The 144,179-nt window shown below is 44.2% G+C and overlaps 1 protein-coding gene across 1 annotated transcript; it reads left to right on the top strand.

Annotated features, from left to right (window-relative positions):
- The first annotated feature begins 29,589 nt into the window (after positions 1 to 29,589).
- On the top strand, positions 29,590 to 92,698 carry LOC141476668 (geranylgeranyl transferase type-1 subunit beta-like). The gene is made up of 9 exons (XM_074165468.1): positions 29,590 to 29,733; positions 37,533 to 37,651; positions 61,640 to 61,707; positions 71,446 to 71,597; positions 73,016 to 73,148; positions 75,181 to 75,226; positions 86,888 to 87,072; positions 87,349 to 87,457; positions 91,976 to 92,698. Exons 1-9 carry the CDS (start codon positions 29,600 to 29,602, stop codon positions 92,158 to 92,160), a joined length of 1,131 nt encoding a protein of 376 aa, XP_074021569.1. The 5' UTR covers positions 29,590 to 29,599; the 3' UTR covers positions 92,161 to 92,698.
- The last annotated feature ends 51,481 nt before the right edge of the window (positions 92,699 to 144,179 follow it).

Below are 144,179 nucleotides of genomic sequence, written 5' to 3'. Positions count from 1 at the left end.
ATTGGGCAGGGCCAGCTCGGTTGGTAGACCCCCTGGTGTTAACTAGCCAGGTAGCCTTTGCTAAATGTGTATCCCAATGTTTTAAAGGCCCACCACCCATTGCTCTCAGTGCAGTTTTTAACAGTCCATTGTACCGTTCTATCTTCCCAGAGGCTGGTGCATGATAAGGGATGTGATAGACCCATTCAATACTCTCTGCCCAGGTGCTCTTTGGCCCAGGTGTCAATGAGGCTGTTTCGGAAATGAGTCCCCTTATCCGACTCAATTCTCTCTGGGGTGCCATGTCACCACAGGACTTGTTTTTCAAGGCCCAGGATGGTGTTCCGGGCGGTGGCATGGGGCACAGGATATGTTTCCAGCCATCCACTGGTTGCTTCCACCATTGTGAGCACATGGCGCTTGACATTGCCTTGACGGGTTTGTGGGAGTGTAATATAATCGATCTGCCAGGCCTCCCCATATTTGTATTTCAGCCATCGTCCTCCATACCAAAGAGGCTTTAATCGCTTGGCTTGCTTGACTGCAGCACGTCTCACATTCGTGGATGACCTGTGCAATAGTGTCCATGGTCAAATCCACCCCTTGGTCACGAGCCCATCTATATGTAGCGTCTCTTCCTTGATGGCCTGAGGAGTCATGGGCCCATCGAGCTATGAATAATTCACCCTTATGTTGCCAGTCCAGATCCACCTCGGCCACTTCAATCTCAGCAGCCTGATCCACTTGCTGGTTGTTCTGATGTTCCTCAGTGGCCCGGCTCTTGGGTACATGGGCATCTACATGACGTACTTTCACAACCAGATTCTCTACCCGGGCAGCGATATCTTGCCACAATTCAGCAGCCCCAATAGGTTTGCCTCTGCGCTGCCAGTTGCTCTGCTTCCACTGCCGTAACCACCCCCACAGAGCATTTGCCACCATCCATGAATCAGTGTAGAGATAAAGTACTGGCCATTTTTCCCGCTCGGCAATGTCCAAAGCCAGCTGAATGGCTTTCACCTCTGCAAACTGGCTTGATTCACCTTGTCCTTCAGTGGCTTCTGCAACTCGTCTTGTAGGACTCCACACGGCAGCCTTCCACTTTCTATGCTTTCCCACAATCCGGCAGGACCCATCAGTGAACAGGGCATATCTCTTCTCATTTTCTGGTAGTTCATTATACGGTGGAGCCTCTTCTGCATGCATCACCTCCTCCTCCGGTGACATTCCAAAATCCTTGCCTTCTGGCCAGTCCATAATCACCTCTAGAATTCCTGGGCAACTGGGGTTTCCCATTCGAGTTCGCTGCGTGATCAATGCAATCCACTTACTCCATGTAGCATCCGTTGCATGATGTGTGGCAGGGATCCTTTCTTTGAACATCCAACCCAGCACCGGCAGCCGAGGTGCCAAGAGGAGCTGTGCTTCCGTACCAACCACTTCCGAAGCACCTCGAACCCCTTCATATGCTGCCAGTATCTCCTTTTCTGTTGGAGTATAGCGGGCTTCAGATCCTCTGTAGGCCCGACTCCAAAACCCTACGGGTCGACCGCGTGTCTCCCCTGGCGCTTTCTGCCAGAGGCTCCAAGTAGGGCCGTTCTCCCCAGCTGCGGTGCAGAGCACGTTTTTAACATCTTGTCCTGCCCGGACTGGCCCCAGTGCTACTGCATGGACTATTTCCTGTTTAATTTGTTCAAAAGCTTGTCGCTGGTCAGGACCCCATTTAAAATCGTTCTTCTTCCGGGTTACTTGATACAGAGGGCTCACAATCAGACTGTAATCTGGGATATGCATCCTCCAAAAACCCACAATGCCCAGGAAAGCTTGTGCTTCCTTTTTACTAGTTGGTGGAGACATAGCTGCGATTTTATTGATCACGTCCATTGGGATTTGACGGCATCCATCTTGCCATTTTACTCCTAAAAACTGGATCTCCTGTGCAGGTCCCTTGACCTTACTTCGTCTTATGGCAAAACCAGCTTTCAGAAGGATTTGAATTATTTTATTCCCCTTCTCAAAAACTTCTTCTGCTGTGTTGCCCCATACGATGATGTCGTCAATGTACTGCAGATGTTCCGGAGCTTCACCCTGTTCCAATGCAGTCTGGATCAGTCCATGGCAAATGGTGGGGCTATGTTTTGATTCAGAAAACGAACGGTTACAGGTTGTTAGTGCGGATGTATTACAGTCTGGGAAAGAACAAAAGCTCGGGGCCCCAGCATTCCAAGATAAAGAAATGGCCTTGTGTATAAGATAGCGGGAGCAGCTGCATGCTAAGGAGGTGCTGAGGAGGAACCTAACTGTCTGGGAAAGGTGTCCATCTGGTCAGGACAGGGGAGGAGATTTTTGATAATGAGTTCTTAGAAATAATTAGAATAGTAACGCCTTTAATTATAATAACCTTAATGAATATGTATGCTTTTCACCATAAATGGACGCTTGCTTCACAAACCGGTGTGCAAGTTTGGCGGAGAAATCCCCCTTGCACCCAGCGCTGCAATAAACATACCTGCTTTATAACTCTCTGCGAGTTGTAAGGTTTGTTTCCGCGCGTCAGTTTCCACCCCTGGGGCAGCCGGTTCCAGGTGTACTGGACACCTCTCCAAGTGAAAGAGAACTGTGATCTGCACTCTGCTGCCAGAGGGATTGAGAAAAATGCATTAGCGATATCAATTGTGGCATACCACTTGGCTGCCTTGGACTCCAGTTCGTATTGAAGTTCTAACATGTCCGGCATGGCAGCACTCAGCGGTGGAGTGACTTCATTAAGGCCACGATAGTCCACAGTTAGCCTCCACTCTCCATTAGATTTCTGCACCGGCCATATGGGACTGTTAAAGGGCGAGCGAGTCTTGCTGATCACTCCTTGAATCTCTAGTTGACGAATCAGCTTGTGGATGGGGATCAGAGAATCTCGGTTAGTTTGATACTGCCGCCGATGAACTGTTGTGGTAGCGATTGGCACCTGTTGTTCTTCGACCCTCAACAACCCCACAACAGAAGGGTCCTCTGAGAGACCAGGCAAGGTAGACAACTGTTTAACTTCTTCCGCCTCCAAGGCAGCTATGCCAAAAGCCCACCGGTACCCTTTTGGGTCCTTAAAATACCCTCTCCTGAGATAATCTATACCAAGGATGCATGGAGCGTCTGGGCCAGTCACAATGGGATGCTTTTGCCACTCATTCCCTGTTAGGCTCACTTCAGCCTCCAGTACAGTCAATTCTTGGGATCCCCCTGTCACTCCAGAAATACAAATGGGTTCTGTCCCTCTATAGCTTGATGGTATTAGGGTACACTGTGCACCTGTGTCCACTAAAGCTCTATACTCCTGTGGCTCTGATGTGCCAGGCCATCGAATCCACACTGTCCAATAAACCTGGTTGTCCCTTTCCCCCACCTGGCTGGAGGCAGGGCCCCCCTAATACTGGTCATAGTATCCGTTACTCGCCTCTTGCAGAAATGATCTGGAAGTTCCTTCAAGGGGATCAGAAGTAGGCTCAGGCCTTCTATTCTGTCTGGGGAACTGCACATTGGAAACCGGGGCAGCACTTTTCCTGGGGAGATCCACTTTTGTGGTTGTTCTTCCTTGCAATTCCTGTACCTGTGCCTGTAGGATTGAAGTAGGTTGTCCATCCCACTTCCTCATGTCCTCTCCGTGGTCATGCAAGCAGAACCACAGGGTGCTTCGTGGTGTGTGCCCCCTGTATTCTCTATCTTGAGTGGAGAAACATCTGTTCCTAACAGCTGAGATACTGGCTCGTACAGGTGGGGAGGACATATTCTCTTCAAGTTGCTGGACCTTCCGGGACAGTTTCTCCACAGCTGAGACGAGGGGAGAAGAGAGATTTTGTTCATATTGCCGAAGTCGGGCAGCCACCTCATCCACTGTTGGCCCCTCTTCGCCTTTCCATTCCATCACTGCTAATGAGTTGGCATATGATGATGGGGCGCTCCGTACAAACTTCCGCCACATGGACCTTGTGCATTGGATCTCATCAGGATCTGTGGGAAACTGGGCATTGTCCAGGTCATAATAAATCATCTCCCGCATGGCTAATTCTCTCAGGTACTGAATACCTCTTTCCATGGTGGTCCACTTGCTCGGATGACATACAACATCTTCACTGAAGGGATACCTTTCCCTCATGCCTGACAGGAGTCGCCTCCAGAGGCTGAGAGCTTGTGTCCTTTTCCCAATTGCCTTGTCAATGCCCCCCTCTCTAGACAGAGATCCCAGCTGCCTGGCTTCCCTACCCTCCAATTCCAAGCTACTGGCTCCGTTGTCCCAGCACCGGAGCAGCCAGGTGACAATGTGCTCACCTGGAAGTCAACTGAAATCTTTTCGCATGTCCCGCAGCTCACTCAGGGACAGGGATCGAGTGATTATCTCTGGTTCTGCCTCTTCCTCTTGTTCTCGTGACAACCCTGGATCATTGTCATCCTTCGCTGAGCGAACTGATTTCTTGGTGTATTTCTTCTTCTGTACAGGGGCAACTGATACGGGCACAGGTTGGTTTTCTGGTTCAGTTGCAGTGCCTGCCACTGGGGTTAGAGTAGCCACAGTGCCTGCCACTGGGGCTGGAGTAGCCACCGCGCCTGCCGCAGGGGCTGGAGTAGCCACACTGCCTGTCGGCCTGGTTTCCATCTCTTCCTCCTGAGGATGCTGCGCAACATTGAGCAATGCTTGGTAGATACTGGCCAGGGCCCAGCACAATGCAGTGAGTTGTGCCTCTCTGGAATAGCCACAGCATTTTCCTTTCAAATATTCTATCACTTTATCAGGGTCCTGTAATTGTTCGGTGGTGAAATCCCAGACCATTGGAGGTGAAAAACTCTCTAGATACCTGCCCATGTTCTCCCACATGCCATGCCATCCATGACTCTCCAGCCTTGGGGCAGATCTCGGGGTGGTAGTCTTAAATAGTTGCTTAACCCTAAACAAAAACTGAAAAACATTCAGGAGACCTAGCAATAGGACCAAGCTGGTCTGCGTGTCCCAAGAGTATTCAAAATTCTCAAAAACTGGCATATCCAGCACGAAAGAGAAAAGGGAGGTGAAAGAGCTGGGGAAAGTATCCTCCCCTGCTTCCCCCATAGACTCAGTGTGTTTATTAATAAATTCCCCGAGATATGGGCAGGAAAACAGTGCCAAATAAACGCCCCAACATAACCATCTGAACAGTGATGCTATCATATCATAAGTTGATATCGCACAGGACAGCAAAATTATAATCCTGAGCCCTCTCCCAGAAGTGATAAACATCATCACGGGGAGTACATAGAGCATGTAAGAGTTTACATAACACAGCCATGAAAACAAACGAAGCAACATTGTGCCCAGTAAATAATACAATAAATACCGATAACAAATTCCTTTTAGCATGCTCTGGTCAGATCTGTCTTTATCTCAACCCTCCGACTGCCACACGTTGGGCGCCAAAAAGGACTGTCGTGGGTTGGCCTCGGGTTGAGACAAAGGCAATTTAACAGAACAGCAAGGGGAGCAAGAAACAACAACAATAATAACACTGACAGAGGAATATACAACCACGAGTACGATACCACCGCTTGCCGACCACACCCGGGACGCCCCCCCCCGACCGCTCCACTCCCCCGGGGGCTGACTTCCTCTTCCCCCCCCCCCTCGACTTCCTGCCCCTCCCCTTCCCCGGCTAGCTCCTGTTACCCCCTGGGCATGGCTCACATGGGATGGAATACCTGTGTCCCTGCTAGGTCCTGGGGAGAATTAACCCTATCCCCGCCAGACCCAGGACACTATGGTGTCTTTCATAAATTCAGAGTAGACTTTTAAACAATGCCTGGATTACTTTGTCCTACGTAGCAGAGGCAGATTAACAACGTGTTTTTCTATTAAATACACATAATGTATTTAACGCCCTCGATATCCAACGTAAGTCAAGAAACTTCAAAGTCAGCAGTCTTGTAGTTCAGGTATTTTTCTTGCATTTCATTTCCATTCAGAAAAAAAAAAAGTGCACTTTTGTACTTGAAAACATTTTATTGGGGGGAAGATGAGTTTTTTTTTATCTTACACATTAACTTCTGTAGTCTCAAGGGTACAAAAGTAGAATTTGGAGGGACAACACAGCTGGGCACAAGAAATTCAGGAAGTTCTTGGAATGTGTCAATGACAACTGTCTTCTTCAAATGTTAGAGGAGCCAATGAGGAAAAGAGCCATGCTGGACCTTGTCCTTACCAACAAGGAGCGGCTAGTGGGGAATGTCAAGCTCAAGGGTAGCCTTGGCTGCAGTGATCACGAGATGGTAGAATTCAAGATCCTTAGGGCAGCAAGGAGGGTAAGCAGCAAACTCACTACCCTGGACTTCAGGAGAGCAGACTTTGGCCTCTTGAGGTACCTGACTCACAGGATAACATGGGAAAAAAGTACTGGAGGGGAGAGGGGCCCAAGGAAGCTGGTTAGTATTGATGAATTAGCTGGTTAGTATTAGATGTTAAACAGCACTGGTCCCAGCACTGGTCCCTGAGGAACACCACTCGTCACTGGTCTCCACTTGGACATTGCCACTGACCACAATTCTGAGTGCAACTATCCAGCCAATTCCTTATCCACCAAATCCATCAAATCCATGTCTCTCCAATTTAGAGACAAGGATGTCATGTAGGACAGTGTCAAACGCTTTGCATAAGTCAAGGTAGATAATGTCTGTTGCTCTTCCCTTATGCACCAACACTGTAACCCTGTAATAGAAGGCCACCAAATTTGTCAAGCATGACTTGCCCTTTGTGAAGCCATGTTGGCTGTCACCGATCACCTCCTTGTTTTCCATGTGCCTTAGCAGAGTTTCCAGGAGGATCTGCTCCATGATCTTGCCAGGCACAGAGGTCAGACTGACTGGCCTGTAGTTCCCTGGATCTTCCTTTTTTCACTTTATAAAAATGGGGGTTATGTTTCCGCTTTTCCAGTCAGTGGGAACTTCACCGGACTGCCATGACTTCTCAAATATGATTGATAGTGGCTTAGCAACTTCATCCGCCAGTTCCCTCAGGACCCATGGATGTATCTCATCAGGTCCCATGGATTTGGGCACCTTTAGGTTCCTCAGATGGTCTTGAATCTACTCTTCTCCTACAAAGGGTAGTACCTCATTCTCCCAGTCCCTGCCTTTCCTTTCTGTGACTTGGGTGGTGTGACTAGATCCCTTGTCAGTGAAGACTGAGGCAAGAAGCGTCATTGATTACCTCAGCCTTCTCCATGTCCTGGGTGACCAGGTCTCCCATTTCCTTCTGGAGAGGGCCCACATTTTCCCTAGTCTTCCTTTTATCACTGACATACCTGTAGAAGCTTTTCTTGTTGCCCTTGATATCCCTGGCCAGATATAACTCTATTTGGGCTTTAGCTTTCCTAATCTGATCCCTGGCTGCTCAGAAAATTTCTGTTTTCCTCCCAGGCTACCTGTGCTTGCTTCCACCCTCTATAGGCTTCCTTTTTGCTTTTGAGATTGTCCAGGAGCTCCTTGTTCATCCATACAAGCCTCCTGGCATTTTTGTCTGACTTCCTCTTTGTTGGGCTACATTGCTCTTGAGCTTGGAGGAGGTGATCCTTGAATATTAACCAGTTTCCTTGGGCCCCTATCCCCTCCAGGGCTTTATCTACGGTACTCTCCCAAGCAGATCCCTGAAGTGGCCAGATTCTGCTCTCCTGAAGTCCAGGGTAGTGAGCTTACTGTGTGCCCTCCTCGCTGCCCTAAGCATCACCATCTCATGGTCACTGCAGCCATGGCTGCCCTTGAGCTTGACATTCCCCACTAGCTCCTCCTTGTTGGTGAGAACAAGGTCCAGCATGGCACCTCTCCTCATTGGCAATCTCAGCCTTTCCTCATAGGAGAGATGCTCCAGTCCCTTAATCATCTTTGTAGCCCTATGCTGGTCTCTCTCCATTATGTCCATGTCTCTCTTGTATTGGGGAGCCCGGAAGTGGACACAGGACTCCAGGTGTGGCCTCACCAGTGCTGAGTAGAGGGGAAGGATCACCTCTGTCAACCAGCTGGCAACAAACCCAGGAATGTGAAAGCACAAAAGTATTTGAAATTAGTAAGCGGGATCCAAGACTGAAAAGAAATCTTCAAGAAAAGCCAGAGGGCAAAGAAAGAGGAGAAATACAGAAAAAAAAAGACAAAGAGGAACATAAGACATACATTGGTGCCTGGGGTTGTTCTTCTCCCAGCGTAGGACTTGGCACTTTCCCTTGTTGAACTGCATGAAGTTCCTGTCAGCCCATTTCTCCAGCCTGTTGAGGTCCCTCTGGATGGCAGCATGACCCTCTGACATATCAGCCACTCCTCCCAGTTTTTTGTCATCTGCAAACTTGCTGAGGTTCCACTTTGCCCCGTTATTCAGACCATTAATGAAGATCTTAAATGGGATTGGATCCAGCATTGACTCTTGGGGTACACCACTAGTTACTGGCCTCCAACTAGACTTTCATGGTTTCCAGAATTAGCTACTCCATCACCTTCCCAGGGATCGAGGTAAGGCTGACCAACCTGTAGTTCCCTGGGTCCTCTTTCTTGCCCTTTTTGAAGATAGGAGGGACATTTTCTTTCCTCCAGTCTTCGGACACCTCTCCCAATTGCCATGATCGTTCCTAGATTATCGAGAGTGTCCTTGCAACGACATCTTCCAGCTCCCTCACCACTCATGGATGCATCCCCCCATGGACTAATTATGTCCAGTTTGCTTAAGTAGTCCCTGACCTGATCCTCTTCCACCAAGGGTCTTCCTTGCTCCAGCCTTTTCCCCTGGTCTCTGGGACCTGGGATTCCTGAAGGTGAGTCTTGCTAGTAAAGACTGAGGCAAAGATGACATTCAGTACCTCAGCCTTTTTCCATGTCCTGTATCACCAGATGCCCTGCCTCATTCAGCAGTGGGCCCACATTTTCCTTAGTCTTCCTTTTGTCTCCTATGTACTTCTTGTTGCTCTTGACATCACTTGCCAGATTTAACTCCAGGTGGGCTTTGGCTTTCCTAACCTCATGCCTGTATGCTTGGACAATGTTTCTGTATTCCTCCCAGGTTATCCGTCCTTGCATCCATCTTCTGTATGCTTCCTTTTTGTGTTTGAGTTTGGCTAGGAGCTCCTTGTTCATCCAATGCAGGCCTTCTGGCATTTTTGCCTGACTTTGTATTTGTTGGCATGGACTGCTCTTGAGCTTGGAGCAGGTGAACCTTCAGTATTAACCAGCTTTCTTGGGCCCCCCTTCCCTCCAGGGCCTTATCCCACAGGACTCTTCCAAGCAGATCTTTGAAGAGGCCAAATTTTGCTCTCCTGAAGTCCGGAGCTGTGAGTTTGCTTTTTGCCCTGTTCCTTCCCCTCAGGATCCTGGACTCTAGCATCTCATGGTCGCTGCAGCCAAGGCTGCCTTCTGCCTTCACATCCCCAATGAGCACCTTGTTGGTGGTGAGTATGAGGTCCAGCAGAGCACTTCTCCTCATTGGCTCCTCTATCACTTGGGTCAGGAAGTTGTCATTGATGCCCTCAAGGAACCTCCTGGACTCCTTATGTCCTGCTGTGTTGTCTCTCCAGTAGATATGTGGGCCCTCTCTGGAAGGAAACAGGAGACCTGGTCACCCAGGATATGGAAAAGGCTGAGTTACTGAAGGACTTTTTCGCCTCGGTCTTCACTGGCCCTAACCACACCGCCCAAGTCACAGAAGGCAAAACCAGGGGCTGTGAGAATGAAGAACTGCCCACAGTAGGAGAAAATCAGGTTCGAGACCATCTAAGGAACCTGAAGGTGCATAAGTCCATGGGACCTGATGAAATCCATCCACGGGTCCTGAGGGAGCTGGCGGACGAAGTTGCTAAGCCGTGTTCCATCATATTTGAGAAGTCGTGGCAGTCTGGTGAAGTTCCCACTGACTGGAAAAGGAGAAACATAACCCCAATATTCAAAAAAGAGAAAAAAGGAAGACCCAGGGAACTACAGGCCGGCCAGTCTCACCTCTGTGCCCGGCAAGATCATGGAGCAGATCCTCCTGGAATCTCTGCTAAGGCACGTGGAAAATAAGGAGGTGATTGGTGACAGCCCACATGGCTTCACCAAGGGCCAATCATGCCTGACAAATTTGGTGGCCTTTTACGATATTGCCACAGCCTTGGTAGACAATGGCAGAGCAACAGACGTCATCTACCTGGACTTATGCAAAGCATTTGACACTGTCCCGCATGACATCCTGGTCTATAAATTGGAAAGGCATGGATTTGATGGATGGACCACTCGGTGGATCAGGAACTGGCTGGATGGCCGCACTCAAAGGGTTGCAGTCAACGGCTCAAGTGGAGACCAGTGTCAAGTGGTGTTCCTCAGGGGTCGGTACTGGGATCAGTGCTGTTTAACATTTTTGTTGGAGACATGGACAGTGGGATTGAGTGCACCCTCAGCAAGTTTGCCGAAGACACCAAACTGTGTGGCGCGGTCAACACACTGGAGGGAAGGGATGCCATCCAGAGGGACCTGGACATGCCTGAGGGCCCGTACAAACCTCATGAAGTTCAACCAAGCCAAGTGCAGGGTCCCGCACCTGGGACGTGGCAATCCCAGGCACAAATGCAGGTTGGGCGGAGAATGGCTGGAGAGCAGCCCTGAGGAGAAGGACTTGGGGGTGTTGGTGGATGAGAAGCTCAAGATGAGCCAGCAATGTGTGCTGGAAGCCCAGAAAGCCAACCGCATCCTGGGCTGCATCACAAGAAGCATGGCCAGCAGGTTGTGGGAGGTGATTCTACCCCTCTGCTCTGCTCTCATGAGACCTCTGCCTGGAGTACTGTGTCCAGCTCTGGGGCCCCCAACATAAGGAGTTGTTGGAGCGAGTCCAGAGGAGGGCCATGAAAATGATCAGAGGGCTGGATCACCTATGCTATGAGGACAGGCTGAGAGTTGGGGTTGTTCAGCCTGGAGAAGAGAAAGCTCCAGGGAGACCTTATAACAGCCTTCCAGTACTTAAAGGGGGCCTACAGGAGAGCTGGAGAGGCACTCTTTATCAGGGAATGTTGCAATCGGACGAGGGGTAACGGTTTTAAATTGAAAGAGGGGAGTTTTAGATTAGATACTAGAAAGAAATTCTTTACTGTGAGGGTGGTGAGACACTGGAACAGGTTGCCCAGGGAAGTTGTGGATGCCCCATTCCTGGAGGTGTTCAAGACCAGGCTGGATGGGGCTTTGAGCAACCTGGTCTAGTGGGAGGTGTCCCTGCCCATGGCAGGGGGGTTGGAACTCAATGATTTTTAAGGTCCCTTCCAAGTCTAACCATTCTATGATTTTATGTTTCTGTATCGGGGTGGTTGAAGACCCCCATGAGGACCAGGGCCTGCGAATGTGAGGCTGCTCCTATCTGCATTGAAGCCTCTACCCTAGCAGGGACAGCTGCTCCAACACGTGCTGGGGAAAACTGCCCTGTGGCATCACCACCATACCTGAGTCTGTTTACACTGGTACGAATTCATCTGAAGTCCCCTTCTTTGAGCCTTTTTCACTTTGTTGGTATGACTTATATGCATGATGAACTGACTTCATTACACTTGTCATTAAAAAAACCTTTTGGTTGAAAGGTGGATGGTGGAAGAAGTGGAGAATTGCAGGTGTTTTCTTATGTTAAGTGAAAGTTCACTCCATGGAAGTTATTTTCAAAGACTTGTCTGACAGAGAAATCGCACACTGTAATTACATAGAAGCTTGTATCATTTGAAGTACTTCAAATTTAGATGTTGCATATATGCAGAATGTATTTAAAGTTAGAAGTTAATGTGTTGATAAAGTGGATTACAATTGATGTACCACATTGCTTAGTGATCTTTTTTAGGGCTTTCAATATTATAACTATTGCACTTAGTCTGGTGCAAATTTCCCTAATTTACATGAGGATTTTTAGATTTGAGGCTTAAATTGGGGGGAGGGGGAGAGAATTTAAGAACACCTTGGTGCTAATGAATTAGAGCATTCATTAGGCTTTTACCTTTGGATGTTGAGGAGTGAAGCAGTTGAGTTTTTGCAGTGCAGAAGCAGATTTGAGCCCTGGAAACCTGTACTTAGCTCTAGACAATATGCAGTACACACTTCTTTGTACTTCATGCTCAGACGCTATGACATATTTAAAACAAGTCACATCTGAATCACTGAAATAAATGTTTGATTGGTAAAATGTTTTTGTACCTGAATTTTAGATGGGAGAGGAATAGCTCCATTAAAAATTTGTCTTTCATATTAACTATTTCATTCTGACTGTATTGAGTTAAATCAGTACTAGCTTAAAACTGTAAATTGTTTGTTCTTGTACATGTTGCAAAGTATTTTAAAACAATTCTATTTAGGAGCAGATAGTATAACCAGGCAGGAATCAAGAGGAGAAAAAAAATCTGTTAACTCTCAGCACTTTTCCAGGGGAGTCATTTTTTAAAGATTTTTGAGAGCATGGAAGATAATTGTATGTCTGCATGAACAATATATTTCCACCAAATAAAAAAAGGCTTGCTTTGTCATTACACCAGGATCCAGTTTGCTTTTGGTTTTCTTAATTGGTTTTTTGTTTGTTTGTTTGTTTGTTTTTTCCTTTTCATATTGATAACAAGCTGAGGTTGGGAATATACTGAAAGGACACATACAAATGCTGGTAATACTGCAAATGGTGTTGAACTAGCAGGTTTTGATCTTGACTGGAGAATTATGGTTTATAATGAATGTTTCGGCAAAGAAAATTAGTTGACTCTTTATTTTTCTTCCTTTTCCAGGCTCAAATTTGAATCGCTGTGGATTCAGAGGCTCTTCATATTTAGGGATGCCATTCAATCCATCCAAGGTTAGTTAAGTGTGGGGGAAAAAGTTTTTCAATTAGGCAGTAAATGATCGTGTGTCTTTTTTATAATATTAACTACAGAATTGTGGAAAATCTGGGAAACAGGGTTTTTTGCACTCCGCCAATGGTATGAGGTTCAACAAGGCTAAGCGCTGGGTCGTGCACTTGGGTCGTGCACTTGGGTTACAATGATCCCATGCAGCGCTACAGGCTTGGGGAGGTGTGGCTGGAAAGCTGCCTGGTGGAAAAGGACCTGGGGGTGTTGATCGATAGCCGGCTGAATATGAGCCAGCAGTGTACCCAGGTGGCCAAGGCACCCAATAGCATCCTGGCTTGTATTAGAAATAGTGTGGCCAGCAGGACTAGGGAAATTATCGTTCCCCTGTTCTCGGCACTGTGAGGCCCCACCGTGAGTACTGTGTTCAGTTTTGGGCCCCTCACTACAAGAAAGACATTGAGGTACTGGAGTGTGTTCAGAGAAGGGCAACAAAGCTGGTGAGGGGTCTAGAGAACAAGTCTTATGAGGAGCAGCTGAGGGAACTGGGGTTGTTTAGCCTGGAGAAAAGGAGGCTAACAGGAGACCTCATTGCCCTCTCCAACTACCTGAAAGGAGGTTGTAGCAAGGTGGGGGTTGGTCTCTTCTACCAAGTAACAAGTGATGGGACAAGAGGAAATGACCTCAAGTTGCACCAAGGGAGATTTAGATTGGATATTAGGAAAAATGTCTTCACTGAAAGGGTTGTCAAGCATTGGAACAGGCTGCCCAGGGAAGTGGTGGAGTCGTCGTCCCTGGAGGTATTTAAAAGATGTGTAGATGTAGTGCTAAGGGACATGGTTGAATGGTAACTTGGCAGTGCTAGGTTAATGGTTGGACTTGATGATCTTAAAGCTCTCTTCCAACCAAAACGATTCTATGATTCTAGATATTCTTGAAGAGGGCTTTTTTATTTTTGGGTGGGTTTTGGTTGATTTTTTGGGCGCTTTTTTTGTTGTTGTTTTTTATTTTTCTTTTCTTTCAATAATTCAAATGCCTATGCCAGAAAAAGCAGTTGGGAGCTTCTGAGGAGGGTTCATCTTTGCTTATGTAAGTTTGAAATTTAAAGTTACCTTAGAAAAAAAAAGTTCTTCTTCAAATGCATATGATCATTTTTTTCTATAGTTTGGTTAAAGGAAAGGAATGTTGTTAGATAATTTGAAAAATATTTTAAACATTAAAAAAACCAAACCTACCAAAAACCTAAGCCCCGCTCAAGGTTATCTAGCTCAATACAAGGGTGTACATATGTGTAATGGAGCCATTGATTAGTCTTACTTTAATCACAAAAGACTTTCTCCCATCCATAAAAATTTTTGAAGCATTAGCAACTATCTTACAAAACCTTTAAAACTTGTTGTAATCTTTTCCTTTCAGAAAAATAAATTCAAACAAACAAACATTTCAGTTCTACTTTTTGGCATAAAATTGTCACAGGACCAGTTTCTACAAAAGTAATTTTTTCTTTTTTTGTCTGGAATGTCTAGTTCTTCTAAATTATGTCCCCTCAAAGAAACCCATTTATTCAAGCCCAGGTGTGTTAATTGAATTAGTGTATGAAGTATATATTATTACGTGTAGGTAAAACATAATATGTGATGATTTGTATCATGACAAGCTTGAAATAATTCCATGGAGCCTAGAGCAGACTAATGAATAAATATAGATATTTAAATATCTAAATATTTCTAAATATATATATATCTAAATAAAGTGAATTCCAGTGCATTTAAAATTTGAACAAATTATATTTCTTTTACGTTTTAAAAAAAGCATGTACGGTGAACAAAGATTTGTCAGGCCCTCAAAAACTCCCAAAACCCTAGAGTAATTTTACATGTGAAACTTCATCTCGTCCTTTGTGAGTATGCCTTGTAATAATTTGTTTATATGATCTCATACTTGATTCTGAATCTTGTGTTTAATTTAATTTTATTGAAATATTTTGTAGTTTGCTAGTAGGGTAGAGCACAAAGTTTTATACACCTCTGGGATTGCCGAAATCCTGTATTTGGAAAAACAGCATGCTACCTACACGTTGAAATGTTTGCATGGAAAAGAAAGAGGAGATAAAATTTGTACGTTGTCTAGATACTGTAGAGATTGATACTGTTTGGTGGGGGGGCTGTTATTTTGTATCATGAGCATACAATATATGTGCTTATAACACTTCTGTAATCTGTTTTTATTGCAGCGAACGATAGTGTAAAAGAAATACCTGCATTCACACAAAAAATAAAGACCCAGTTATTTTAAAATGTTTGTAGGTTACCAAAGCTTTGCAGACAATATGGATGTGTGTGTATATAGAAAAATACAATTTAGAGAAAGCAGGAATTTTCAGTTACTTTGTGTTGACACGGTGTGAAAAATTGCCACTTAAAGGGGAATATTCTTTTGAGATTTACAGATGCCTTAGGAAATTTATTGAATATCCAAGCGCCTTCGTAGTAGTTAAGACATTTGCATAGAATTTCTGTAACCATGGTTTTAAAACCTCAAGCCTGAATTTCCTTAGCATAATTCTCATTTGCTTAGTAAATATAATCTTCCTCTGGAAACAGAATTTTCAAAATGAAAAATGAGCTGTTTCACTATATCTACTCTGCTCTTGTGAGACCCCACCTGGAGTACTGCATCCAGCTCTGGGGGTCCCCAGAGCATCAAGAAAAAGAAGAAATCTTGAAGGAGAAAGAGAATTCAGAAAAAATGCTTGTCGTGGTTTAGCCTCAGAAGGCAACAAAGAACCACGTGGCAGCCGCTCTCTCGCCCACCCTGACGTGCGGAAAGCAGACTCCACAACCTGTGAGGTTGTAAAGTAGGTGTGTTTGGCGTCGGGCAGCACGGGGGTCGCCCCACCACAATCGTGTGCGCCCACCGCGGCAGTTAGCTTAGGATTTATACAATCAAGCCTTACATATTCAAGGGACGCCTATACATATCCATAATCTTTCCCCGAAAAGGCGGTCTTTATTACAATGAGTTCCGAGAAATCATTTCCATAGTCTCCGCCTTTAACTCCTCCCAGCTGTGCATGCGCAGTGCCTCCTGGTGGTCGTGGGCCAGGGTCTCGGGGATGAAGGCCGTATGTCTTCCTCGCTGTGTACCTCTCACCTTTAATGTTAATGTGCTGCTCCAGGCCACAGGACTGGGAAACCAGATGATCGCTCTCTCAAGACAACTGGGTTTCTTCTTTGAATACCAATTGTTCCCTTATCTCCCAGTGAGGCCGATGTGACCACTTTATGGTTTCAACACATCCTTTCTTTGCCTAAACACCTTGGCAATGGCTTAAGGCTATAGATACACAGCTTAAGCCAAGCAATGGCTCTACTATTAACCCTTGAGTGTTAGTTCCCCTTATCACCCCCTCTCCCCCCTTCACGGCCCTGAATCGGAAGAAAAAGGCAAAACTCATGGGTTGGGATAAAGGCAGTTTAACAGAACAGCAAAGGGAACAAGAATACAATAACAGTAACACAGAGGAATATACAAACACGATTAAGATACCACCGCTCACCGCCCCAGCCGGCTCCCAAGCTTCGACTTCCTGCCCCCTCCCCTGGCCAGCTCCCAGCTACACCGGGCATGGAATACCTGTGTCCCTGCTAGATCCTGGGGAGAATTAACCCTATCCCCGCTGGAACCAGGACATTATCCACCACCATCTACGCCATGCCCAGATCTTACAGTTTCCAATTAAATGCTATCACTTTCCCCTGTCATATATATATGTACATATATATCCATACAGATATAATGTCCTTAGTCTATGGGCCATCCCTCTAAAATATCTGTTGAGTTCATTTAATCCATGACTTTGGGCTCCATCTATTAGAACATTCTCTCGGGGCAGGCAAGATGGTGTGTGGTGCTGGACTGTTGCATGCTGTATTCGGAGCTCATGACTGGTGTATCTGGTGCAGCCTATACCCATGGTCTGAGGGTTGAAGATGTTGATCTTGATGAAGTTGCTGGGCGCCAGCTGCTGAGGTCAGTTCTGATCCCATTACCGCTGCACTTCACTCGATTTCATCAAAGCTCATCTGTCATTAGGTTGGGTGATTCTTATTATAGTACAACCAATAGCAGTTATAGAACTGAAGATGTACAGTGGCAGGGTCATTTAGCAACTAACATCATACAATTTCATTCATTGGCTATTCATGCCCAAAATCAGGTCCCCATGAGGTACACATCGAACTTCCCCATCCTTCCGCATCACTCACCAAGTACACCCAGGTCCTTGAGCAAAAGCAATCCCACGGATGGGTTTGCCTTTGCCTGAGGCAGGACTAACCCAGACTGTCTTCCCTAACATATTCTTCATGTGCACTACAGGGACTTTATCTCCTTCTACAGTATGTGGAAGTTTTGATTGGGCAGGGCCAGCTCGATTGGTAGACCCCCTGGTGTTAATTAGCCAGGTAGCTTTTGCTAAATGTGTATCCCAATGTTTTAAAGTCCCACCGCCCATTGCTCTCAGTGTAGTTTTTAACAGTACTGTTTTATCTTCCCAGAGGCTGGTGCATGATAGGGAATGTGATATACCCAGACAATGCCATGCTTTTTGGCCCAGGTGTCAATGAGGCTGTTTCGGAAATGAGTCCCCTTATCCGACTCAATTCTCTCTGGGGTGCCATGTCACCACAGGACTTGCATTTCAAGGCCCAGGATGGTGTTCTGGGCAGTGGCATGGGGCACAGGGTATGTTTCCAGCCATCCGGTGGTTGCTTCCACCATTGTGAGCACATGGCGCTTGCCTTGAGGGGTTTGTGGGAGTGTAATATAATCGATCTGCCAGACCTCCCCATATTTATATTTCAGCCATCGTCCTCCATACCAAAGAGGCTTTAATCGCTTGGCTTGCTGGATTGCAGCACGTCTCACATTCGTGGATGACCTGTGCAATAGTGTCCATGGTCAAATCCACCCCTTGGTCACAAGCCCATCTGTATGTGGCGTCTCTTCCTTGATGGCCTGAGGAGTCATGGGCCCATCGAGCTATGAATAATTCACCCTTATGTTGCCAGTCCAGATCCACCTGAGCCACTTAGCAGCTCGATCCACTTGCTGGTTGTTCTAATGTTCCTCAGTGGCCCGGCTCTTGGGTACATGGGCATCTACATGACGTACTTTCACAACCAGATTCTCTATCCGGGCAGTGATATCTTGCCACAATTCAGCAGCCCCAATAGGTTTGCCTCTGTGCTGCCAGTTGCTCTGCTTCCACTGCCGTAACCACCCCCACAAGGCATTTGCCACCATCCATGAATCATAGAGATAAAGTACTGGCCATTTTTCTCACTCGACAATGTCTAAAGCCAGCTGAATTGCTTTCACCTCTGCAAACTGGCTTGATTCACCTTGTCCTTCAGTGGCTTCTGCAACTCGTCTTGTAGGACTCCACACGGCAGCCTTCCACTTTCTATGCTTTCCCACAATCTGGCGGGATCCATTGGTGAACAGGGCATATCTCTTCTCATTTTCTCAGGGCTCAGTTTTGGGGCCAGTCTTGTTTAATATCTTTATTGATGTTCTAGATAAGGGGATTGAGTGCACCGTCAGTAAGTTTGCAGATGACACCAAGCTAGGTGGGAGAGTTGATCTGCTTGACAGTAGGAAGGCTCTACAGAGGGACCTGGACAGGTTGGATCAATGGGCCAAGGCCAATGGGATGAGGTTTAATAAGGCCAAGTGCCGGGTCCTGCATTTCGGTCACAACAACCCCAGGCAACGCTACAGGCTTGGGGAAGAGTGGCTGGAAAGCTGCCTGGCAGAAAAGGACCTGGGGGTGTTGGTGGACAGCCGGCTTAACATGAGCCAGCAGTGTGCCCAGGTGGCCAAGGCGGCCAACGGCATCCTGGCTTGTATCAGGAACAGTGTGGCCAGCAGGAGTAGGGAAGTGATGGTGCCTCTGTATTTGGCACTGGTGAGGCCTCACCTCGAGTACTGTGTCCAGGTTTTTTTTAGTCTGGAGAAGAGGAGGCTGAGGGGAGACCTCATTGCCCTCTCCAACTCCCTGAAAGGAGGTTGTAGAGAGGTGGGTGTTGGCCTCTTCTCCCAAGTGAATAATGACAGGACCAGAGGAAATGGTCTGAAGCTGCGGCAGGGGAGGTTTAGATTAGATATTAGGAAGAATTACTTTACTGAGAGAGTGGTCAGTCACTGGAACAGCCTGCCCAGGGAGGTGGTGAAGTCACCATCCCTGGAGGTATTTAAGGAACGTGTAGACATGGCACTTCAGGGCATGCTCTAATGCCCAAGACTGTTGGTTTGCATCTGTTTGTGGGTGGGTGTGGTGTGGGGTTGTGGGTGTTTGTTTTGGTTTGGTTTTGGTGTTGTGGTTTTTTTGGTTTTGTGTTGTTTTTGTTTTTTGGTTTTTGGGTTTTTTTTGTTTGTTTGTTTTGTTTGTGGTTTTTTTTTTTGTTGGTTGGACTCGATGATCTTAAAGGTCCCTTCCAACCAAGAAGATTCTGTGATTCTGGTAGTTTATTATACGGTGGGGCCTCTTCCGCAGGCGTGACCTCCTCCTCCTGTGACATTCCAAAATCCTTGCCTTCTGGCCAGTCCATGATCACTTCCAGAATTCCTGGGCAACTGGGGTTTCCCATTTGAGTTCGCTGCATGATCAGTGCAATCCACTTACTCCATGAAGCATCCGTTGCATGATGTGTGGCAGGGACCCTTTCTTTGAACATCCAGCCCAGCACCGGCAGTCGAGGGGCTAAGAGGAGCTGTGCTTCTGAACCAACCACTTCCGAAGCAGCTCGAACCCCTTCATACGCTGCCAATATCTCCTTTTCTGTTGGAGTATAGCGGGCTTTGGATCCTCTGTATCCCCGACTCCAAAATGCTAGGGGTCGACCTCGAGTCTCCCCTGGCGCTTTCTGCCAGAGGCTCCAGGTCGGGCTGTTCTCCCCAGCTGTGTTGTAGAGCACATTTTTAACTTCTTGTCCCACCCGGACTGGCCCCAGAGCTACTGCGTGGACTATTTCCTGTTTAATTTGTTCAAAAGCTTGTCGTTGCTCAGGACCCCATTTAAAATCATTCTTCTTCCGGGTTACTTGATACAGAGGGCTCACAGTCAGACTGTAATCTGGGCAACGCATCCTCCAGAAACCCACAATGCCTAAGACAGCTTGTATTTCCTTTTTTCTAGTTGGTGGAAACATAGCTGCTATTTTATTGATCACATCCATCAGGATCTGACAGTGTCCATTTCGCCATTTTATTCCTAAAAACTGGATCTCCTGTGCAGGTCCCTTGACCTTACTTCATTTTATGGTAAAACCAGCTTTCAGAAGGATTCAAAGTATTTTATTCCCCTTCTCAAAAACATCTTCTGCTGTGTTGCCCCATATGATGATGTCGTCAATGCACTGCAGATGTTCCGGAGCTTCACCCTGTTCCAATGCAGTCTGGATCAGCCCATGGCAAATGGTGGGGCTGTGTTTCCACCCCTGGGGCAGCACCTCAGACAGCAAGAAAGAACCTCGTGGCAGCTGCTCTCTCTCCCCCCCCAGGCTACGCCCTGGGCATGGCTCACATGGGATGGAATACCTGTGTCCCTGCTAGATCCTGGGGAGAATTAACCCTATCCCCGCCGGAACCAGGACAATGCTCAAGAAAATTTCTTTGTTGTGAAGAAGCTCAGAAGAAAAATGCAGAAGAAAGGAAAAGACATTCTTGCAGCCTTTCAGTACTTAAAGGGGGCTTATAAGAAAGATGAAAAAAGACTTTTTACCAGGGCCTGTAGTACAGGACAAGAAGCAATGGTTTTAAATTGACAGAGAGTAGATTTAGTTTGGACCTAAGGAGGACATTTTTTACGATGAGGGTGGTGAGACGCTTGAACAGGTTGCCCAGGGAAGTTGTGGATGCCCCATTCCTGGAAGTATTCAAGGTCAGGTTGGATGGGGCTTTGAGCAACCTGATCTAGTGATCATCTAGATTGGACCTAGATAATCTTTAAAGGTCCCTTCTGATCCACACCGTTCTATGATTCTCTGTTTGGAAACTTAGTTTTCTTCATAGTTGCCGATGTGACTTTTTGTAGGCATTTGGTACTAAATATTGAAGAACCTTTCCAGATTTTTTTCATCTGCTAATGTGCGTTGTGTATTTCATTTGACAAAATATGTGAGAAGTTTTAGCTACTGAGCTGGGACAGTGAGAATCCTTTTAGAGCCAGAATTGGTTCAAATTTGGATTTTCAGCAGAGACTCGCTTTGTTTAAAAGTAAATTAATTGGTTACATGAAACTGAATACTTTTCTGTGACAGAGCAACTTTGTATCACTCTCTTTCTATATATATGGATTTTTAGAGTGAAAATCTACATTTCAAATGTGTTGATACATCACAAGGGTTAAGCTGCTTATAATAAAATTATGGTATGATAGGCCAAGTTATTCCTTCAGAGATTAGAGCCTGTCATGCACCCAGGAAAATCTTTTTTTCACAACTGCAATAATTCTCCAACCCATTTGAGTATGCACTTGTCCTCTGTCTATGGGGTGCCCCATGGGGAAGTGTGTCTGGGACCAGAGAGAGTGATGGGAGCGCTAGCTCAGGGACAGGAGTGGGAGCCAGCTATGACTACTGAGATTTTTGTCCCACTTCTTGACAGAGACCCCGGAGTCAGAAATGAGGGATTGGAGGGGCAGCTCTCAGCATTCCTCTTTCACCTTCTCTGTTGAGTAGCTAGAGCTCAAGAAAATGTCTTTGTTGTGAAGAAGCTCAGAAGCATAGCACAGAAGAAAGGAAAAGACCACAAGGAGGAATTGAAGCATGGCAAAAAAGGAAAAAAGCATTTGCAATGTGATAAGCATCACAACTACAATTAGAATAAGAGAAGTAGAGAAAGCAACAGAAACTCCAGCACCAATGCCATGTGAAGTTAGTGCTGGGAGGGTATACCTTGCAGAAGAAAGAAAAAGAGGAATTCGAGAAGTTTGAAAAGGAGAGAGTATGCTAAAATGTGGAAAGTATTAAGTTTCAAGAGCAAGTGCATAATTACCTGTGAATTCATACATATATTATTATACATTATATACATATATTTGTGTTAAATTTACCTGCTTTCTCCTTTAATATAATGTTATAAATATATTTTAAATCCTTAATAACCTAGTTTTACCCACTTAAATCTAATTTGTGTTCACTATGAATAACAGTATCTATGTCCAAGAAAGTTTATCAAACTTTTTTCTAGACAAAGATTTTCCTCCTTATCTAAGTTCTATAGGTTCATTCAAGCCCATATTTCCTTCTAAGTATAGAGGTGATTTTGTTTACTTCAGCATTGTCCTCATTTGAGTGACACAGGACTAATTTATCTTCTAATGCTTGGGAAAACTGCACTTTTAGAAGACTCTAGTGTCTGAATTCGTGACAATATTTACTTTATAGCCAGCTGTTAGGGTAGACTTTTTTCTAGTACGGGAGGATACAGGGCTGTCCGGGGGAGTGGAGGTTCCGTCTGAGTCCACATCCTGTTCCTGTGATCGAGGGGGAGGCTTAAGCAAATCAGTTAGATCTTGTTCTGATGCCTGGTGGATTTTATTTACTCTAGTGCACCTTTGTCCAATACTGCATGCCGAGCAACACTGCCTCAGTTTACCTTTAAGTTCTTTGTTATTTTCCCGCTCGAAGGTGAGTACCATAGGGTCCTGTGGCGGCACCATTCCACAGTCCCTTTGCCACTCCGGGTGATTTCGGAGGGTGAAAAACATGTCTGCATATGACACTTCATCCCATTTTCCTTCCCTCCTTAAAAACAACATTAATTGCAGGATGGTGTTATAATCGATTGACCCATAAAGTGGCCACTTAGCTCCATCTTCCAGCTTATAAATCGGCCACCATTGATTGCAATATTTAATGAGAGTCTTCTTATTCTCTGTACCCCCGGTTCCAACAATGTTCCTCCAGTGTGTCAATATACAACCAAGGGGGCTTTTCTTTAAAATACCTTTATTCTGAGTGTTACCCATCTCTTTAGATTGTTTCTTGTTAGCTATTGTGTTTTAATTTCCACGCGAACCTTTCCTCACAGGTCCTTACAGTCTTCTCCCAATCTTCTTCCCAAACATCCCAATCTTCTGGGATTAAAGTTTTCTTCCCACATATACACTTTACTATTTCGGACTCTTGATGGGCCCTTTCCCAATCATAAAACTGTGGGATTAGGGGAGAGCATTTGGGATACTCAGCTCTCCGCCTCCTAGATAAACAATACCAATTTTTCTCACAAGATTTACATTTCAACAGGACCCGAGCCGAATGCCAATTTTCAGGTAATTTGTTAGTAAGCCCACACACAAAACAAGGGATCACCCCCACGTGTCCGTCAATTTGGGGGTTTAGAAAGGTATCTGGGACAGGTTGTTCCCAGTCTAGGGCCACTGTCTGTCCAGCAGGTGTTAAATACACTCCTCCTAAATAAATTCGTCCCTCTCCCCTCCTTATCCAGTCCCCTCCTTCATTTAAATATTCCCAAGGTTCGAGCCCAAACCACCGAAGGAGTGACTCTCCCTGTCCGGCCACTTTGATGATCAGCCCGACCCCCGATACTTAGGAGATGGACTAAACACCACAGCAGCCCAACTTACATATATCAAGACATTTACAAATCTTACAAACATTTCAGGCGCTTTGTCCATCTCTGGCCGTGTTCCTTGACGAGTCACGGAACCGCAAATCAGGACTCCCACTCGCTTCACAGTGGCGCTGTGTCTCAAACACACGCATCCACACACAAATGCTCTTAACATAAAATACCCGGGCATTTACAAATAAAACATACAATCATTACTGTCGCGACGGAGGGAAGACAGGGTCACTCAATATGAGTGATCAGCAAGCTTCGTTTATTGAATAGTACAGCCGTCTTTTATGCTTCGTTATAATTAGCTAATACATATTCTGCAATACATCTTTCTGATTGGCCTGTCCTCCAAACTTCAACCCCGCCCTTAGTTCCTTCTTTACAGTTACTTTCATCCTCTTTTCCCATGCCTGAGCAGCTGCAATCTCCCTGTTATCATACAACAGTTACAGTCAAGGACAGGGTGTCCTTGCCAGCTCAGTAGTTACGGGGGCTGAATCCGATGTTTCTCAAGTTCTTGCTCGGCCAGCTGGATCATGTCTATGCGACCCTTCTCAGCTAGCCAGTCTCCCACAATTCCCCCGTTTTTATTTTGGGCAAGTAATACCTTTTCGGTGACTTGTTCAACTTTCTTAACTACACATCCCAGTATTGCACGTACTGCTAACAAAATCAGTATAATGATACCAACCCAACGAAGACCTTCCTTAATTCCATAATTATTTGCGTGGTTACATTAGATTGCTTAACTGCCCAACAAGCAAGCTTCTTTATGTTAGCTAAAGCATGTGCGGTCCCAACAGAGGGGATGATAGAGGCGACTATGTTAGTTGCTGTCCCCCACAACTCCACATTGTCATTACAATCAGAACCTAGGGTAGAAAGAGATCGTCTACTTCTAGTATGATATCTGAGGGTATGTATATCTGGAGCAAACAGTGTTAGTTGGCCCAGATAGCAGGGGCCTCCAAAATCGTCTTCAGGTGTTGTCGCCAGTGTGCTCAACAGCAGGTCTCACCCATCGGCTAGTAACCCAGATGGTACCTGTAGCAGTAGAAACACAGACATAACCACGTCCTACGTAAACCACCTCTGCAGGACCCACCCATTGTCCTGTTAGTCCATCGCAAAAGGGGTGACTTGCAAGCAAGAGTCAATCCCCCTACTCCCGCAACTGTGGCATTGGTCGGGTATGTTGGCCATTGAGCCGGCCATTTCCGTGTACTGATTATAGAAACATCGGCACCAGTATCCAAAAGTGCGACAAGTGAGATGGTTTGGTCGCCGTACTGCACCGTAACCGATCGTCGTGGCCGTTGGCGCAGGCCGATAGTTAGCAAGGCCATTTGTCCCGTAGATCCAAAACCACCTTGCCCTCGAGGTTGCTCCTGCAGCGGTTGAAGGGCCCCCGCAAGATGTGGCAGGGGAATCAACTGTGCCACCTTAGTGCCTTTAGCTACGAAAAGTGGTGGGAAACAGCGTCTGAGCCATAATTTGAATCTCTCCGTAAAAGTCCTTATCAATCAGTCCCACCAAAACATTAAGTCCCAGCATAGTGGCAGATGAACGCCCTATAAGTAGCGCTCCGACCGCTTGTCCATTAATACAGATTGGTCCCTGTGTGCCGGTAGCAATTCTGACAGGTTTCGAGTCCAGTAGGGTGCAATCTACTGCTGTTGCCAGGTCCAGTCCGAGGCTTCCGCTTGTGGCTGGCCGGAGAGGAAGGGGTTGTGCGCTGCTGGGTAGGCAGTTGCTTTTTGTGTCGGCGCGGGGCCGCTTTTCCTGCTGGGTCGTCCGTTTCCGATCCAGCTCGACGACAGGCAGCTTCGTTGTGAGTGTCTGGTCGACAGTTCTTGCACCACACGGAGCTGGCATTGCAGTCCTGCCTCATGTGTCCGGCGACGCCGCAACAGAAGCACCGCAAACGAGGTGGGCTGCGGGCATTTGACCGCCCAGCGGAGGTTTGCAAAGGAGCAAGGGCTGCTAAAACCTGACTCTGCGTAGCCTGCGCGTGTTCCTTTAAACTATTCCCTAGCTCCTTTACTGCCTCAACTAACATTGCCTGTGGCCCCACCAGTACCTGTGCCATTCTTTCTAGTCCTTCCTCGATGGTCCATGTCCCTGGCAATGTAGCCAAGATGTTACGCGTGGCCGGATTACTATTTTGTATAGCACACTGCTTTAGTATAGTGCCTTTGAGATAATCGGGCACCCCGGCCGCCTGTATGGCGTTTGCTACTCGATCGATAAACAAACCAAATGGCTCCTCTCTTCCTTGCTTAATACCCATATATGAAGGGATTCCTTTTTTTTTTTTTTTGTTTTTTTCTTTCACCTCGGTGTTGCAACAGGGCGTTAGCGACTGCCCGCCACGGCTTTATCAACTTTTTGGCTGATTTATTATTGCATATAACTTCGTCAAGCAATTTATCCCCATATTTACGCCATTCCTCGTGTTCAAAAACCGTATCTGGATTATCAAAGCAACCTCTCGCTACTCCATACGCTGATAACCCAGGCAACTCCCTTTTACAATCTATACCCTGAACGCTCCGCTTTTCTAAAAAGCATTTGAGCAAATCGTACGCCGCTTGTCTATTCATACCTTTGTTATCTATACCCTGAATGCTCCGCTTTTCTAAAAAGCATTTGAGCAAATCATACGCCGCTTGTCTATTCATACCTTCGTCAGCGCTGTTGCAGCCTTTGCAAGACATCGGCGGTGCGTAGCCAGCGGGACCCTCTATAGGTGCTCCCGGGCGCGGGGATCAATCCCTTAATCCCTTTCGCCTCCTGCGCTGCTTTCAGGACCGGTACCCAGGCACGCTGCTTGTCTATTCATACCTTCGTCAGTGCTGTTGCAGCCTTTGCAGACCTCGGTGGCGCGTGGCCGGCGGGACCCTCTATAGGTGCTCCCGGGCGCGGGGATCAATCCCTTAATCCCTTTCGCCTCCTGCGCTGCTTTCAGGACCGGTACCCAGGCTCCGTCAACTCGTGGCTCGCAGGTTCAGCCCTCTCTAGGGTCCCTGTTTCGGGCGCCATTTGTCGCAACGGAGGGAAGACAGGGTCACTCAATATGAGTGATCAGCAAGCTTCGTTTATTGAATAGTACAGCCGTCTTTTATGCTTCGTTATAATTAGCTAATACATATTCTGCAATACATCTTTCTGATTGGCCTGTCCTCCAAACTTCAACCCCGCCCTTAGTTCCTTCTTTACAGTTACTTTCATCCTCTTTTCCCATGCCTGAGCAGCTGCAATCTCCCTGTTATCATACAACAGTTACAGTCAAGGACAGGGTGTCCTTGCCAGCTCAGTAGTTACGGGGGCTGAATCCGATGTTTCTCAAGTTCTTGCTCGGCCAGCTGGATCATGTCTATGCGACCCTTCTCAGCTAGCCAGTCTCCCACACGTTACTCCAGTTGGTATCCCTCCATCAGCTGCAGATATTATTCAAGTACTTATATCACAACTTTGAGAGGCCTGCTTACCCTTCTCCTGCTTCTTATACAATCATTAGCAGGTCCTTCCTGGCTCCCGATACTGGGATGCAGCGGTGACCTCGGATTTGCTCGATCTACCCCCAAGATTGCTAGCGGCTGCTCTATCGGTCAGCAAATCCCCTATTTCCATACAGGGTACCCTCCTCCCATACGGGGACTATGCCGTACGCCAGATGTCTCTGCGCGGTTTACCAGCGGCCCTGGCCAAGCATGGGCGTCCCCTACAACTTACTGGCCCCTTCGTAAAACATACCATTTATGCGCGGCTTCAGGAGGTTGTTGTCTACTCCCGTGGTGAGCGGCTGGGAGTGGAAGCTCCTCCGAGGAAAGTGCTCGGGGCGCGCCTAGGGGCGTCTGCTCCGCAGTCGATCCCGCAGCCGAGCAGAGTGCCTCCTGCCTGGCTCGCCAAACTGACATGCGGAAAGCAGACTCCACAACCTGTGAGGTTGCGAAGTAGGTATGTTTATTTGGCGCCGGGCAGCACGGGGGGTCGCCCCACCAAAATCCTGCACACCCACCGTGGCAGTTAGCTTAGGATTTATACAATCACACTTTACATATTCAAGGGGCACCTATACATATCCATAACCTTTCCCCGAAAAGGCGGTCTTTATTACAATGAGTTCCGAGAAATCATTTCCATAGTCTCCGCCTTTAACTCCTCCCAGCTGCGCACACGCAGTGCCTCCTGGTGGTCATGGGCCAGGGTCTCGGGGATGAAGGCCGTATGTCTTCCTCACTGTGTACCTCTCACCTTTAATGTTAATGTGCTGCTCCAGGCCATGGGACTGGTCATGGAACTGGGTTCCTTCTTTGAATACCAATTGTTCCCTTATCTCCCAGCGAGGCTGATTTGACCACTTTATGGTTTCAACACATCCTTTCTTTGCCTAAACACCTTGGCAATGGCTTAAGGCTATAGATACACAGCTTAAGCCAAGCAATGGCTCTACTATTAACCCTTGAGTGTTAGTTCCCCTTATCACTATGAACGTCACATTCAATATAAATTAGAAAGTTGGCTGCTTAGCTCTCGCTCTCTCTTGATGGCAGTGGTCCAGAGAACTTCTTGCCCCATTGCCGGACTCCTGAGGCCCTCCCTTCCTCTCAAAGCCGTAGCACTCACAGTGTCTGATATTTGCTGTCCACTGCTGGGAGTGTACAGCTTCCTACTGATATAATTGGCTGAGTATATTCCTTGTAAATTTTATATTGGTATTGGGATCAATACTGGTTCTTTAGTGTTATTAATGTTAATTATTTAGTCTTATCCTATTAAATCTATTTATATTTCAACCCTCGTGTTTCCTTGTCTTTCCCCGATTCCCGTTCCCAGGTGGTGAGGGGTCATCGGGTGATAGAATAATTGTCTAAACGACAACAAGTATTTATGGGTTTCTCAGACCATAACAAGTGTGAAAACAGTTTTGGAAAAACACCTTAGGATGCATTATTCTTCATGCTTAAGAAAAAGTTAAGAGACTCGATTGCTGTATGCAGATATTTAAGTAATGAAAACAAGCATTTGCTGCCCGTTTTAATTCCATGGAATAAAAGTTTCCGCTATGTTTCCTGTGGTAGTGTGGGCAAAAGTCTCCTTCTCACTAGGTAATTTGTTTTGTTTACTTTGCACTTACCTAAATGATAAAGATCTAATGAGCATATATAATTAATTCTGTGACTGATAAAAAAGAACAGATTTCTTTTGTCTGTTTCACTGTTGAAATTTATGTAGCCAGAGATCTGCCCAGGTTTTGCAGGTCTATCAAGAGATGAAAGGAACGCAGAAAAGAGATCAGACCAACAAATTCATGAACCACTTTTACATATTCCTTATAGTTAAGGAGGAGAGCAATGGACACATACCATTATAAAAATAGTTATTTATAAACACTTTTTTTGTAGTCATCTGCCTATCATTTTTACAGGATTTTCTTTGCATATGAAGTGTCCAGCTGTCTTCAGGAGTTTTCACAAAATTTGCTCGATCCAATGACATATATTAGCTTTGTATTTTGTGAGTGTTGTATTTGAACTGGTTTTTGTTACGTTATTAGTGTTTTCATCGTGACATATATTTCTGTTTGTATTAAAAGTTCTTCACTATGATCAGCTTTTTTTTATACTCCTTCAATTTCAGATTGGTATACAAGAAATAGTAACCCTGATTTTATTTGCTCCTATTAACCCTTATGAACGTTGATTGAAGTCTTGTATGCAATCTGCTACACAGTAACTTATTTCCTAAGACATGAATAATTAGTTCAAGTTACTGGATTTACCTGCAGAATATTACCAGCTGTAATAAAACAACACGTAATCATTTTACCTAATAGTATCTCGGGCACGTATTCATCTGACTGGCAGCTCTTGCAGGCTGACAACGTGCCGTTACGAAGTAAGCAGTTACTCTCCTCCCCCTCCCCGTCCCCATCCTTCCGGGGTGAGGTGGACCCAGAGAGCTGAGCCACTGAGGGAGGTGTGACTGTCCAGCCTAAGTCTGTGGGGAGAGCTGGCAGACGATACTGGGCAGTCCGCAAGAGAGCTTCACGCCCAGCGGGCGGAACCAGTGACTGGTTGTGTCCCGCGGCAGCCGCATATGACGCAGACGCACAACGCGCGCTGGCCACAGGCGGGAGTAAGATGGCGGTAGCGCGGCTAGCGCTGAACTTGGGGGAGGTGGAGCGGCTGGACTTTCTGAAAGAACGGCATGTGTGTTTTTTTCAGCGTTGTCTCCAGATCCTGCCCGAGCGGTACTCGTTCCTAGAGACCAGCAGGTATGCTTGGCAGGTAGGGCTGATGGGCATTTGGCGCGTTCCCGTAGCCCTCGAGCCCCACGGTGGAAAGGCGGGACAGACCCTGTTTCCTTTTTTCCGGCGTCCTCCGCCAGTCTCAGAGAGTTGGGGGGAGTCTTTCTTCTCCCAGGGGCGGTTGCGTTTGACGGGAAATCATTCCTGGAGAGCTGTCTGCCCGCTCGCCCCGGCTTCCCTCGAGGTGATAGCACTGGCGAAGCGGCTGTGGGCAGGATACAGGATCTCACTGCGTCGGTAGTCTTAACAGCCGGTGTAGCGGTGGTCAAAATGAACGTCTTCTCTAGAAAACTCCACCAGCAAAAATGTTCACAAAAATGTAAGTTTATGTAGAAGTTAAGTCTGTGCTTAATTAAACTCTTTGGTATGCATGAGAAAAAAACCCACTTGTTAATCCTTCTAATCTATTTTTAGACCAGTGCTTAATTCTTTTAATCTACTCTGAAAACCGATTTTAAAATAAACGACTTAAGTCGTCTGTAGTTCAAAGTCAGAATGCAAAATACTGTTATGTAACAGAAATAGTTTATATTTTCATTAGCTAGTACAAATGTTAAAACATGTTACTGGTAATAGTGAAATATGCCCCTTTAAAAGTAGAGGGACACTTGTCCATGTAATGGATTCAGAATGCATTTTTTTCAGATTCTTAATGTCTTCATGTAAACTAGTAAGTTATTTCTGATGCAGCTTGTCAGTTAAATTACTATCATCTTGTGCATTTAATAAAAACTTGGAGATGTGTAAAGGATTCAGTATTTCATTAAACCAGTAAAGTCATCACATTTTTTTCACTTTGTAATTTCTTGGAAGTCATACATACTGTGAAGAATGCTTAATGACTTTGATCAAGTCCTCCTGTTAAATGAAGCTTTCCTTCAGTTGAATGTACAGACACTTGGCAAAAACCATGTGTTTCTTCAGTTAGGAAGATTAGTATGGATATAGCATTGAAGCAGTGTGTGAAATAACACATAGCTTTATATTTAAAAAGTTATACATTTTGATCTTAAGTAATGTATTCATTCATTAAGCCTTAGCCTGTTTTGGTATACTTTGTTATTTTAAATGGCATAAAGAACTCATCTTAACATGCTATGCACTAGCTTTATTTAGGCATTAAAGTTATAATAAATTTGATGATACACACATCTATTAAAATCATAGCCAGGAGGGCTAAACATAGCCATGTAATATGAAGTGGAGAAAACGTTCATAATTCTGGTGTGGATAATCCAAACTAAAACAAGATAAGATGATAAGAAGGCTAAATCCTTCTTGGAATCTTACAGCAGACTATTTTCTCTTCCATTTTTAATAAATATTTATAAAGACCATAACCATTTTTTTTCAGTGTACTTTCATCCTTTTTCAATACCTTGTTAAAGAAGGGTTCTTCCAATACTGTTATTTCACTACAGTTATGTTTGCTTAGGTGGTGAATAATGGAGATCCTTTCCAATCTCTAAGATGAAATACCAGACCAGATTACAAGTAAAATATAATTTGATCATCCAAGCTTAACATTTACAATACTTGAAGTAATGGAGGCAAAACACACCCTGGGTTGTATAGCCACAAGATCAAGGGGTGTGATTATCCCACTCTATTTGGTACTTGTTATGTCACACCTGGTATACTGCATACAGTTTTGGTCCCCAAGTTCAACAGAGATACTGAAAAATTGGAGGGTCCAGCAGAGGAGGGCTGCCAAGATGATGAGGGTTGGAAAAATTGACACATGAAGAAAGGCTATAGAAATGGGATTTGCTCAGCCTAGAGAAGAGAGGCCTCAGGGAAGATCTAAATCACAGTCTTCTACTACCTTAAAAGTAGTTGAAGAGAAAGATGGAGGTGCTCCCTTCACAAGGGAATGCAGCGACAGGACAAGAGGCAACAGGGATGAGTTGCTTTCAGGGAAATTTTGTCTGGATATAAGATAAATGTTCTTCACCATGAGAGCAGTTAATCACTGGAATAGGTTGCCCAGAGAAATGGTGGAGTCTCCCTTAAAGACTCAGCTGAATGGGGCCCTGGGTAACCTAATTTAAGGCCCTGCTTTCAACAGAAGATGGGACCAGATGATCTCCAGAGGTCCCTGTCAACCTAGACATTTCTGTTTCATAATTTATATTACCAAGCTGTCACAGTTTGCCACTGAGCTAAAGCAGAGGCTCTAGTTTAGATGGCATCTTCTCTAATCTTATTGAATAATGCTAATAATAATACTAATTGTTTTCATATCTTTTTTGAAATTAATTACCTATCTGAGCTTAAATTTAATGTGTAGTCATAGTAGCCATGATACATTAAATAATCACTGCCCAGTGAATTGTATGGTTGTGCAACACTGAAAAAACCTTAAGTTTTCTGAAAATTTGAACTATCAGTTTGAAGCTATTTCAGGACTCCTTAATTTTTGGCCAATTGGCATAGTCAAATTTAAATCTTCAATTAGAATAAAAATCGTGGTCATCTAAATTCATGCATTTGTTTAAGTCATGACATTTTTACTCACCCAGAGATTCTTGAGTCCTAATATACTGATTTTTAGATCAATGTTCTGCAGATATGTATATGTCTCTGTTAACAAATTCTAAGCAGGTGATTGCACCACAAAAGTGTCACCCCTAGTTTGACCTTGAGGGCACAAAGTTGGCCTTTTTGACAAGTTCAAGGTCACTGAGGTTACCAAACCTCCTGACCTGGTATTGCTGCAGAAAGAAATGCTGTCATCCTTTTATTCTTACCTCCCTTGTTCCTCCATTTCTGTGGTTCCATGGTGACCCGGATTGGGGAACTCAACTAAATTACGGAGAAACTTGTAATAATAATAAAAAAATAATAATTTGTCAGTGAGATTGGTTTTGGTTTGCTGCACTGCAGCAGAAACAACTGCATTTGCTGTAACAAGGCAAGATGGCAGAGGAGGAAGTTTTTTTCAGCACAATGCTAGCTGTAGTTTGTCAAACACTAAGGGAGTTGGTAAAACTATAACAACAGCTGTCCTGGCTGTGTTCCCTCACAACTTCTTACTCACACTACTTTCTGGGGAGGGAAAAAGAGAAAGCCTTGATGCTGTGCAAGTACTGTTCAGCAATAGCTAAAGCATTGGTGTGTTGTCAACACTGTTTTAGCCACAAACCCAAAACACAGCACCATACAGGTTGCTATGAAGAAAGTTAAGTCCATCCCAGCCAGACCCAATGCAGTCTTCTTTACTGAAATTATTGGTCCAAAGCCCTCATGATTACTTTTATTTGTAGTTGCTGCATGCAACTTCAGCAACAGTAGGTTTTCGGTAATCTGGTCTGTGAAGTCTCATACACTATCAGTCATACTATGAGGTTTGGCAGGAGAATTCACAGAATCACAGAATGATATAGGGTTGGAAGGGACCTCTGGAAATCATCTAGTCCAACCCTCCTGCCAGAGCAGGTCCACCTAGAGCAGGTTGCACAGAAACGTGTCCAGCGGGTTTTGAATGTCTCCAGAGACAGAGACTCCACCACCTTCCTGGGCAGCCTATTCCTGTGCTCTGCCACCCTCAAAGTAAAGAAGTTCCTCCTCATGTTTAGGTGTAACTTCCTATGTTCAAGTTTGTGCCCATTTCTTCTTTTCCTGTCACTGGGCACCACTGAAAAAAGACTGGCCCCACCTTCTTGACACCCACCCTTTAAGTATTTATAGTCATTGATCAGATCCCCCCAACTCTTCTGGTCTCTAAAATCTTTCAGATTGTGATATTTCATGATGCTTTGTAGCATGATTATTCACCTTCTCAAATCAGTCACTTGAAAAGGTTTTTGAATTCTGAAAATCTATAGTTTTTGTACTTGGCTGAAGATCAAGAGCTCAGAATCTGTCATCAGAAATGTCTTTATTTGCTTATCTTGGAAGGGGACCTTAAGACCTAGGATCTCTGTTACGTAAGCTTTCAGTAGGTCAATTAAAAAATAAATTTCATATGTCAAACTTTGATGCTTGACTTCTAAATTGATACATGTTATTTTGGGTTAACCCTGGTTGGCAGCTAAGCCCCACACTGCCGCTCACTCGTTCCCCTCCCCCCCTCAATGGGATGGGGAAGAGAATCAGAAAGGCAAGAGTGCGAAAACTCATAAAGACAATTTAATAGGGAAAGCAAAAGCTGTGTGTGCAAGCAAAGCAAAACAAGGAATTCACTACATTGGCAGGCAGATATTCAGCCATTTCCAGGAAAGCAGGGCTTCATCACGTGTAATGGTGACTTGAGAAGACAGGCACCATAACTCCGAACATCCTCTCACTTCCTCTTTCCCCCAGTTTTATTGCTGAGCATGATGTCATATGGTATGGAATATCCCTTTGGTCTGTTGGGGTCAGCTGTCCCAGCTGTGTCCCCTCCCAACTCCTTGTGCACCCCCAGCCTACTCGCTGACAGGGCAGTGCGAGTAGCAGAAAAGGCCTTGACTCTGTGTAAGCACTGTTCAGCAATAGCTAAAACATCCCTGAATTATCAACAGTTTTGGTTCCAAATCTAAAGCAGAACGCCATATAGGTTGCTATGAAGAAAATTAACTCCCTCCAAGCCTGACTCAGTACACTCATGCAGTAACTATAGTTGTTGTAGAAGGCATGAAGAAAAGGAACAGCAATAGTGATGCCAGACCTGGGGTTTGTGTTAAAAAGGGCTGCTCTGTCTCTGAATTGTTCTATATGAAGTTTTTTAATTTCATGCTACGTGTCAGATAAGGTGCTGATAACAGTCTTTGTTAGTCTTAGAACATGTCTGTTAATTCTCTGAAGCAAAATAGCATATGAAGTAAAATGTTGTATGTAGATGGCTGTATGAGGAGTGCACTGTGTTCAGTGCTGCCTGGGTGTTTTTGCCTATCATATGTGAATTCCAGTACTCTGTGTACAGTCAGTTTCCTAATGCTGCTGGTACAGTTAACATGGAGAATCAGCTTTGATTAAACTGAATGTATGTGAAATGTATGTAAAATGTATGTATTTTTCAGTATAGGTTAGGTATATTGTTTTGTCTGTTGTATGTAGTGTCTTGTGGTTTTGGGCCTAGTTTACAGCAGTTCCTGGTGCTGAAATTGGCATAGTGTTTGTGCCCCTTTGGAAGTAGCTTAGCTGGGTAACAGTGTGAAAATGCCTTAGTATTTGTGAAAATTGGAACATATCATATGCAAGGTTTCAAAAATTAATTTACTGTAGGTGAACTATCTTTTAATTTTTTTTCTTGTGTTTCTTAAAAAGTAGTGGTTTTGCTCAAAGTAGTGGGTTATTGTCCAGAGTCTGATTTTGGGTTACACGTATCTGATCTATGGCAAAAGTTGATATAAGCCTTGAAGTGTTAAGCTTACACTTTAAAGACAATTTTGCAGCCATCAGATCATGCTTAACTAATATTTTTGGCTTAAATGATATTTTTGTTCCATGTTTCCTGCACAGCATACTTTTTTTTTTTTAATAATAATAACAAAGAGAGATTTTAGAATTAAGTGATTACAAAATAAGTTTATACTTTTTTTTGACCATGAATACCTTCACTAGTGGAGATGCATGCTATTGTGTTTGAAATTTTTGACAAGGACCTTAGAGTTGCATGGAGCATTTTTTTGAAGAGGGAATGTTAGTGTCAGAATCTATGCAGACTATAGATTAAAGCCTTTTTTGGTAAGAATGATACAAAGAAGCAATAAAAAAACTCGGGGTTGAAGTAAAAGGTACCATGAAATCAAGTAACCTCAGTGTAACAAGTTACCATTTGTCAAATGAGTTGTGATCCTTGTTTGTGGTATGTGATCCTAGGTGATATCAGCTATGAAATAGAAGTCGGTTTAAAAAATTGCTTGTGACTCTTTGGCCACATGATTATTGTAACAGCAGATCAGCCCACTGATAGGGATGTCATGTTTTGTAGGGTGTGACGACGTGTTTGAGATGTCTGCTGCATCATTGTTTGGCTGCTGTGTTTTAATTAGCAGAATTATTTTAAGGTGTATTTTGGGCTGACTCACATCACCATTTTTTCTTGGCCTTAGCGTTTGTGGCTCTGATGCAGAACCACAGGCAGAAATTAGATGGCTATAGAGGCTGCTGACCACATCTGTCCTGAACTTCTTCAGAGGTTCCTACTCCTGATACCTAGGATGGGTCAGGAAGCCAGTGAGGCAAATTATAACTTAGTCTCCTAAGGAAAGCTGGCATTGACTTTTTGTTTTCCTTAGCATGCTAAGCTGTAGTTTCTGTCTATTCAACAGCTATTTCACAATCAGTTTATCTGTTGGTCAAACAGAGCAAGATTTTAGAGCAGATACAACTGTGAGTGGCAAAATGTACATTCAGCTAATTTTAATGAGTTAGAACTTCCAAGGTACCATTCTTGCATGAATGTTTTCCTACCCCAGTGCTGCTGTTTTGGTTTTTTTCAGTGCAACTGATACAACTGTTTGAGGGCTATGCTATAAGCCTGTTATAAAAACAAACCCCCCCAAACTAAGGGGTTGGTTTACTGTGTAGCCTTATAAACAGTTACAGTATCACAAATTGAAGGAAGAAAATGAGCTATGAGGAAGAAAGAACTTCAGCATGTGTAGTAGGTTGACCCCGGCCAGCAGCCAAACACCCCCCCTGCCTTTTGCTTGCTCCCCTCTCCTGGGGCATAGGGAGGAAAATGGAAGGTGAAAAGACTTGTGGATCAAGATAATGACAGTTTAATAAGAAAAGCAAAAGCTGTGTGCACAAGCAAAACAAAAAAAGGAATTAATTCCTTACTGCCCATTGGCAAGCAGATGTCCAGCCACTTCCTGGGAAGTAGGACCTCAGCACGTGTAAGGGTTGCTTGGGAAGACAAATGCCATAACCACAAATGTCCCTGCACCCTCTTCCTTTCCCTGAGCTTTTATTGCTGAGCGCGATGTCATATGGTATGGAATATCCCTTTGGTCAGTTTGGGTCAGCTGTCCTGGCAATGTCCCCTCCCAACCTCTTGTCCACCCCAGCCTAATGGCCTTTGGGGAGAGAAGGCTTTGACTGTGCACGCACTGTTCAGCAGTAGCCAAAACACTGTTGTGTTATCAACACTGGTTTAGACACAAATGCAAACCAGCACCATATGGGCTGCTATGAAGAAAGTTAACTTCATAACTTCATCCCAGCCAAACCCAGTACAGCGTGTTATCTACTACAGACTTCACTTCCCATGTTGGATACTTAGATTGACTTGCTCTCCTTTGTATCCAACGATAAGAAATAAGTACTTCTAGATGGTAATTCATCCTGTGTGCCTATTGATACATTGATTAGTTATAAAGGGCGCCTAACTTGTAAGCATCTGAAATTGGATTTAAGACACAGTGAGAGGCAGCTTACTGGGTTCAGGGTTACCTTGCACTTACTGCATGTTGATAAAATTGTTTGTGTAAGAATTCATTACAGAACTAGTGTTCCATATGTTAATAACCTATTTTGCCTTGTACTGACTTTTTCAGGTAAGCAGGCTCTTAGGTTAATGTCTGAATTGGCATCTCATTACTATATAAAAGAAGGGATTGCTTATATTAAGAGCCTTGTTGAGATGGATAAATCCTTAAAGTATAAAGAACATAATTTTTTCCAGTAGATAAATTTCATGCTTTCTGAGCTAGGCTCAGTATGATGTACCACTCTCAAAGGCTGAGAATTCATAGATATTTCTGTTTCTTCAACCATTTGTTAATCTCCCAATGATATTTATGGTGGGAAGTGTAAGTCTTATCTTTTTCTTTTAGGTTGACAATTGCATTTTTCGCACTCTCTGGTCTGGATATGTTGGATTCCTTAGATGTGGTGAACAAAGATGATATAATAGAATGGATTTATTCCCTGCAGGTCCTTCCCACAGAAGACAGTGAGTGAGTTTTTAGTTTTGGGTTTGTTTTTTAAATGAGTTTTAACATCTTTACTTTTGCTTTCTACTTGGGAAATAGTGTATTGTTCTTAGTTTTTATAAAATACAAGCTTAACCTTCCTGAGGTGGTTGTCCTGGTAATTTCTGATGGCAGTACGTCTAGCAATTCCTAGACATATACCCCTCTAAAGAAATAAAGTTAGAAGTGATTAGTTTAGCTTTTTTTATGTGTTCACGGTGAAGCTATGAAATGAATTTGAAGACAAGACAATATCAAATACTAAAGAAGTTCCTCCTTTGAGCATCTTCTCAGAGAATTTTTTCACCTGTTCTAAAAGAAATGCATATGTCATATAGATATTACAAGTAGGTTAATGATTATATTGACTTCTGCTAATTGTAGCTATGCCAGGAGCTATAAGCACAGATGTGACTTTTTGAAAAGGGGAGGTGTAAGGTTAAGAAGCAAAAGGGATAAACACACTTCACATTTCATAATGAAAAAATTATTCTTTAGATCTGTGAAGGTTAAATTTATATAATGGTTTTAGAAGGAGTAATACTGTTGCTCTGTCCTAGCTGTCCTCAGATTGGAAGGTTCATAGTAGATTCAGGTTAGGGAGGGAGCGCACAAGAAGTGGCCCTCTCCAGGTAACTTGACAGAAGTGGAGGGAGATTTTGTTTCTCTGGGCTAGTTGGTATTGGTGTTTTTTCTGTGGTGGCTCAGGCGAGTGGTTAATAGCAATAGAAGGAGTGGAAGTGAGGGAGATGTGGATGAGGCACTGCAATTTTAAGAAGTGAGGTGCTGGCATGTTAAGTGCTGGTGTGGGGATAGCTCCAGGCTTTTCTTTAAAGAGGTAATTCCAGGTGCCTGTCTGTAAAAACATGAACGTGTAAAATACCTCGTATGTTGGATGGTTGTAGAAATAAAATTGTGTATTTCCTTATAATATCTAGTCTAATCATATACCACAAATTAGGTATCTTCCCTAAAGCAGTTTTATGAAATAAATAGTTTTATGAAGTGAACATATGGAAGTCAAGATTGCTGAGGCTTGCTTTTTATAGTAATAAAAAGAACCCATTTCTTTTTCTGGCAACTTACAAACCATCAGATGTGTTCCTGTTGCGGACGGAGTGATCAACTTCACTAGTTAGAGTGAAGTAGTGAAATATTTATTAAGGTGAAACAGTGATTTAACAAAATCAGTAGTAAGTGCGATAAAACCAGTAGTAAATGCGATAGTGTTTTACAAGATTCGATGTCAAGGTACACTCTATTATTTACTGCATAGAGGACAGGGTCAGACAAGCTGTCAGGGAGACCCTCCTGTTGAGTCACGAGGTTCAGAAAGGACCCCCTTGCTTTCTAAACTCCTTCTCAGAGAGGAGTCTAGGTGCGGCTGGATCCAGTCCTAGTCCCAGACTTGGTCAACAGTTTATGTCTAAAGGATTATATATGCGCAATCAACCCTTTATATTACTTAGCTAAGATTTCAAAGTTTAGCATGCTATTAGTCACTTACTGAGAATCTGTTGCAGCAAGGAATCTCTCAACCTCGAGGAGTAGAACCTTAAGCGAGCGTCCTCACAAAAGGGGAGATCCTGGCTTGCAGCCCGCTGCCATGCAGGAGAGCTCAAAGGGCTCTTGGGCTGTCCGCTATTTATAGAGTAAGATAATTGACCTATAGTCATATTCTCATGGGAACAAAATTTCTAGGTCCCCACTCCAGACAGTGTTTTGGCTATGTTGCCATCCATCCCCCAAAGTCCAGGTGCAAGTTATCACAACTGATGTTGTGATGGCTATGATGGCCATGGCCCAAGCAGGAGCTGGGGTGGGGGGGAGGGGGAAACAGGGAGAGCACACCGCCACAGTTCCAGACATTAGCTCTAATAGATTTTGATTTCTTATGCTGTATTTCAGGGCTGATTACAGAAAACTAAGGGGGTTGCATCACATAATTGTTCCTACAGGTATTTTATTTATGAGAAGGTTCTTGTCACTTAAGCGTTAAGAAAAATTTCCAAGGTGTACATGCTTTTTTTTTCAGGAGTTGCATACTTTCTGATCTCTGTCCCTGTCTTCAGGAGTGTATTCTGGAAGAACAGTCAATTTTGCAAGAAGAGAGATTAGAATAGGCATTTTTTTGTTTGTTTTTCTTTGATAGTGTGCTGTAATTATCAATGTGTCCCATCACCTCACCTCCCAGCCAGTATTTGTGTCACTGAAATTTGGAATAAACTCCTTAACACCAATGTAGTGTTTTTAATTCCTGTGGCCAGATCATGTATCTGTTTAATTTTCCCTTCAGTGATTTTGGAATTATCAGTTAAATTGAAACAACACATTCCTTGAAATTCTCCACATCCATGATTATGTCTTAACAACAAATAGTCAATTGCTGCCCTATTCTCCAAAGTGGTCTGTCTAAGATGACCTAATTCTTCTTCTATAGTCGACAATGCTTGTGAAGTATAATTGATATTTTTCACTAAGGCACAGGCTAGTCTCTTCATTGTCTGATAATTCATTGCAACTCTGATTCCCGGGGCTAAAAAGGCTGCCGCTGAGATTTCAGCTGGACTAAAAAGTGTTACCTGAGACTCACACGCTTCATCCAGCTGATGGGCTGATCGTTTAACATGTTTGTCACGTTTATCCTGGCTCTTGGGTTTATTAATATTTGGGATTATTAGACCCTGGTTGTATCCTAACCCTTAAAAGTGCTACTGGGAGTGCCTCTGGCCATTTCAAGTAAGTCTCCTGGCATATCTTGCTTATTTGTCGTTTCAAAGTTCGATTCATCCCTTCTATCTTCCCACTTGATTGTGGTCTCCATGGTGTATGTAGATGCCATTGAATTCTTAGGACCTGGATCAACCTATGGATTACTTCTGCTACAAAATGTGGACCCTGATCTGATGACATTCCTATTGGGACCCCAAACCTTGGAATTATTTCTTTTAATAGTATTTTAACCACTTGCCTCGCCTTGTTGGTGCGACAAGAAAAAGCTTCTGGCCATCCTGAGAAGGAATCCACCAGGACTAACAAGTATTTGTAGTCACTCTGCCTTGGTAATTCTGAAAAATCAATTTGCCAGGAATCCCCTGGTACTTTTCCCTGTTTGGTTACTCCGGGAGGAGGTCTTTTCCGGGTCACCGGGTTATTCTTCTGGCAAGTTACACGCCTTTCAGTCACAGATTTAATTATTTTAGTCATTCTTACACTAATAACCTGATCGCGGAGGCTATCAATCATGGCCTCACTTCTCCAATGTGTTTCTTTATGTTTCTCCTTTACTATCTTGATCATTACCTGTGGAGGTACTATAACTTGCTTACTGGGGGTTATTAACCAACCTCTTTCATTCACTATTGCCTTCAGGTGCAATGCTAGATATCTGTCTGCTTTATTATAATTTGGTTCCGATACGGGTAGTTCTATCTGTTTGGTTGGTACTAATGCAAGGATGCTTTTGTTTGAACAATGCTTTGTTCTGCCTCCTCCTTAGCAGCTTTATCAGCCAGCCGATTACCCACATTTACTGCAGCTTGTCCAAACAGGTGAGCTTTGCAATGCATAGAATCATAGAATGGTTAGAGTTGGAAGGGACCTTAAAGATCATCGAGTTCCAACCCCCCTGCCATGGGCAGGGACACCTCCACCAAAGTAGGTTGCTCAAAGCCCCATCCAGCCTGGCCTTAAACACCTCCAGGAATGGGGCATCCACAACTTCCCTGGGCAACCTGTTCCAGTGTCTCACCACCCTCACAGTAAAGAATTTCCTCCTAATATCTAATCTAAATCTCCCCTCTCTCAATTTAAAACCATTACCCCATGTCCTGTCACTACACTTCCTGACAAAGAGTCCCTCTCCAGCTCTCCTGTAGGCTCCCTTCAGATATTGGAAGGCTGCTATGAGGTCTCCCTGGAGCCTTCTCTTCTCCAGGCTGAATAACCCCAGCTCTCTCAGCCTGTCTTCATAGGGGAGGTGCTCCAGCCCTCTGATCATCTTCGTGGCCCTCCGCTGGACCTGTTCCAACAGGTCCATGTCCTTCCTGTGTTGAGGACTCCAAAGCTGGACACAGTACTCCAGGTGGGGTCTCACAAGCGCAGAGTAGAGGGGTAGAATCCCCTCCATCGACCTGCTGGCCACGCTTCTCTTGATGCAGCCCAGGATGCGGTTGGCATTATTGCCCCTTCTTTGGGGTTTTGCACATCTTGAAGAAGATGCAAAATTTCTTCCTTATGTTTAACTGGCCATCCCTGAGCTGCTAATAATCTCCTCTTTTTCCATATCGCCCCATGAGCATGTACCACTCCATACGCATATTTGGAGTCTGTCCAGATATTGACTTTTTTTCCTTCAGCTATCTTCAGAGCCTGTTGTAACACAATCAGTTCTGTCTTCTGGACTGATGTGTTTACGGGCAGAGCCTCTGCTTTGATTACTCCCATGGTTGTAACAACTGCATATCCAGCCATCCGTTTCCCTTCTCGAACAAAACTGCTCCCATCTGTGAATAATACCAATTCTGGATTAGACAGTGGTTCATCCTTAAGATCTTGTCTGCTGGAATACACCTCCTCAGTAGTTTGCAAGCAGGCACAATGTAATTACAGAATCACATGGGGTTGGAAGGGACCTCTGGAGATCATTTAGTCCAACCCCCCTGCCAAAGCAGGTCCACCTAGAGCAGGTTGCACAGGAACACATCCAGGCAGGTTTTGAATGTCTCCAGAGAAGGAGACTCCACCACCTTCCTGGGCAGCCTATTCCAGTGCTCTGCCACCCTCAAAGTAAAGAAGTTCCTCCTCATGTTTAGGTGTAACTTCTTATGTTCAAGTTTGTGCCCATTTCCTCTTGTCCTATCCCTGGGCACCACTGAAAAAAGACCTGCCCCATCCTCTTGACACCCATCCTTTAAGTATTTATAAGCATTGATCAGATCCCCCCTCAGCCTTCTCTTCCCTAGACTAAAAAGACCCAAGTCCCTCAGCCTTTCCTCCTAAGAGAGATGCTCCAGGCCCCTAATCATCTTTGTAGTCCTCTGCTGTACCCTCTCCAGCAGTTGCCTGTCCTTCTTGAACTGGGGAGCCCAGAACTGGACACAGTACTCCAGATGGGGCCTCACCAGGGCAAAATAGAGGGGCAGGATGACCTCTCTCGACCTGCTGGTCACACTCTTCCTGATGCACCCCAGGATGCCATTGGCCTTCTTGGCCACAAGGGCACATCACTGCCTCATGGTCATCCTGTTGTCCACCAGGACTCCCAGGTCTTTCTCCTCAGAGCTGCTCTCCAGCAGGTCAGCCCCCAACCTGTACTGGTGCATGGGGTTATTCCTCCCCAGGTGCAGCACCCTACACTTGCCCTTGTTGAATTTCATCAGGTTCCTCTCTGGCCAACTCTTCATCCTGTCCAGGTCTCCCTGTATGGCAGCACAGCCCTCCGGCGTGTCAACGACCCCTCCCAGTTTTGTATCATCAGCAAACTTGCTGAGGGTACACGCCATCCCTTCATCCAGGTCATTGATGAATATATTGAAGAGGACTGCCCTCCCATTTGCCCCATCCCTGGAAATGTTTAAGGCCAGGCTGGATGGGGCTTTGAGCAACCTGGTCTAGTGGAGGTGTCCCTGCCTATGGCTGGGGGGTTGGAACTCAATGATCTTTAAGGTCCCTTCCAACTCTAACCATTCTATGATTCTGTGACTGGACCCAGTACTGACCCCTGGGGGACTCCACTTGTTACGGACCTCCAACTAGATTCTGTGCCCCTAATAACAACCCTCTGAGCTCTGTCTTTCATCCAGTTTTCAATCCACCTCACTGTCCATTCTTCTAATCCACGCTTCCTAAGCTTACCTATGAGGATGCTGTGGGAGACTGTGTCAAAAGCCTTGCTGAAGTCAAGGTAGACAACATCCACCGCTCTCCCCTCATCTATCCAACCAGTCATGCCATCATAGAAGGCTATCAGGTTAGTCAGACATGACTTCCCCTTGGTGAATCTGTGTTGACTACTTCTGATAGCTTTCTTTTCCTCCATATGCTTTGAGATGACGCCCAGAACGAGTCGCTCCATTATCTTTCCAGGGATGGAGGTGAGGCTGACCGGCCTGTAGTTTCCCGGGTTCTCTTTCTTGCCCTTTTTGAAGACTGGGATGACATTGGCTTTCCTCCAGTCCTCGGGTACCTCGCCTGTTCTCCAGGACCTTTTGAAGATGATGGAGAGTGGCTCAGCAATGACTTCTGCCAGCTCCCTCAGCACTCGCGGGTGCATCCCATCAGGACCCATGGACTTGTGGGTATCCAGTTCACTTAACTGCTCCTTAACTTGGTCTTCCTGCACCAAGGGAAAGTCTTCCTTTGTCCAGACTTTCTCTGATTCTTCCAAATTCTGTGGCTCCTGAGGGCTGGCCTGAGCAGTAAAGACTGAAGCAAAGAAAGCATTCAGCAATTCCGCCTTCTCTGCATCCTCTGTCACCATGGCACCTGTCTCATTCAACAGTGGGCCCACATTTTCTCTAGTTGTCCTTTTGCTTCCAATATAGCTGAAAAAACCCTTCTTGTTAACTTTGACATCCCTTGCCAATTTTTATTTCAAGGAGGCCTTGGCTTTCCTTGTTTCATCCCTGCATACTCTAATGGCATTCTTATAATCTTCCCAAGCGGTCAGTCCCTTCTTCCACTCAGTGTAAACTTCCTTCTTCCACTTGAGCTTTTTCAGAAGCTCCCTGCTCAACCATGCCGGTCTCCTGCTTCCCTTGCCTGTTTTCTTGTTCTTAGGGACCCACCGATCCTGAGCTTGGAGAAAGCGATGTTTGAATATCAACCAGCTCTCTTGAGCCCCCCCACCTTCCAGAGCCTTATCCCATGGTATTTCTCCTAGCAGTTTCTTGAAAAGGTCGAAGTTAGCCCTCCTGAAATCTAAGGTTTCAGTCCTACTTATTGGTTTATGCGTACTGCCCACAATCCTGAACTCTATTTTTCCATGGTCGCTGCAGCCAAGGTTGCCCCCAACCTTAATGTCCTCCACCAGTCCCTCTTTGTTTGTCAGAGCCAGGTCCAGTAGTGCTTCTCTCCTTGTTGGTTCCTCCACCAGCTGAGTTAAGAAGTTATCATCAATACACTGGAGGAACCTCCTGGACTGTAGATGCTTGGCTGTGTAGCCTTCCCAGCAGATATCAGGGTGATTGAAGTCCCCCATGAGAAGCAAGGCCTATGATTGCGAGGCTACTTTGAGTTGACTGTAAAAGGCTTCATCAGCTTCCCCATCCTGGTCAGGTGGCCTGTAATAAACACCCACAACAGTGTCCCTCATATTGGCCCGCCTCTTAATTCTCACCCACAAGCTCTCAACTTTCTCTTCATCTGACCCCAGGGAAGGCTTTGGGGACATCTCCTCACACTCTATCCATTCCTTAACATAGAGGGCTACACCTCCACCCTTCCTTCCTTGCCTGTCCCTTCTGAACAGCTTGTAGCCCTCAATAGCCACACTCCAGTCATAGGATTCATCCCATCGGGTTTCAGTGATGGCCACTATATTACAGCTTTCCAGCAGCATGGTAGTTTCCAACTCCTCCTGTTTGTTGCCCATGCTGGGTGCATTTGTGTAGAGGCACTTCAGCTGTGCTGCCGGCTGTGCTGCCTTCTTAAGGGAACACCCCTTGAGGTGTCTCATAGGTGTTTCTCTGTTGACTTCAACTACCTCAGGAGCTGCTGGCTCTTTTCAATAAGTCTTTGACTGCAATGCAGTGTCATCAGCTTGGCTCAGGGAGCCAGGCTGAAGGCCCTTACTAGCACCCTGTCCCCCTAACCCTGATGTGTTATCGCTCAGCTTGCTACAATCAAGTCTGATATTATTCCCCCCCTCCCCCCTCACATTTAGTTTAAAGCCCTGTCAATCAACCCCGCAATCTCCTGCGCAAGAGCCCCCTTCCCCCTTTGAGAGAGGTGCCTCCCATTTGCTGTTAACAAGCCCGGTGCTGTACGGGTGAATCCATTGTCAAAGAACCCAAAGTTATGGCGGTGACACCAGCCACGGAGCCACGTATTAATTGTCTGTATTCGTCTGTTCCTCCCAGCATCATTACCCGCAACTGGAAGGAGTGATGAAAAGATAACCTGTGCCCCAGACTCTTACCAGCCCTCCCAACTCCCTGAAGTCTCTTTTTATGGATCTGGGGCTGCGAGTTGCAGATTCCTCTGTGCCTATATGAAAAACCACTAATGGATAATAGTCTGATGGACGTACTAAGCTAGAAAGTTTCCTCATAAATTTTCCTGGTAAATTGCTCACCATCTTTCACTTCTGAGCTCCGGACCATGGCTGAGTTTAGGGTGGTGGTGGTTTTCAGCTCCACATCATCTTGTTCCAATAAAACAACTTGATGTTTGAGCATACGGCTTGGTGATAGCCAGTGTCCCCCCTTTTGTTCCAGGACAGAGGTCATCATGTGTGGGACAAACATAGTGATCTTCTGTCTAAGAGCTAGCTTCCTGGATCAAGAGGACAGTGGCTGCGAGATCTCGCAGACACCCAGGCCACCCCTGGCTCACATTGTCCAGTTGTTTAGAAAAACACCCCACTTGTCGTTTCCAAGTCCCCAACTTTTGAACCAACACTCCCAAGGCGAGATGTTGGCACTCGTGCACAAACAGTTTGAAGGGCTTGGATAAATCCAGTAATCCCAATGCAGAGGCTGACATCAATGCTTTCTTCAGTTCTCTGAATGTTGTTTGACATTCAGGAGTCCACAATAAATGTTTCTCTGTAGATACCATTCTGTTTTTTCACCAGCAAAATTGGAGTGTTGTATTCTGACTCACGTTCTACCAGTAATTCATAATTTAAAAATTTTGTAATTAACCCTTCTAAACTTTTTCTTGCTTCCAGTTTGATAGGATATTGTTTTTGCCTTATCGGTCTGGCTCCTGGTTTCAGAATGATCTTTACCGGATCTGCCAGTTTTGATCATCCTGGAACTTCGTTGGCCCAGACCAGAGGTATTACTGTGTCCTCCACCTCCACTGGAATTTCCTCCCCCTTTTGTTGCACGTTCTATAACATAAAAATTCTCGCTTCCACAGCCTTCGATTATGGTCTCAACAGTTTTACTTGTACTTCCTTAAAAATTATTTGTGCCTCCAATTTATTCAACAAATCCCTCCCCATGAGGGGCATTGGACATTCAGGCATATATAGGAATTGGTGAACCATCCACTGCTTTCCCAATTTAAATTTTAGAGGTTTCAGAAAGGGCCAATCTTCTTCTCTTCCCCTTTGTCTTGGGGTCACCATCAATTCTAAATCATTCTCCTCCCTCTCACATTTGAGACATCTTTTCCCAATGTTACATGCTGAACAACATCTCCTCAGGTTTTTATTCCCTCTTTCTTTTTCCAGTGTGTCGTGGTTTTGACCAGATTAACCAATCAGAGTGACAGGTGGCCCCTCCCCCCCCCCAAGGAAAAGAGAGGAGAGGAAGAGATAAAAGAGATTTATGAGTTTAGAAAAAACTAAACTACTTTAATGAAAATATTAATAAATAATGAAGTAATAAATAATAAAAAAAAAGGGAAAAAGAAAAAAAAATATACAGTATATACAAAACCGTATCAAGCTCCCAGGGTGATGATCACCAGCAGGCACAGGGGAAAGTCCCAGGCTGGACTTGGTGATGGACAGGAGCTGGATTCCGGATCTGGAGTCAGGATTGCTCGGATTGGGATCAAAGGCAGGCGAACAGACAGGGTCCTCCTCAGACGTCAGCCATTGAAGGAAGAGAGATGACCCTTTGATCCCTCAGCTTTTATACTGAGCATGATGCAGATGGGATGGAATCCCCTGTTGGTCAGTTTTGGGACACCTGTCCTGTCTGCTCCTCCCTACAGGTGTGACCCCCTCTACGCTTTTCCGCTTCCGACCCTCCAATGGGGCAAATAACAAATTTACCTGACTTTGGTTGTTATAGCAATAAGTATAAGCAAGGGCCTCTCTGCATACCATTCCTTGGTATAATCAGGTCTTATCACTATGAGAGCGAGCAGTTTCTGAACAATATGCTGTTAATTTCAGAGTTTAGTTAGTTAGAAGAGGCCCAGCTAAAAAGGAAAAATTACTGAACAGAAAATTAGTTCTGTTTTACCTCAAACCAGGACACAGTGCCAGGACCATAGGGTCCTGTGGAGTTCGCCCAAAATCCTTCTGTCACTCTGGGTTGTTTCTTAAAGTGAAAAGCAAATCTACATACGGTACTTCATCCTATTTGTTTTTCCCTTCTACAAAATAACGTAAGCTGTAAAATTGTATTATATTTTAACATCCCATTCCTTGGCCATTTTTCTTGATCTTCTAAAATATATAACAGCCACCAATTATTACAATATTCATATTACAATATTCAATCAGTTGTTTCCTCATGAGGGGGTCCCCTCCTATTTGTTTCCAGTGTTTCAGTATACAACCTAAAGGAGATTTCTTTAAGATCCCCCCTTCTGCTGAGGGTTTGTTACCCATTATAAGATAAACAAACAAACAGCACAAAATGCAAGGAAAACAGCACAGAAGCAAGGATAGTAACACCAATAACACCTATTACAAACAATGACTCATTACTTAATAACAAGACACTGGGGGGGGGGGGGTTCGAACCCTCTGTACTATTACCTGTGGGCTCCCGACCCACTACCTCCTTGTGGGATTCTAACCCACAGACCTCTTATACTCGCTTTTGGTGCGGGCCTCTCCTGCTGCAGTGTTGAGAGCAGTTACCTAAGACCTAAACCTTTTACCCAGGTTTCTCAAGGACTTTTGTCCAGTGAGACCAAATCCTTCCCTTAGGTACCTTTATAGCTCAACCCTGCGAGGCTTTTGCCGTGCCTTATGGGCAGGCAACCCTTAATATTCCTTAAAGAAAAGAATGCAAGACCTTCCAGTGGTCTTGCCTTGAATTTTTTGGCCCAGAGATCAGAGGTTCTTCCCGAGAACTCCTCGGTGCCAGCTGGAGCTCCAATGATCTCTCAGGTCTGTCGAGATTCAGAAGCAAGGTCCCACCTGGGTTGCCAGAAACTGTCACCAAAATCAGGAATAAACTCCTTAACACCAATATAGTCTTAAGAAGCAGGCATTCTTTTTATTCGGTGCTGAGGACATGGGGGATCTCTTCACCCAACGTGTCCACCAAATGCGAGATTCACAGAGACTCATATCTATACAGAATATGCACAGTCATTACATTTCCCAGAACTCATTATAATATTCACATCACCCTGGCACATGCATATTAGGGGCTTCATGGAAGGTCTTGGGTGGTCCCTAGTGGTGTTTGGTGGTCGCTCAGGAGTGAAGTCTTGGTTGTTCTTTCCATATGAGGCCTTGACTTGGAGTGTCCTTCTGTTTGCCCACTATGGCTGGTTTGCGCTGATAACTCTTTGAGTGGATTGGGGAAGGTAAATGCAGAAGGTTTTTGCAATTCCTCCATTTATTTTGCAGGCTTGTAAACAGGTTCTTTCTGATGGTATACTTCACTGTTTTTGCTCGTATTTGCAAAAGGCACCCTTAATCCTTTTAGTTACACATTTACATATCTGCTAGACTCTCAGTTCCCGATTGTAACATTTGGGATAGTCACATCATTATCAAGGGCCTTCTAGGGACAATGGTATAAATCTCAGCATACAGCAGAGGCTAAAGATCCAGGGCACAGCTAGGATCTGCTATCTTTTTTGTTGTTGGTGGTGGTTTTTTTCTTGGATCTCATCCTTTCATAAAATTACAGGACAGTAGTTTTAGGGAGGATGCCTATGGCAGTGCATTCTGTGCTTATAAATAATAAATAAATAAATAATAATTCTCTCATTTCTCCAGCAGACTAACCTTCACTCTAATCCTGTATCATCACAAGAACTCTGTTTTTGTTAAGCTGTCTTCCTTTTGGTATTAACACTACTGTTTATCTGTTCCCTTGACCCCTAAAATTTCAGCATTATTTTATTCCATTTTCACTTCATCTGATGCACAATAGATTAATTAAAATGTAAATTATACCAACAGCAACAAATTGGATGCTGGATGATTAAATGTTCAGAATGGAGTGCACAACCTCCTTTAAGTGTCTACTTTCAATAAAATGCACTGACTTTCTGTTTTTTAATTCTAGATGCGTGCAATAATTGCTATATGGCAGCCTCCCACCAGTAGAGCTCTGACTCTCTTTTGGCCTGTTTGAAGAAATAGCTAAACTGTGGTAGGCTGCAGCACTTGAGGCTTTTGGTTTCAACATGTTTGTACATATCTAGTTAAAGGGAATACTTGCTAGCTTGATGCATCAGAATCTTTCCTGGAAAAAATCTGACTTTACTTTTAAAGAAATATATTATTGAAACTTCTTTGACATGCATGCTGATATATCCCTCTTTCTGGGGAAAATTGATTTTTAAGCATCTAAATTCTAACACATGTATTGTGTACTTTCTAGAATAAGGGAATTCCAATAATCTTGCCTTAAGTAACTGCATTGCACTTGATATGTCTTCATTACTTTTGGTTCTGTCATTGAAAACCAATGTGCTTATATTTTAAATTGGAATATGTTTTTAGCTCATCTTGGTTCTTTGGTTTTGATTGTATCACTGGATGAATTCCTAAAAGGAACAAAAAGAAAATTCCTGTAATTCTTACTGGAAAAATTTCTCTGCTGTTCATGTTACTCTCTCCAAAGCTTCCATATCAGTAGTATTTCACTTGATTATTAGGCACTTTTAAAGGTGGCAAGTTCATATTATTTTGAGAACTACTGCTACTTTACAATGGGCTTGCAATGGATGGGGGACAGAACAGTTGTTACTGTTTACTTTTTAAACTTTAATTTCTGTTTACTTTTACCAATAACTATTGTAGTAGGGTATTATAGAACCTGGTAGAAAATTCAGAATTTGAATTTTTAGAATACTTATTTGTTGTAATCTCAAAATATACTGTGATAGTATTAAGTAATATGTTTGTATATACTAATATAGGAAGACCTTGGTCTAGCTCAGTAAGAAAGCGTGCACACACGCTGTGTACCTAATTGAAATGCACTAAAGGAAGCTAAAGCTTAAGGTCCATCAGGATAGACTATATTCCTCTGTGGTTTTACTGTAAATGTGAAATATAGGAGATTCAAAAAAGTAATACCATCATTAATTTCAGCTCAAGTGTTTTAGAGCCTGACTTAATACCTGTTGTAATTTGGAGAGAATGGCATGTCACACATTAGATAACTCTCACACAAACCTAACAGTCTTAGCTGGATGCTTGGTTTCCTTGGTGTCTTCTACTTATTGGAAAGGACTCTGTCTTCTATAACTTTTGCAAAATATTTTGTTTTTTACTTCCATAGCTTTTGGCCATTGCTACCTTTCCTTCACATTTAGTAAAAGCTCTACCTCATTACATGACTAATAGCATGTGTTTGTTTTGTTTATGTGTTGAAGGGGAAATTCAAATTGTAACTGCTCAGCAGTGGTAATTTGTGACTGAGGAATGATCTGGCATGGAGGGCAAGAAGGCCCAACTACAAGAAGGGGTTAAACTGGCTGGAAGCAGGAATGCCAGAGACAGAATGACTCCCTGTAAGGGAGAGAAGTTTCCCTGGGTGATAAGAAACAGCCACAGCATTGTCTTGTAGCCATCCTGGAATGGGAGCGCTCAGGGGCCACCTTTGGGCAGCAAAGCTGTTGCTGGAGGATGGACCCACAGAGCCGGCTGAGGTGTCCCATTGAACCACAGTTGGTGCCGGTGCAAGTGTATATAAGGAATCTGCTCGTGACTCATCTTTGCAGACTCCTTGTAGAACCGCTTATGGTGGTAGGACTCTGCCCAATGCATTGTTTGTTTGGTTTTTTTATTTTATATTTAAGCACAAGCGTGCGTTTAATTCGCCTCGAGGGGTACCATAAAAATTCCCCAACAGTGTTCATGGTAGTAAGATCAAACTGTGTTTTCTTTTAGAAGGACACTGAAATTTTGAAAAAGCCTTCTTTTTTTTTTTTCATTAGGAGGGGGGCTGTGCTCTTTTACAGGCCTTATTAGAAATTATTTCTTCAGAATAAGGCATATTTCTTAGTGAAATTAGAAAAGGATTGACAGAAGACCCTGTTTCAACTCCTTGTTCTCCAGATTCTTGTCATAACTTTACTGTTTTCCCTCTCATAAAGCAGCTCCTAGACAGAATTTCAAAATAATTATAAATATCTTGAAGTGCAACTCTTAGCAATGTGAGAAAAAGGTACCCCAGTTGTTTCTTGCAGGTTGCATGTAAAACCACTTCAGCACTTTAAAAAGATTGTGAATCCCGAGCTTTGGGCTGAAGTAATGTAATTACAGACCTACAGTTCCTTGGCCATATTTATCTGCCATCCTCCCCTATAGCAACACTGGCACTTGTTTGACCCTGCTGGGAGCTGGTTTAACTTGCTGAAGTGGCAGAAAAGCATGTATTTATCTATCTATCTATCTGTCTGTCTGTCTGTCTATCAGAAAGGTTAGCTTTGCGTTGCCTTTGTGAACTGAATTGGCTGGGAATGCTAGTGCCAGCCCACTGGGGAAGAGGGAGCAAGATTACATACTTTGACAGCTGGATGTTTCACTGGCTTTGCTATAATAAGAAACTGCGCCCTAAGTAAAGCTGAGACATCTTTCACTTTCTGGTCTGAACCCCCAGGATCCATGCATTAGCAGGCTGAAAACCATTGCTCTAGACCACAGACCTAAAATGTTTGTGGGTTGTTTTGATTTTTTGGGTTTGTTTTTTTTTTTGCAAAGATTGAATTTAGATTTGTAATAATGCTGTGCTTTTTTTCTCCTTGTGCACTTATAAAAACGGGGAAAATGTCATTGACTGTTTTTGAGATCCTAGTTACATTTGAGCTTTCTGATCATCAATTTCTTGAGCAGAAATATGATTTCTCCCCTAACTTAACCTTTTTTAATGGCTGGTTTGAAGTATTTATCTGGATGTGTAGTGGATTGCTGTTTTAGAGAATGTAACTTTACGTTTTATGATACATTCCAGTGCTTTGATTTATAAGAATAATCTATTTTTTAGCCCTAGTTCATTAAGAAATGCTCATGTTTACTTTTATCTGGGTATACTATGTCAGCCTATGTTAAAGTTATGACGTCTTCATATATTTTAAGCTATTGATGGTGCATTTAAAATTACTCCCGTACTTAGCAAAATGAGAAAAGCCTTAGGAACCAGAGGAATGCATATGTACCCTGAAACGGAAGAAGTAGTGGTAGAAGTTACAGCTCTTCCCATCAAAGGTTAATCATAAAAGTCACATAACAGAAATGTCATTTCTCTAACATAAGAGATCCTAGGATAAACCTTCTGTGGTCATCACTGGGAGCTCTGTTACACATCATAAGGACTTTCTGATCTACACTTAAGTAATGTGACTTTCTTCAAGGTGAAGTTTCAACTCTTGATGTAAACGTGGAGCCTTTTGACTTGGGAAAAGGATCACATTTATTTAGTTCTGTTGTCAAATAAGACAAGTTTTCCTGTTTTTTTCTTGTTCTGCTTTCAACAGTCATATAGTGATTGATAAAATGTTTATTACTTTTTGTTGTATATTAAGGTCTTTCAGAAAGTGGTTAAATATGCTTAACTCCGAAAGCAAATGCTAGGTGGTACCATTTCATAACTGCATTAATATGTGATGCTGCAACTGACTATGCAAGTGCTGAACTTATCACTTCATCAATTTTTTTACAAGGGACATCAGTATCCTTTTAATTAGGGTATGTTGCTGGAATTAATTTAATTTTTAAAGTTATTTCTCATTCTGACTATCTGTTTGCAATTCAAGAAAGTAGGGAAGAGTTGATTAGCACTACTAAGCTATTACATGAGATAAGAAGTACAAGTAGCCTGCAATAAAAGAGTAAAACCAACTTCACCAAAAGTGAGATGATGTGCATAAACTGAAAGATGAAAGATGGGCCTTTTTCATTAAATAAATGTTTCCCCTTTAGATTTGAACTTGTATGTACACAGGAAGCTTTAAAAAAAATTTAAAAAATAGAGACACATGACATCAACGTGCCATGAGTTGTTTTCACTTCAGATGAGGATCCTATTTTTAAATTCAAGAATTGCAGCTACAATTTTAGCAATTCACTTCTAATCCTGAAGCTCTAGAAAGCATTTATTGCATGCACATTAACAACAAAGTTCTTCTATTTGGAGAAGGAGACAAAGCTTTCCTTTGGATATTATGTAGTAATGAGAACACTGAAGAGTCATGTTGTTCTTTGTGGACCCGAGACTGTTTCTCCTAGGAGCCAGTGTATAAACTCTGGGATTAAAGACCAGAAGTCACGTAAATAAATAGACAAAATAAGTTTTAAATCAATTATAGCAATACAGTTAAAAATCCAGCATTTGAAAATTATCAATGATGAGATTTGGTTGATAACAGTTCAGTAGTACAAGAAAAGTTTTAAAACACAAACATTTAGCAGCTAAACGGAATAATAGATTCTGATTTGATTTATTTTTAATAAAACTTTTTAATGGTAGCTGTCACATAAGAAGGGAATTGAGGTAACCCACTAACACCATACCTGCACTTGGGTCTCAAACTGCCGTTTGTACTTTGGTAATTAATTGTAAACTACAGTCTAAAAGGAAAATGCTGGGTATGAATCCTTCCAAGTTCTGCTTAACTGAAGAGCTGTCCTCACTGTAACACATTTTTATTTCATAGAAGCATAGAATCATAGAATGGTTTGGGTTGGAATGGACCTTAAAGATCACCGAGTTCCAACCCCCCTGCCATGGGCAGGGACACCTCCCACTAGACCAGGTTGCTCAAAGCCCCATCCAGCCTGGTCTTGAACACCTCCAGGAATGGGGCATCCACAACTTCCCTGGGCAACCTGTTCCAGTGTCTCACCACCCTCACAGTAAAGAATTTCTTCCTAATATCTAAATTTCCCCTCTTTCAATTTAAAACCATTACCTATTGCTACATTCCCTGATAAAAGAGTCCCTCCCCATCTTTCCTGTAGGCCCCCTTTAAGTACTGGAAGGCTGCTATAAGGTCTCTCTGGAGCTTTCTCTTCTCCAGGCTGAACAACCCCAACTCTCAGCCTGTCCTCATAGCATAGGTGATCCAGCCCTCTGATCATTTTCATGGCCCTCCTCTGGACTCGCTCCAACAACTCCTTATGTTGGGGGCCCCAGAGCTGGACACAGTACTCCAGGCGGAGGTCTCATGAGAGCAGAGCAGAGGGGTAGAATCACCTCCCACAACCTGCTGGCCATGCTTCTTGTGATGCAGCCCAGGATGCGGTTGGCTTTCTGGGCTTCCAGCACACATTGCTGGCTCATCTTGAGCTTCTCATCCACCAACACCCCCAAGTCCTTCTCCTCAGGGCTGCTCTCAATCCATTCTCCGCCCAACCTGTATTTGTGCCTGGGATTGCCATGTCCCAGGTGCAGGACCCTGCACTTGGACTGGTTGAACTTCATGAGGTTTGCATGGACCCACCTCTCAAGCCTGTCCAGGTCCCTCTGGATGGCATCCCTTCCCTCCAGTGTATTGACTGCACCACACAGCTTGGTGTCTTCGGCAAACTTGCTGAGGGTGCACTCCATCCCACTGTCCATGTCTCCAACAAAGATGTTAAACAGCACTGATCCCAGTACTGATCCCTGAGGAACACCACTCGTCACTGGTCTCCACTTGGACATTGCCACTGACCACAATTCTGAGTGCAACAATCCAGCCAATTCCTTATCCACCAAATCCATCAAATCCATGTCTCTCCAATTTAGAGACAAGGATGTCATGTAGGACAGTGTCAAACGCTTTGCATAAGTCAAGGTAGATAATGTCTGTTGCTCTTCCCTTATGCACCAACACTGTAACCCTGTAATAGAAGGCCACCAAATTTGTCAAGCATGACTTGCCCTTTGTGAAGCCATGTTGGCTGTCACCGATCACCTCCTTGTTTTCCATGTGCCTTAGCAGAGTTTCCAGGAGGATCTGCTCCATGATCTTGCCAGGCACAGAGGTCAGACTGACTGGCCTGTAGTTCCCTGGATCTTCCTTTTTTCACTTTATAAAAATGGGGGTTATGTTTCCGCTTTTCCAGTCAGTGGGAACTTCACCGGACTGCCATGACTTCTCAAATATGATTGATAGTGGCTTAGCAACTTCATCCGCCAGTTCCCTCAGGACCCATGGATGTATCTCATCAGGTCCCATGGATTTGGGCACCTTTAGGTTCCTCAGATGGTCTTGAATCTACTCTTCTCCTACAAAGGGTAGTACCTCATTCTCCCAGTCCCTGCCTTTCCTTTCTGTGACTTGGGTGGTGTGACTAGATCCCTTGTCAGTGAAGACTGAGGCAAGAAGCGTCATTGATTACCTCAGCCTTCTCCATGTCCTGGGTGACCAGGTCTCCCATTTCCTTCTGGAGAGGGCCCACATTTTCCCTAGTCTTCCTTTTATCACTGACATACCTGTAGAAGCTTTTCTTGTTGCCCTTGATATCCCTGGCCAGATATAACTCTATTTGGGCTTTAGCTTTCCTAATCTGATCCCTGGCTGCTCAGAAAATTTCTGTTTTCCTCCCAGGCTACCTGTGCTTGCTTCCACCCTCTATAGGCTTCCTTTTTGCTTTTGAGATTGTCCAGGAGCTCCTTGTTCATCCATACAAGCCTCCTGGCATTTTTGTCTGACTTCCTCTTTGTTGGGCTACATTGCTCTTGAGCTTGGAGGAGGTGATCCTTGAATATTAACCAGTTTCCTTGGGCCCCTATCCCCTCCAGGGCTTTATCTACGGTACTCTCCCAAGCAGATCCCTGAAGTGGCCAGATTCTGCTCTCCTGAAGTCCAGGGTAGTGAGCTTACTGTGTGCCCTCCTCGCTGCCCTAAGCATCACCATCTCATGGTCACTGCAGCCATGGCTGCCCTTGAGCTTGACATTCCCCACTAGCTCCTCCTTGTTGGTGAGAACAAGGTCCAGCATGGCACCTCTCCTCATTGGCAATCTCAGCCTTTCCTCATAGGAGAGATGCTCCAGTCCCTTAATCATCTTTGTAGCCCTATGCTGGTCTCTCTCCATTATGTCCATGTCTCTCTTGTATTGGGGAGCCCGGAAGTGGACACAGGACTCCAGGTGTGGCCTCACCAGTGCTGAGTAGAGGGGAAGGATCACCTCTGTCAACCAGCTGGCAACAAACCCAGGAATGTGAAAGCACAAAAGTATTTGAAATTAGTAAGCGGGATCCAAGACTGAAAAGAAATCTTCAAGAAAAGCCAGAGGGCAAAGAAAGAGGAGAAATACAGAAAAAAAAAGACAAAGAGGAACATAAGACATACATTGGTGCCTGGGGTTGTTCTTCTCCCAGCGTAGGACTTGGCACTTTCCCTTGTTGAACTGCATGAAGTTCCTGTCAGCCCATTTCTCCAGCCTGTTGAGGTCCCTCTGGATGGCAGCATGACCCTCTGACATATCAGCCACTCCTCCCAGTTTTTTGTCATCTGCAAACTTGCTGAGGTTCCACTTTGCCCCGTTATTCAGACCATTAATGAAGATCTTAAATGGGATTGGATCCAGCATTGACTCTTGGGGTACACCACTAGTTACTGGCCTCCAACTAGACTTTCATGGTTTCCAGAATTAGCTACTCCATCACCTTCCCAGGGATCGAGGTAAGGCTGACCAACCTGTAGTTCCCTGGGTCCTCTTTCTTGCCCTTTTTGAAGATAGGAGGGACATTTTCTTTCCTCCAGTCTTCGGACACCTCTCCCAATTGCCATGATCGTTCCTAGATTATCGAGAGTGTCCTTGCAACGACATCTTCCAGCTCCCTCACCACTCATGGATGCATCCCCCCATGGACTAATTATGTCCAGTTTGCTTAAGTAGTCCCTGACCTGATCCTCTTCCACCAAGGGTCTTCCTTGCTCCAGCCTTTTCCCCTGGTCTCTGGGACCTGGGATTCCTGAAGGTGAGTCTTGCTAGTAAAGACTGAGGCAAAGATGACATTCAGTACCTCAGCCTTTTTCCATGTCCTGTATCACCAGATGCCCTGCCTCATTCAGCAGTGGGCCCACATTTTCCTTAGTCTTCCTTTTGTCTCCTATGTACTTCTTGTTGCTCTTGACATCACTTGCCAGATTTAACTCCAGGTGGGCTTTGGCTTTCCTAACCTCATGCCTGTATGCTTGGACAATGTTTCTGTATTCCTCCCAGGTTATCCGTCCTTGCATCCATCTTCTGTATGCTTCCTTTTTGTGTTTGAGTTTGGCTAGGAGCTCCTTGTTCATCCAATGCAGGCCTTCTGGCATTTTTGCCTGACTTTGTATTTGTTGGCATGGACTGCTCTTGAGCTTGGAGCAGGTGAACCTTCAGTATTAACCAGCTTTCTTGGGCCCCCCTTCCCTCCAGGGCCTTATCCCACAGGACTCTTCCAAGCAGATCTTTGAAGAGGCCAAATTTTGCTCTCCTGAAGTCCGGAGCTGTGAGTTTGCTTTTTGCCCTGTTCCTTCCCCTCAGGATCCTGGACTCTAGCATCTCATGGTCGCTGCAGCCAAGGCTGCCTTCTGCCTTCACATCCCCAATGAGCACCTTGTTGGTGGTGAGTATGAGGTCCAGCAGAGCACTTCTCCTCATTGGCTCCTCTATCACTTGGGTCAGGAAGTTGTCATTGATGCCCTCAAGGAACCTCCTGGACTCCTTATGTCCTGCTGTGTTGTCTCTCCAGTAGATATGTGGGCCCTCTCTGGAAGGAAACAGGAGACCTGGTCACCCAGGATATGGAAAAGGCTGAGTTACTGAAGGACTTTTTCGCCTCGGTCTTCACTGGCCCTAACCACACCGCCCAAGTCACAGAAGGCAAAACCAGGGGCTGTGAGAATGAAGAACTGCCCACAGTAGGAGAAAATCAGGTTCGAGACCATCTAAGGAACCTGAAGGTGCATAAGTCCATGGGACCTGATGAAATCCATCCACGGGTCCTGAGGGAGCTGGCGGACGAAGTTGCTAAGCCGTGTTCCATCATATTTGAGAAGTCGTGGCAGTCTGGTGAAGTTCCCACTGACTGGAAAAGGAGAAACATAACCCCAATATTCAAAAAAGAGAAAAAAGGAAGACCCAGGGAACTACAGGCCGGCCAGTCTCACCTCTGTGCCCGGCAAGATCATGGAGCAGATCCTCCTGGAATCTCTGCTAAGGCACGTGGAAAATAAGGAGGTGATTGGTGACAGCCCACATGGCTTCACCAAGGGCCAATCATGCCTGACAAATTTGGTGGCCTTTTACGATATTGCCACAGCCTTGGTAGACAATGGCAGAGCAACAGACGTCATCTACCTGGACTTATGCAAAGCATTTGACACTGTCCCGCATGACATCCTGGTCTATAAATTGGAAAGGCATGGATTTGATGGATGGACCACTCGGTGGATCAGGAACTGGCTGGATGGCCGCACTCAAAGGGTTGCAGTCAACGGCTCAAGTGGAGACCAGTGTCAAGTGGTGTTCCTCAGGGGTCGGTACTGGGATCAGTGCTGTTTAACATTTTTGTTGGAGACATGGACAGTGGGATTGAGTGCACCCTCAGCAAGTTTGCCGAAGACACCAAACTGTGTGGCGCGGTCAACACACTGGAGGGAAGGGATGCCATCCAGAGGGACCTGGACATGCCTGAGGGCCCGTACAAACCTCATGAAGTTCAACCAAGCCAAGTGCAGGGTCCCGCACCTGGGACGTGGCAATCCCAGGCACAAATGCAGGTTGGGCGGAGAATGGCTGGAGAGCAGCCCTGAGGAGAAGGACTTGGGGGTGTTGGTGGATGAGAAGCTCAAGATGAGCCAGCAATGTGTGCTGGAAGCCCAGAAAGCCAACCGCATCCTGGGCTGCATCACAAGAAGCATGGCCAGCAGGTTGTGGGAGGTGATTCTACCCCTCTGCTCTGCTCTCATGAGACCTCTGCCTGGAGTACTGTGTCCAGCTCTGGGGCCCCCAACATAAGGAGTTGTTGGAGCGAGTCCAGAGGAGGGCCATGAAAATGATCAGAGGGCTGGATCACCTATGCTATGAGGACAGGCTGAGAGTTGGGGTTGTTCAGCCTGGAGAAGAGAAAGCTCCAGGGAGACCTTATAACAGCCTTCCAGTACTTAAAGGGGGCCTACAGGAGAGCTGGAGAGGCACTCTTTATCAGGGAATGTTGCAATCGGACGAGGGGTAACGGTTTTAAATTGAAAGAGGGGAGTTTTAGATTAGATACTAGAAAGAAATTCTTTACTGTGAGGGTGGTGAGACACTGGAACAGGTTGCCCAGGGAAGTTGTGGATGCCCCATTCCTGGAGGTGTTCAAGACCAGGCTGGATGGGGCTTTGAGCAACCTGGTCTAGTGGGAGGTGTCCCTGCCCATGGCAGGGGGGTTGGAACTCAATGATTTTTAAGGTCCCTTCCAAGTCTAACCATTCTATGATTTTATGTTTCTGTATCGGGGTGGTTGAAGACCCCCATGAGGACCAGGGCCTGCGAATGTGAGGCTGCTCCTATCTGCATTGAAGCCTCTACCCTAGCAGGGACAGCTGCTCCAACACGTGCTGGGGAAAACTGCCCTGTGGCATCACCACCATACCTGAGTCTGTTTACACTGGTACGAATTCATCTGAAGTCCCCTTCTTTGAGCCTTTTTCACTTTGTTGGTATGACTTATATGCATGATGAACTGACTTCATTACACTTGTCATTAAAAAAACCTTTTGGTTGAAAGGTGGATGGTGGAAGAAGTGGAGAATTGCAGGTGTTTTCTTATGTTAAGTGAAAGTTCACTCCATGGAAGTTATTTTCAAAGACTTGTCTGACAGAGAAATCGCACACTGTAATTACATAGAAGCTTGTATCATTTGAAGTACTTCAAATTTAGATGTTGCATATATGCAGAATGTATTTAAAGTTAGAAGTTAATGTGTTGATAAAGTGGATTACAATTGATGTACCACATTGCTTAGTGATCTTTTTTAGGGCTTTCAATATTATAACTATTGCACTTAGTCTGGTGCAAATTTCCCTAATTTACATGAGGATTTTTAGATTTGAGGCTTAAATTGGGGGGAGGGGGAGAGAATTTAAGAACACCTTGGTGCTAATGAATTAGAGCATTCATTAGGCTTTTACCTTTGGATGTTGAGGAGTGAAGCAGTTGAGTTTTTGCAGTGCAGAAGCAGATTTGAGCCCTGGAAACCTGTACTTAGCTCTAGACAATATGCAGTACACACTTCTTTGTACTTCATGCTCAGACGCTATGACATATTTAAAACAAGTCACATCTGAATCACTGAAATAAATGTTTGATTGGTAAAATGTTTTTGTACCTGAATTTTAGATGGGAGAGGAATAGCTCCATTAAAAATTTGTCTTTCATATTAACTATTTCATTCTGACTGTATTGAGTTAAATCAGTACTAGCTTAAAACTGTAAATTGTTTGTTCTTGTACATGTTGCAAAGTATTTTAAAACAATTCTATTTAGGAGCAGATAGTATAACCAGGCAGGAATCAAGAGGAGAAAAAAAATCTGTTAACTCTCAGCACTTTTCCAGGGGAGTCATTTTTTAAAGATTTTTGAGAGCATGGAAGATAATTGTATGTCTGCATGAACAATATATTTCCACCAAATAAAAAAAGGCTTGCTTTGTCATTACACCAGGATCCAGTTTGCTTTTGGTTTTCTTAATTGGTTTTTTGTTTGTTTGTTTGTTTGTTTTTTCCTTTTCATATTGATAACAAGCTGAGGTTGGGAATATACTGAAAGGACACATACAAATGCTGGTAATACTGCAAATGGTGTTGAACTAGCAGGTTTTGATCTTGACTGGAGAATTATGGTTTATAATGAATGTTTCGGCAAAGAAAATTAGTTGACTCTTTATTTTTCTTCCTTTTCCAGGCTCAAATTTGAATCGCTGTGGATTCAGAGGCTCTTCATATTTAGGGATGCCATTCAATCCATCCAAGGTTAGTTAAGTGTGGGGGAAAAAGTTTTTCAATTAGGCAGTAAATGATCGTGTGTCTTTTTTATAATATTAACTACAGAATTGTGGAAAATCTGGGAAACAGGGTTTTTTGCACTCCGCCAATGGTATGAGGTTCAACAAGGCTAAGCGCTGGGTCGTGCACTTGGGTCGTGCACTTGGGTTACAATGATCCCATGCAGCGCTACAGGCTTGGGGAGGTGTGGCTGGAAAGCTGCCTGGTGGAAAAGGACCTGGGGGTGTTGATCGATAGCCGGCTGAATATGAGCCAGCAGTGTACCCAGGTGGCCAAGGCACCCAATAGCATCCTGGCTTGTATTAGAAATAGTGTGGCCAGCAGGACTAGGGAAATTATCGTTCCCCTGTTCTCGGCACTGTGAGGCCCCACCGTGAGTACTGTGTTCAGTTTTGGGCCCCTCACTACAAGAAAGACATTGAGGTACTGGAGTGTGTTCAGAGAAGGGCAACAAAGCTGGTGAGGGGTCTAGAGAACAAGTCTTATGAGGAGCAGCTGAGGGAACTGGGGTTGTTTAGCCTGGAGAAAAGGAGGCTAACAGGAGACCTCATTGCCCTCTCCAACTACCTGAAAGGAGGTTGTAGCAAGGTGGGGGTTGGTCTCTTCTACCAAGTAACAAGTGATGGGACAAGAGGAAATGACCTCAAGTTGCACCAAGGGAGATTTAGATTGGATATTAGGAAAAATGTCTTCACTGAAAGGGTTGTCAAGCATTGGAACAGGCTGCCCAGGGAAGTGGTGGAGTCGTCGTCCCTGGAGGTATTTAAAAGATGTGTAGATGTAGTGCTAAGGGACATGGTTGAATGGTAACTTGGCAGTGCTAGGTTAATGGTTGGACTTGATGATCTTAAAGCTCTCTTCCAACCAAAACGATTCTATGATTCTAGATATTCTTGAAGAGGGCTTTTTTATTTTTGGGTGGGTTTTGGTTGATTTTTTGGGCGCTTTTTTTGTTGTTGTTTTTTATTTTTCTTTTCTTTCAATAATTCAAATGCCTATGCCAGAAAAAGCAGTTGGGAGCTTCTGAGGAGGGTTCATCTTTGCTTATGTAAGTTTGAAATTTAAAGTTACCTTAGAAAAAAAAAGTTCTTCTTCAAATGCATATGATCATTTTTTTCTATAGTTTGGTTAAAGGAAAGGAATGTTGTTAGATAATTTGAAAAATATTTTAAACATTAAAAAAACCAAACCTACCAAAAACCTAAGCCCCGCTCAAGGTTATCTAGCTCAATACAAGGGTGTACATATGTGTAATGGAGCCATTGATTAGTCTTACTTTAATCACAAAAGACTTTCTCCCATCCATAAAAATTTTTGAAGCATTAGCAACTATCTTACAAAACCTTTAAAACTTGTTGTAATCTTTTCCTTTCAGAAAAATAAATTCAAACAAACAAACATTTCAGTTCTACTTTTTGGCATAAAATTGTCACAGGACCAGTTTCTACAAAAGTAATTTTTTCTTTTTTTGTCTGGAATGTCTAGTTCTTCTAAATTATGTCCCCTCAAAGAAACCCATTTATTCAAGCCCAGGTGTGTTAATTGAATTAGTGTATGAAGTATATATTATTACGTGTAGGTAAAACATAATATGTGATGATTTGTATCATGACAAGCTTGAAATAATTCCATGGAGCCTAGAGCAGACTAATGAATAAATATAGATATTTAAATATCTAAATATTTCTAAATATATATATATCTAAATAAAGTGAATTCCAGTGCATTTAAAATTTGAACAAATTATATTTCTTTTACGTTTTAAAAAAAGCATGTACGGTGAACAAAGATTTGTCAGGCCCTCAAAAACTCCCAAAACCCTAGAGTAATTTTACATGTGAAACTTCATCTCGTCCTTTGTGAGTATGCCTTGTAATAATTTGTTTATATGATCTCATACTTGATTCTGAATCTTGTGTTTAATTTAATTTTATTGAAATATTTTGTAGTTTGCTAGTAGGGTAGAGCACAAAGTTTTATACACCTCTGGGATTGCCGAAATCCTGTATTTGGAAAAACAGCATGCTACCTACACGTTGAAATGTTTGCATGGAAAAGAAAGAGGAGATAAAATTTGTACGTTGTCTAGATACTGTAGAGATTGATACTGTTTGGTGGGGGGGCTGTTATTTTGTATCATGAGCATACAATATATGTGCTTATAACACTTCTGTAATCTGTTTTTATTGCAGCGAACGATAGTGTAAAAGAAATACCTGCATTCACACAAAAAATAAAGACCCAGTTATTTTAAAATGTTTGTAGGTTACCAAAGCTTTGCAGACAATATGGATGTGTGTGTATATAGAAAAATACAATTTAGAGAAAGCAGGAATTTTCAGTTACTTTGTGTTGACACGGTGTGAAAAATTGCCACTTAAAGGGGAATATTCTTTTGAGATTTACAGATGCCTTAGGAAATTTATTGAATATCCAAGCGCCTTCGTAGTAGTTAAGACATTTGCATAGAATTTCTGTAACCATGGTTTTAAAACCTCAAGCCTGAATTTCCTTAGCATAATTCTCATTTGCTTAGTAAATATAATCTTCCTCTGGAAACAGAATTTTCAAAATGAAAAATGAGCTGTTTCACTATATCTACTCTGCTCTTGTGAGACCCCACCTGGAGTACTGCATCCAGCTCTGGGGGTCCCCAGAGCATCAAGAAAAAGAAGAAATCTTGAAGGAGAAAGAGAATTCAGAAAAAATGCTTGTCGTGGTTTAGCCTCAGAAGGCAACAAAGAACCACGTGGCAGCCGCTCTCTCGCCCACCCTGACGTGCGGAAAGCAGACTCCACAACCTGTGAGGTTGTAAAGTAGGTGTGTTTGGCGTCGGGCAGCACGGGGGTCGCCCCACCACAATCGTGTGCGCCCACCGCGGCAGTTAGCTTAGGATTTATACAATCAAGCCTTACATATTCAAGGGACGCCTATACATATCCATAATCTTTCCCCGAAAAGGCGGTCTTTATTACAATGAGTTCCGAGAAATCATTTCCATAGTCTCCGCCTTTAACTCCTCCCAGCTGTGCATGCGCAGTGCCTCCTGGTGGTCGTGGGCCAGGGTCTCGGGGATGAAGGCCGTATGTCTTCCTCGCTGTGTACCTCTCACCTTTAATGTTAATGTGCTGCTCCAGGCCACAGGACTGGGAAACCAGATGATCGCTCTCTCAAGACAACTGGGTTTCTTCTTTGAATACCAATTGTTCCCTTATCTCCCAGTGAGGCCGATGTGACCACTTTATGGTTTCAACACATCCTTTCTTTGCCTAAACACCTTGGCAATGGCTTAAGGCTATAGATACACAGCTTAAGCCAAGCAATGGCTCTACTATTAACCCTTGAGTGTTAGTTCCCCTTATCACCCCCTCTCCCCCCTTCACGGCCCTGAATCGGAAGAAAAAGGCAAAACTCATGGGTTGGGATAAAGGCAGTTTAACAGAACAGCAAAGGGAACAAGAATACAATAACAGTAACACAGAGGAATATACAAACACGATTAAGATACCACCGCTCACCGCCCCAGCCGGCTCCCAAGCTTCGACTTCCTGCCCCCTCCCCTGGCCAGCTCCCAGCTACACCGGGCATGGAATACCTGTGTCCCTGCTAGATCCTGGGGAGAATTAACCCTATCCCCGCTGGAACCAGGACATTATCCACCACCATCTACGCCATGCCCAGATCTTACAGTTTCCAATTAAATGCTATCACTTTCCCCTGTCATATATATATGTACATATATATCCATACAGATATAATGTCCTTAGTCTATGGGCCATCCCTCTAAAATATCTGTTGAGTTCATTTAATCCATGACTTTGGGCTCCATCTATTAGAACATTCTCTCGGGGCAGGCAAGATGGTGTGTGGTGCTGGACTGTTGCATGCTGTATTCGGAGCTCATGACTGGTGTATCTGGTGCAGCCTATACCCATGGTCTGAGGGTTGAAGATGTTGATCTTGATGAAGTTGCTGGGCGCCAGCTGCTGAGGTCAGTTCTGATCCCATTACCGCTGCACTTCACTCGATTTCATCAAAGCTCATCTGTCATTAGGTTGGGTGATTCTTATTATAGTACAACCAATAGCAGTTATAGAACTGAAGATGTACAGTGGCAGGGTCATTTAGCAACTAACATCATACAATTTCATTCATTGGCTATTCATGCCCAAAATCAGGTCCCCATGAGGTACACATCGAACTTCCCCATCCTTCCGCATCACTCACCAAGTACACCCAGGTCCTTGAGCAAAAGCAATCCCACGGATGGGTTTGCCTTTGCCTGAGGCAGGACTAACCCAGACTGTCTTCCCTAACATATTCTTCATGTGCACTACAGGGACTTTATCTCCTTCTACAGTATGTGGAAGTTTTGATTGGGCAGGGCCAGCTCGATTGGTAGACCCCCTGGTGTTAATTAGCCAGGTAGCTTTTGCTAAATGTGTATCCCAATGTTTTAAAGTCCCACCGCCCATTGCTCTCAGTGTAGTTTTTAACAGTACTGTTTTATCTTCCCAGAGGCTGGTGCATGATAGGGAATGTGATATACCCAGACAATGCCATGCTTTTTGGCCCAGGTGTCAATGAGGCTGTTTCGGAAATGAGTCCCCTTATCCGACTCAATTCTCTCTGGGGTGCCATGTCACCACAGGACTTGCATTTCAAGGCCCAGGATGGTGTTCTGGGCAGTGGCATGGGGCACAGGGTATGTTTCCAGCCATCCGGTGGTTGCTTCCACCATTGTGAGCACATGGCGCTTGCCTTGAGGGGTTTGTGGGAGTGTAATATAATCGATCTGCCAGACCTCCCCATATTTATATTTCAGCCATCGTCCTCCATACCAAAGAGGCTTTAATCGCTTGGCTTGCTGGATTGCAGCACGTCTCACATTCGTGGATGACCTGTGCAATAGTGTCCATGGTCAAATCCACCCCTTGGTCACAAGCCCATCTGTATGTGGCGTCTCTTCCTTGATGGCCTGAGGAGTCATGGGCCCATCGAGCTATGAATAATTCACCCTTATGTTGCCAGTCCAGATCCACCTGAGCCACTTAGCAGCTCGATCCACTTGCTGGTTGTTCTAATGTTCCTCAGTGGCCCGGCTCTTGGGTACATGGGCATCTACATGACGTACTTTCACAACCAGATTCTCTATCCGGGCAGTGATATCTTGCCACAATTCAGCAGCCCCAATAGGTTTGCCTCTGTGCTGCCAGTTGCTCTGCTTCCACTGCCGTAACCACCCCCACAAGGCATTTGCCACCATCCATGAATCATAGAGATAAAGTACTGGCCATTTTTCTCACTCGACAATGTCTAAAGCCAGCTGAATTGCTTTCACCTCTGCAAACTGGCTTGATTCACCTTGTCCTTCAGTGGCTTCTGCAACTCGTCTTGTAGGACTCCACACGGCAGCCTTCCACTTTCTATGCTTTCCCACAATCTGGCGGGATCCATTGGTGAACAGGGCATATCTCTTCTCATTTTCTCAGGGCTCAGTTTTGGGGCCAGTCTTGTTTAATATCTTTATTGATGTTCTAGATAAGGGGATTGAGTGCACCGTCAGTAAGTTTGCAGATGACACCAAGCTAGGTGGGAGAGTTGATCTGCTTGACAGTAGGAAGGCTCTACAGAGGGACCTGGACAGGTTGGATCAATGGGCCAAGGCCAATGGGATGAGGTTTAATAAGGCCAAGTGCCGGGTCCTGCATTTCGGTCACAACAACCCCAGGCAACGCTACAGGCTTGGGGAAGAGTGGCTGGAAAGCTGCCTGGCAGAAAAGGACCTGGGGGTGTTGGTGGACAGCCGGCTTAACATGAGCCAGCAGTGTGCCCAGGTGGCCAAGGCGGCCAACGGCATCCTGGCTTGTATCAGGAACAGTGTGGCCAGCAGGAGTAGGGAAGTGATGGTGCCTCTGTATTTGGCACTGGTGAGGCCTCACCTCGAGTACTGTGTCCAGGTTTTTTTTAGTCTGGAGAAGAGGAGGCTGAGGGGAGACCTCATTGCCCTCTCCAACTCCCTGAAAGGAGGTTGTAGAGAGGTGGGTGTTGGCCTCTTCTCCCAAGTGAATAATGACAGGACCAGAGGAAATGGTCTGAAGCTGCGGCAGGGGAGGTTTAGATTAGATATTAGGAAGAATTACTTTACTGAGAGAGTGGTCAGTCACTGGAACAGCCTGCCCAGGGAGGTGGTGAAGTCACCATCCCTGGAGGTATTTAAGGAACGTGTAGACATGGCACTTCAGGGCATGCTCTAATGCCCAAGACTGTTGGTTTGCATCTGTTTGTGGGTGGGTGTGGTGTGGGGTTGTGGGTGTTTGTTTTGGTTTGGTTTTGGTGTTGTGGTTTTTTTGGTTTTGTGTTGTTTTTGTTTTTTGGTTTTTGGGTTTTTTTTGTTTGTTTGTTTTGTTTGTGGTTTTTTTTTTTGTTGGTTGGACTCGATGATCTTAAAGGTCCCTTCCAACCAAGAAGATTCTGTGATTCTGGTAGTTTATTATACGGTGGGGCCTCTTCCGCAGGCGTGACCTCCTCCTCCTGTGACATTCCAAAATCCTTGCCTTCTGGCCAGTCCATGATCACTTCCAGAATTCCTGGGCAACTGGGGTTTCCCATTTGAGTTCGCTGCATGATCAGTGCAATCCACTTACTCCATGAAGCATCCGTTGCATGATGTGTGGCAGGGACCCTTTCTTTGAACATCCAGCCCAGCACCGGCAGTCGAGGGGCTAAGAGGAGCTGTGCTTCTGAACCAACCACTTCCGAAGCAGCTCGAACCCCTTCATACGCTGCCAATATCTCCTTTTCTGTTGGAGTATAGCGGGCTTTGGATCCTCTGTATCCCCGACTCCAAAATGCTAGGGGTCGACCTCGAGTCTCCCCTGGCGCTTTCTGCCAGAGGCTCCAGGTCGGGCTGTTCTCCCCAGCTGTGTTGTAGAGCACATTTTTAACTTCTTGTCCCACCCGGACTGGCCCCAGAGCTACTGCGTGGACTATTTCCTGTTTAATTTGTTCAAAAGCTTGTCGTTGCTCAGGACCCCATTTAAAATCATTCTTCTTCCGGGTTACTTGATACAGAGGGCTCACAGTCAGACTGTAATCTGGGCAACGCATCCTCCAGAAACCCACAATGCCTAAGACAGCTTGTATTTCCTTTTTTCTAGTTGGTGGAAACATAGCTGCTATTTTATTGATCACATCCATCAGGATCTGACAGTGTCCATTTCGCCATTTTATTCCTAAAAACTGGATCTCCTGTGCAGGTCCCTTGACCTTACTTCATTTTATGGTAAAACCAGCTTTCAGAAGGATTCAAAGTATTTTATTCCCCTTCTCAAAAACATCTTCTGCTGTGTTGCCCCATATGATGATGTCGTCAATGCACTGCAGATGTTCCGGAGCTTCACCCTGTTCCAATGCAGTCTGGATCAGCCCATGGCAAATGGTGGGGCTGTGTTTCCACCCCTGGGGCAGCACCTCAGACAGCAAGAAAGAACCTCGTGGCAGCTGCTCTCTCTCCCCCCCCAGGCTACGCCCTGGGCATGGCTCACATGGGATGGAATACCTGTGTCCCTGCTAGATCCTGGGGAGAATTAACCCTATCCCCGCCGGAACCAGGACAATGCTCAAGAAAATTTCTTTGTTGTGAAGAAGCTCAGAAGAAAAATGCAGAAGAAAGGAAAAGACATTCTTGCAGCCTTTCAGTACTTAAAGGGGGCTTATAAGAAAGATGAAAAAAGACTTTTTACCAGGGCCTGTAGTACAGGACAAGAAGCAATGGTTTTAAATTGACAGAGAGTAGATTTAGTTTGGACCTAAGGAGGACATTTTTTACGATGAGGGTGGTGAGACGCTTGAACAGGTTGCCCAGGGAAGTTGTGGATGCCCCATTCCTGGAAGTATTCAAGGTCAGGTTGGATGGGGCTTTGAGCAACCTGATCTAGTGATCATCTAGATTGGACCTAGATAATCTTTAAAGGTCCCTTCTGATCCACACCGTTCTATGATTCTCTGTTTGGAAACTTAGTTTTCTTCATAGTTGCCGATGTGACTTTTTGTAGGCATTTGGTACTAAATATTGAAGAACCTTTCCAGATTTTTTTCATCTGCTAATGTGCGTTGTGTATTTCATTTGACAAAATATGTGAGAAGTTTTAGCTACTGAGCTGGGACAGTGAGAATCCTTTTAGAGCCAGAATTGGTTCAAATTTGGATTTTCAGCAGAGACTCGCTTTGTTTAAAAGTAAATTAATTGGTTACATGAAACTGAATACTTTTCTGTGACAGAGCAACTTTGTATCACTCTCTTTCTATATATATGGATTTTTAGAGTGAAAATCTACATTTCAAATGTGTTGATACATCACAAGGGTTAAGCTGCTTATAATAAAATTATGGTATGATAGGCCAAGTTATTCCTTCAGAGATTAGAGCCTGTCATGCACCCAGGAAAATCTTTTTTTCACAACTGCAATAATTCTCCAACCCATTTGAGTATGCACTTGTCCTCTGTCTATGGGGTGCCCCATGGGGAAGTGTGTCTGGGACCAGAGAGAGTGATGGGAGCGCTAGCTCAGGGACAGGAGTGGGAGCCAGCTATGACTACTGAGATTTTTGTCCCACTTCTTGACAGAGACCCCGGAGTCAGAAATGAGGGATTGGAGGGGCAGCTCTCAGCATTCCTCTTTCACCTTCTCTGTTGAGTAGCTAGAGCTTTTTCAGTGCTGCTGCAGCCACTTTCACCTTGTTTTGTCCCTGCGTGCCGCAATGTGATTCCCTAGTATGAGAACAGTGGGCAATAGGTATTTTTATCCTAGCTTCTTATTTAAAATAACATTTTCTGGCTTGGGAAACAAGCATGATTTGGCCTGAAAAATACTGTGTACCCATAACATAATCTGGTTTAACTTGTTTATGTACTGCTTTTATAGCTCTTTAAAATAATAATAATAAAAAAAAAGTCATCTTCCAGTTCTTCCAAATTGATCCATCTTAAGTACCATCCTAAGTATCCAAAGTCATCTTGTTACATGTGGTTTGTGTTGTCATGCATCGGTACAGTCCAGGATGTATCTAATAAATATCACAAAGAGAAATAGTAATTTTAGGACAACTGTATCTATCTCCCTCCTTTTTGGGTTTGTACCATTTAACTAGTCAGCATTTAACTCTCATTTTAGCTTCGTAGTTTACTTTATTTCTTATGCAAGTAGTTTGTTTAAACTATGATTATTTTTTTATAATATAGTTGGAAGTAGATGAGGGGCTTATTTGTTTTCCCTTCAACTGACAGAGAGATTACAAATAATCCCTCATACTTCTTTCTACTTGTAGATCATTAGGTTCTAAAATCTTTGCAGAAGGAACCTGTAGAGGTAGGGCTATTTAACAGAGTACCTCCAGCTGCCAGGGATAAACTTAGATATGGTTCAGCACATTTGATTCTTTTTGCTTAACTCTTGCATGAATCAGTGTTGGCATAGTCCTGTTCCACAGCTTCCTACTGATGAGCTGTTTACAAGGGTAGCAGAGCTGCGCATTAATTTACTTTCAATCAGAAAAGTAGAGTGGGATGCATTCAGTCTAACCATTATTAGTGAAGGGAAATGAACTTTGTTTATCTCTAATAATAAAAAATGAATACGTGATTGTAATATAAGTTCTTATGATGTGGGTTTTTTTCTTTCTTTTTTTTTTTTTTCCCTTAAGGGTCCTGGTATGTCTCATCCCTATGATAGCGGGCACATAGCAATGACTTATACAGGTCTTTCGTGTCTGGTTATTCTTGGAGATGATTTAAGTCGAGTAAATAAAGATGCTTTACTGGCAGGACTGAGAGCTCTCCAGCTGGAGGATGGAAGGTAAAAGATATAAAATATCTTACAACTCTCTGGAAGGTTAATAGAAAACCCAAGTGGAGAATTAAACATAATACACACTTTTATGAAAATAGTTGTATAATATTTTCTTTCTGTCTATCAGAAAATATTTTGGTGGGGATAAGCAATAGAATAACATTCTACTTTACAGGACCAAAGAGCACTTTATGTCCAGAGTTGCTTTCATACTGGAGAATGATGATGCTTACTTACAGCTGTAGAAACATGCTATTGGAAAGTTAATGGTTTGGTTTGTGTCTTGGGGATAGTTGTTTTGTTTGTTGGTTTGTTTGTTTCTTATATTTTTCAGATAAGTGAGGTTTTCTCTATTCGTATTCTCTGGTTTTGCAAGGCCCTGGTGGAGCATGAAGTTTGCTCTGCTTTGTAGGAGGGTGAGCTTTATTTAGTTTTGAGAGATTCTGTCCATTAATATACAGGATTAATTAACCAATAACTTATAATAGGAATATAATATTATTAAAATTCATTGTGAGATTCATCCTTTTTGCATGCATTTTTAAAAAAGATGGTATACACCCTTTGAACTACATCTGTTTGGGTTTTATGTAGGCTGGAGCTGGTAGCTTATTAAAACTTCTGCTAGGTTACATGATCTGTGTACTTTGATTTTACTGTATATTATTTTTTAAAGAGTACTTTAAGAAATGCATAACTAGAAATCTTATTCCTGAATTATGTTTCACTTCGTAATGAATTTGCTGTCCCCATTTACTAGCTATGAAAGCCTTTGTTTTGGTCAAATGGCTTTGTATTGCCTAGAAGTGTCCTATAATTAAAACTTTTTTTTAAAATAGAGCATAACTATTAAAATGCAGTGTTACATGTGTAGGTTTAAAAAAAAAAACAACAAAACAAAAAAAACCCCAAACAAACACCTATCCCCTCTGGAATGTTCTAAATATAAGTAGTGAATATAAACCAGATGATCTACAATTTCCTGTTACTTATAGCAACAGACTGACCTTAATGGGCTAAATTCTAATGTATGTATATATGGATTTGTTGGTCTACTTCCATTTGCAGCATCTTCTAGCATGTGGGGGTGCTTCTACCACTGCTATATGCATTCCTTTTATATGTTGTACCATTTTTGTCATTAAAGTTTATTCAAGAGAAAGGAGTTAGTGATGAGTTGCTCCAAACCCCCTAGCATCTTGAAGTGGTTGCTTGTCATCATGCCTGATTACAATAATAAACTGCACTGTTAACCTGTTATACATGTTTGTATCATGTATGGTTTTAATGTACAGACTGATACCTCTTCTACTATAAATAGAAGTAACTAACTTATTTTAAAAGGAAAAATAATGCAATTCCTAAAATGCTTTTCATATTTTCTAATGTAATGGGCTATAAAATGTAAGAAACCTTTCTTTCAGTTTCTGTGCTGTGCTGGAAGGAAGTGAGAATGATATGAGGTTTGTGTACTGTGCTTCCTGTATCTGCTACATGCTTGATAACTGGTCAGGCATGGATACAAAAAAAGCAGTAGACTACATTAGAAGAAGTATGGTGAGTATTGCCAAAGTGTTATTTCTCAATGCATTTTCAAGTTAATAGCTTTAGTTCTTTACTATGACTAAAAATCTATTCATCCAAATAGAAATATTACAGTAATTTTTTCTTTTCTACTCCTACTTCAATTAATTGAAAATGAAAAGTACATTCCTTTTTGTATTTATATTTTCATTGTAATGTTTGTACTAGCAAAGTAATCATATTGGTTGTGTTCTTGTTGTGAACTTGTGTACTTGTGTTGCAAGTTCAATTAAATCTGATCTTCTTTCTTTAAAATTCAATTTAAAATTGAAAGCAAATTTTCAAAAATTGAGGCCTGAAGTTCCTATGTCGTGGTTTCGGCCAAATTTACCAAAACCAGACTGACAGGTGGCCCTTCCCTGCCCCCCCCTCAAAAAAAAAGAGAGGAGAGGAAGAGATAAGGAGATTTAGAAGTTTAGAATGAACTAAACTACTTTAATGAAGAATTAATATTAAAATCAAAAAGAAGAAAATGATGAAATAGATACAATATATACAAAACCGTATCGAGCTCCCAGGATGACAGTCACGTCACCGGCAGGAACTGGGGAAGTCCCAGACTGGACTCAGTGACGAATGAGAACTGGGTTCCAGCTCTGGAGTCAGGAACACATGGATCGGAATCAAAGGCAGATGAACAGACAGAGTCCTCTCTGGACGTCGGCCATTGAAGAAAAAGAGTTGACCCTTTGATCCCTCAGCTTTTATACTGAGCATGGGGCAGATGGGATGGAATACCCCAGTTGGTCAGGTTTGGGTCACCTGTCCTGTCCGCTCCTCCCCACAGATGTGACCCCTCTACGTTTTTCTGTTTCTGACCCTCTAAGGGGGCAAATAACGAAATTGGCTGACCTTGGTTGTTATAGCAATAAGTATAAGCAAGGGCCTCCCTGCATACCATTCCTTGGCATGTAGCACAAACATTGGTCTTATCACTCTGAGAATGAGCAGTTTTCTGCACAATATGCTGTTAATTTCAGAGAGTTAGAAGAGGCCTAGCTAAAATGTAAAATTACTGAACAGAAAGTTGGTTCTGTTTTACTTCAAACCAGGACATCCTATAACTTTAAAAAATGGATAAGTAAAATATTGCATCACTAAAATCCTCAAATTTCAATGAGCTCTAGTCCTGCTTTCTAAAATCATATACAGAATCAATGGAAAAAATAATTATTGAGTTCAAGTCAAGCTTATTAAATGTTCCCAGTCCAGTACATCCCCTTACAGTAAGGATGTACATCTTGTCTGTAATTGTATTATTATTACATCTTCTCTGTAAAAAAGATGAAGTATTCTCAGAATACTTTTGATGCTTTGTTTGTCAGTGAAGCTCCTCCTTTTTATTTCACTTTACAAAGCATTTTTTCCAGCATTTTAATAATAATTTTAACAGCATTTATTTTACAGGGCAGGTAAAGTTCAATGCCAAATAGTATGCTTAGTATGTTGTTGCTTCTGCCCCCCCCCCCCGCCCTGCCCCACCAGTCTTCAGTTTTTGAAAGGCCGATGCTCTTGCTCTGTACTAGAGCATTTCTTGTGCTTCAGCGTTGTACATACAGTAGTACCATACATTATGCCTTCATGTACATTAACCATCTTTTGAGTTAGAGGCAGATTTTATGTATGCACTTCAATTTGGTTTGGAATTATGTATCCATTTTCCCTTTTCAGAAGGCCCCAAAACTGTAGGGCTTTTCTAAGGGTTATCTACACTGTATGTTTTCCCTTTTTGGCAAATAAATGTTTACCTAATTCCAGACTTTTAACATATATCACAACTAAAATGAACTCCATGCTCTTTGTTTGAAGAAAAAAGTCATAAAAACTGCCTGTATTGAAACAACACTGATATGTGCCAAGAGCTTTTTGAGACATAGGTTCAGAATTTAACTAGATTAGAATGGTGGAATGTTCTGATAATAATTTTGCTAATAAACTGATAAATTGGAATGTCTGTAAAAGTGATTTCGCTCTAAAGTATCTGGTTTGTTGATTTTTTCTTTAGTCTTATGATAATGGCCTGGCACAAGGAGCTGGACTGGAATCTCATGGTAAGAATGTTAACATGTTCTATACCCATTTTTACGACTGGAATTGAGAAATGCTGTAAGAAGTGCAGGGTATGTCATGCTTTTCCTTCTTTTCTGGTTTTAAGGAAGTGCGAAGAAGAGGAGCAAATCCAAAACATGCCTCAGAATATGATGTCTTCTTCTCTTAGTTCCAGCTTAATTTCAGACCAGATGGGTTCTTAATATATCAACTCTGTTATTCTTACCTCATGAAAGGTGTTGTTTTTTTTGAAAGGTGTTGGCTGTAGTTCTCGTCTCTTGCTGACAGAGCAACCTATTTCTGCATGTACCATTGGTATTCTGTGGATTTATCTGAAGACATCTTGTACAGTGCACTTGATAATTTCCAGTTTCATCAGATATCAGTAAAGCCTAGAAACATTTACTCTGCTAGATTAATTGGAAAGTCATGGATTTGCTGGATGGACCACTCAGTGAATAAGGAACTGGCTGGAGGGCTGCACTCAAAGGGTTGCGCTCAATGGCTCAATGTCCAAGCGGATGCCAGTGACGAGTGGTGTTCCTCAGGGGTCAGTACTGGGATCAGTGCTGTTGAACACCTTTGTTGGAGACATGGACAGTGGGATGGAGTGCACCCTCAGCAAGTTTGCCAATGACACCAAGCTGTGTGGCACGGTCAACACACTGGAGGGAAGGGATGCCATCCAGAGGGACCTGGACAGGCTTGAGAGGTGGGCCTGTGCAAACCTCATGAAGTTCAACCAGTCCAAGTGCAGGGTCCTGCACCTGGGACATGGCAATCAGAATCAGAATCAGAATCAGAATCGTAGTGGTTGGAAGGGACCTCAGAGATCATCGAGTCCAACCAACAGTAAAAAAAAAAAAAAAAAAAAAAAAAAAAAAAAAAAACCACCACAAACAAAACCACCACCCACCACCTGAACACACAACAACAACAACCAAACCAAAAACCATCACCCACCCACACAGCACCCCACCACAAACCAGTAATCTTGGACACTAGAGCATGCCCTGAAGAACCATGTCTACACGTTTCTTAAATACCTCTAGGGATGGTGACTCCACCACCTCCCTGGGCAGCCCATTCCAATGCCTGATAACCCTTTCAGTAAAGAAATGTTTCCTAATATCCAACCTGAACTTCCCCTGGCGCAACTTGAAGCCATTACCCCTTGTCCTATCATCTGTGACTTGGGAGAAGAGACCGACCCCCGTCTCTCTACAGCCTCCTTTCAGGTACTTGTACAGAACAATAAGGTCTCCCCTCAGTCTCCTCTTCCCCAGACTGAACAACCCCAGCTCCCTCAGCCTCTCCTCGTAAGACTTGTGCTCCAGACCCCTCACCAGCTTCGTTGCCCTTCTCTGGACCCGCTCCAGCACCTCAATGTCCCTCTTGTGGTAGGGGGCCCAAAACTGGACGCAGTACTCGAGGTGGGGTCTCACCAGTGCCGAGTACAGGGGGACGATCACCTCTCGGTCCCTACTTGCCACACTGTTCTTGATACAGGCCAGGATGCTGTTGGCCTTCTTAGCCACCTGGGCACACTGCCGGCTCATGTTCAGCCGACAGTCGACCAACACCCCCAGGTCCTTTTCTGCCAGGCAGCTCTCCAGCCACTCTGCCCCCAGCCTATAGCGCTGCCTGGGGTTGTTGTGACCGAAGTGCAGGACCTGGCACTTGGCCTTGTTAAACCTCATCCCGTTGGTCTCGGCCCATCGATCCAGCCTGTCGAGATCTCTCTGCAGAGCCTCTCTACCCTCCAGCAGATCAACACTGCCACCCAGCTTGGTGTCGTCTGCGAACTTACTGAGGGTGCACTCGATCCCCTCGTCCAGATCATTGATAAAGATGTTGAAGAGAATTGGCCCCAGTACCGAGCCCTGCGGGACACCACTCGTGACTGGACGCCAGCTGGATTTAACTCCATTCACCACCACTCTCTGGGTCCGGCCCTCCAGCCAGTTTTTAACCCAGCAGAGGGTATTCCCATCCAAGCCATGGGCAGCCAGTTTCTCCAGGAGGATACTGTGGGAGACTGTATCAAAGGCTTTGCTGAAGTCCAGATAAACAACGTCCACTGCCTTTCCTTCATCCAGCAAGCGGGTCACTTTGTCATAGAAGGAGATCAGGTTTGTCAAGCAGGACCTGCCCCTCGTGAACCCGTGCTGGCTGGGCCAGATCGCATGGGTGTCCCTCATGCGTTGCATGATGGCACCCAGGATGATCTGCTCCATGATCTTCCCAGGCACCGAGGTCAGACTGACAGGCCTGTAGTTCTCTGGATCATCCTTCCGGCCCTTCTTGTGGATGGGCATCACATTTGCCAGACGCCAGGCACAAATACAGGTTGGGCGGAGAATGGATTGAGAGCAGCCCTGAGGAGAAGGACTTGGGGGTGTTGGTGGATGAGAAGCTCAACATGGGCCAGCAATGCGTACTGGGAGCCCAGAAAACCAACCACATCCTGGGCTGCATCAAGAGAAGCATGGCCAGCAGGTCGTGGGAGGTGATTCTACCCCTCTGCTCTGCTCTCGTGAGACCCCACCTGGAGTATTGTGTCCAGCTCTGGAGTCCTAAAAACACAGGAAGGACATGGACCTGTTAGAACGGGTCCAGCGGAGGGCCACGAAAATGATCAGAGGGCTGGAGCACCTCTCCTATGAGGACAGGCTGAGAGAGTTGGGGTTGTTCAGCCTGGAGAAGAGAAAGCTCCAGGGAGACCTCATAACAGCCTTCCAGTACCTGAAGGGGGCCTACAGGAGAGCTGGAGAGGCACTCTTTATCAGGGAATGTAGTGATAGGACGAGGGGTAACGGTTTTAAATTGAAAGAGGGGAGTTTTAGATTAGATACTAGAAAGAAATTCTTTACTGTGAGGGTGGTGAGACGCTGGAACAGGTTGCCCAGGGAAGTTGTGGATGCCCCATTCCTGGAGGTGTTCAAGACCAGGCTGGATGGGGCTTTGAGCAACCTGGTCTGGTGGGAGGTGTACCTGCAATTGGCAAGGAGGTTGGAACTCGATGATCTTTAAGGTTCCTTCCAACTCTAACTATTCTATGATTCTATGATTCCAGCATCCATTGGGAGCTCAAATCTTGAAGCTGCAGTTAATTTTTGTAATTAAGGTGGTAAGGGATTTTAGGAGCAGTCGCCTCCTCGAGTAGCTCCGGCCCAGGACTTCCTCCTGCTCTAGCCCAGGGACCCAGGGTCTCTGCTCATGCTGAGAGACAGGGCTGCTGCTTTCCTGCTTGCAGGTTTAATCACAGTAGCAAAGTTGAGCGCCTGTCCAAGAGTCACACACAGAGGACACACATATCTTCTATGTAAAAAAGATGAAGAAGTGTTCTCAGTCCAGTTAATGTACATCACAGGAAGCTTTCTGGCAGACCACTATATACTGGTTAGAAACATAGTTCTCTTTAGTTGTTCTTTTTCATAGATTTAAAGTCCATCTGATTCATGCACTGTTCATTAATGACATAAGCCTTCATATTGGAATGAAGTGTATGAACAAAATTTTATACTATCACACTTGAATTACTTTTAATGCCTGAGATAACCTGTTTAATGTTAACTTATATGTTACTATTCTGCCCTGTGTTATAGCCATACTCTCAGGCCTAAGTTGCATTAGGATATGGTCGGTTTATATATTGTTTAGTTCTAAACAATATTCAGTGTTTAAAATGCCATACACATGCAGTGTTGATTTTTAAGGGATGTTAGGAGCGGTTGCCTCCTCCAGCAGCTCTGGCCCAGGACTCCTGCCTGCCTGGTTGCTGAAGCACATCCCAGGGACCCGGGGTCTCTGCCCAGGCTGAGGGACGCAGCTACCACTTTCCTGTTTGCAGGTTCAACCAGTAGCAAAGCTGAGCACATATCCCATACACACACACAGAGAACACTGACAAGGCCACCTTCTCAGTGGTACCCTATTCCCCTGCGCTGCTTGGGACAGGGGAGGAGGTAAAAGAGTTGGGAGTGAAGTTGAGCCTGGGAAGAAGGGAGGGGTGGTGGAAGGTGTTTTTAGATTTGTTCTTATTTCTCATTATCCAACTCTCTTTAACTGGCAATAGATTAAATTAATTTCCCCAAGTCGAGTCTGCTTTGCCCATGATGGTAATTGGTGAGTGATCTCCCTGTCCTTATCTGGACCCATGAGCTCTTTGTCTTATTTTCTCCCCTTGTCCTGTTGAGGAAGGAGGTATGATAGAGCCACTTGGTGGGCACCTGGTAGCTAGCCAAGGTCAACCCACCCCACTTACCAGTTACTGTCATGGGCAAAGCAGACTTGACTTAGGGAAGATTCATTTAATTTCTTGCCAATTGTGGTTTAACCCCAGTCGGTGGCTAAGCCCCACACAGCTGCTTACTCACTCCCCCAGCAGTGGGATGGGGAAGAGAATCAGAAGGGTAAAAGTGAGAAAACTCGTGGGTTTTAAAGACAGTTTAATTGGTAAAGCAAAAGCTGTGCATGCAAGCAAAGCAAAACAAGGAATTCATTCACTACTTTCCATCGGCAGGCAGGTGTTCAGCCTTCTCCAGGAAAGCAGGGCTCCATCATGTGTTACAGTTATTTGGGAAGATAAATGCCAAATGACACCCTTTTCCCCATCTTTTTATTGCTGAGTGTGACAGCATATGGTATGGAATATCATTGGGGTCAGCTGTTCCAGCTGTGGCCCCTCCCAACTTCTTGTGCACCTCCAGACTCTTTGCTAGAGGGGGCAGTGTGAGAAGCAGAGAAGGCCTTGACTCTGTGCAAGCACTGCTCAGCAATAGCTAAAATATGGGTGTGTTATCAACCCTGTTTTGGTCACAAATCCAAAACACAGCACCATATAAGATGCTATGAAGAAAATTAACTCCATATCAGCCAAAACCAGCACACCTATTAAAACAGATCCGGGTGGTGAGAAACAAAGACAAAATCTAAAAGGGCTTTCCCTCACCACCCCCTCCCTTCTTCCCAAGCACGACTTCCCTCCTTCATTCCAGGCTCCTCTTCCCCTCCCCCCACCCCACACCCATCCAGCCACAGCCGCCTCTCCTTCCTCCTCACACCTTTTCCCTGATCCAGCATTGGTCCTTCCCACAGGCTGCAGTCCTTGATGATAAGAATGCTCCAGTGTGGGCCCTCCATGGGCTATAGTTCCTGCCAGGAGCATGGTGCAGCTTCCTTCAGAGCATATCCACATCTGCTCTGGCATAGTCATTTTCACTGGCTGAAGAAGGAAACCTGCTTCACCATGGTCTTTTCCATGGGCTGCAGGAGAATCTCTGCTCCAGCACCTGGAGCACATCCTCCCCCTCTTTCTTCACTGACCTTAGTGTCTGCAGGGTTGTTTCTCATGCTTTTTTTTTTTCTTCCTTCCTCCTCTCTCATAACTGCTGTGCGGAGTTTTTTACCCTTTCTTAAATATGATATCAGAGAGGTCATAGAATCATAGAATTGTTTAGGTTGGAAAAGATCTTTAAGATCAAGTTCAACTGTTAACCTAACACTGCCAAGTTCGCCACTAAACCATGTCTCTAAGCGCCACATCTACACATCTTTTACATACCTCCAGGGATGGCAACTCCACCACTTCCCTGGGCAGCCTGTTCCAATGCTTGACAACCCTTTCGGTGAGGAAATTTTTCCTTATATCCAATATAAACCTCCCTTGGTGCAACTTGAGGCCATTTCCTCTTGTCCCATCACTTGTTACTTGGTAGAAGAGACCAACCCCCACCTTGCTACAACCTCCTTTCAGGTAGTTGTAGAGACCGATAAGGTCTCCCCTCAGCCTCCTTTTCTCCAGACTAAAAAAAACCTCAGTTCCCTCAGCCGCTCCTCATAAGACTTGTTCTCTAGACCCCTCACCAGCTTTGTTGCCCTTCTCTGGACACACTCCAGCATCTCAATGTCTTGTAGTGAGGGGCCCAAAACCAAACACAGGATTCAATGTGTGTCCTCATCAGTGCTGAATACAGGGGGATGATCTCTTCCCTAGTCCTGCTGGCCACACTATTTCTAATACAAGCCAGGATGCTATTGGGTGCCTTGGCCACCTGGGCACACTGCTGGCTCATATTCAGCTGGCAGTCGACCAATATCTCCAGGTCCGTTTCCACTAGGCAGCTTTCCAGCCACACTTCCCCAAACCTGTAGCGTTCCATGGGATTGTTGTGACCCAAGTGCATGATCCGGTGCTTGGCCTTGTTGAATCTCATCCCATTGGCCTTGGCCCATCGATCCAGCCTCTCCAGATCCCTCTGTAGAGCCATCCTACCCTCAAGCAGATGAACATCCCTGCCCAACTTGGTGTCATCTGCAAACTTACTTGATGGTGCACTTGATCCCCTCGTACAGGTCATTGATAAAGATGTTAAACAGAATTGGCCTCAATCCATTCAGTTTTTAAACCAGCAAAGAGTATGCCCATACAAGCCATAAGCAGCCAGTTTCTCCAGGAGAATGCTATGGGAAACGGTGTCAAAGGCTTTACTGAAGTCCAGGTAAACAACATCCACAGCCTTTCCCTCAGCCACTAAGCTGGTCACCTTGTCACAGAAGGAGATTGGGTTAGTCAAGCAGGACTTGCTTTTAATAAACCCATGCTGACTGGGCCTGATCACCTGGTTGTCCTGTACATGCCACGTGATGGCACTCAGGAAGATCTGCTCCATAACCTTCCCCAGCACCGAGGTCAGACTGACAGGCCTGTAGTTCCCCGGATCCTCCTTCCGGCCCTTCTTGTGTATGAGCATCACATTTGCTAGCCTCCAGTCCACTGGGACCTCCCTGCTTAGCTAGGACTAGTACTGCTGATAAATGGTGGAAAGTGGCTTGGTGAGCACTTACGCCAGCTCCCTTAATAACCTTTGGGTGTATCCCATCCAGCTCCATAGACTTGTGTGTGTCTAAGTGGTGTAGCAGGTCGCTAACCATTTCCCCTTGGATTATGGATTCTGCTCCCCATCCCTGTCTTCCAGCTCGAGGGCTGGGTACCCAAAGAACAATTGGTCTTAGTATGAAAGACTGAGGCAAAGAAGTCATGAAGTACCTCAGCCTTTTCCTCATCCTTGGTCGCTATGTTTCCCCCCGCATCCAATAAAGGATGGAGTTTTGTCGGAGTGGGAGACGGACCCGGAGTAATGATGAGTCTCAATATGAGTATGATCGTTCTCACTTTATTCAAGTTCTCACAGAGTATATAAAGACAGACAAGCAGAGCACGTGCTAGCGACAGCTATACGATTGGCTTACAGTCTCTGTTCACGCGCCTAGAGCGCTCACACAATTAGTGCAGACCTCTTGTCCACACGCAGCAGATGTTTCTCTATCTCCCGGAGGCAGTACCGCTTATCTTTTCTTTATCATGTAGCTACTTCTTCATACTTCTCTTTCTCAAGGAGAGTTCACAGCCTCCTCCGGGCTTTCATCCCTATCAAAGACTGGGTTGCTCATTGCAATCAAGTCATGTCCCTTTTCACTCAGCCATTCCTCCACAGTTTCTCCTTAGCCCTCCTTTTGTTGCCAATGTATTTATAGGAACATTTTTTATTGTCTTTTGCAGCAGTAGCCAGATTAAGTTCTGGTTGGGCTTTGGCCCTTCTAATTTTCCCCCTCCATAACCTCACGACATCCTTGTAGTCCTCCTCAGTTGCCTGGCCCTTCTTCCAAAGGTCATAAACTCTCTGTTTTTCCCTGCGTTCCAGCCAGAGCTCTTGGTTTAGCCAGGCCGGTCATCTTCCCTGCTGGCTCGTCTTTCGGCACGTGGGGATGGCCTGCTCCTGTGCCTTTAGGATTTCCTTCTTGAAGAACGTCTAGCCTTCCTGGACTCCTTTTCCCTTCAGGACTGCCTCCCAAGGGACTCTGTCAACCAGTCCCCTGAACAGACCAGAGTCTGCCCTCTGGAAGGCCAAGCTGGCAGTTCTGCTAACCCCTCTTGCTTTGCCTAAGATGTCCTCCAACCTTCACATCACTCACAAGCCCTTCTCTGTTCGCAACCACACGTCTAGCAGGGCACCTTCCCTAGTTGGCTCGCTCACCAGTTGTGTCAGGAAGTTATTTTCCACACCCTCCAGGAACCTCCTAGACTGTTTCCTCTCCGCTGTATTTTATTTCCAGCAGACATGTGGTAAGTTGAAGTCCCCCATGAGGACAAGTAGTAGTGATTATGAGACTTCTCCCAGCTGCTTATAGAGTATTTTGTCTGCTTCTTGATCCTGGTTGGGTGGGCTATAACAGACTCCCACCATGATATCTGCCTTGTTGGCCTTTCCCCTGATTCTTACCCATAAACAAATGTTCTTACCTTTGTTTAGGTAAAGTCCAAGGTAGTAGTTCTGCTGACCCCCCTCCTTACTTCTCCAAGAATCGAAAACTCTGTCATTTTGTGGTGGTGCCACCAGCTTCACTGATTGACTGAGCTTTGGCCAGTGGTGGGTTTGTTACAGAGTGGACTGGAACGGATTCTGTCCATCACAGAAGCAGCCCCTGGTCTCTTCTCATAGAGTCCACCCCTGTAGCCCCCCTGCTACCAAGACCTTGCCACATGCAACCAATATACCTGTTAGAGACAGTTCGCTAATGAAGGCACACACACTACATTCTTTAAATTCACAAGCATATGCACATTTGCAGATTCCTCAAGTACCAGCCTTGCCTCTCTGTCCGTCTGTGTCACCTGATGCTATAGGGACAGGCAGGTTCTTTTAAGGTTCCTTGGTAGAATGAGAATTTGCCACAGGGCCAATTTGGAGCTTTTATTATTATGTAATGGTTTTAGTAATCAGCATAGCTTATAATTACACAGAATTTCTAGCAATTAGCATAGCTTTCCTATTACCTAAAATTTCAGTTACCTAGGCTTTTCAGTCACCTGGACCCTCTGCAGATTGAGTCAAATTCTTAATAATCAGCACACAATACAGTAATCATAATCTAGACTCTGACTTTGAAAAAGTACACGAGTCATTCACTCAGTCCTCAAAAGAAGAAGAACGATGGAGACGGTGTCACAGTACTCTAGCCGACAGTGAGGGTGCTTCCCTTTCCCCCTCCATCACAGTGCAGGCATCACCTATATCACACCAGGAAACATGAAGGCCTTAGCAGACTGGCTGCTGTTGGATCTCCTTCAAAAGCCTTTTGAATAAGATGATATATTTATACCTCTCAGTCTGGGAGTTTAGTCCTTCCCATTTCCATAAGTTAGTGGATTCTGAAGAGGCTGCCAGACAATCAATATGCAATAATTTTGTCTGCAGGAGACAGCAAGCTGCAGGTGTCAATGGCTGCATAATGATCTTTATCTCTTCCTGTCCGTTGTGTCCTGCCTACCCTTTGACCTAATGGTGCTTCTCCCAGCATACATCAGGCCTTAGCATGAGCTGTGTGTTAGCCAAAATCTGAGGAAGAGTTGAGTGAACAGTCACAGGAGGCATCCCTGAGCACTGGGGGATCATGGATTTTGCCATCCGGATTATCTCATGTGCTGTTACGCTTCCCTGTTCCATAATGGGTGTCACCATATCTTGGCAACAATGCTGTACCAGGTGTCAGAAGCAGGGGGTACTGGTCCCACCCTGATAGCACTGCCCAGACCCCAGGCCCTCTTTCTTGCTTCTTGGGTTCCCTACTTGCTGGCTTGTCCAGCTTGATGCTTGCTAGCAAACATGCACGCACTCACACACTTGTCCCGCAGGCACTCCACATTCGCAAGTTCCCCTTGAATACCACCAGCACAGTCCCTCTTCCTGATACCCCTGCCCAGACCCAGGGCTTCCTACTTGCTGGCTAGTCCAGCTTGAAGTTTGCTGGTGAATACACATGCACACCCCATGCACCATTTGGGGAAATACAGACACTCAGTTCCCCCCCAGCAGCCAGCACCAGGCACACAGACTGACCTGTGGTCCTGCTCCAGCCACTCACCTCACGAAGTTTGGTCCCTCCCAGTAGCTGCTTTTTTGGGATGCACCTCATTCCTGCCCTAGTGGCCAAGAACCCCACCATAGCCCAGGGGCACCTACAGCCCCGGTGACCCCAGTAGGTGGCACCAAATCCACTCACACAGGTCTCCCTAATAGCTGTCACTTAGTCCTCGCAGCACACATGCACATGGGATACAGTTTATGCAGAGACAGTTAAGAAAGGATTTAATTAGAAGATAGATCAGACTGCAGTGATCAGGTGCAGGGCTCAATCAGACAACTGCATTGACTTGGTGCCAGTTTAGATGTGACCAGTCCTTTTTATACCCTTTTCTGTCTACTTCCGGTTTTTCCCTCCCTGCTCCCCTTTGCCCTGCACATTTCCTCATCTGTTTGCGTAGTTCCACTGACCTCCCCTCCGACATCCTGGACCCTGAGGTTTACATCCTTATCAGTTGCAAAGTCTAAGTTTGCCTCTGGTTTCTTGATAGCCCATCAATTAGTGCTACTGACCAGGTTTGCTTCCTGTCTTTGTCTCCATTATGTTTGCTTGTCAGGTTTGTGTCTCTATGTTTTGTTTATGGCTTCCCCCCCTTTTCCTCATTTGACAAGGTCCTTGATCATATAATCTTAATGGAATAAATATTCCCACACGCCATATATCCTTACCAATTAGTGTGACTGACCTGGTTTGGTTCTCATCACTGCCTCCCTTATTGTTTGCTGGTCAGGTTTGTGTCTCTCTATGTTTTCTTGTTTATGGCTTCCACCTTTTTCTTAATAACCCTTTTTGCATTGCAAAGGCCCTTGACCAGATACCCTTAAAGGAACAGACTCTCTTTCCTTCCACATACTGTTACAATACCGGTATTCACACAGATATGAACAGCACAGACAAGTTGATGCTGTTCCTCATCTCCAGTTGATCAAGATAGTCAGTCCATCCAGCAGCTGGCCCCTAGACCCCTGGTAAAGTTGAAAAGCTTAAATTATACCCCTACGTATTTTAAAATGTAGTTAAGTTTCTGTAGAATGCTAACCATAACAAATATCATTACTTCACTATCCTTCCTGCATTTCAACATCAGAATGAAAAATAATCCTATATTTCATGGGGTTTTCTAGTGCCATAACAGTGGATCTTGCTCCCAATGGCTTGTATCAACAGCTTACTTCCAGGCTGTAATTATATAATTACAGGTAATAGAATGAGCTTTGATGGGTTTTTAAAAGTGATGGTAATGATATGCAGACAGAGAATATGAATTTCTCTTCTAATTTCAAATTTTACCTTACAGTTTCCTTGACAATAAAAAAAAAAATCTTTAGAAGCATAATTTGTGTTTGCTACAACCATGGAATCCTCCAGTTTTTTCATAGCATTAACCATGTCTATTGGGTTTTGTGGTTTTGGTTTTGTTTTTTCTTACTGCTTGTCAGACACTTACCCTTCAGTTTATTTTTCTTCTCTGGGGAGTTGTGTCTGTGACTGCCTTTGGCATCTCTGCTTCAGTCTGATAGTCTGATTGCTGGTTTCCCATTAGCTTTCTTGTGCAAGTAATATATCAAGAAATGTCTTCTGTTGCATTACCATTTACTCATTTATGTTGTACTCTTTTTAGAAATCCATTGGTTTAATTGATATTGGTGTAGTTAAAATTCTGATTGAGATCATACAGGCTTCAGTGAAAATGTGGGTATCTTAAAACATTGCATAAACAACTGTTTCCTCCATAGGTGGCTCTACATTTTGTGGTATTGCATCACTGTGTTTGATGGGTAAACTGGAGGAAGTTTTTTCAGAAAAAGAACTGAACAGGATAAGAAGGTGGTGTATAATGAGACAACAGAATGGCTACCATGGACGACCCAACAAACCTGTAGACACCTGCTATTCCTTTTGGGTGGGAGCAACTTTGAAGGTAGTGTACAGAAATCCTACAGGATATTTATTGACTATTTATTTTGATTTCTTTAACCACCTTGGTTTACTTGGAAGAATTACATATTTGGCGCAAGTACAAGAATATGCAAAGATCATTATAAAGGTTTTTCATCTTGAAAAAATGCAAGATAAGGAGGTTTAACACATCGGTGCTATATTGCTCTACTTATCTATGTAAATAGACATTCTATTTTAATATTTTAAAATATACTCAAGTTTAGTATATTACTGTAACATTCTAACTTCTTTTCAGCTCTTGAACATATTCCAATATACAAATTTTGAGAGAAATCGAAATTACATCCTGTCAACTCAAGATCGTCTTGTTGGTGGATTTGCCAAGTGGCCAGATAGCCATCCAGGTAAATTTACTTCTCAAAATTATGGTGAGTGTCTTTTAAGCTACAAATATATTCCAGCAGTCAAACATCTGAGAGGTGTAAGAGAGGGTTTTTTTCCCCAGTCTCCTTCAAATAATGGAAAAACATAAACCTTAAAATATGAGATTTTCCTGATTTAGAGAGAAAGGGATATAGTTTTTCCTTGTTCAGCATCAGAGCAAGTGAGCTGCTGTTGTTTAGACTGTCACCAGAACAGTGTCACTGTTGGTTTAGAGGTGGACAAGCTTTTCCATGTGTTTAACCATTCTAATTAAAAATCATACTGTGCAGTGAGTATCTTTGTAAAGGGTCTGAGTAAAATATTTCAGAAAGTTTATTTCCTTAAGAAATGAATCCTTTGAGATTATTCAGAAATCTTTAATGTATTTAAAACACTCAACTCAGAGTTATGTAGTTACATATTATGATTTACAGATTATAATTGCACATAGAAATTATACATAGTATATCTGAAATAGTTATTGGATGCATTTTTGAAGTGGAAACCGATAATTTGAAAAAATACTAGAATTCAAAGGAGATACTGTAAAGATATGAAAATAAACTTTGTGCCAGTAGTAATGTTCAGTGGCATTTTGTTCAAAGAAGATAAACAGTCCATAAACTCACCAAACAATAAAAACATAGTTATAATAAAGGAGGAGACAGAATCTACACAGAGATATTTCAGCATGGCATCATTTCATTTTGAAGAACAGTAGACAGTTTGTCAGAGTGGACCCACACTGATAATATAGTGCTCATGACATGCTTCCCCCCTGAAAACCAGTTCAGGATTCCTGACAACTATCTATATTTGGTGTACATTATGTAGACCAATCAGTATTACTTCAAGGAAATATTTCCATTTGTCTTGATGAACTATTTACTTAGGAGGTTAGGAAGAAAAACAGTATCTTTAAAACCCCAATCATGTAAAAAGTTCCTCAACCTGTCCTTTAAAATAGTTTGACATAAGATTTGAGGAAGGCAAGACCAATAATAAAGCTGTTTGCTTTGATTTGTATGGTGTTCCTGCCTGTACACTACTGTTTCCTTTAAAGCAAGTTTTTCCTGTCTCTTAAACTTTCTTTTGAGAGTAAGCTACTTTTTAACTTGAATGCTCTGGCTGACCACAGAAATTGGAACAAGAAGGCTGAACTAGAGTACTAAGGATTAACTAGATTGTTGATTTATGAACGTACAGAAGTTTTGCTGGTATGCCAGATTTTTTCTAGCTCCAACAATTTATAGAATGCATCATATAAGATTGCATATCATCTGGGAAAAACTTGTTTGGTGTTTCCTTTGGTACTGTTGAAGTTTAATGGTATAGGATTTTTACAGAAAAAAACTAATCAGTTTATACTTTTGTGATAGGTGGGTTTATTGCAGCATTCTTTCCTCAGGCAGATGGTGATGTAAGTCTGTGTTCATGTTTTGAAGAAAAATAGTAAAAAAGTTAATGAAGTTCTAATCTGAATGATGATTGTAAATGCAGCATCTTTTTTTTTTTACGGATCTGTAGTTTCAATGCGATATATACACAGCTGAGCTTCAGACAAGATCACTCTACTATCTGAAAGCTGAGCTGTCTTTTTGAAGACAATAAAGATTTCCCACTTTATTAATGTGAAGTGTCTGTGCAGCTCCATTGTTTTCAGAAGCCTACTGATGGTTAAATGTACACAGTCCTCTTGACTTCTGAGTAAATGCAAAATGTGAAGATAACGAGACTGGTATGGGTCATCTCACAAATGAGTTAATAGTTCTGTTGAGGTCGAATAAGGACAGAAATGATTAATTCTCCTTGAAGCATTTAGCTTTTATAAAGCTGAGAATAGTGGTCTCAGTTTGATTTTGTTGCAAAACTCAGGTGTGACAGAATATGCCAGGGAAAGATTGCAAAATAAGCATATGCAATTTCTTCATAGGTGCTTTCTAAAATAGATTCAGAATTTGAACTTCTGTAGCTCCTATTTTATGCAAAAAGCTCTGGTTAAATATTACATGGACTACCAAAATTGCAAGTAACTTCTCACAACTGATGATTCAGGAAAGTATTATTTTGTAGTCCTGATGTTCCCATGCTAACAAATGTTAATACATTGTTGGTTTTAGAGGTAGCAGTGTTTCTTGATTTAAAATAGTAAGTGTTTGGACTAGTGTGCTTGTTGAGCAGTAATCTTAGAAAACTATTTCTTGCCTTTGAAAATCAATCTGAAAAGTCAAAAGTCTTTTAAATGCTAGTAAAGCTTTTCAGTGGTTCCCAGTGACAGGACGAGGGGCAATGGGCACAAGTTGGAACATAGGAAGTTCCATTCAAATATGAGGAAAAACTTCTTTACAATGAGGGTGACAGAGCACTGGAACAGGCTGCCCAGGGAGGTTGTGGAGTCCCCTTCTCTGGAGATTTTCAAGACCCGCCTGGATGCAGTCCTGAGTAATGTGCTCTAGGCAATCCTGCTTTAGCAGGGGAGTTGGACTAGATGATTTCTAGAGGTCCCTTCCAACTCTGACAATTCCATGATTCTGTAATCCTCTGAAATCATGAGCATACCAAAGGGAATTGTGAAAAGTCTATTGTTTAGTTTTTAGTAGTCTCTACAGATAAGCATCCACATAGGTTTGTCAAACAGGAAAGGCTATCAGAAGTTTCCTGATACAAAAGTTAGATCTGCTATCTTAAGTTAATGCTACTTATTACAAATATTAAACCCCCAAACATCAGGGTTCTACAGAGCTGGGGATTTTGTTAGAACACATAACCAAGTCATTCATTTTTTTTTAGATTTGAGCATAAATCATGATAAGCTTTAAATAAATTTAAAAAAATTTCTCTTAACTACTAGATGTACTGCTGATGCATCTCATGATATCTTTAAATGATACACGATACAAAAGAATTGGAAATGTGTGAATTGCAGGTGACACAAAAGAAATATTAGAAGATCTAACATGATAAAAAGAGAGGGAGAGGATGAAAATGGGTATGCACATTTACTAAATGTAAAACACTGAAGTGAGATTTGCACTAGTAGAAGTATAAGTCCACCTTGTACTTTGGTTTTAAGACAGCTGCTCAGTAGTTGTGAGATTGTGTACTGCCATGTATTTGTGAATTGCTCATGAAACAAAACATTTGGACCTATGGTTTTCAACCTTGAAAAGCCTTGCATTTTTTATATCTTTAAAGAGAGGAGTACACAGGCTGCATAGGTGTGTTATGGCTACAATGGAGTTGTGTATTAAGTTAATATGGATTTGCACAAGTGTAGAACTTCGTGGTTAAACTCACCAAATATCCCTATATAGGTAATTAAGTTTGTATATGGATTTTAGTGAGTATCAATACAGCTTTCCACAGGAGTTAATATACTGTATTTCCTGAAGTTGAGCTTTCCTTGCCTGACATACTTTCTGCAAGGTCAATAGGGACTATACTGAATGTGCTTTTGTCTGCATGTTAATGCTGATAAGCAGAAGCCATCTTTCAGAGAAGGTAGCTAGTGAGACTCTAGCCATATAACTTCTTGTAATATCATTTTAGTCAGACATGAAATTAGCGATACCTCCAAAAGATTACCAAGTGTTGAGAATTTGGAAGGGACACATTAAGGTCACATCCTCTTTCCATCTTTAGGCTGTGATTTCTTGTTTTGATAATCCAACCTAATGGATTATTGTTGCCCAGAGGGGGCAGGCTCACACCTCTTCCTCCCAACTTCCTTAAGTACAGCTGCATGTCCTTTCCCCTTTTTGCACTGGATTTGGTGTATATCATGAACGCTTCTGCAAACCAGTTTAATTCACTAAAATGTCAGAAAGCTGTCCAAATTTTCCTGCTCAGGATAGTTTTCTCCCACGTTTTCTGAATTACTTTAAGTCATGGAGGGTGTTGAGCAAGCTCTAGTGCAGGATAGCTGTGGGATGGGGAAATAAGAGCATCTCATTTCTGCTGATCAAGCTACTTCATTAATTCATATTTTTAGGGTATTTTCTCTGGAAGTGGGGAGATTAGGGAAAGTAATGATTTTTTTCATACTTTTCAATTCTGCTGTTTGGATACTGGTGCTAATTTTGGTGTTTCAGTAGTCAACTGTCCACTAAGTAGCCAGCTATCCACCTGATCTTTCATTTGCAAAAAAAATAATTCCTTCATGTTGCGGGGGGAGGGGGATTTACTCTGTTGAAGGAAATGTATTTACAGCTCCTAAAATGATTTTGCTGTTTGGCCTGAGAATTCAGAAGTAGTTAAGTAGTGGGAAAGAATTGTTATAAAATAAAACAGACTCTAGTCTTAGAGATTGCACACCATCATTTCATGCTGGAAGGTTTGGGCAGAAATTCTTTTCTTGTTTCAAATCTGAAGTTTAAAATGTAGCATCTGTTTGTTTTCCTTGGTTGTAATTATTCAGGGGGTTTGGAATCCAGGAACAGTTGGCTGTTACAGCCTGATAGAAACATAATTTTCTTTTTCATTTTCTGTCCTGCTTTCAGATGCTTTACATGCCTACTTTGGGATTTGTGGCTTGTCGTTAATTGGAGAAACTGGTATTTGCAAAGTTCATCCTGCCCTGAATATAAGCACAAGAACCTCAGAGCACCTTCACCACCTCCATCAGATCTGGAAAACAAGGACTCTAAACAGTGTTCAGATGACACACACATCTCTACATGAATGATTTAGATTTTATTTTAGTTCTGATAGCATAATTGTATCCCAAGATTAAAAGCCATGTAAAACCAGTGTGCTCTTTTAAGTGCTGAAGTCATACAATCAGATCTGTGTTGCTAGCATCATTTTGATAGGTAATTGCCTCCAGAAAGTTATTCTGCACTGAGGAAAAAAGGAAATATTTTGGATATATAGAAGTTTGTCACCACAGATGGTAAACAGATCTTCGAATGGCTTTACTTCTAAGAAATACCTTGAGGCAATTGAATTTAATTTTTAATTTTTATTTTTAAAATTTGTGCATACTGTGTCAAAATATATAATGGGAAAGTATTTTCAAAATCTGTTTACATATCATACAGTATAGCACAGAAATTCTTGAAGTTCTTTATGACCTTAATGTTTGACATATTTTTGGGTAAAGAATCTCCCATATTAAGTCTCAGTTAAAAGTTACCTTTTATCACCTACTTTCAGATTCCATAAACTTTGTTTGTTTTTGTTTTTTTTAAAGTAGATACAAATAAAATTATTTTATTCAATATACTAGACTTTTAAAGTTGTGTGGCCTTACTAAATGGATTTCATAATTCTACTGAGTAGCTTCTACACAGATGCAGTGAATCATTAGGCAGACAGTGTTTTGGACTGAAATATTCTCTTCATGGGATATTAATGAGGGTGCAGTGGATGATGTATAGCATTAAGAGATATTCAGCACAGAATAGCTGTGTGTGAGAGAAGCATTAGAACCTGTTTCTCAAGTCAAACCTTTGCAATACATTAAAATTATACAACTGTACTTTGATGGTTTTTTTATATTTTTCTCTTCTAGTGTGAAATAATTCTGAGTTTCTTAATGCTTCTGTGTAAAGAATGAAACATTGGTCTTTAAGATAAGTTGGTAGCGGTTTACTCAGAGATGATGAGCATCCTCGGCTTATTTAGTAGTAGTGCCTTACTTTGTGTGCTTGAAATGCTGCTGTGATGGGTTGACCTTGGCTGACCACCAGGTGCCCACCAAACCACTCTCTCATTCCCCCTCCTCAATGGGACAGGGGAGAAAATAAGATGAAAAACTCATGGTTCGAGATAAAGGCAGTTTAATGAAAAAGAAGCAAAGGCCACACACAGAAGCAAAGTAAGAAAAAGGAGATTTATTCTCTACTTGCCTTCAGCAGGCAATGTCCAAGCCACTTCCTGGGAAGTAGGGCATCAGTATGTGTAGCAGCTGCTTCAGAAGACAAATGCCTTAACCACGAATACCCTCTGTCCTCTTCCTTTCTCTTAGCTTTTATTGCTGAGCAGACGTCATATTGTATGGAATATCCCTTTGGTCAGTTGGGATTGGCTGTCCCGGCTCTGTCCTCTCCCAACCTCTTGCCCACCCCTAGACTACTTGCCTTCGGGGGCGGGAGGTGTGTGTGGTGTTGGAGAGACAGCTTGATGCTGTGGGAGCACTGCTCAGCAATAACCAAAACATTGGTGTGTTATCAACATGGTTCTAGCTACAAATACAAAGCACAGCACTGAGGCCTGCTATGGGGAAAGTTAACTCCATCCCAGCCAGACCCAATACAATCTCCACCCCTTATCCAATATCATTTGTGTCATGCTCAGGTCCCACATAATGTGATACATTTATATATCTTCTAACCATCCCATTCCTGAAATCCCCTCTTACCAACACTTACAACTTATACTCCATACTTAAACCATCTTTATACCCAACATACAGATTTATACATTCTCATTAACTACTATCCCCTGACCCTTAACAAATAGATAGATCTTATTTTCCCATTCCATGGGCCTCTGCCACTCCCCAAAATGTCCATAAGAACAGGCTAGGACTTGAGCCCCACCTGTCAAGGTGGTCGCTCAGGACAGAAGCAGCATGTTCTTCCTTGAGTGAAGACAATCCCACGAATGAGCTTGCCTTTTCCCAAGGGAGGAGCAACCCACAATGCCTTCCCCAGCCACTTGCCTATGTGCAGGACAGGGACCTTATCTCCTCCCACAGTATGTAGGGGCTTTGTTTGGGTAGGACCAGAACAATTATCAGATCCTCTGGTGTTAACCAGCCAAGTGGCTTCTGCTAATTTTATCCCAGTGCTTCCATGCCCTATTGCCCAATGCTCTTAACATAGTCTTTAATAGTCCATTATATCTCTCAATCTTTCCAGAAGCTTGTGTGTATACTAAACATAGGCTACTTTTTACTTGTACAGGCCAAGCCCCAGTACAGTGCTAGGAGCTGCTAGTTTTCATTGGGGTAGGCAAGGTACCATTCTATCAAGTGATGCGTCAGTTTTCCAGGGTTACTTGCCTGTTCATGTGTAAAATCCCAGTCTATGGGAGGTGATAACCACCCTAGGCACCTGCCCAAAGCCTTCCACACACCATGCCACCCAGGCAGGGACCGTCCATCTCAGGGCATGTTTCAGTATATCTAACCCAAAAGTTGTCTCCTCCTACACCAGGATGATACCAGATTCCACAAACTTGAAAAGGCTGAGGTACTCAACAATTTTTTTCATCAGTTTTCAATGGTAATCTCTCTTCCCACATCTCTCAAGCCCCTGAACCTCAAGGCAGGGACTGGGGGAACAAAGTCCCTCCCACCATAGGAGAAGACCAAGTTCAAGATCACCTGAGGAACCTGAACATACACACGCCCATGAGACCTGACGAGATGCACATCAGGGTCCTGAGGGACTTGGCTGATGTAGTTTTCAAGCCACTTTCCATCATATTTGAAAAGACATGGCAGTAAGGAGAAGTCCTCAGTGACTGGAAAAAGGGAAACATCACACCAATTTTTAAAAAGGGTAAAAATGGGGACCCTGGGAACTACTTCCCAATCAGTGGTGCAGTTGATAAGTTAGAGGGAAAGAATGCCATCCAGAAGGACCTGGACAGGCTTGAGGAGTGGGCCCGTGCAAACCTCATGAAGTTCAGCAAGGCCAAGTGCGAGGTCCTGCACCTGGGTCGCAGCAATCTCCAGTATCAATACAGACTGGCTACTGAACTGATTGAGAGCAGCCCTGCAGAGAAAGACTTGGTGATACTGGTGGATGAAAAATTGGACACGAGCCAGCAATGTGCTCTTGCAGCCCCAAAATCCAACTGTATCCTGGGCTGCATTAAAAAAAAAGTGTGGACAGCACATTGAGGGAGGAGACTCACTTCCCCTCTACTGGTGAGACCCCACCTGGAGTACTGCATCCAGATCTGCGGTCCCCAGCACAAGAAGGACATGGACCTGTTAGAGCCGGTCCAGAGGAGGGCCACAAAAATGATTAGGGGGCTGGAACACCTCTCCTATGAAGACAGGCTGAGAGAGTTGGGGTTGTTAGGCCTGGAGAAGAGAAGGCTCTGGAAAGACCTTATTGCAGCCTTTCAATATATAAAGGGATGTCGTAGTTTAATCCCAGCCAGCAACTAGGACCATGCAGCTGTTTACTCACTCTCCACCCCCTGAGTAGGGTAGGAAGAAGAGGGAGGAAAGTAAAAAACTCATGGGTTGAGATAAAGACAGTTTAATAGAACAGCAACGTAAGAGGAAAATAACAATAACAAGAATAATAATGGTAAAAGAATATACAAAATAATGTGATAGAACACAAGTTGCTCTCACCACCTGGTGATCGGTCGCCCAGCCCATCCTGAGCACTGATTGTGGATCCTTGCCTCCCGGCTGACCCCCATTTATATACTGCGCATGCCATCTATAGTATGGAATATCACCCTAGCCAGCTTGTCCTGTCTGTGCTCCCTCTCAGCTTCTATGGGAAGCTGAAAAAGTCCTTGACTAAGCATTAGTTAGCAACAACTAAAACAATATGCATTATTGTTGTCCCAAAGTGGAGTTGTTTACCCAGTGTGCAAGACACCAATGTACACACAGAGCAGAGGTATTTATTTAAATCATTTCTGCACAGAGATGGGTGCTAGGTGTAGTTCTGTTCTCTGAGTGGGAAGTTGTGATCTCCCACTGCCACCTTTACCTTTCCTTCAGTTACTGCAGATCTTTGTTGCTTTTAGCAGTTGTCTGGTCTGGTTCTCTGCTGGTTTTTGAGCCTCCTGCGGAGGAATGTTCACTTGTTATCAGCCTTCTGCTCCTCTTCAAGGGTATATTCATTAGCAAGGCATGCATTGTTTATACAAAGTGTCCTGTTTCACAAGGCCTTGTAACCTTTTTACAGCTCTTTGCTCTTGCTCAGGGAGAGATTCTACCTTCTAAAGTACTTTCTACCTTCTAAAGTACATAATTTTGAACATTCCTCAACATTCTTCTCATACCAAATCCAAAACACAGCAGCTACTAGAAAGAAAATTACCTCTGTCCCAGATGAAACCAGGATAAGGGAGCTTATAAGAAAGATGGGGACAGACTTTTTATTAGGACCTGTTGCTATAGGACAAGCCTGTTTATCATCACTGTTACAAGTTAACATGGAAGCCACCTTCATGCACATATATGACTAAAACTGTCAAAATACAGGCTTCCATATGCATATCTTCTTCCTGTCATTTGTGAATTTAACATAAACAACCCAATCTGGTAAGTTTAAAGCTCTTTCCTTACCACAAACATTTTCCCTCCCATACACATTTTGAAATTCTCAAAATGAGAGGCTGCAAATTGTTCTCCGACAGATTTTCCTTTTCTTGATGAACTTCCTCTTTTTATTAAGACAGAACTTTTTCATTCCTCAGTATCCTATTTATTCTCCAGTGATAATTATCACTTTTGTCCAGTCCTATCCGTAAGTAGAGCCTGTACTTACAAATGTACATTTTAAAGGATGTTCTTATACTACAATTATCAAACAAGACACTTCGCCAGTACCTCAAAAACAAAGCAGTAGTGTGGGATTTTGCTGCCTTTGGTGGGTTCAACTTGGAGGTTTTAATTCTCTGTGCCCTAAGAACATACTGTGTAGGCAGTTCTTCAACCAGAACATCAGATTGCCTTGCAAAAACATGAAAGCTACAACTCAGCAGAAATAAAACATCAGTTTTTCCTGCTTCCGAAAGCAACAATTCTTTGATTTTTATAAAACTGAGAAATTAATCAGGCAAATAAAGACCAGGAAGACAAAAGCTTTAAAATGGTGGGCTGAAAGTGTAAGTCTATAACATAGTGTAACCGCTGAATGCTGTGATTTAAGAAGTATTTAGTATAGGGATAATAACACTTTCTTCTGATTCACCGAATGTGTGTCTAAAGTCAGAAGAACTGGTTAAGTGGCACCTACTTGCAACAGCTGACGCGCGGAAACAAACCTTACAACTCGCAGAGAGTTATAAAGCAGGTATGTTTATTGCAGCGCTGGGTGCAAGGGGGATTTCTCCACCAAACTTGCACACCGGTTTGTCCAATGGATCCAAGCGGCTTGTTCCTTGATCTTTATGGCCGTGTGAGTGGTCAGCAGTACCTGGAAGGGACCTTCCCACTTTGGCTTCAGTGGTGAATCTGTAAAAGACTTAACATATACATAGTCCCCAGGTTCGATCTCGTGTACTGGTCCATCCAGCCCACGAGCTCTTGTTCCCAGAACCAGTTTTTCTACCTCTCGGAGCTGCTTTTGTAAATTTATCAGGTAATCTGTTAGTATTTCATTCCCCAGCTTTGTGGATATTCCATCTTGTACATTATATGGTCTCCCATAGAGTATTTCAAAGGGGCTCAAACCTTCTTTGGTTCTGGGTTTTGTTCTTATCCTGAGAAGGGCTAATGGTAGTGATTGAGGCCAGGCCAAGTTAGCTTCCTGGCCTAGTTTCACAATTTGCGTTTTGATCAAGTGATTCATCTTTTCTACTTGACCACTCGATCGTGGGTTGTATGGGGTGTGAAGTTGCCAGTCTATACCCAATAATCTGCTTACTTTCGAAACAACCCTTGCAGTGAAATGAGATCCTCGGTCCGAGGAAATTACTGCGGGAACCCCGAACCTTGGTATAATTTCATGCAATAATGCTTTGACCACTTCTCTTGTTTTGTTGGTTCGACAGGGAAATGCCTCTGGCCATCCTGAAAAGGTATCAGTTAACACCAATAGGTATCGAAACCCCCCTTTTCTTGGAAGTTCTGAAAAATCAATTTGCCATTGTTGTCCCGGATAGTTTCCCTTCCCTATCTGGCCAAATTGGACTCTGGGACCTGTCTTAGGGTTGTTCTGTAAACATACCTCACACTGCTGAGTGACTTGTTTGACAGTGGCATATAGATTCCGAGCACATATTAGCCTATTCAGGTATCTGTAAAGTGCCTCTGTTCCCCAATGGGATTTTCTATGTTCTGCCATGACCACTGCCCATAATAACGAAAAAGGCACTATTATTTTTCCCTGTGGGGTTCTGGCCCATTTCCCTTCAATTTTCCCATTTAAGTCTTTGATCAATTTGTGATCATCCCTAGAATATCTAGGTTCGTCGTCAATTTGTATCTTACCATCTGGGACCAAGGATTGTATTTCTGCATTACCCATTTCCGTTGCCCTTTTGGCTTCTCGGTCCGCCAGTGCGTTACCCAGTTCCACAGCGGTGTTCCCTTTTTGGTGGGCTTTGCAGTGCATGATAGCCACTTTGGTAGGCAGTAATACTGCATCCAAGAGTTTGAGAATTTCTTCAGCATGTTTGATGTGTTTCCCTTGTGTAGATAAGAGTCCTCTTTCTCTCCAGACCGCCCCGTGAGCATGCACTACCCCAAAAACATATTTAGAGTCTGTCCAGATATTTATCCGTTTTCCTTTGGCCAATTCCAGGGCTTGGGTTAGTGCTATAATCTCAGCCTTTTGGGCTGATGTATTTGGGGCCAGGGCCTTGGATTCTATTACCTTCTCTGTGGTGGTTACCGCATAGCCAGCTTTGCGTATCCCCTGTTGAATGAAGCTGCTCCCGTCGGTGAACCAGGAATCCTCTGCATCCTCTAATGGTTCTTCTTTCAGGTCTGGTCGACTGGAGTACACCGCCTCGATTGTTTCCAAGCAGTCGTGGGTCACTGATTCTCCTTCGGTTCCGCTGAGGAAAGAGGCTGGGTTGACAATATTAGTTACTGTTATTTCTACATCATCTTGCTCTATCAGGATAGCCTGGTACTTAAGAAACCTCTGAGGTGAAAGCCAATGCCCCCCTTTTACTTCCAGTACTGCTGAGATGGTATGTGATACCATAACTGTGATTTTCTGGCCTAGGGTGAACTTACGGGCCTCTTGGATGTTTATTACCACTGCTGCCACCGCTCGGAGACAGCTGGGCCACCCTTTACTTACTTCATCAAGCTGTTTGGAGAAGTATGCCACCGCCCTTCGATAGGGTCCCAAATTCTGGGCTAGGACTCCTAAGGCCATTCCTTGCTTTTCATAGGAAAACAACCAGAAAGGTTTAGTAGTGTCAGGTAATCCCAGGGCAGGTGCTTCCATTAACCTCTTTTTTAATTGATGGAAGGCTTTGTCTGCCTCCCTATTCCATATAATATTCTTTGAGTCAGATTTTAATAACTCGTATAGAGGCTTTACCAAAAGTCCGTAGTTATATATCCAGAGACGACACCATCCTGTCATTCCTAGGAAGGTTCGAAGTTCCTTAGGCGTCTGTGGTCGAGGTGTCTGGCAGATGGCCTCCTTCCTCTCCTTCCCTAGTGTCCGTTGGCCTGCGGTTATTTCATATCCCAGATAGGTCACTTGCTGCTGGGCTATCTGTGCCTTCTGTGGAGAAACTTTATAGCCATTAAGTCCAAGGAAATTTAACAGGCTCACAGTCCATTCTAGGCATGTTTCTCTGGTGTCAGTGGCGAGTAATATATCGTCCACATACTGCAAAACCACTCCTGTCCCAGGTGGGCGTTTCCACTGTTCCAAGTCTTTAGCTAGCTGATTTCCAAAAAGTGTCGGGCTATTTTTGAAGCCCTGCGGTAGCACAGTCCATGTAAGCTGTGTTTTCCTGCCAGATTCTGGGTTTTCCCATTCGAATGCAAATAAAAGCTGGCTCTCTGGGCTCAAAGGCACGCAGAAAAAGGCATCCTTTAGGTCCAAAACGGTAAACCATGCCAATTCAGGTACCAGTTTAGTTAGAAGAGTGTATGGATTTGCTACTACCGGATGCAAATCCTCAACAATTCTGTTGATAGCTCTGAGGTCCTGCACTATGCGATAGCTACCATCCAGCTTCTTAACAGGTAATATTGGAGTGTTATACTCTGATTCACATTCTTTCAGCAGCCCATACTCAATAAACCGATCTATAGTTGGTCGGATCCCCTCCCTGTCCTCTATTCTAAGGGGATACTGTTTAACTCTCACCGGTCGTGCTCCTTGTTGAGGCTTTATCACTATTGGGGAAGCATTTTTTTGCTCTCCCCGGCACTCCCGAGGCCCATACCCCCGGATAAATTTGGGCTTTAATCTCCTCAGGCATTCCTGTAGAAATGGGAGTTCCTATTAGGGCCAAACTTAGTATTTCAATTAGTTGATCTTCCCTTATCCGGAGTTCCATTTTCCCTTTTTTGAATTTAATTTCTGCTCCCAATTGCTCTAATAAATCTCGCCCTAACAGGGGTTTCGGTGAATTTGGCAGATATAAAAATTTGTGTATCCCCAATTGTTTTCCCAATTTGAACTTAAGAGGTTTGAGAAAATATGCCTTTCCAGTCCAGCCGGTGGCTCCTGTTACTGTTATAAAATCAGTATCAATAGGGGTCAGAGCTTGATTTAAAACCGAATACGTTGCTCCTGTATCCACCAAAAATTCTATTTCTTGTTGCTTTTTCCCTAGCCTTAGGGTAACCAGTGGATCCGCTAGGGTAGATTCCCCCAGTCCCCGTCAATCATCTTTATAATGGGCTTGAATTTTTTTTCTTTTCGTCTCTTTGGGCACTCATTCTTCCAGTGCCCTCTCTGCTTACACCATGCACATTGATCTCTTTCCAATGGTTTCCTAAAATTCCCTGCTTTCATTTCCCCCCTCCCATGTATTGCTACCACCAGTGCCCGTCTGTCCCTTTTCTTATCCTCCTCCTCCCGGTTGTTAAACACTCTCCATGCCTCATCTAACAGAGTCTCTAGATTCCTGCTGTCGGTTGTTCTCAGTTTTTGCAGCTTCCTCCGGATATCATTGGCAGACTGCCCTAAAAAGAGAGACACTAACTGCTGGATTCCTATCTCTGATCCAGGGTCCAAGGGGGTGTAGCGTCTCATTGCATCTCGTAATTTATCCAGAAACTCCGAGGGACTCTCCTTTGGCCCTTGTCTTACAGCATACAGCATTGACCAGTTAATGGCTTTCGGGATAGCCCTCTCCATCCCTGTTATAATCCAATCTCTGTAAGTTTCTAGCGCCTCTGAGTGAGTGGTCCTGTTTGGGTTCCAGTGAGGGTTCTGCAAAGGGAAGTGTTCTTTAATGTCCCTTCCTGAATCTTTCAGTTGGTCCGTGGCTATATTGTGAGCAGTTTTTAAAACCAGTTGTTTCTCAGTTTCTGTTAGGTGATCTAATAATAACTGGATATCACTCCAGTCAGGATTGTGCTGCTTTACCAGAAACTGAAAATGTTTAGTAACCCCTACGGGATCATTCCGATAGTTCTTTGCCACGCTTTTCCAGGTTTCTAAATCAAATGAGGAAAAAGGGACTTTTATCAATACAGGTGGTCCTTCCGGACCCACAGCTTCCCTTAAGGGTGCTTGAATCACTGCTTGCTCTGTCCTTTTCCGAGTACGGGACGATACAGGGCTGTCAGGTGGGGTTTTGGATTCAGTTTTGGAATCAGCCTCAGTTTCCCTATCTTCTTGAGGAACCTTTACCCCCTCCCAACGGTCTTCTATTCCCCTAACCGGTGGTAAGTAAGTGTCAAGAAAATCGTCTTCTTTAAAATCCCGAATCTTTTCAGGCTTTGTGCATCTCTGCCCTATGCTACAGGCCGAACAACATCTTTTTATATTACCTTTCATTTCTTCTCTTCTTTCTTTCTCTAAGGCTAGTACCATCGGGTGTTGTGGAGGTAATAGCCCGCAGTCCCATTGGTACTCTGGGTGGTTCCAAAGGGTGAAAAACATATCCGCATATATGACTTCATCCCACTTTCCTTCCCTTCTAAGGAACAGCATTAATTGTAGTATAGTATTGTAATTAAGAGTCCCGTTAAGGGGCCATTTCTCTTGATCATCTAATTTGTAAAGGGGCCACCACTGATTACAATATTTAATTAAGGTTTTCTTGTTCACGCTGCCACCTGGTGAGCCCCCGATCTCCTTCCAGTGTGCTAAAATACACCCTAGGGGACTCCTTTTCAGTATCTCACTTCCTTGATTATTGCCCATTTTATGTTCCCTTACCCCCTTAGTTCAGAGGCGATCCTGATCTCCGTGTGTCACTTAGGTGTTACCCCCCTGCTGCCGCTGCCGCTACCTTTACCTCCAGGGGTAGGCTATGTCTCCACAGATTACTTGTTTCAACTCTCCCGCCCGCTCGATCTTTTCCCACTCAGTCCAGCTACCACACTGTGGACACCAAAAATCGTCCTCCTGATCTACCCAAACCTCCGTATTACAAGCAAAGCACTTTAAGACAAAAATAGGATCACAAACGTTATCCGAATGTCCAAGACACTGCCACTTAATATTCTCAATATTAGATTCACACAATGCTTCTGTACAGTCTGTCATACGCTTCGTTCGTCTCCGGCCGCTCTCCTCGCGGAGAACACGGAACCGCGGATCGGAACTCCACACTCGCTCCGCAGCAGTGCCGCGTCTCAATCACTCAGTTCACTCATACAACAGTTACAGACAATAACACGGTAGGGGTACCTTATGACAAATACAACAAATAATCAACAATATTACAATTCCACACACTAACACAAAACCCAAAACCCAGGGATCCCACACCATTAGCCCAAGCTTGAGCATACCCCGGGGCGAGTACACCGACTCTTTACCACGCGTAGGACGTCTCCTCACGACTTACAGGTCCCCCCCTTAAGAAACCCTAAACATACCTGGTCCGCAAGAGATGGTCCTTGTCTGTCCCCGTGGTGATCTGGATGAGTTGGGGAGTCCTTCCGAGAAATCTCGGGGGCGCCCAGAGGAGTCCCGTCCTCAGCAGGTCCCGCAGCCGGACAGAGGGGGTCCCATCTGGGGTGCCAAATTGACACGCGGAAACAAACCTTACAACTCGCAGAGAGTTATAAAGCAGGTATGTTTATTGCAGCGCTGGGTGCAAGGGGGATTTCTCCACCAAACTTGCACACCGGTTTGTGAAGCAAGCGTCCATTTATGGTGAAAAGCATACATATTCATTAAGGTGGGCAGGTTATTATAATTAAAGGCGTTACTATTCTAATTATTTCTAAGAACTCATTATCAAAAATCTCCTCCCCTGTCCTGACCAGATGGACACCTTTCCCAGACAGTTAGGTTCCTCCTCAGCACCTCCTTAGCATGCAGCTGCTCCCGCTATCTTATACACAAGGCCATTTCTTTATCTTGGAATGCTGGGGCCCCGAGCTTTTGTTCTTTCCCAGACTGTAATACATCCGCACTAACAACCTGTAACCGTTCGTTTTCTGAATCACAGCAAAAGAACAACCATGGTATCTAATGCTTAATGAGAGCTTATGGGTAAGAATTAAGGGGCAGGCTAATATGGGAGATTGTTGTGGGTGTTTACTACAGACCACCGGATCAGGAGGAAGAAAGTTGATGAGCCATTGATGATCAAATACAACAAGGATATGCTCAGCTGCAAAATGTCAGAAGTCCTGACAGGCGAGACATTATTGCCCCGATGTCGTATCAGTGGTTGTGCGCAGCAGTTTTAGCAGCATATACAGAACCTGTTGAATTAGTGTCATCCCTCAGAAACTGGTGTATAATGGAGGAAGGTATTAATTTGGTGCAGCAGATGAGGACGGCTCTTGTGTTGGTTACAGGATCCAATCCGGACAGTGTAGCAGTGACAAAAAGTATCAAAATGCAGTTTTTGAGAGGAGCACCTGCCTCACTAAACCCATTGATTATACCAGCAGTGACAAATGCTGTGGGTAATGTAGGCGCCCTAGCAAATACCTTGACGGAAACTGGGGCTGTGATTTTTGGGACCCTCTGTGCAGGTGGTGAGTAAAGGAGAGGCAGCAAAATGCAAAGGAGTTATAGCATGGGTGACAAGGAAACAAAGGTGGAATGATTTTGTACAAGCCGGTATCCCAAAACCAGGGATAGATGGGATCACAACATCAGAAATGTTTTCCCGGTGGCAAAAGTTAGTGTTTATGCAAAAAAGCCGACCACCCACAGCCCCACCACCAACTCCTCGCCCCCCCTCCACCCCGCCTGGCACCTCAGTGCAAGATGTTGCCCGGCAACAAAAGCAATATACTTTACAAGTATTGCCTCAGGGATACAAACTCAGTCCCTCCATTTGCCACCTAATGATAGCAGCTGATTTAGCAGTGTGGTCGGGTACAGTTACTGTTTATCATTATACTGATGATCAATTGATTATGGCAGAGTCACAACAAGAAAGTGAAGCAGCTGCCGAATTGCTAAAAGTTCATTTGCAGGACCGAGGTTGGGCAAATAATCCAAAGAAAATACAGGGCCCTAGTGCTACTCTACAATTTTTGGGAATAGTTTGGCATGGACAGATCAGAAAAATACCAAATCAGGTACAGCAAATGAGGCAGCCATTTCCTGTACCAATCACAGTAAAACAGTCACAGACCTTTGGAGGACTTTTAGAGTATTGGAGAACTTTTATCCCACATTTGGTGACATTAATGTGCCTTCTGCAGAAATTAACTAGGAAGAAAGTTGTCTGGCAGGGGACCAAGCAACAACAAGAGGCCTTTGATGCCTGCAAAGATGCTTTGATTGAGCATGCACAATTATTCACTCCTAAGCAAGGATATTCATTTGAATTAGAAGTAACAATTCCAGATGATACAGTCTCAGGATTGTGGCAGATGACTGGGATGAAAAATCAGAAAGAATCTGTGGGGTTTTGGTCCAATGCATTACAAGGTTCCCCTATACATCATAACCCAACTTCTCCTCTTATTTTACATCCTTTGTTAATATCAGATTCTCGAGTTTTTGTATTTCAGGTGCCTTTGGTGAATACCTGTGCCTTATCTAGAGGAGATAGCATTGGAACGGTGTTATTGGTGTTGCAAACCCAACATCGAATTGAAGTTCAATCTGAAAAAGCACAAGCCATAGCTCTACAATCCGTGTGGGCAATTACCCCACAACAGGTTATCAAACCCACAGTAATAGTAGCCGAAGGAGCTGAAGCAGCATGTATGTATCACTGGAAGGAGATGCCACTGCTGTTTTCCTCCCCTGTCACAGGTTGGCTCATCATGCTTTGTAGTCTGGTACTACAAGCACATGCCCTGGATACATCTCTGCAAAATCAACATGTAAACACTTAGATTTGGTTAGCCTCTACTGCAACTAACTTGTCTGCATTTTATACTAAGGGAAGATTAACAGCTGCAGATCTGTAGACAACTTGTTTCAGTGGTGCATCAACACCAGCAGCTGTATTATAGAATTATACTGTGCTAAGTGACTTTGATATTAATGTCTCATTGCTGTCTTTTCTGAGTAGGTAACGGCTATGTGCCAATGAACATTACAAATTGACTGACGGTAGACGATTTCCTCCCTGGACACCAGAAACACTGCTTCGACTTTGAAAACACGTTGCTTCAACATAACTGCTGAAACAGCCAGCCCAAAGCACAGCATCCAACATTCTCCAGGACTGAATACATCAAACGGAACAACCTACTGGTGGTGCCTGGCTGGTTGAGGGGTTTAATTCCTGGATAGGAGGAACAGGATACCTGATTCAAAGCATTATTGTAGAGATATGTTTATTCCTTTTTCTATATATGTTTATTGCATGCCTCTGTAAGTTAGTCTGTACTACACCCTGCAAGCCTAAATGAACATCTCCAGCTTTGTCAATCCCAGCAGAAGCGGTCTCTTGAGCGAGGGGGTGGAATGTGGGAAAGTAACGGAAGATTGGCGAGGAGGACTGTAAATATGCTCAAGTGACTCGCATGTGGGGTGCTGGAAAACACATCTATCACACTAATTGTTGCTTAGTTCTGTGTGCTCAACAAGCAGGACATCTGCACTTAGATGACATAGGCCTGGGATGGACTCAGGGGCACCTTATCGAACACGCCTGCCCTGCTGTTGAAGAGATCAAAGCGCAGCAGAAAACTCCGCCTGCCAGAATCTTTGAAATACAGGCCCAAACAGCAAGTGGGAGCTCTCTCACTCTCGCACTCTCTTGCTAATAAGGACTCTCGCTCCGCGGTGCCTGCGTCCCCTGCTTGCCTGCCTCTGCCCAGGTGCTGCTTCAGAGGTTCCCTGATCCATGAGGTATTGAGATTAAATTTGTTCTTTGCCCTTAATCCATGGTTTTGTGGTTGTTCCTGCGTCCTGTCTGCATTGGCTCACACAAGGCCTTGTACAGACAGCTGGAAATAGCCTGATGAACACAGGCCCTGGTTCTCATGGGGGACTTCAACTACCCTGACATTTGATGGAAAGACAACACAGCCAGGCACGCACAGTCCTGGAGATTTCTGCAGAGCACTGATGATAACTTCTTGACACAGGTGGTGGAAGAGCCAACAAGGAGAAGTGCACTCCTGGACCTTGTGCTAAAAAAGAAGGACTACTTGGGGATGTGAAGGTCAGGGGCAGCCTTGGCTGCAGTGACCATGAGAGGGTGGAGTTCAGGATCCTGCGTGGAAGAAGCAGGGCAAAAAGTAGAATTACAACCCAGGACTTCAGGAGAGTTGACTTTGGCCTCTTCAAAGACCTACTTGGAGGAATCCCATGGGCTAAGGCTCTAGAAGGAAGCGGGGTGAGAGAGAGCTGGTTAATATTCAAACACCACTTCCTCCAAGATCAAGATTGGAGCATCCCTAGAAGCAGGAAATCAAGCAAATGAGACAGGAAATCTGCATGGATGAGCAAGGAGCTTCTGGTAAAACTCGGATGGAAGAAGGAAGTTTATAGAATGTGGAAAAAGGGACTGGCCACTTGGGAGGAATATAGGTATGTTGTCAGAGTATGCAGGGATGCAATGAGGAAGGCTAAGGCCCACTTAGAATAAAAAACTGGCAAGGGATGTCAAAGACAATAAGAGGGGCTTCTTCAAGTACATCAGTAGAAAAAGGAAGACTGAGGAAAATTATTCTGCCCCCTCTTTTTGGCACTTGTGAGACTGCATATGGAGTGCATATGGAGCTTCTTATCTTTTGGGCTGACTGCAATTAGCATACCTGCCAAATCAGTCAGACAACTCTGATTAATTCCATGTGTGACCTGGTTCTTGAGCATAGATTTCTGACCAGGAAGTCTTGGAGGGAACTATAAGAGCCAGTACGCCCTGAAAGTCAAATTTTGGCAGGCAGACGAAGGTCTGATTCAAAGGACTATTATTGTGACACTGACAAGGCCTGACCTGGCAAAGGTGCTTCTTTGTCCATACCTGTGTGTCGCCATTCAATACTTTTATTCTCTGTGTAGAAATGAAGAGGTCCACTTCAGTCACAGGTTGAGATTCACCTTCTGGAGCCTGCAAATAAATGGAATAGAGTCAATAACATTAGGTAACACACTTAGTAATGATATTAGATCACAAACAAGACACAGTCACCAGAACAGCAATTCAAAACAAAGTATTAGTTTGCAGAAGCTAAAGATAAACAAAAAGATATGGAAACCCTGTACTAGATATGGAAGTGGGTTAGATGCAATTTGTAAAATTTTTAATCCCATAAAAACCTCTCTGACCTCCCTTCCCATACAGGGCTTAACAACAGTGACTGCTAAGAATAATGGAAAACTGTGTATCACAGGTGCAGTTTTAAATAACTTATAGTGCAGGTCTGGCAAGAGGGTCTTCACTGTCAGACAACATACTATTAACATGCTAACTCCCTCCAGAAGCTGTAAACAAAAAGCAAATGCTTGCAATTTTAAGTGCCTTTTAAAAAATCTGATAACTGTTTAAGAACTCCATAATCATAACATATTACTAAAATATGAGTCAGTCATCATATAATTGTGTGTCTATACTTTTTTCCTTTATTTGACACAGCTGTGAATCAAGCAAAACTCTATAGAGGAATAAAAAAAGCACTTTTTTATGTTACTTTGCCAGTTTACAGAATAAAATCTTTGACACATCAGTCCTATTTCTTTGGTATGCATTTTTGGTACTACCTGTATCCCTTTGATAAGTCAAATATTTTCCTATTTCTAACACAAAATGGCTAATGATAAGCAATGGCTAATGATGGCCAAACAGGCAATTGATTTCTGAGAAATGTTAACTGATATGGTAGCTCAGAAATAAACCTAAAAAAACTTGCTGGATGCAGAAAAGAAAAGCACCAAATAAAAAGGCAAAAAAAATCCAACAAAGCAAACAAAAGAACAGACATAACATCAAGCTGATGGTGGTTGCACTGCACCTTCTTCCTGCCTTTGGCTATCTGGGCCATCTGTTTAGCATGTAATAAACAGAGATGAAAAATAGTTAGAGAAGAACTTGCAAATACTCTTAAGTCAAACAGGAATCTATACACTAATGCCAGGGTTCAATCTATTAGTTGTTCTGGATTAGACTCTGCTTAGATTAATTTCCTCCTCTTCTTTTTGGATTAGGAAAAAAAAAAGCTTCACGTTTAACAGTTTTTAAAAAATGAAGAGAGATCTGCACCAAGAGAGTATATAAAAGGATTTTTTTCCCCATTTAAACATTACTCTGAAGAAACAGTTTCCTCCCCCACTCTCCAAGAGCCTTTCCTCATTTACAGCAGTACAAATTGAGAGTGGCTCCTCCAAGGTAAAGTCAGCATAAGATGCACGAAAAGAATCCCACCCATTATTATTCCAACTTTCTCAGATTTAAGGATTTTTAAATACAAATTGCTTAATGGTTTCACACACACATGGAATCATAAATCCCAAAGCATACAATCTTTAATCCCAAACACAGAAATACGTTAAATTTTCCTGGAAAAAAAATAGAAGTTATATCTGACTGAACCCTTCTGCCCCCAACTACATCTCCTCCCATGCAAATATACCCATACATTTGGAGACCAGGTTTTTCTGTGACACCTTCATAAGGATATTTCTATAACATCACATTTTTCCAAAAATGAGGAAGATAATATACTTCATAATCATGTGAAATTGTCTCTTATCATGAAACAGTATTACTGTAACTCTAACAGCTCTATACTCAAAGATATTTCATCCTAATCCCATGAAAACCTCTTATGTACTATTACTGTGACAATGATTGAAAATAAGCATCATTGCCATTCTATTGCTTTGCAGGTGGTTTAAATATAAACCCAAGGACTCTAAAGACCTGAACTTATGGACCTGCTTATTGAAGAAATGCAAGATTCACCCTACCGGCTGATATCCTTTTTACTTCCAAGATGAACATATTTTCTTAGCTAATTAAGTTAACAGGTGTTCTGTGAGGGGGCAAGGGCCTATTATGCCAAGGTCTTTTATGCTCAAAATATTGTTTACAGTCGAAGAGGAAGCACACCTTTTCAAAAAATATATATATATTCAAGATTATATTGTTAGTATAATTGAAGTCTTAACAGTCTAACCATTATTAGTCCAGATCTAATTATTACAGAAAAAGAAAGAATAATAGTAAAGTTGAAATTGTTATGCACCCGCTCCTTAGTTTCTACCCCTGTTCCTGGTGTTGTGTCCACCCTTCCACTGCTCCTCTTGGGCCTAAAGTTTGTGGTTTCATTCGGGGGGAAGAAGGGATGTGCTACAGCAGTTTGTCAGCATCTGGAGCCCTTCACCAGGAAGAATATGATGTTCATGTTGGCCGCCTCTTCTTCACTCCAGGATCCACTTGGGGTAATATGTATATGTTTGCTAACATGCTTTTACAATCTTTCTTCATTGGTCTGCAGCTCTAGGTTACATTCGAATTTACTATATATGGTGGCTTTCTACAGATGCTAGGTACTATTTCAATATTTTCTGTTACCCTGGAGTTTTGTGCAGCTCCAGGTCTGCATTTCTTTAACTGACCGCTGGTGAGTTTATAGCCACGGGGTCTCCGGTGCCAAAAGCCTGTGCATTCTTACCATTCCATGCCTGTACTCCTCTACACCGCATCCTGTGTCTCCAATTCTCAAGCCCCCTGCTACCATATCAGGCCTGTATTTCTCTACACTACATTATTATGTTAGAATCATAAAACCATGGTGGCACCATACAAAGATAAAGAAAATAAAATAATATTATCCATAGACAACTGATCAATTATAAAAATTGCTGTTATAGCTTGTCATGGTTTCGGCTGGGATGGGGTTGACTTTCTTTCTAGCAGCTGGTGTAGTGCTATGTTTTGGATTTGGGATGAGAATAGTGTTGGTAGCACACTAATGTTTTTGGTTGTTGCTAAGCAGTCAAGGTCTTTTCTGCTCCTCATATCACCCTGCCAGCGAGTAGGCTGGGAGCGCACAAAAAGCTGGGAGGCGACACAGCTGAGACAGCTGACCCCAACTGACCAAAGGGATCATAGAATCACAGAATGGTTCGGGTCGGAAGGGACCTTAAAGATCATCGAGTTCCAACCTCCTGCCATGGGCAAGGACACCTCCCACTAGACCAGATTGCTCAAAGCCCCATCCAGCCTGGGGGAACACCTCCAGGGATGGGGCATCCACAACTTCTCTGGGCAGGATATTCCATGCCATATGACATCATGCTCAGTATATAAATCTGGGGGAAGAAGAAGGAAGAGGGGGACATTCAGAGTTATGGCATTTGTCTTCCCAAGTAGCCATTATGTGTAATGGAGCCCTGCTTCCTAGAGATGGCTGAACACCTGCCTGCCAATGGGAAGCAGTGAATGAAGTCCTTGTTTTGCTTTGCTTGTGTGTGCAGCTTTTGCTCTACCTATTTAACTGTCTTTTTCTCAACCCATGAGTTTTTCCTCACTTTTACTCTTCTGATTCTCTCCCCCATCCCACCAAGGGGGGGTGAGCGAGCAGCTGTGTGGTCCTAGTTGCTGGCTGGGGTTAAATCACTACACAGCTAAACCAAGTTAAAACAAAGCTATGGGCAGATCAAGAAAAGTTCAGACAGAGCAGGCCTGACAAACTTCAGTCCTGAGGCCTTGCAAACTCAACACAAAACTACCAATGGAAATACAGTATTACAAGACTACAGGGTAGCACTTCATAGATAAAGATTTAAGACTAATTAGTATTATGAACTGCAAACAGAAAGTCTGAATCACGGATGCACTCAACATTTTATGTTCATGCTCACAACTTAAGTCTTCCAGATTTACCTTAAACCAGTGTGAAAGCAGCCACTGAAACATTAGATTCTGTTTCTTATTTACAAATAAACCCAAACATTTTCACATTTCTAATAATCTTTTTCAGATAGAGAAATATGCTATAGTTTGCTATCACCAGGCTACTGCAAAAGCAATTGGAACTGGTTCATACTGAAGGCTCTCCATTAAATTAATTGACACTGACATCAAGAAATAACATACATATCCTGAACAACAGCTTCTGCGCACACTGGTAGGATTTATTTTTATTTTTTTTAAACTCCCCAGATAAGCAATTCTAACTGTTCCCCAAAATCAGATTCTTTTCCAGACAAAACTAGACACTATACACAGTGATGGATCTCACACACAAAAAGAAAGAAAAGCACATGTCAAAAATAGAAAGGAAAAAAATCATGAGCTAGAACTCCAAAGTGCAGACACCATGTCAAAGGTGACTCAAAATACCCTATTATGCACTTCATTCAGGGCTCTGCTCTCAAATTCAATGGGAACAGCATCAGACTGCAGATTTACTTCAGCCTCTTAGTGAATGAATTTCTAATATTTCATAAAACTAACATAATGGTATAGAACAGCTACTCATGTTTAAGAAATAATTCATGCTGCAAAGAAATGTCATGAAAGAAGTTGATATTTGTAACCATCTAACAAAGGAAAGTAAGCCGTGAAAGCAACTGTCTATGCAAGAGGCATGATCTGACAAATCCTACCACACCATCAAGTCATTTTTGCTTTAAAATCATAATCAGGGAATATCTCAAGTTGGAAGGTACCCATAAGGATCATTGAGTCCAACTCCCTAAGCACATACTCTCAAACCACAGTAAATCTGTTATGATAAACTAAGTTTACATCATTGTGGAAGGTTCAGACAATGTTTGCAGCCACAAGACAAAAGAACTGTTCTTTTTTTTGTTTCATGTATTCTATTAAAGTAAGAACAAAAGGAACAAGCACCCTGTATGAAAGCTCATGAAAGAGAATAGGGTAAGCACTAGGACAGTGGGAAATGATACTGACAACTGACCTAATTTTAAACTAATCCAATATCACATTTGGATTTTTCAGAAAGTACTGTACAACATATAACAGTTTGATAAGCTAACAGACTGAGTACAAACACTGAAAACAAATCTGCTAAGCTATCACCAAATACTTTGCACCATATTTGCAGGAGATGAAAGTTACCAAGAGCGGCTTTCATCCAAAACAAATCAATTTACATCAGTTTTTAGATTAACTAAGATGTTTATTATTGGTGAAGTTTTCAAATAAGTCTTTTGGTTTTGGAAAACAAGCACAACCTCAGTCTCTTACCAGACTAAACAGGAGAACAGAACAACTCCCCTGTAATCCATGAGGAAGTAGTTAATGATTTGCTTATGCACCTGGACACGCATAAGTCTATGGGGCCGGATGGCATTCACCCAAAGGTTCTCAGGGAGCTGGCAAGAGAGCTCACCAAGCCTCTCTCCATTATTTATCAACAATCCTGGTCAACAGGAGAGGTGCCAGATGACTGGAGGGTGGCCAATGTGACGCCCATCTACAAGAAGGGCCGGAAGGAGGATCCTGGAAACTACAGGCCTGTCAGCCTGACCTCGGTACCGGGAAAGATCATGGAGAGGATCATCCTGAGTGAGCTCTCAAGGCACGTGCAGGGCAGCCAAGGGATCAGGGCCAGCCAGCATGGGTTTATGAGAGGGAGGTCCTGCCTGACCAACTTGATCTCTTTCTATGACCATGTGACCCGCTTTCTCGATGAGGGGAAGGCTGTGGATGTTGTCTACCTGGACTTTGGTAAGGCCTTTGACACCGTCCCTCACGGCATTCTCCTGGAGAAACTGGAGAATCATGGCATAGACAAGTGTACCCTCCGCTGGATAAAAAACTGGCTGGATGGCCGTGCTCAGCGAGTTGTGATTAATGGAGCAAAATCTGGTTGGCGGCCGGTCATCAGTGGTGTCCCTCAGGGCTCAGTTTTGGGGCCAGTCTTGTTCAATATCTTCATTGATGATCTAGATAAGGGGATTGAGTGCACCCTCAGTAAGTTTGCGGATGACACCAAGCTAGGTGGGAGTGTTGATCTGCTTGAGGGTCGGCAGGCTCTACAGAGGGACCTGGACAGGTTGGACCAATGGGCCAAGGCCAATGGGATGAGGTTTAATAAGGCCAAGTGCCGGGTTCTGCATTTCGGCCACAACAACCCCAAGCAACGCTACAGGCTTGGGGAAGAGCGGCTGGAAAGCTGCCCGGCAGAAAAGGACCTGGGAGTGTTAGTGGACAGCCGGCTTAACATGAGCCAGCAGTGTGCCCAGGCGGCCAAGAAGGCCAACGGCATCCTGGCCTGTATCAGGAATAGCGTGGCCAGCAGGAGCAGGGAAGTCATCGTGCCTCTGTACTCGGCACTGGTGAGGCCTCACCTCGAGTACTGTGTTCAGTTTTGGGCCCCTCACTACAGGAAAGACATTGAAGTGCTGGAGCGTGTCCAGAGGAGAGCCACCAAGCTGGTGAGGGGTCTGGAGAACAAGTCCTATGAGGAGAGGCTGAGGGAACTGGGCATGTTTAGTTTGGAGAAGAGGAGGCTGAGGGGAGACCTCATTGCCCTCTACAACTACCTGAAAGGAAACTGTAGAGAGGCGGGGGTTGGCCTCTTCTCCCAAGGGAATAACGACAGGACCAGAGGAAATGGTATGAAGCTGCGGCAAGGGAGGTTTAGATTAGATATTAGGAAGAATTACTTTACTGAGAGAGTGGTCAAGCACTGGAACAGCCTGCCCAGGGAGGTGGTGGAGTCACCATCCCTGGAGGTATTTAAGAAACGTGTAGACGTGGCTCTTCAGGGCATGCTCTAGTGCCCGGGATTGTTGGTTTGTGGTGGGGTGTTGTGTGTGGGGTTTAGTTGATGGATGCTGCTTTTTTTTTTTTTTTTGGGGGGGGGTGTTGTTGTTTGTTTGGTTTTGTGTTGTGTTTTTTTGTTTGTTTGTGTGTTTTTGTTTTTTTTTTTTTAATGTGGTTGGACTCGATGATCTCAAAGGTCCCTTCCAACCACTAAGATTCTGTGATTCTGTGATTCTGTAAATAGGGAGGTTTGCACAACTGTCACAGCAATGATTTGAAATAACCTTACAAGAACAAGATAAGAGGGTGGAATCCAAATGTTCCAAAGGTTCTGGCCTAGTTTTAAATCATGAGCAAACCTGAGTTAACCCAGAAGCTACTTCATCTAGAGCAGGTACTCCCAAACTGTAACCTGCAGGCTCTTACCTTTTGTATACAGTCCATGAAAAATGTTTTTTGAATATTTCTGACTGCATTACAGACTGTTTAAAAAAAAAAGCTCCATTGTGCTATCCCATCCATTAAATGAAATTTCATGAATAAAATCTGAAGGAAACATAGTCCAGAAATGTGGCCTCAGAGTCTGTCACGATTTTAGAGCAGCATTTCCAAACTGCATTGCATGGAGGAGGTTGCATAACAGATAAAGCTGGTTTTATGACATCACAGTATTTCTAAACGAAAGGCTTGAAAAGCATTTTGTTGGTTCAAAGGTTGATGATGTCCCATTTGCTCCAAAATGGCAGCAATTTAGAATTTTGCATAGAGGCCCTCTACAAAGGTATACAAACATCACTAGCGTTCATTATGCTCAGCTGTACGGCATGGCAGTTTTAAGTAAATGCAAAAATATGCCGTAGGATTTTTCATGTCAGTGTAGAAGTAGCCTCTAAAAAGCATTCACCAGTTTTGCAGGAAACATTATCCTTGGGAGACTGAAATATGAATAACGTTCCAAAGGGACTTAAGGAATTCAGAGTGAATGTTCTACTTGACCTAAACCATAATCTCCAGTATGCAACCCTATAACCCTGTTTCTTTTCCAAGTGCCCTCCTTCTGTATTTTGGCAGGTATATATTTAAATGATATAGCTGAAAGCACAATTATTGTTTGAATACTTTTAAGAGTTGTATGCTTTAAGAAACATTCCACAAAGCAGCTAGGCAACAGGAATATTGGTGCTGGAGAAATGAACTGGCAAATTTCATGAAGTTCAACAAAGGCAAAAGCAAGTCCTGCACCTGGAGAGGAATAACCCCATTCAACAGGACAGGTTGGAGCCAACTGGCTAGAAAGCAGCTTTGCAGAAAAGGACCTGGGGGTCCTGGTGGACAAGTGGATGATGAGGCAGCAGTGAGCCCTTGCGGCAAAGGCAGCCTACCCCATGCTAGGCTTGCTATGCTAGGCTTAGCAAGAGGGGCACCAGCAAGGCAAAGGAAATTAGTCTGCCCCCTCTTTTTGGCACTTGTGAGACTGCATATGGAGTACCATGTCCAGTTTTGGGCCCCCCAGTACAAGAAAGACATGGACACACTGGAGCAAGTCCAGCAGAGGCCACCAACATGATTAGGGCCCTGGTATGTATGATGTACAAAGAAAGGCAGAGAGAGCTGGTTTTGTTCAGCCTTAAGAAGAGAAGGCTCGGGGGAGATCTTATTACTGTCCACAGATAGCTAATGGGAGGGTGTAGAGAAGACAGAGCCATGCTTCTCAGAGGTGCACAGGGATAGGATGAGAAGTGACTGGAACAAGTTGGAACATGGGAAACTGCAATTAGATATGAGGAAAACATTTTTCATCGTGAGGGTGGTCAGACACTGGAACAGGGGCCCAGAGAGGTTGTGGGATCTCCGTGCTTGGAGATATCCAAAACATGACTGGAAAAGGTCCTGAGCAACCTGTTCTAAGTTGGCCCTGCTTTGAGCAGGAGGTTGGACCAGAGACTTCCAGAGGTCCTTTCCAACCTAAATTAAATCTGTGCTGCAGAGCGCTGCCAACAGAAACAGCCATCATATGCAGCAGTTTGCACAGAAGGACACAAAGAAGGGGACCAGCAACTCTGCTCAGAACAGAATATACTTCCTCAGCAACGGTGGTGATACACCGCAGGGCATGGTCCCTAGCAGCCGTTGGAACAACTGACCCTGTAACGTCAGAGGTTTTGACCCAGACAGAGCTCCACAAGGAGAATGCAGCTCTTCAGGGGGTACCTGGGGCCTCTTGCTGAGGCTGGGGCATTGGGATACAGTCTTCTAGTCCGCAGGAGTTGTGTGCTCATTGAAGATCTGTGTCACCAAGAAGCTGCAGGAGGAGGTCAAAAGTCTGCGCAGCATCAGAGATGACAAGAAAGAGGTCAACCAGATCTCTGAGACTTCCATGATAGCAAAGGCTGGAAGCTTGTGACTTCTGGCACCAGGAGGAAGACTCCTGCTCCATCTCAAAATTTTGCAATCACAGGACAGAGTCAGTGCCCTCATAGCTGACAAGGGCCTGGGAGCTTTGTCCAACAAAGCACTCAAGCCAGTTGTACCTGAGACATGCAGGAAAAACAGGAGGAAGCGGCAAGTGATAGTAGTGGGAGACCCCCTGCTGCAGGGGATGGAGATCCCCATCTGCCAACCTGACTTGTCATCTAAGGAGGTTTGCTGCTTGCTGGGGGCTTGGATCCAGGATGCTGCTGCAAGACAGTCAAGGCTTGACAGGCTCTATTAACCCCTGCTGCTCTTCCATGTGGGCACCGATGACACTGCCAGGGGCGACCTGGAAAGTATTAAGCATGACTATGTGGCTCTGGGGGCAATGGTCAAGGGCATAGAGGCCCAGGTGGTGTTCTCCTCTATCTTGCTGGTGAGGGGGAAGGGCTTGAGGAGGACTTGGATGGATCCTGCAGGTCAACAATAGGTTGCACAGCTGGTGTCAGCAACAGGGTTTTAGTTTTTATGACCATGGGACCCTCTCTGAGGATTGAAGATTCCTTGGAAGAGATGGGATCCACCTGAAGCTGTTTTGCCAATAAGCTGGTCAACCTGGGGTAAACTAGGAAGGATGGGGAAGGGAGAGAGTGACCAACAGTCACCTGAGGAAGGAGTGGCCCAGGTTGGCAAACAAAGCATGTGGGGTAATGTGAACAGAAGGGACCTTGTAATCAACAAAACAGGGCTGAAGGAGGGCCACCCCAAGGGTATCCACATAAAAAAAGAAAGCGCCTACCAGACAGAACTGTGAGGAAAGCTCTCATACCCTTTCTGGGAAATCGGCACAGCTGGGTGCCTCTCTGAAGTGTCTGTACACTCATGCATGCAGCATGGGGAACAAACAGGAGAAATTACCAGAGTTCTGTGTGCAGTTACAGGATTATGAACTCACTGGGATGATGGAGACATGGTGGGATAGCTCACACGACTGGAGTGCTGCAGTGGATGGATACGGGCTCTTTAGGAAGGATAGACCAGAAAGGTGAGGAGGGAGAGTTGCCCTTTATGTGAGAGAGCAACGGGAATGCATGGTGATGCGCGGAAACAAACCTTACAACTCGCAGAGAGTTATAAAGCAGGTATGTTTATTGCGGCGCCGGGTGCAAGGGGGATCGCTCCTCCAAACTTGCACACCCTTAGGCTAAACCCGTAGTTATTTATAAGGTAAATCATACATATGCAAACTATGGGATGGGCTAATACAATTAGTTCTAACAATAGGTGTGACTATGTTAATTATTTCCGGAGCCTCATTATAATAAGTCTCATCCTTCAGGCATGTGCGTATCTTCTCCTGATGTTTTTCTTTGGGGGGGGCGTCTTAGGGAGTAAGTTCCACGATCACTGAACCGACTCGATTGTTTTGGTGATAGAGGCCGTAAAAGTCTCTTGCTATCTCCCTGTAATTGATCAGGATGTTCCGCTTGTCTTCTGCGTGGTCTGGCAGGGGTCGTAAAGTCTCTGGTTATTTTCTCCTGTTATCAATCAGGATGTTCCCATTTGCTTGCGAAGTGTTCCTTCAAGGCTGGGGCCCGCCTCCGCTAATTGGGCAAGTCTTTGTTTTCTTTCCTCCCCTCCAAGGTTGAGATATACGTCCCTGTCATGGTTAATTCCTCTGTTTTCTGTTTCAATGGAGCCCTGAGTAGGGATGGGTGATGAGCCAGCTGAGAGCTTATGGGTCATGATTAGCAGGCAGACCGATGTGGACAGCACTGTGGTGGGTGTCTGATCAGGAAGAAGTAGATGAGGCCTTCTTCAGACAACTGGAAGAAGCCTCACGTTTGCAGGCTCTGGTCCTCATAGGGGACTGGAACCACCCCAATATCTGTTGGAGGGACAACACAGCAGGCCACAAGCAATCCAGGAGGTTTCTGGAGTGCACTGATGACAACTTCCTGATGCAGGTGATCGAGGACCCGATGTAGAGGTGCTCTGCTGGACCTCATACTTACAAACAAGGAAGAACTGGTCAGGGATGTGAAGGTCGGGGGCAGCCTTGGCTGCAATGATCATGAGATGGCAGAGTTCAGGATCCCGAGAGGAGGGAAACAAGGCATTAAGCAAGATCACAACCCTGGAATTCAGGAGAGCAGGCCAAAGCCTGTTTAGGAATATGCATGGAAGCATCCAACGGGAGATGGTCCTGGGGAGAAGAGGGGTCCAAGAGAACTGGCTGATTTTCAAGGATCACTTCCTCCAACCTCAAGAACAGTCCATCTCAAAGAGCAGGTAATCAAGCAAAGGCAGCAGGAGGACTGCATGGATGAACAAAGAGCTCCTGACTAAACTCAGACATAAAAAGGAAGCATACAGGAGGTAAAAGCAGGGAAAAGTGACCTGGGAGGAATATAGAGACACTATCCAAGTGAGCAGGGATGGGGTTAGGAAAGCCAAAGCCCACCTGGAGTTGAATCTGGTGAGGGACATGAAAGGCAACAAGAAAGGTTTCTACACGTATATCAGCAGCAAAAGGAAGACTAGGGAAAATGTGGGCCCTCTGCTGAATGGGAATGGGGACCTGGTCACAAAGAACATGGAGAAGGCTGAAGTACTCAATGGCTTCTTTGCCTTGGTCTTTACTGGTAAAACTTGCCTTCAAGTCTTGGTCCGAGATGTTGTCGAGAGGATGCCACAACTTGTCAAGAACACGGACTACTATCCACTCTTACTCTTTCTTGTGGGCATGAATGACACCGCAAGCTGGAACCTGGGCAGAATCAAGGAAGACTATAAAGCCCTGGGGGTGCAAGTGAAAAAAAAATGGTGCCCAAGTTATTGTTTCCTCCATTTTACCAGTTAGAGGAAAGGGGCAGCAAGAAATGGACGGATAATGCATATCAACTCCTGGCTATGTGGCTGGTGCTTTTATGACAATGGGACATTCTTTGATGAATATAACCTGTTAGAGAGGGATGGAATCCGCCTGTCTAGAAGAGGCAAGGGCAACAGGCTGGCCAACTTGGTGAGGCGGGCTTTAAACTGAAGGACTCGGTGGGTGGGGTCCAAAATGGCAATGCTCATGCCATCGTATCCAACTAGGGGCATCAACAAATGTTCCTTAGCTGGCTCCCAAGATGAGAACCAGAAGGCCAGCCACCTCAAGGGTGTGAATGGCTATGGTGGATCCTCTTGCACCCCTCCAGGGGAACCTGCATGCTTGACTACCTCTCTGAAATGCCTGTACACCAATGCACGCAGCACGAGGAATAAGCAGGAAGAACTAGAGATCTGTGTGCGGTTGCAGGGCCATGATCTCATTGCAATTACAGAGACATGGTAGGATAGCTCGTATGACTGGAATGCTGTCATGGATGGCTATGTACTTTTTAGGAAAGACAGGCCAGTGGGGTGAGGTGGTGGAATTACTCTCTACGTGAGAGAGAAACTGGAATGTATCAAACTCCACCTAGGAGCGGATGAAGAACGTGTTGAGAGCTTACGGGTGAGAATTAAGGGGCAGGCTAATGTGGGTGACACTGTAGTGGGTGTTTACTATAGACCACCAGATTGGGATGAGGAAATTGATGAGGCCTTCTACAGACAGCTTCTACAGACAGCCTCACGATCACAGGCCCTGGTTCTCATGGGGGACTTCAACTACCCTGATATTTGCTGGAAAGACAACACAGCCAGGCACGTGCAGTCCTGGAGATTTCTGCAGAGCATTGATGATAACTTTTTGACAAAGGCGGTAGAGGAACCAACAAGGAGAGGTGCACTGCCGGACCTTGTGCTAACAAAGAAGGACTGGTTGGGGATGTGAAGGTTGAGGTTAGCCTTGGCTGTAGCCCCACCCACCCCCACGCCAAACCTTGCCACCTACACCCAATATATTGAAAAACACGGATATTTCTGGTTAGCAAAGTCTAGAAACTATAAAATGGTGTTTAAGTGCTTGTTTGCCAATGTTAGGGCCTAGAATCACATCATCAGGGACTGTGCTTCTGACTATTGCCTGTTTGATAAATATGTTTTTCAGTGATCAAGTTCATGCAGGACAGGGACATTTTCCAGAGTAATTGCCAAGCATTCAGGGCTACTGCTCTCTTACAGTATACCCATCTGTTGGCTCTGCACGCTGTGGCAATTTGTTCATACACTGCGATACATACAGGGTAACCAGCCAGAACTATGCTTTGGAGTATTTGGCCCCAAATAGTTTTTTTGCTCTCCTCCCCTGACCAACTGCCTGACCGCTTCAGGGCTGACCAAAAGTTAAAGCATGTTATTAAGGACATTAACAAACAAAGAAGGACTAGTTGGGGATGTGAAGGTCGAGGGTAGCCTTGGCTGCAGTGACCATGAGAGGGTAGAGTTCGGGATCCTGCGTGGAAGAAGCAGGGCAAAAAGTAAAATTACAACCCAGGACTTCAGGAGAGTTGACTTTGGCCTCTTCAAAGACCTACTTGGAGGAATCCCATGGGCTAAGGCTCTAGAAGGAAGCGGGGTGAGAGAGAGCTGGTTAATATTCAAACACCACTTCCTCCAAGATCAAGATTGGTGCATCTCTATGAGTAAGAAATCAGGCAAAGGAGGCAGGAGAACTGCATGGATGAGCAAGGAGCTTCTGGTAAAACTCGGATGGAAGAAGGAAGTTTATAGAACGTGGAAAAGGGGACCGGCCATTTGGGACGTATATAGGAACGTCATCAGAGTATACAGGGACGCAATGAGGAAGGCTAAGGCCTGCTTGGAATTAAAACTGGCAAGGGATGTCAAAGACAATAAGAGGGGCTTCTTCAAGTACATCAGTAGAAAAAGGAAGACTAGGGAAAATGTGGGCCCGCTGCTGAATGAGGTAGGTGGCCTGGTGACGGAGGATGCAGAGAAGGCAGAGTTACTGAATGCCTTCTTTGCTTCAGTCTTTACTGCTAAGGCCGGCCCTCAGGAATCCCAGACCCTTGAGGTCCAGAGAGAGAATCTGGACAAAGGAAGACTTTCCCTTGGTTGAGGACAATCGGGTTAGAGAGGTCATTCAGGCAAAGTCGACACCCACAAATCCATGGGCCCTGATGGGATGCACCCGCGAGTGCTGAGGGAGCTGGCAGATGTTATTGCGAAGCCGCTCTCCTTCATCTTTGAAAGGTCACGGAGAACAGGAGAGAGGTGTCTGAGGACTGGAGGAAACCCAATGTCACGCCAGTCTTCAAAAAGGGCAAGAAGGAGGACCCAGGAAACTACAGGCCGGTCAGCCTCACCTCCACCCCTGGAAAGGTGATGGAACAGCTCATTCTGGATGTCATCTCTAAGCATGTGGAGGAAAAGAAGGTTATCGGGAGTGGTCAGCACGGATTCACCAAGGGTGAATCATGCTTGACCAATCTGATAGCCTTCTATGATGGAATGACTGGCTGGGTAGATGAGGGCAGAGCAGTGGACGTTGTCTACCTTGACGTCAAGCAAGGCTTTTGACGTAGCAAGGCTTTTGACGCTGTCTCTGATAACATCCTCATAGGTAAGCTTAGGAAGTGTGGCTTAGATGAGTGGACAGTGAGGTGGGTTGAGAACTGGCTGAATGGCAGAGCTCAGAGGGTTGCGATCAGCGGCGCAGAGTCTAGTTGGAGGCCTGTAACTAGCGGTGTTCCCCAGGGGTCAGTACTGGGTCCGGTCTTGTTCAACGTATTCATCAACGACCTGGATGAGGGGACAGAGTGTACCCTCAGCAGGTTTGCTGATGACACAAAACTGGGAGGAGTGGCTGACACACCAGAAGGCTGTGTCGCCATTCAGCGAGACCTGGACAGGCTAAAGAGTCGGGCGGAGAGGAACCTAATGAATTTCAACAAGGGCAAGTGTAAGATCCTGCACCTAGGGAGGAATAACCCCATCCACCAGTACAGGTTAGGAGTTATCCTGCTGGAGAGCAGCTCTGCAGAGAGGGACCTGGGAGTCCTGGTGGACAGCAAGTTGACCATGAGGCAGCAATGTGCCCTTGTGGCCAAGAAGGCCAATGGCATCCTGGGGTGCATTAAAAGCAGCGTGGCCAGCAGGTCCAGGGGGGTCATCCTCCCCCCTCTACTCTGCCCTGATGAGGCCGCATCTGGAGTACTGTATCCGGTTCTGGGCTCCCCAGTTCAAGAAAGACAAGCAACTGCTGGAGAGAGTCCAGCGGAGGGCAACAAAGATGGTCAAGGGACTGGGGCATCTCTCTGCTGAGGAAAGGCTGAGAGACCTGGGTCTGTTTAGCCTGGAGAAGAGAAGACTGAGAGGGGATCTCATCAATGCTTATCAATATCTAAAGGGCGGGTGTCAAGAGGATGGGATCAGACTCCTTTCAGTGGTGCCCAAGGCAATGGGCATAAACTGGAGCACAGGAAATTCCATCTGAACAGGAGGAAAAACTTCTTTACTTTGAGGGTGACAGAGCACTGGAACAGGCTGCCCAGAGAGGCGGTGGAGTCTCCTTCTCTGGAGGTATTCAAAACCTGCCTGGATGCATTCCTTTCTAACCTGCTCAAGCTGAACCTGCTTTGGCAGGGGGATTGGACTAGATTATCTCCAAAGGTCCCTTCCAACCCATGCCATTCTGTGATTCTGTGAATCCCATGTCCCTGAAACGAGTGGGGAAGTCCAGGGCAAGGCAGACTTGCTGTTGGTGGAGGAGGATCAGATTAAGGAATATTTAAACAAACTGGACAAACACAAGTCCATGGGGCCTGATATGATGCACCCACGAGTGCCGAGGGAGCTGGTTGTTGTCATTGCAAGGCCATTCTCAATTATCTTTGAAAGGCCATGGCAATCGGGAGAGGTTCCTGAGGACTGGAGTAAAGCAGATGTCACTCCTGTCTTCAAGTAGGGCGAGAACAAGGATCCAGGGAACTAAAGGCCTGTTCAGCCTCGCCTTGATCCCTGGGAAGGTGATGGAGCAACTAATCCTGGAGACCACTTCCAGGCTCATGAAGGACAAGAAGGTGATTGGGAGTAGTCAGCATGGATTTATGAAGGGGAAATCACGTCTGACCAACCTGATAGCCTTCTATGATGAGGTGACTGGCTTGGTGGATGAGGGGAGAGCAGTGGCTGTAGTTTATCTTGACTTTAGTAAGACATTTGACACCATCTCCCATAACATCCTCATTGACAAACTGATGAAGTACCGACCGGTGAATGGAGTTAAATCCAGTTGGCGGCTGGTCACGAGTGGTGTCCCCCAGGGCTCAGTATTGGGGCCAGTTCTCTTTAACATCTTTATCAATGATCTGGATGAGGGGATCAAGTGCACCCTCACTAAGTTTGCAGACGACACCAAGTTAGGTGGGAGTGTTGATCTGCTGGGAGGGTAGAAAGGCTTTGCAGAAGGATCTGGACAGGCTGGATTGATGGGCTGAGGCCAGTGGTATGAGTTTCAACAAGGCCAAGTGCTGGGTCCTGCACTTGGGTCACGACAACCCCATGCAGCGCTACAGGCTTGGGGAAGAGTGGCTGGAGAGCTGCCTGGCGGAAAAGGACCTGGGGGTGTTGGTCGACTGTCGGCTGAACATGAGCCAGCAGTGTGCCCAGGTGGCCACGAAGGCCAACAGCATCCTGGCCTGTATCAGGAACAGCGTGGTGAGTAGGACCCGAGAGGTGATCGTCCCCCCGTACTCGGCACTGGTGAGGCCCCACCTCGAGTACTGTGTCCAGTTTTGGGCCCCTTACCACAAAAAAAGACATTGAGGTGCTGGAGCGGGTCCAGAGAAGGGCAACGAAGCTGGTGAGGGGTCTGGAGAATAAGTCTTATGAGGAGAGGCTGAGGGAGCTGGGGGTGTTCAGCCTAGAGAAAAGGAGGCTGAGGGGAGACCTTATTGCTCTCTACAACTACCTGAAAGGAGGTTGTAGCAAGGTGGGGGTCGGTCTCTTCTCCCAAGTCACAGGCGATAGGACAAGAGGAAACGGCCTCAAGTTGCGCCAGGGGAGGTTCAGATTAGATATTAGGAAAAATTTTTACACTGAAAGGGTTATTAAGCATTGGAACGGGCTGTCCAGGGAAGTGGTGGGGTCACCATCCCTGGAGGTATTTAAAAGACGGGTTGACATAGTGCTTAGGGACATGGTTTAGTGATGGTTTTTTATCATCAGAGTTAGATTGATGGTTGGACTAGATGATCTTAAAGGTCCCTTCCAACCTAGACAATTCTATGATTCTATGATTGACTAGATAAGTGGACATTTGGGTGGACTGGAAGCTGTCTGAAGTGACAGGCTCAAAGGGTTGTGATCAGCATCACCAAGTCTATCTGGAGGCCGGTTAACAGCGGTGTGGCAAAGAGGTTGATACTGGCTCCAGTACTGTTTAACATCTTCATTAATGACCTAGACGACAGGACAGAGTGTACCCTCAGCAAGTTCGTAGATGCTACAAAACTGGAAAGAGTGGCTGATACACCAGATGAGTGTGCTGCCATTCAGAGGGACTCCAAAAGGCTGGAGAAATGGGCAGAGAGGAACCTCATGAAAAGGATCTGGGGGTCTTAATGGACAACAAGTTGACCATGAGGCAGCGGTGTACCCTTGCGACAAGGAAGGCCAACCCCCTACTGGGCTGTATTAGCATGGGTGTTGCCAGCAGGTCGAGGGAGGTGATCCTTTCACCTCTACTCATCACTGGCGAGGCCACACCTGGAATCCTGTGTCCAGTTCTAGGCTCCCCAGTACAAGAGAGACATGGACATAGTGGAGAGAGTCCAGAGAAGGGCCACAAAGATGATTCAGGGACTGGAACATCTGACATATGTGGAGAGGCTGAGAGAGCTGGGACTATTCATCCTAGAGAAGAGAAGGATCAGGGGGATCTTACAGATACATATAAATACCTGATGGGAGAGTGTAAAGAAGATGGAGCCAGGCTCTTTCAAGTAGTGCCCAGTGATAGGACAAGAGGTAATGAGCACAAACGGAAACACAGAACATTCCACTTTAACCTAAGAACACACTTTTTTATTGTGAGGGTGTGGTTGAATACTGGAACAGGTTGCTCAGAGAGGTTGTGGAATCTCTGTCCTTGGAGATATTCAAAACCCGACTGGACACAGTCCTGCACAACCTGCTCTAGCGGACCCTACTTTAAGCAGGGGGGTTGGAATAGATGACCTCCAGAAGTCCCTTCCAACCTCAAGCATTCTGCGATTTGTGATTATTTTATGATTCTTGTGCAGGACACAAAGCTTCTTTTAAGGAGGCCATTAAAAAGAAGAACTTTATAAACCTGACTCTAAAAATCAGAACAGAATGGAATAGTTAGAGTTGGAAGGGACCTACAATAATCATCTAGTCCAACTGCATGACCTCTTAAGGGCTGACCAAAAGTTAAAGCATGCTGTTAAGGGCAATGTCCAAATGCCTCTTAAACGCTGACAGGCTTGGGGCATCGACCACCTCTCTAGGAAGCCTGTTCCACTGTTTGACAACCCTCTCGGTAGAGAAATGCTTCCTAATGTCTAGTCTGAACCTCTCCTGACGCAGCTTTGAACCATTCCCATGCGTCCTGTTGCTGGGTACCAGGGAGAAGAGATCAGCACCTCCCTCTCCACTTCCCCTCCTCAGGAAGCTGTAGAGAGCAATGAGGTCACCCCTCAGCCTCCTTTTCTCCAAACTAGACAAACCCAGCGTCCTCAGATGCTTCCTCATAGGGCATACCTTCCAGCTCCTTCACCAGCTTTGTTGCCCTCCTCTGGACACATTCAAGGACCTTAACATCCAGCTTAAATTGTGGACCCGAGAACTGCACACAGGACTCAAGGTGAGGCTGCAGCAACGCTAAATACAGTGGGATAATCACCTCTCTTGACCAGCTGGTTATGCTATGTTTGATGCACCCCAGGGTGCGGTGTGCCCTCTTGTCTGCCAGGGCACACTGCTGACTCATATTGAGCTTACATTCAACCAGCACCCCCAGATCCCTTTCTGCAGGGCCGCTCTCCAGCCACTCCTCTCCCAATTTATACTTGTATCCGGCATTACTGCGTCCCAGGTGCAGAATCCGGCATTTGTCCTTGTTAAATTTCATGCCACTGATGATTGCCCAATGCTCCAATCTATCCAGATCCCTCTGCAAGGCCTCTTGTACCTCAAGAGAGTCAACAGCACCTCCCAGTTTAGTATCATCAGCAAACTTACTAATGGTGCATTCAACTCCTTCATCCAGATCGTTGATAAATATAATGAACAGAACTGGCCCTAGAATTGAGCCCTGAGGAACACTGCTGGTGACCGGTTGCCAGCCAGATGCAGCCCCGTTCACTACAACCCTTTGAGCCCTGCCGTTCAGCCAGTTCCTTAACCAGTGCACCGTGTATCTGCTCATCTCACAGTTGAACAACTTGTCCAGAAGGATGCTGTGAGGGACAGTATCAGAGGTTGGAAGTGACCACTGGAGATTGTCTCATTCAACCCCTCCGCTCAAAGCAGGGCCAACTAGAATGGGTTGCCCAGGATATTGTCCAGTCGGGTTTCGAATATCTCGAAGGATACAGACTCCACTATCTGTTCCAGCATTCAATGACCCTCATGGTGTATTAAAAAAAAATAATAATAGAATTGTGGAATTTCCTGTGTTTCATTTTGTGCCCATTGCCTCTTGTGCTGTCACAGGGCACCACTGAGAAGAGTCTGGCTCTGTCATCTTGACACCCTCCCATCAGCTAGTTAAATACAGATTGATAAGATCACCCTGATCTTTCTTCTCCAGTATGAACAGTCCCAGCTCTTTCATCCCCTCCATGCATGAGAGATGCTTCAGTCCCTTAATTGACTTCATGGTCCTTTGCTTGACTGGCTCCAGTACATCCATGTCTTTCTTGTGTTGGGGAGCCCAGAACTGGACACAGGACTCTGGGTGTGGCCTCACCAGTGCTGAGTAGAGGGGAAGGATCATCTCCCTCAACCTGCTGGTGACACTCTTCCTAATGCATCTTAGGATGCTGTTGGCTGCCTTTGCTGTGCAGGCACATTACTGGCTCATGGTCAACTTAGTGTCCATCAGGACCCCCAGGTCTTTTTCTCTCAAGCTGCTTTCCAGCTGCATGGCCCACAGCATGTATTGGTGTCTGGGGTTGTTCCTCCCCAGGTGCAGGACTTGGCATTTCCATTTGCTGACCTTCATGAGGTTCCTGTTGGCCCATTTCTCAGTTTGTCACGGTCTGGATGGCAGCACAACCCTCTGGAGTATCAGCCATTTCTCCCAGTTTCGTATCATCTGTTTTAAAATACAATATCAGTTCATTTTGCATAGCAGCAAGAGTAATGGCATCAAGAAACTGACACTGTATGGCAAAGGCTATGCAGCTGCAGTTAGGTTAGATATTCTGTGCATAAAACTGGAGAAATGCAGTTCATGCCCTCTGGAATAATGGTGATGGACCAGCATGACCAGTCAGCGAAGTTGGTGGCACGTCTGTGAAAACATTTAAGGACAAAAATGCCAGACGATGAGCAGAGGAGTGAGGGGAAAAAATAAGTGAGAAACAGTAGTATGAACACCAAGGTCAGAGAAGAAGGAGCAGGAGGAGTTTCTCCAGGCACCAGAGCAGATATTCCTCTGCAGCCTGTGGAAGAGACCACGCCAGAGCCGATATCCACACTGGGGCCTGTGGAGGACCCCACGTCGGAGCAGGTGGATGTTTCCGGAAGGAACTGAGGCCTGTGGAAAACCCGCACTAGAGCAGATTTTTCCTGACAGGAACTGCAGCTTGTGGAGAGGACCTACGCTGGAGCAGGGGAAAAGTGTGAGGAGGAGGGAGCGGCAGAGAGGAACTGACCTAAATCCCCCATTTCCCATCCGCCCTGCGTTGCATGCGGTGTGGAGTCAGGAATGAAGGAGTGAAGTTGAGCCCAGGAAAAAGGAGTGGGGAGAAAGTGGGGAGAAGGTGTGGTTTTGTCTTTGTTTCTCCCTATCCAAATCTATTTTAATTGGCAAAAAATAAAGGAATTTTCTTCAAGTAAAGTCTGTTTTGCCTGTGACAGTAAACGGTAAGTGATCTTCCTGTCTTTATCTTGACCCATGAGCTCCATCTTCTTTCCCTGTTCTGTTGAGGAAGGGGGAGTGAGAGAGCGGCTGGGTGGGTGGGTGACAGCTGACTGAGATCAACCCACCACAGTTGTCTGCCACTGAGGGGCAGCTATTAATTTTTCAACGTCCTTAATTTAATAGATTATTGACAAAGAAAAAAAGTTTTCTGTGATGATTTAGCTGTTTAGATAAGTCTCAACATCCCAATAAACCGTGTGTGATCATTGCAATGAAAAGGAAGGGCTATAACACTTCAGGAAGTGTTTGTCATGTTTTGGTGTTTTCCTCATTTCTTATTCCCACTGCCAAACCAGAGATATTTCTACATTGATCACTCAAATGATGTAATTTTATTTTCTTGCCTTGTCTAGCCTGTATCTCCTGATTCCTCTTCACCCTGGGGTGCTGAACCAAGTAGGCAACATCATCAGGATGTCTGCAGTACAGCAGAGAAAATAAGCAGAGCTAATAAAGAGGTAGTGCAATCTTTTTAAAAGCCACCATCTTGTCTGTATTGCTTATGCCTTTCTATTTTCTTTACCTCTTTGTACATGTGTAATCTCCTCTCTTGTACCAAAACAGCAACAAAAAGAAAAAGCTGGTTCGACATTTTTCCTTTGTGCTTGCCTTCCTGTCTGACTGAATGCATAACATGCTGTATGTATGCAATGACCATTTGTGATGGCATTCCTTACTCTGTGTTTGGCCACAGCAACACTTGTTTAACAGGCTAGAGGGCATTGATTTATTGAGGAACAGCTGTCAACGTCACCTCTGTATTCAGGGCAAGAGGAGCTAGCTATCTCTGCAGAATATCTTGCCATAAAGAAAATATCTGGGCTCTTTGAAAGCAAGCTATACGCTTCATTTTTTTTTGTCAAGGCCTGTACCTGACAGGTTTCCACACTGCAGCAGTTCCACTGAGATGAGATAAGAAATGTTTCTCATCTCACTGATATGAGAATTTTTTTTTTCAAACTGCAATGTTAGATTTGTTAACAGAGATCTGTAAGCAAGCAGACACATTTGCTGATAGATAACTTGTGCTTAGCTACCAGCTAACTGCATGATATCTTCTACAAATGAATAAACCAATCATCTACTGTAACCAGAAATATTGGTTGAAATTTAAACAAGACTTAGTCCATTCTTTTTTTTTTTCTTCTTTATCATCTGGGGGGGGAAGCTTGTAGCCTGTGTATATATACTAATTTAAATCTATGCTTGCATTTAGAAGGGGATGGAAGCTTTCAGAAGACTTAGGAATTTTGTCCTTCATTTATCTTGCACCAAAGCCTTCGACAGTATTGGACTGTGTCATTATGATTTCATCTACAATATTCTTTAGCTTGCTAAAGCCTCTGACTTTATTCGGTTTACAGATGCAGTTGCTTTGTGACAACTCTAAAGGCTGACAGTTGTTAGATATAATTAATCTTACTCAAAGGAAAAAACGAACACCATTTTAGTTTTCAATATGTGATCACATACCAGTGTCCACCAGGGCTCTATACTTTTGTGGCTCTAATGTGCCAGGCCATCGAATCCACACAGTCCAATAAACTCGGTTATCCCTCTCCTCCTCCTGGCTGGAGGCAGGGCACCTCTAATGTCTATAATTAGCAGATGAGTTTCTACGTGGACCGGAGAACCGCCCCCTACGAACTGGAGCAGCAGTCCTCCTGGAATGATTCTGTCTTCTATCTGCTTTACCTTGCAACTCACTTACTCGTGCCTGTAGGGCCGAGGTAGGTTTTTTATCCCACTTCCTCATGTCCTCTCCATAGTCACAGAGGCAAAACCACAGGATATTTCGTAGTGTGTTCTGTCTCCTCTGAGTCGGTCTCATAGGAGGGTGTCTTCTCCTGACAGCTGCAACATTGGTCCATGGAGGGGAAGAATAGGATCTTTCCTCCATCCTAGACAGTTTATCAAACAGTTTATCAAACAGTTTCTCATTTTTCTCAATCATTTTCTCAGTTTTATCAGTCAGTTTCTCTACAGCTGCTACAGTTAGGGGACGAGAGAGACTGTCATCATACTGTCGCATTCTGCTAGCCACTTCACTTACAGTTAATGATGAATCATCATCAACTCCTGCCCATATCAGTACCGACAAAGTGTGGGAATACATTGGTGGTGCACTCCGTGAAAACTTCCGCAACATAGGTTGTCTGCATGGCATCTCATCAGGATTTACAGTTTTATCCCAGTCACCATAAATCACCTCTTTCACAGCCAATTCTCTCAGGTACTTAATACCTTTCTCTATGTTGGTCCATTTACTTGGGGAGCATTCAATATCATCCTTAAAGGGGTATCTGTCCTTTACAGCTGATAAGAGTCGTCTCCAGAGACTGAGAGTCTGTGACTTTTCCCCAAGAGCTTTATCTATACTGGCCTCTTTGGACAGGTTTCCTAACTGCTTAGCTTCTGCACCGTCTAATTCCATGCAACCAGCTCCATTATCCCAGCATCGGAGCAACCAGGAGACAAGTGTCTCACCATCATTACGGCTAAAATCCTTTCTTATATTCCGCAAATCCTTCATAGAGAAGGATTTAATGATTATCTCTGTGTCTGAGTCCTCCTCCCTTGCTGGCACAGGAGCCTCTCCCTTATCAGCTCTAGAAGAACCCTCCTCTGCATCTCCGTCAGAAAAGTCCTCTCCCCTGCTGTCTGGCCTTACTTGCTGTTTGTCACTAGGGACAGAGGGCTGAGCTGACCTCCTCCGTTTCCTTCTGGTCACCGGAGCAACTTGTACCGGTGCGGATGGAGTCCGAGTAAGGTCAGTGTCAGTGCATATCGCATTTTTGCGCCAAGATTTAAAGAGAAACCACCCCTGCAGCCCATGCAGCAAAATTGACACTAAAATAATGATTTTAAAAATGCAGCTGTCATTCACACTATTCAAAGGGGCTGCATCCTCTGTCTCTGATGATGACATATTCGCATAAGCAGTAAAGGGTGAAGTAAACATTCCCAAGGTAAAATTCGAAGTATAATTAGCAACAGAATTCAGTACAAAATGCCCGAGGAATCTAGGTAAAGAAACCAGCCATTCAATCACGGTATGGATCAGGATCAAACACAATACCAGAATACCACGTTTGAACCACCGCATACAGACACAAAGAGCAAGTAAATTATACAACACATAAGGCAAATTATACAGTGCCGAATCAAGTAATCTGGACGAAATCCCCATCAAGATATGATACAATATCCTGTCTAAAAACATGATGTGAGCTGTCTGTTTTAATCCCGGAGAAAGCTGGAATTCAAACTATTTAGACAATCTACCAGAGCTCTAGTCGTACCACAGTCGAGCCCCACGTTGGGCGCCAATAAATCTGTCGTGGTTTTGACCAGATTAACCAATCAGAGCGACAGATGGCCCCTCCCCCCCCCCTAAGGAAAAGAGAGGAGAGGAAGAGATAAAAAAAGATTTATGAGTTTAGAAAAAACTAAACTACTTTAATGAAAATATTAATAAATAATGAAATAATAAATAATAAAATAAAAAAGAAAAGAGAAAAAAAAAATATATATACAGTATATACAAAACCGTATCAAGCTCCCAGGGTGATGATCACGTCACCGGCAGGCACAAGGGAAAAGTCCCAGGCTGGACTCGGTGATGGACAGGAGCTGGATTCCGGATCTGGAGTCAGGATTGCTCGGATCGGGATCAAAGGCAGACGAACAGACAGGGTCCTCCTCAGATGTCGGCCATTGAAGGAAGAGAGATGACCCTTTGATCCCTCAGCTTTTATACTGAGCATGATGCAGATGGGATGGAATACCCTGTTGGTCAGTTTTGGGTCACCTGTCCTGTCCGCTCCTCCCTACAGGTGTGACCCCTCTACGCTTTTCCGCTTCTGACCCTCCAACGGGGCAAATAACAAATTTACCTGACCTTGGTTGTTATAGCAATAAGTATAAGCAAGGGCCTCTCTGCATACCATTCCTTGGTATTATCAGGTCTTATCACTATGAGAGCGAGCAGTTTCTGAACAATATGCCGTTAATTTCAGAGTTTAGTTAGTTAGAAGAGGCCCAGCTAACAAGGAAAAATTACTGAACAGAAAATTAGTTCTGTTTTACCTCAAACCAGGACACCTTGTTATTACTTTAGTTTTATCAGTGTTTCTTGACATGGATAATGAATGAAAAAAATTGTCTGTGTAGAGCCTTTGTAATAAAAACATTAATTTGATGTTAGTTTACACAGCTTTATCCTGAAATGAAGTTTTATTGGCTAGTCAGATTACTGAATATCTGTCAAGCCTGTAATTATATACATAAAATTTGGTTAGGCCTTGAGTATTTTAAAAAAAAATTATATGTATGCTTTGAAAAGGATACTTATATGGATAAGCTGCCTCTGATTTTTTGGAAGCGTACAGTTGTTTTGTTCTCTAGGCCTGTCAGAATCCAGCTAATTGAATCTCTGCTAGCATCACAGTAGCAGCAATTTCATGCAATTATTGAAGTGGGTGTAGGTGGCGCAGTAAAAATAAAGTCATCAGAACAGATTGAATAGCCAAAGAACAGCCACTCCTGATTTGAAAATAAATGCTTGTGTCCTCTCAGCACTTGATTTCCCTTAAGCATTTTGACAGCAGGTGGTCATTACTTAGTCACAAATTTTTGTCTGCTGATATCGTCTCTGAGAAGAATCATAGAATCATTTAGGCTGGATAAGACCTTTAAGATCATTGAGTCCAACCATAAACCTAACACTGCCAAATCCACCACAAGAGCTTTCATGATTTTGTTGGACAACTCAGCAACTCTCATTCATGAGAAAAGGCCAAGTATTTTAAGGTTCTCTAGGCTCTGTTTTCTGTTTCGTGCGCCTTTTGGTTTTCTGCCACCAATTATTTTACAGTGAGGACAGTGTAGTAGGATGAAAAATATTACTTATTCCTCACATCCTTGTAACAATAAATGGAAAAGACTCACTGGATTAGTCATTTACCTGTTACATAAGTGTGCACTTCCCAAGTGATTGATTTGTCACAAGCGTACAGAACCTGTTAAACTGCCTATCATAAAGGAAAACAACTTGGTATATATGTGAATATGTAAATGCAACTGAACCTCTTCTGAGACACTTGACTTTATCCTGATCATACATGGATCTTGTATTTTTTTTTATATATATATATATATATAAAAATATGAGTCGCTCCAAATTCAATGCATTGTAGAATGAGGTTCAGGTTTGTCAACATCTTGTAATGCTTGGCTTATCCAAAACTTTTATTTCAGAAAGGTTTAATAGCAGCATATGCTTTAGTATACCTATTACCATGTTTTCTTATACAAAGTTATCTTTAGTAAATTCTCCCATATCTATATATTGTTGAATGTAACAAAATGGTGAGTCTCCCTGAAGTTATCATTTCTAGATGTTTATATTGTTACCACAGAGTCTTTAATAGAAAATTACAATTGGAAATGAGGTATTATTTTAGTCTGTGTGTTTACAAATGTAGGACGAACGTTTTGGGTTTTTTTTCCATTAGTCCAACTTTCATGAAAGTAAGTGAGACTTACTTTGATTCTTTACTTGATTAAACAAACAAGGAATAAATGCCTTGCTTGCAGTTTTAATTGTCTAAATCATGCACTTTTATATGCGCTTTTGTGCTTGTTACAGCATAAACATAATCAGTGTAGGACTGTTATTAAATGCATTTACTCCAGCGGACATAGGTGGCTACATAGCCTGTCAAGAACAATCCTAATAACTAATTAAATTTGGTTCATAATTAACAGAGCGGGTCAATGCTTTTTGTCATGAATAATAGTATTGGTCCATTTTAAATATCTCCATATGTATTTATTTGGAAAATGTCTTTGAGAGATTATGTATTTTTCTGTTTGTTAAAGAGAACACAGCATTAATTAGTAGTCAGGAAGCATGTTGCCAAACACCAAGAGCTAAATCAAAATAACGCACTGTGTGCTGCCTGCTTGATGAACATGTTAACAGAATATACCGTATCTAGGGATAATAACCCTCTAATAATTGGTCAGACTTTTAATTTAAAAGTAAATATTTTCCTAATAAACTCTCACCATCTTTTGCTAATAACTATTACTGTGATTTCATTTTTATGGAGAAAATTTTAATGTGTATTTAAGCATACTTTGTTCTGTTTGAAATCCCATTTGTCTTGATTGCAGTCCAGAAAAAGCTTGGCTTCATTTCCAACATATGTTGAAGGTAAGATATATTTCATAACTTAATTTTTTTTCATGTATAGAACTTTATTTTTATGTGCGGAACATAAAACTTGCTAAGGTTGCATGAACTGATTTAGATTAAAGTGTGTCCAGCCTGGAACTTGAATTAAACCCTAGTAGGCTTTTTTGGAAGTTCAGTAAAATCTCTCTCTTATTTTGTATCATTTTAGTGATGGCTCCTGCCACCTTTCTACTGGGTTGTTATCGATATCATTTAAATAACTGATAAAAAAAATAACACCGTGGAATTCATAATGTATGCGAATGTGTGTAGAGAGTAATTTGTTGTCTGATAAGGAAAAGGGGTCAGACAAAACAGTCAAAATCTCCACAAAACTGAGATTTAATTGGCAGGCAAGTAGGACGAAACTTGCACTGATTTTCAGGTACTTATCCTCTGATTAAATAACCCTTATGCTTTATAGAATGGCAAAAAAACCCCCACAAAACTGATGTCATATTTAATTTGGAATGTCTTTGAATTCCTTGATTGCTTTACAGTGTACTGTCTTTAGACTGTACATTTTAGCATTGGTTTAGTCTTAAAAAGGATATGTTATATATTTTGGAACCTGTGACCAGCTGAACTGGTGTGAATTACATAGATTGCTTTGAAACTAGCTGAGGTTTGGAAATTCAAGCCAATGAAGGATCTGTCTCTGGTAGACAGCCCTCTCTCTGTCACGGACCATTTTAAAGTGTGACCCTGCCCCCCAACAAATAAAAAAAATCTCTTAGCATTCTCTGAGATATTGGTCCAGTGGGCAGTTGCTTAAAACACTGAACACGCTATTTTTATGCAGGTAATTGATAGTCTGAGAAAAACTTTCACCTGCACTACACTTTTTTTCAACAGATAATTTCATACTCTAACATAATGTACAGAGGGGGGCTTGTGAAGAACAATACTGTTGTTCTGCAAGTGTGTTCACATCTCATAAAAATAAAACGGGTTCCTCTCTCCTTTTGAATATGCTTCCTCTCTTATCTGTACCTCTTTTACCCTATGTTTAAGATTTTGTGTTTTGACCAAGAACTATGCTGTAAAGGGTTTGGTAATGGAAGTGGTGATATACATAGAGTAACAAATATCGGTAATTAAAATACTGTATCGTTTCAGGGCTTGAGCAATAATATGCCAATATGTAGCACTTGTAGATGCTATGTGGTTGGTTGGAAGTGTTTGGTAAGATGCTGATGCTGTCAGGCCTGGAACAGGCACCAAGGTAGTGATATCAGGATGCTTGCTCTGTCCCATCTGGGTGTTCCCCTGATTGATAGCCAGGGAAAGCACTCCAACCCCCCCTAGTCATCCTGATCATGGAAGCAGGTTTGACATGTGGTCAGAACAACAGGTTTTGTTCTTTGTCCTGATTTAGACTGCAGTGACTGATCAAGCACAGGGTTGCCCAATGGGGGCCCACAAACACCACAGATCACATGATTTACATACTTTTTTATCCTTTTTCCTGCTGCTTGGCCCTCCTTTTTGTCACCCTTGTATCTCCCTTTCTAATATCCATGCCTGGACTTCGGGCCCCTCACCCACACCTTGAGTCTTTCCAGATGTGGCTCTCCTACTTGCCAGCTAGTCCAGCTTGATGTTTGCTAGCAAATTACACACACACACACACACACACACACAGAGTATTAAAATACATTAGGGAAATATAAACACACCCCGATTCCTCCAGTTGCTGACACCTAAACCGATGGGCCCTGTGGCTTGTGGCCCCTTCTCCAGTTGCTAGCACTTAGACCTTGCAGCGCTCACATAGGATAGAGGGTGAGAGCACACAGAAAAATTAATTAAGGAAAAGGATTTAATAAGAAGACAGGACAGACTGTCTGTCCTGATCAGGCACAAGGCTCAGTCCAACAGGTATACTGACCGGCAGCCTGCTTGCATGCGACTGGCCTCTTCTATCCCCCCTTTCCTCCATTTTCCCATGCTTGTACTTTTCCCCCTTCTGCCATGATCCCTCCCATTCTCCACCCTGGTCTCCTCCCAAATAAAGAGCCCACCCCTAATTACTTTTTCCCCGCTGGTCCATTTTGCTACATCCATACCTAAATTTCGTATTTCTGATACCAGTCCCTAGACACTCTCAGCCTTATATGCTACAGTTACCCAGGCACTGCTGGCCTTGCAAGGTTCCACTCCTCCAAAGGCCCCCAATGCTCCCTGTCAGGTGTCTGTGAAGTCTCACGTAGCTCCCCCTTAACCAGCAGTGCAATCCAGCCATCCCTCATTACGCTGCCTGTAACTATTGGCAGCTTCTCACTCTGTTACCTGTCACATCCGGGAATTTCTCATGTCACAGCCAGTAGTTTTCCACATCCCGTTCAATTAGCTGAACCTTGGGCCACAGCCTAATCAGTGGCCCAATCATTTGCCTGCAGCTCTAATAATATAAATTCCGTTCCTTTGGGTTTCATTCTTGAAAGTGACCAGTGACCATAATTACTTTCATTTTTGGGTGTCCATTTATGTAGTATCTGAACAGCTTGAGCACACTCAAGGTACCTCAAAATCAGCAGTCATAAACTTTCATCTATAAAGAAGCCATAAATTGGAAAGCTTCATGATAAAGTATGTGTATATTATGAGTGTGATTAAGATTTAGCTCTAGCTACTAATTTTTTTATTAACTTAATAATAACATATTCTTTTGGGGGTAAAGTTCTCAGTCCTTGTTACTGTCATCTTTGGTGAATTAGAAGAAATTGGCATTTTTGTGTTATGTTCAACTTCGGGCTTTAGCACCTCTTAAATCTCAGGCTAACTCTTGAGTTGACTAAAAGCTCTGTTCTAAAAGGATCAGGTTTTGGTCCTAACAAAACAGAGAGCAAAACCAGTTTATACTTCTTGATAAAATATAGACAATTTTACCAGTTCTCTCAAATGATGATTATCTGTACATTTTCACTGGCCTTGAACATAGATTTTTTTTTTTCTTACTTGTAGCAAAACAAGAAGCTTCTTGCATAAACCTTCCTTTTTCTCAGATCATGAGAATTTTAACATAGAGAAAAGCCCTGTCTTCTGCAGATATAATCCCCAAACACCTGAAAACCTGTATATTGTATACATGTTTCTCTGTACTGACTTGTGAGGTGATAAATACTTCATTGACTTTTAACTTTGCACAGAAGCTGATGAGAGCTGAAGTTGTTAAGTATCTTGCAGGACTAAGTAGCTTTTTCCAAACGCGAGCGCCCTTGCTCTGAATATTTACCATCAAAATCTTTTTGTTTAACACTTCGCCCCCCCCCCCCCACCCCCCACCCCAATACAATACCCTTGTTGGGAATGAGTGTGATTTTGATAATATTGGTCTCCTCTATTATGGGGGGAGGGGTAACATAATTGTAAAGCACTCTTGAGGAGATTCCACTACCTGTTTAAAGTGCTGAGAGAACAATTTAAATATTCTTGTTTCTATGTAAGAACAAAACTAAAGAGGTTATTTTGCTCCAGAGCGAGCCCTGCCTTATAGGAGAATGCTCTGTTGTAAGAAATTAAATTAGCAATTAGTTTCTGCTGGAGAGATGTTGAGAAGACATGCTCGGTGTTTTGTATGCCTTGATTAAAAGTATTGGTTGTCATGTCATCATGCTAAAGTAAAGCAGTTCAGAAGAGCATTTACAGCTCTTAAGTACAGGCTGAAGTAGTCAGAACATTATTTTTTTGACATGGTTTAATGTGATTTTTCCCCCCTGTATTTGTAGTTCCTGGACCTTGTGATCCTGAAGACTTGATTGATGGAATAATTTTTGCTGCCAATTACCTCGGCTCCACTCAACTCCTTTCTGACAAAACTCCCTCCAAGAATGTGAGAATGATGCAGGCACAAGAGGCTGTCAGCAGAATCAAGGTGAGGGCTGACTCTTGATGTTTCTCAAGCTGGTGTTTTAAAGCTGCAGATGTGAACTTCTTGCACACTTAAGTCTTTTCATGTTGGGTTCTCTGTGGTTTCTGAAACATTAAGTGACTAATCTTTCATTTTGCAAGATAAACCACTTATTTAATGCTGCTTTTGGAACAAGGGTGAAAGGAAAAAAAGTTCCAGATAATTCTAATTCGTACAGTACAACTTCTGCTCTATTCTGTTAGCTGAAGATCTATCATTGTCAGGCCCTAAATGAGACAAAGACATATGATTCAAAGGCTCTAGGCAAGTAATAGCTCAAAGAGGCTGAGCTGTGCCTGCTAGCCAGTTTTATTAGCTCGCCTGATAACAAACCAAGGGCAGATGTAGACATACTACTTACAAAACATCATCTCCTTCAAACAGATACAAGCATAAACCTGACACCATCTGCGCCTCCCCCCCCCCCCAAGGGCGTGCCCCCACACTCTCCAGTGGACCTGGCTTAGCAGGATAATGGACAAGAAAAGCCTGAACCTTAGCTGGGGTATGCACCTCTGATGCAGGCTCCCAGGAATGGTCCTCCGGGCCATACCCTGCCCAATCAATCAAATACTGCAGGGTACCCCAGGGTATCCTGGGATCCAAAATAGCCCAAACATGATATTCTCTCTGGCCCTGGACCGTAATTGGAGGCAGAGGTCAAGGTTGCCGCTAGAAGGACTCTGGGTGAATGGGTTTTAATGGGGAGATGTGAACAGCAGAGTGAATCTTGAGAGCACGTGGAAGCTGCAGACAAAACGCGACCAGACTAACCTGGGCCACGATTTTATATAGTCCAAGATAACGGTAGTCTAAATTAGAAAAAAAAAACACACCAAATGAACATGAAGAAGCAAATATATATGCCACGACTGCTCAAGGGAGACCGCTCAAGGGAGTCCTCAGGGGTGTAAAAGTCAGTTCTTCGCCGGCCGAGGAGGGAGACAAGGCTGCTTAGTATAGAATCAAATAGACCAATCAAATTACAAATTACCGATCAAGTAGACCAATCAAATTACTCATGTTAAGGGGTGGGCTAATCAGTTACTATTGCTCATGCAATCAGTATGTAATTGTCCCATGCAGGATCAGTACATGCTTGTCCCGTGCAGATGGTTTGGATGTATGTGTCAGTGGTGTGTTAATCTTCGTTGTTCTAAACCAATGTCCCGTGCAGGTTTGGGGGGGGGTGGGTGGGTGTGTGCGTGTGTGTGTGTTATACTGGATTCTTGTCTGTTGCTGTTCTGGCCGTAGTTATATGCCTGGGTTTTTTTGAAAGGTTTTATCATGGGTATGGGGTGTTCTCAGCTGGTGAGAGCCAGCTTAGGTTGGGTCTTCAGGTCACATTGACCCTGAGGTAAATAAATGCTCATAGTCTCAGGTAGTGTTCGTACTTCTAAGGAAGTCGTATTGCAGTTAGCATCTTGCCTTTCACAGGGAAAACCCCCTGGACAGCTTCCAGAATAGTGGGGTGGTCAGGGGGAATGAAAACCATACTGCACATAAAAAGGGGTCTGCTGCATGGAAGAGCGGACACTGCTGTTATAGGCAAATTCTGCCAACGGTAACACAGAGACCCAGTCATCCTGATAGTAATGAATATAATAAGGGAGATACCGCTGCAGGATCTGGTTCACCCTCTCCGTCTGACCATTAGACTGTGGGTGATATAGGTAGGAAAGACAGAGTTGCACCCCCAGCAGGCCCATAAGCCGCCTCCAGAACTGGGCAGTCAACTGGGCCCCTTGATCCATCACCATGCTATCCGGCAGGCCATGGCAGCAAAACACATGCTGCAGAAACAAACACTCAGTCTGAGGGGCTGTGGGCAGTTTCTTTAGAGAAACAATAATAGCAGCCTTCGTAAACAAGTCCACCACCACAAGCACCTCTGTCTGCCCCAAGACACAGGCAAGTTCACAATAAAATCCATTGAAATAATTTGCCATGGCCACTCAGGAGTTGGTAAGGGATGTAGTAGACCCTGCAGCCTCTGTGTTGGTTTCTTGGCCTGGACATTGACATTGCAAGCAGGAACACAGCTCATGACATCTGCCTGCACAATAGGCCACCAGTATATCTGCGTGACTCGATGCAGAGTCTTCCGATGACCACCATGCCCTGCTGTCAGCATGTGATGACATTGCTGAAGGAACTGTGTGTGCAGTGGGCCAGCAGGGATATACGGCTGCTCATCATGATACAGACAACCATCCTTCTCCTGCAGGTTCTGTGAAGTATCCCCTGCCTGAAGCTGCATGACCAAAGAATCACCAGCCATTGCCTGATGCACAGAACTTAAAAAGGCATGGGCCAGCATGGATGCAACAACATTTTGCAGAGAGAAAAAATTACAAGGGGGTGGATCTGCCTCAGCAGCTCCTTCTGGGGCTTCCTGACATGACAGGGTATCCACCCTACCATTCTGTTTGCCCAATCTGTAGGTGATATTAAACAGAAACCGAGAAAAAAGTTGCCCAACAAGTCAACTGGGGAGAGAGGCACTTCAGGTTCCTAAAACATTCCAGGTTTCAGTAGTCAATCCGTACCAAAGGGGGCTCGGCAGGACCCACGAGAAGGTGCCTCCACTCAGCAAACACCTCATGGATGGCCAACGACTCTCCCAGATATCATAATTCCCCTCTGTAGCAGTCAACTGGCAGAAGAAATAGGCACAAGGATGAAGCCGTCCATCTGACGGACCACGCTAAGAAAGTACCACCCCAATAGCAGGGGGTCAGAAGGACGACTGGTATCTGGGTGGGCCAAAACCTGGGCTGTCGTAAATGCCTGCTTTGAGTCATCAAAGGCCCCCCAAACCTCAGGCATCCACTAAAAAGGGACACGCTTACGAGTCAGTGCTGTGAGCAGAGCAACCTTTTGAGCAAAGTTCCGAATAAAACGCTGATAAAAATTGGCAAAGCTCAAAAAGCGCTGCACGTCACACACCATTGAGGGAGCCTGCCAATGAAGAACAGTGTTGATCTTCATGTCCGTGCTCGTGCCTCAGAGCCCATCGAGTACTGTGGGTTAACAGGATGTTGAACAGATTGTGGAAGAAGCAAAGACCAGAACAAGGAATAGAATAAGCAGGAATACTAACAAAAGACAACCCGTAAACAGCGCCTAACGACCCTACTGATTAGAGAAAAATCCACCTGTCTGGCAGTTGGGGGTTGCAAGAAGGTGTCGTCGATTGGGCAAGAAGATAACACTGATGGACTTAGTGATCTGAAAGACTATATAAGCTGAGTGTTGGTTGCAATAAAGGATTCTGGTTGCAGCCCCGACCTGAGTCCGTGCTCTTCATACGCTACAGAGTACCCCGAGACATCCATACACTGTTGGAAGAAGGCATGCTTCTCCAGCTTGGCATAAAGGAGATGGCGGTAAAGGTGGGAGAGAACCTCCCAAACATGAACAATACGTTCCTCCCATGTGGTCAAGTAAACTAAAATGTCATCCAGATATGCAATGACATAACTGTCCAACAAATCACAGAAGACATCATTCACAAAGCGCTGAAAGGTGGCAGGGGTGCTACACAGGCCAACAGGTATCACGCGGTACTCAAAATGGCTGTACTTGCAAACAAAGGCAGTTTTCTACTCATCTCCCCAACGCACACAAGTAAGATTATAAACTTCCTCTCAGATCCAGTTTAGTAAACCAACACGTCCACTGCAAACACTCCGGTTGCAAAACAGCTCAGGAATGAGGGGCAAGGGTTACCAGTTCTTGATGGTAATATTATTAAATCCCCAGTAGTCCACACATGGCCTCAAGTCTCCATCTTTCTCCATACAGCTATGGCATCATAAAATTCAAAACATGGGTTACTTTCCCCCAAGGTTAAATCTCCTTGAGGTACACGTTGGATTTCCCCATCCTTCTGCATTACCTACCCAAGTGCACTTGGGTCCCTGAGCAAAAGGAGTAACCCATGCTGTCTTTCCCAGCTCAGGATGGTGTTTTGAGTGGTGGTATGGGTTACAACAATTAACAGGTGTATCCATTACAATTTCCACCCCATCCCCAGTAGTCCACACATGGCCTCAAGTCTCCATTCTTCTTCTTTACAAAAAAAACAGAGGCACCAAGGGGTGAAGTGGAGCATCGAATAAAACCCTGGGCTAAGCCATCCTCGCTATAAGCCTTCAAGGCCACCACCTCCGTCCGTGACAGAGGATAGATATGACCCAAGGGGAGAGGAGCGTCTGGTAACAGTGCGATAGAACAATCATACACCCAATGGGGGGCGGAGGGCAAGGTCGCTACTTGCTTTTGCCCGGTCTGCCCTACTGCCAAGCAGAGAGAGCCACCCAGGGGGAGCAGGGTCCCGAAGCCGGAGCAGAACCAGGCAAGAGCAGGAACTACGCCCCTTCAGACGCACATTATTAAACCTGCAATTTGCAGCCTGCAAATCTGCCAGCGCCAACCCCCGGGCAACCTCTCTACAAACATCGCTGGCCAGGCCATGAATATAGAGGGGTAACAAAGGGTCATCCCCCAATCCAGCTCCAAAGACACACAGATCGGCATAGAATCATTTAGGTTGGAAAAGACCTTTAAGATCATTGAGTCCAACCGTAAACCTAACACTGCCAAGTCCACCACTAAACCATGTCCCTAAGCACTACATCTACACATTGTCATCTACCTTGACTTCAGCAAGGCTTTTGACACAGTCTTCCATAACATCCTCGTTGGGAAACTAAGGAAGTGTGGGCTGGATGAGGGGACAGTGAGGTGGATTGAGAACTGACTGTGTGACAGGACCCAAAGGGTAATGATTAATGGAGCAGGTTCAAGCTGGAGGCCTGTAACCAGTGGTGTCCCCCAGGGGTCAATACTTGGTCCAGTCCCATTCAACATATTCATCAGCGGCCTGGACGAGGGGACAGAGTGTATCCTCAGCAAGTTTGCTGATGATACCAAACTGGGAGGGGTGGCTGACACCCCGGAGGGCCGTGCTGCCATCCAGCGAGACCTGGACAGGCTGGAGAGCTGGGCAAGGAAGAACCTCATGAGGTTCAACAGGGAAAAGTGTAGGGTCCTGCACCTGGGGAAGAAGAATGTCAGGCACCAATACAGGTTAGGTGTGGACCTGCTGGAGTCAAGTTCCGAAGAGAAAGATCTGGGGGTCCT

The sequence above is a fragment of the Numenius arquata genome, chromosome W, assembly GCF_964106895.1.
Source record: "Numenius arquata chromosome W, bNumArq3.hap1.1, whole genome shotgun sequence".
NCBI classification, from domain to species: domain Eukaryota; kingdom Metazoa; phylum Chordata; class Aves; order Charadriiformes; family Scolopacidae; genus Numenius; species Numenius arquata.
Note: the sequence above shows the minus strand (reverse complement) of the source record. Positions and strands in the feature narration are given on the sequence as shown.

Coding starts and splice junctions, on each gene's coding strand:
- LOC141476668 (XM_074165468.1), top strand. CDS start 29,600: ATGGCGGTAGCGCGGCTAGCGCTGAACTTGGGGGAGGTGGAGCGGCTG. Junction 61,708..71,445: donor TGCCATTCAATCCATCCAAG/GTTAGTTAAGTG, acceptor TTTTCCCTTAAG/GGTCCTGGTATGTCTCATCC. Junction 75,227..86,887: donor AGCTGGACTGGAATCTCATG/GTAAGAATGTTA, acceptor TTTCCTCCATAG/GTGGCTCTACATTTTGTGGT.